Source organism: Xiphophorus hellerii, chromosome 6 (genome assembly GCF_003331165.1).
Source record: "Xiphophorus hellerii strain 12219 chromosome 6, Xiphophorus_hellerii-4.1, whole genome shotgun sequence".
NCBI classification, from domain to species: Eukaryota; Metazoa; Chordata; class Actinopteri; order Cyprinodontiformes; family Poeciliidae; genus Xiphophorus; species Xiphophorus hellerii.
The window spans coordinates 20,087,137-20,231,315 of NC_045677.1; the positions used below are offsets into that span (position 1 = coordinate 20,087,137).

The following is a 144,179-nucleotide window of genomic DNA, read 5'->3' on the forward strand; positions in this document are numbered from 1 at the left end:
TCATGAATGAGTCAAAGCAACATTCCAGGTATGTGTCTGATGATGGAATAATATCATAACATTAAACAAAACTCAAAAAAGTCAGTTATGCATAATACCTGCCAACGTTTGACCTCGTCTTATAACTGGATCAAACAGTGTGTACTTGGAGTTGAATGTGTCTACTTGACTGAATTGTTTTGATTGCTTTCATTGTTGATTTGTATACAACGCTCTAAAAAAGTTGGACCTGTTTATATTCCTCAGATGATATTTGTTGTGAACTGGAAAAATAGAAAGAAAATTTAATGAATTGCTGAAGAAAAGCATTTTCACACTATGATGCTGCTAAGTGTATAAGTGGGCGCACATTTCTGAATGCGCCCACAACTGAGGTGAATGTGCCTATAGTGTGAGAGGTCCATATAAGTAGAAACCTGCTATGTAAATTCAGTACATTTACCATTCAACAATGGCCTCCCTATTGCCACTTATATGAAAACCAGAACTGTAGAGAATATTATTAATAGATGTCCTGTCAAGGGTAATTTAAAAGTTTTCACTGCTTTTGCTGTCCTCCAGCTGTACAGAGATCAGTAGCTCTGAAAGTGTGTGGATTCACCACTTTTCACTCATTTTCCTCTTATTACTCTCATTTCCAGCATTCATCTGCTCTTAGATCAACAACGTCAGAATCAATAAAATTACCTCTCAACTTATTATGGTTATTTTTGGCAACATCAATACCAAGCCAAGCTTTCTGCAGCAATTTTCCTCGCTTTTTTTTTTTGACATGGGAAAACACAAGTTGGTTATTTTTGCTACGCTTAGTTATTGCAACAAAGCCAACGATGATAATTTTCTTAAAGTAATAAGCATTGTTCAGTTTAGATGTCGGGACAATTTTACAAAACAATCAAAAGTATTTGATAAATCTGTATGGCTTTGTGATTTATAAAATCTTATTAGAGAAATGTATTTATCCTGGAAGCAGGAAAGGATCAATGGAGAAAATAATGCATTTAAACAGTTAATGGCTGCTGAAATACACTTAAAATGAATGTCTTGTTATAAAAATAATGTAAAATCAATTATGGAATGCAGTTAGAAATTTCCATCCACTCATGGTCATGAAAGTCATTCCAATTTGGAGAGTTTAATGATACTGTTAAACCTTCTTTTTCTAGTGTGGGCTGATTTTATAACCTACAGCTTCAATAATTTGCTAACTGAAGAAACGGGGAGTACAAATTTAAACTAGGTGTTAGCTTCCTACCATCTAAACAAGGTTAAGGTCAGACAAAAAAGATTGCCGCCAGTACTGAGCCAGGTTCTGGTTCAGCCAGAAGTTTCTTCCTCTCCACTGTTGCTACGTCGGCATGAGGGATCGATGTAAAGTCAACAACACAACGCAGGCGATCGTCTACTGTCACCACATGCTGTTCCAGGAGGAGTGAATTCTGCAAGTTAATGACTCAATGCAGTCTGTTAAACTAATTTGAATTATGAACTGAACGTAATTCTCTATTTGATAACTAGGATTGAAATTGCTTGTTAGTAAAATGTTTCGAGACCATTTTTTTTGTGGATTGGTGCTTTATATAAATGAGCTGAACTGAATTGAATTGATTTTGACCCTAAATCAATTAGAGAAAATGCATTATAAAGGTTGAAATTAAATTACATTTCTTGATATACCTCATGTGTTGACTGTATCTGAATAACCAGGATCTTACTTCCTTGTTTTTAGCCAAATTGAATAGACAGTACCCAAAGTTTAATGCTTAAAGAGAAAAAAGCGCTGTAAAAAAAGCATCGCTACCCTTGACCTCTTTTCTGCAGGCAACAAAAAAGCCATTTGCCATCCTCCCTTTGAAATAAAAAAAAAAAAAGCATTGCTTCGAGTGCCAGAAGAGGCAGACCTGATTGTATCTGTGAATAAACAGACCTTTGGCACTGCAATATTAAGATTAAAGGTAAACATTGCAACTGTTTCACTGAGTCCCTCGCACAACAGAGGAGGTGATTCACTCGCTCTCAGTTCAAGGTTCAAGTTGGACCTCTGAGATAGTTTTTTTCAGTTTTTTTTTTTATCAAATATTTGTACTGACAAACAGGGGCCGCCTCACAAAGTCAAGCGAGGACGGTCTTGACAATGTGGGAACACAATGACGAAAAGCCTTTGTCACTCAAGCAAACACCTGGCTGTGATGGGTCTCTAAGCAACTACTGTTAGTGCATGAAAGAAAGGGAAGGGAAACAGCACCTGCTTAATGACGCGCTGGTCGAAACCTGTCTCATATCTCCTGCAGGAAGGAGTAGAGGAGCTTTCTCGAGTGGGGAAGCATGTGATTTAAGTCAAGAGGAGCTTTCTTCATTTAGATCCTCGGTGTCTTTTCATGTTGAACCTTCAGAGCTGTGACGTTGTTGTGAGGGTGGTGTCACGGTGGAGAGAAAAATGGAACTGATAAAACAGGGACAATGATGCACATGAAAGAGGTTGTGTGCAACAAGACCACACAGCTAAGAATCTTTGGTGAAACTGGGAGTCGACTTTGTTCAGAGCAAAAATAACGCTGATAAAAAAAAAATGAGTCAGAAGGTGCTAAGGAGGTAATTAAGTCTTTTTTTTATTTTCGTTGAAGCCGTTCCAAATTCCTCCTTGTTTTTGTGTATTATCTTGTTCGTAATACTTTATGAAATCCTTACCCTGCTGATGAAAACTGCAATAACACCTTTTAAATTAGGTGCTTGTTTTACACTGAGGTCATGCAATGTCTTGCCAAAGTATTCACACCCCATACTTTTTACACATTTACTCATATTGCAATCAAAAACAGTGGGAATTTGCTTGATAGAGCAACACAAAGTGATGCATGGAAAATGAGTTGTGCATCTGTATTTAGTCCTCTAAATTGATGCTTTTTTTAACCTTTCTGTGTAATTACAGCAGCAAGTGATTTGGAGAATGTCTGTGTTTCTCTTTTGTTCTGCACAAGCTCAGTTAGACTGGGTTTGTCAAATTTGTGAGCACCTGTTTTCAAGTATTGCTGCTGATTATAAATTGCATTTTGTCTTGTTTTTGATCAGACCATAAATGTGCTCTGATCCAATCCCTTCAGTTGTAGCTTTGGCTGTATTTTTAGGGTCATTTTCTAAGTAGATTACAGATCCAAGACAAACATCTTTTGCAGCTTCTAACAAGTTTTCTCCTAAAACTGCCTTTTATTGAGTAAAATTCATCTACAGAACTTCCTCTTCTCTGGTAGATCAAAACATATCCACTGCATGATGCCAACACTACCATGGTTCACCAAGGAAATAATGCATTCAGGGTGATGTGCAGAGTTAATTTCTTGCTACAAGCCAAAAAAATAGCATTTTGCTCTTATCTGACTGGTCCCTGCTGAAAAAAAAGCAGGGAGGCAGCTGAGGGGCAGCATTCCCACGTCATGATACTACTGTTCATGCCATTAATACTTTGACTTTTAACATTTCTATGGTAAAAAGGGTATGAAATTTTAGAAAATATGTTCTGCTGGACATTTTGGCAACTTTAATTTGCACAGTGCAAAAAATAAAAGTTTGAAGATTTTTGAGGATTCGGACAGCACAGTTCGCAAAGGTCACAATCTATATGCTATCGCCTGTGTGCGGATTCATTAGTAATGCAAAAATCATTCAAATCTAAGTAAAGTCTGACAGAAGTTGACTACATATGGTCTGAACCTATCTATCTGCTGGTTGTCATATGTGTTGGCTCAGGCTCTGATGTCACTGAATGAGCAGTGCGGGCTTCCAGTGCGCACCTTCGGGCGCGCAGCGGTGGCACAGCCTGTGAATTGTCCTCTTCCTGCACACTCTGCACAGAAACCTGCTGTTTCTGCTCATATTTTTCTACAACCGATTTTCTGGTCGAGAGTCCTCAAAGAATCCTAATCAGCCTTGGTTTCTTTGGAAGGAGCTTTTTTTTTTGAGGGGAAGGAAAGGACTAAAAAGAGGTAAGGTGGTTTTACTCCTGTGTGAAGATGTCCTTGAGCGCGGGGCTTTTGCGCGTAGTTTTTCCTCACAACAAACTGAGACTTGTTTAAATTGAAAATGCTACCTTCTTCCGCCCTAATTAGGCGATTCACTTGTTTTCGGGTGGTGAGTTTGCGCCCAGCAGCAGCAGAAGAAGAAGGAGAGCCAGTGTTCAGCACCATGGAGAGTGGCGTGGTGCACATTTTCAAAGAGGACCGCTGTCCCTTGGGCCAGCCGGGGCAGTGCGTCCCGAACTTCACCTGGCAGCCCGGCTTGTCGGACATCTTCAACTACACCCCGAACGGCACCTGGGACGCGGAACCTGAGCCGATGTCACCCATCATCCCCATCATAGTCGCCGTTTACTCGGTGGTGTTTGTGGTGGGCTTGGTGGGCAACTGTTTGGTGATGTATGTCATCATTAGGTGAGTTTGGATGCTTGGTATGCGTGTGTAGGGGTGTGTGTGTGTGTGTGTGTGTGTGCGGTTTCTGTGACATGTCAGTAAGTGTCAGGCGCCCCACGTAGCCAACATGCGCGCACAGAGGCGGCGCGTTATTGTGAGACTGATGAGTATCTTTTCAGCGGCAGTCATGAATGCCTTCTTTTTAAGTAATTTCAACCAGTACATCACGTAGCAAAAATAATTACTTTTTTTCGTTATTTACATATATATTGGATTTTTCTCTGTTTGTCTCTGTGAAGTCTCCTTAGTGGGATTGTGGATTTCGACCCTATTGAAACAGTAGCATGTGTTTTCCTTTTTATTCTGTTAATCTTTGAACTACCTTCCAAGCTGTAAGGTTTGTAGAAGCTGCACAGCTTATTTTTCATTAGTAAATGTCATCTGTTCAATTACACGGGAAGTCCTGAGAAACCCAATGCAAAGCTTTGAATACTGATTCAGATATCAGAAAAAGAGGGATGAAAGGACCGATCTTTCTTATATTTTTCATTAAGTGTCCACAAGTTTTACTTTGCGTCAGAATTTCTGCAGGAGAGCTGAACAATTTAATCTAAAATGATGATCCCATCCCATTATTACACTGATTGTTTTTTACATTAAAAGAAATCCAAGGTGTGTCTTACTTACCACAATATTTTCTCAAGAATCAGAATATCGCATCAAAAAAGCACCAAACACAGGCTGTACCTGAGAAATTAATTATGTTTAATAGGAATGTGTACAAACGAGTTGTACAAAGGCAAGAACAGAGTGAAAAAGTTATGCAATGTTGAAATGCCTGCTGGAACTTTCCCAAATAATTAAATAAATCAATAAAATAAATTTTTATAATAAAAATATTTTGCTGTTTTTTTCTCTGGAATTCTTATGAGTCAAAGTCATACCTAAAGACTGAATAAATATTTTGCACAACTATTCCACCCTGAAAAAAGAACAACTCAAATGAACAATTTGAAGGCCTAAAATAATACACCATCCATCATCATAACAGGGAAAACACCAAATTGTATTAAACTCTTTAATTATTTTAGCTTTTTACAGAGTGCAGTGTAAGTCAGCTACACCATAACTGCCTTTGTACCCCGTGTTTGCATCTTCACCCCCTGCAGATACACCAAGATGAAAACAGCCACCAACATCTACATCTTCAACCTGGCGGTGGCCGACGCCCTGGTTACCACCACCATGCCCTTCCAGAGCACTGACTACCTGCTCAGTTCCTGGCCGTTTGGCGAGGTGGCATGCAAAGTCTTCATCTCCATCGACTACTATAACATGTTCACCAGTATCTTCACCCTGACGATGATGAGCGTGGATCGCTACATTGCTGTGTGTCACCCGGTCAAGGCTCTGGATTTCCGTACGCCAGTGAAGGCAAAGATCATCAATGTGATCATCTGGGTTCTGTCCTCAGCTGCTGGGATTCCTGCCATGGTCCTTGGCAACACCAACACCAACAACGGTACATCAGCTTCAGCTCTATTCTCTATAGTCTTCCTTTGTATTCCAAAAGCCAATCTAAAATATAACTTCTCTCAAGAATATTTGACCCTAATTAGTCTAGCTGACTGCTTCAATTTCTTGAAAAAGATGTTCTTTAATTTTATAAAAGTCTACAAAGGCTTCCAGACTTGACAGGAAAATTATGACATTTATTTTACAGAAAGCTATTAGATCACTGACTCATAATTTCAATCTGACCTCAAAACCTTGCAGTGCTAAGTGATAAATGATTTTACATCTGCACTTTAAGAGTTTTTCTAAAGAATGCACACCCCTTGAATCTGTTCACATTCTGCCACATTATGACCATAAAGACTCAGGAGATTTTTAAGATGCACCCACTTTTCCATGTTTCATTTGTGAAAGTAAATCACAAAAATTAGGCATAAATATCTTCCCACTTTACAATATGTTCTACTGCATACTTTAAATAATAATAAAATACACAAAAGGTTGTGGTTGTATCATGACAAAATGTGAAAGGATTCAAACTTTTTCAAGGCATGGTATGCCACTGAGGTACCATGTACTTTCGGTCTGTGGTTCCAGACAAGATGTTAGCAGGATGTAAGCTAAACTATACATTAATATAGGGCAGTGGTGCCCAACAGTCTGTCCTCCAGGGCCATCCAATGACGGCTCATTAGAAGGCCTAAGAAGAACATTGACATGCTGAAAAGATTATTACTACCACCAAGGAGAGAACTAAAATGTGCAGGATGCTGACCTCTCGAGGACCGACTTTGGGCACCCCTGATGTAGGGAATCTACAAGCACAAGGCCCATGTATCAAAAGATAAGAAGTTCAAAATTATAAAACTTTTAGAACATATTTAAAATTGTTGACTACTGATTTTTATTTTTTTTTGTAGAAGACCAAGATTTGAAATCTCTTAAAGTAGAATACTCTGTCCTCATTTTGTGTATTTGTAACTGACTCCCTACATGTTCTCTTCTAATTGTTCTGCAACTTTTCCATAACTAACAGGAACCACAGAATGTGCTTTACAGTTCCCTGATCCCTACACCTATTGGGACACCCTGATGAAGATATGTGTTTTCATCTTCGCCTTTGTGGCGCCCCTCATCATCATCACTGTCTGCTACACCCTGATGGTGCTGCGGCTGAAGAGCGTGCGCCTCCTGTCTGGCTCGCGCGAGAAAGACCGCAACCTTCGACGGATCACCCGTCTGGTTCTGGTGGTGGTTGCGGTATTTGTGGTGTGCTGGACCCCCATCCACATCTTCATCCTGGTCAAAGCATTGTCAGCCAACGTGCCCGAGACCACATGCTGTCATGGCTGCCTACTTCTTCTGCGTGGCGCTGGGCTACACCAACAGCAGCCTCAACCCCATCCTTTATGCGTTCCTGGACGAGAACTTTAAGAGGTGCTTCAGAGACTTCTGCTGCCCTGGAGGGCGGGGTCATGGTGACTGTCACGGGGTGAGCAGAGTGAGGAGCACGCTTCGGGATCACACCTGCGCCACCGAAGGGAGGGGTGACGGGAGACAAGCCAGGCCCGTATGACTAGCCATGAACATGTCCTCCAGGCCGTACCAGAGCTGGGAGGACTCCATTGATCTGTGTTTGACTCAAATCACTACCACAATCTGAGAAGTAGTATCAGTATTGATTAATAAATCCCATGAAAAGACCAAAACCAAGAGTGATTTGACCCCACTTCATCTCATTTATATGAAAACATTTTGTCTAAAATATTGCAGTTCTTTCCTGAGTTGGTTTTAGGAAAGAGACTGAATGAAAGCAACATCTCTGCATGTTTTTTTTGTTTTGTTTTGTTTCCAACAGGCTAGGTATGCATTCGATTTATATCAAAATTCAATATTATGATCCTCCCATGAAGTCAGAATTTGAACTTTTGGAAGCAACCTCAACCTGCAAATCCAACATGTCTGAAAATCACAGTCTATTAATTTGCGTTAAAAAATCCAATCAAACTAATATTAAAAAATGAGGATCATTAAATGCTAGCTTTGGACAAAACCTTTGGATCCTTCCTCTTTTCCTTTTGCCCGGGATCGAGCGGCGTTCTCCATGAGCGACCCGCAACCGCGTGCTGTTAAAACGAAACAACAACAAAACGTGTTGACGTCACAGATCACGGAGTTTAATCTCATACAAAGCAATCGACAACAAAGCTGCAGAGGTACAGAGATATACATTTTATACAGACAAGAGAACAGACAACACGAAACACAAAAGACAGACAAAGGCGCCCAAAATGTGGAGGAAAAGATGGAAAAAAAACCTCTCTCTCTGGCTTGCTGACCTGTACTTTTTAATGAAAGAGGTGTTTCCCTATTTAATATATGCAGTCAAGGCGTTCCGTTCTTTGACCAATTAGAAACTTAGAAACTCCCGGAAACTCCCCTTCTTTACAGCTCCGATGTCTGGTTTTTATCTAACCACTTCGTGCCCATCTCCGTCCGACCTGGCCGAGAGGCGCCAAGAAGTCTGTTCTGCTCTCTCGGAATTGTAAATTTTATTGCTGTGTCTGTCAAAAGGGGGAGGAAAAAAGGCCCTGCTTTGTCTGCTGAATTCCCAACTGCTCAACAGAAACTATTCCAAATTAAAGTGTTGGCTATACCTTTACACATGTCGTGGATTAGCTATATTAAGCACCAAACAATAATTATTTTCTTTACACTAGCAACAACTAGCAACAAGGGACCGTAGTATTTGAACTCTGGTAGAGAAATTATTACTACGTTGCTTTAATACACAATTACTGCAGTTTCAGACAGAGAATAAAAATATATTCCCTGATTATTTTAGGAAAGGCACTAATTGTAAGCATTTTTTCAGCTTATTATCAATAGTTCTTAATTGGTGTTTTTGTGATTTGGAGTACAATATATTTGCCAACTCCTTTTTGACGATACACCTTCGTGAAATATTCAGTATCTCCTTAATGCTGAGAGAACTTCAAGGCTAAAACCAATATGAAAATAGCATATATGTAAAATAAAATACATCCGCACGTGTCTAATGAGCACAAAATTATCTTGCTGGGTGTAAATTTCTGCTTAGCACTTCATCTTTACAGCTTGGTATTTGTGCACTTGTGAATGTGTGATGAATCCTATTATGTGATACTGGAGGGATAATTTAAATATCAATATGCAGACTTCGCTTTAACCACACACATGGGCAGTGTTCTAGAAGGAAACTTTAATAACCACCAACCTCTGAATTTACACAAGCACAGTACTTTTTAGATTGTGTACATAAAATATATTTAATATCACAAAGCTTGGCTTATATTAGCTGAAATATGCATCCTGCTTTTTTATTGCAAAAGAATCCTTCCTGAGACTTTACTGCCTTGCTTTTTTCTTGAATACAGTAAAACAGTGGTCAGTCTGACTGAATTGAATTGTGTATGTTCTAAAGATTAGCTTCAAAGTTATATTACTGAAGTAGTGGTATTAGGAAGTTGTTATTGTGCCTTGTTTTTGTGCCTTCATTCTTCTATTAATTTTATTTTTACTCATATTTATGATAGTATCTTGTCAAACTATCAGTCTTACAGTTGATATCCCAACTATTTTAGTCAGTGTTGTCTCTCATATTATGTTTCCTTGACATTTTAAAACTTTATTCATGAACAAAAATCTTTTAATTTGAGCTCAGCTTTGGGAGTCAAGCATGCAAAAAGTGCACCTCGTGTCGCATTTGATATTTCAATGTATATTAGCTTTGGGTGTCAAATGACGCTTTGTAAATGCAGTATTAAGTCAAAATAAATAAGTAAAAAAGTTGGAAATTAGTTTTTTTCCTTTCTTTTTGGCAGTGTGGCTGTTAAAAAAACAAAAATGCAGTTGTTATTCATATCCATGTGGGTTCCAAACAGACACAAATCACCCATGAAATTATTTCTCACCTTACCATGACTGCTTTTTTTTTTTTTTCTTTTTTGCATTACTCAATTCAGCTCACATACAATGGCAGCGTTTCCATGGTGAGAATGCTGACTGAGAGACGGTGGCGGTCCAAGGCTTGTTTCATTAATTGTAAGGGACTTTGTGCTGTGGCCTTGCAGAGGAATTTGAAAAGAGAATAAAAACTGTCCCAATCTGACAAATCAAGGTTACGTTAAATCAAAGACGCGAGAAGAAGTTATTCTGAAGGCGTGACAGCTGTGCTACACATAAAAATGTCCAGAGAAATTAGTTTAAGACTGTTTTTTTTTTCACGATTGAGTCATTATTGCCAAAAAGCCACCCACATTTTTTCAGTTTCTTTTAAGCCACTGAAATTTCAATCCATCTTTCGAAAGCAATCACAACAGCAAGATCTGAGTGAGTCGCAACAAGTCATGTCACAATTAAAGGGCAAGAAGAAATTATAATTTAAATTAGTTCAAACATGTCATAATTCAAATAAATTATTTCTAATTGGAATTGCTTTTAATGATTGCAAGGTTTTAAAGTGATCAAAGACATTATGTCTTTGTTCTGTTTTCTTTCAATTCTGTCTATATGACACAGATTTATGTAGATAGTTGTGAATGAAGAGCAAAGCATAAGTTGAGCATGACAGTGTGTGGTGTGTAGATTTTGCTGGATCCCCCAAATGCAGGGAGCAGGTAAGCAGTCTTAATTGTTGCAAAAAGAAATTACAATTTAACTTAAAATTGAAAAAAATAATGACAGCAAATGGGAAGCAACATGAAAAATCAACAAGTGGAAACATGGAACCTGACATGTTGCTGTCAGGCAACAGGAAAATTCTTTAAGGAGTGACTGGTGCCAGAGGCCTATAAATAAATCTGTCCTGAAGTCGCAAAGAGGCGGCTCTGTTGCTCATTATAGAAAACTCTAAAATCAAGGCGCACAGTCGGGGGTTTGTGAGTATCTCCACTCCTGCCTGACACCTCAGGCAGTAACTGGACAACTCCTGGGAAGGAGAGAGTCCAGTACCTCTCCAGGAGCTTGGATCAAGAGCCCAAGATGTACGTAGAGGTGAGACCAACTTACCTGAAAGAATAGTGACACTGCACATTCCTAAAACCAGATTACGTCAAGAGGAAGTAGCTTGTCAAAGGCCTGGCCCTCACCTGTTACCCAGCTTGCATGGAATTGGGATCCTGATGTTCCTCTCTTATGGTAGTGGGCACAAATAGAGGGTGCTTCCTCTAGCTCCAGAGGCAAAAGCTTGATCATTAGGATCACCTGACCTCTCATTCAAAGGCCAATTTGCCCTGGAGAAACCCTACCAGGAGCTGAAGCTCCAGAAAAAATTACCCTCTGTATCATATTTATGCGCTTACCCTGGTGTGATGATTCAACAGAAAGTTATACAATCTAAAAAAAAAAAACAACATAAAATAATACCACTACCAAAGTAAATCTACAAACCTATTCTTTTGTTTTCCTGTTTAGTTATCCCTTTCTGTGGCAAATCTTAAATCTTAAATCAGTACAGTGAACCCTTATTTTTTTTACAATTATTATACAATCAAATATTCCATAATACATTGAAACCAAAGAACAAAACCTTTTTACAGGCCCAAACATTTGTTTAACAAATAAAAAGTAATGTATAAACTTTTTTTTTTTTTTTTTACAAATAAGTACTGTACTGTAAAATAATAATTTTAATATGAACTGAAAGCGGATTCCCGTGCCCGAATTGCGGAGATCAGCGCCGCCCCACCGCGACCTGAGTTATTGGATTAGAAAGGGAGAAAATAAAAAATGATTATGAAAAAAAACAAAACAAAGTATAGTAGGACAAATAGTGACTCACGTGTATTTCACTGCTCTTCTGACTGAGCCGCTGCATCCTGACTCCGCTCTGTAGCGGGTTTTTTTTTTTTCTTCTAAAGCCCGCGGTGCAGGTGTGTTTTTTCGAGAGAACATAGTTATCGGTAGTTGTTGTCTCTCTTTTTTCTTCTGGGCAAAAAGATTCTTATAAACCGACATGCCACCATCGATTATGTTAAATTTGGCAAGCTGTTTTACGTATGTGTACATATTAAACCGCAACGTTGTTGACACACAGGTAGAGAAGAAGCGGAGAGACTGTTTAGCCAATCAGAATGCAGAACACAATGCACGATGCAAATCCGCGAAGCAGCGAGACCGCGAAAGGTGAACCACGAAATAGGGAGGGTTCACTGTACTCCGATGTTGTTTTGTTACTCATTCTGCTGCAAGTTTTCTCAATTTTGACGCGCAAGACGTAACCGGTAAAATCCGGTTTAGGATTTTCAAAATAAAAGATCCGGAAGTAGTTCATTATTTCTTGCGCGGCCCGGTACCAATTGGCCCGGTGGTTGGGGACCACTGCTTTAGGGCAACTGACGTTCCTTGCATTACATTGATAAAGTGTCATTTCACAGAAATATACCTGATATGAAGAGTCCTGTGTATACTGTCATCACCTTGTTTCTTGTGTTTCCATCTGCGAGGGTAACTGTGAAGCTTTTAAACTGATTGAGACAGTTGACATTTCCTTTTCCATCATGGTTGTGATACAAAAACATGAGTGACGCAGCTAAATGAGCCAGGACTCCAGGCTTGTCAAAAACTTTTTCCATGATAGAGAGTTCATTCCATTGATTGGGTCATTCTTTGAGGGTTTTGTTCACAAAGAAATATTTTTTTTTAAATAGCTAGTTGACTAAGTGGCTGTACTCAAAAGGGAGCAGATCATTACATAATGTAGATCTGAAACAACTGAATAAGCGCTAAAACTCTTTATGCTTTTTAAATAGCACTTGTCAAATATTTTCTCAAGAGAAGAAGAAATTCACTCTGAAATGAACATTTCGGAAACCTTTGAGATCTTTGGGATTACTGCAGCTGAGTGGTAGACACCACCACTCGGAAGCAAAGCTGGGGGCTAAGAGCTGGACCCCTGCAGAGTTTTTCTTTCACCTCAACAATTTCTCAAGTCCATGTTTCTTGGAGCAGCTTACAGCCCTATTGGTGCAATCATTATACAGAGTCAGAAACGGGAGAAATGAAATCAATCTGTCCTTGGGTGAATTGATGAAACTGTCAGATCCAATCACAAAAGATTGCAGCATTTTTTTTTTCTTTTCTCAGTGTATGTCTGTCAAGTTGCATGTGAATTAGCTCTTATATGTAGCGGGTTGTGTAATAGATTCTTGTTCGTGTTAAGAATCCGACAAGCCTCACTTTTCAAAGAGAAAATTGTTCCACATGAGGTGCATGCTGGGTCACTGATTAAAACATAAATTGTGAATGTTTTGCTTAGAAGAATGTTTTGTGCTCCAAAAGAGCAATAAATAAGATTTATGGGTGATTGGCGTTATTTTTTGTTTCGAAATGCCTCACAAATGTCTTTTTATATCAAGAGAGCAGTTTGCATGTTACGAACTTGATCTTATAACATTAACATTTGCTTTTGCCATGTCAGTCAAAAGCAAATATATTTCTGAATGCAGTTTGGTCATTAACTATAAAACCAATATTCTTTATTTCATTGCTTGATTTATATATTGCAAACATGTTGAACTAGTGCTGTATTTTGTCCATTATGATATGACTGGAAAAGCTCATGGACTTGGTTGCAAGTGTTTGCAAGGCAACATTTGATTTTATGTCACATTTGAATTATTTTGGTACGGTTAACGCCTTTTGCAAACAAAATGTGTCTCCACGAGTGCTGCTGTTTAGGCCTGTGTGGTAGTCTTGGAAATGTGAAGCTTGAGTTGACACCTGCATGAAAGCAATAAAAAAATTGAAAAAAAAAAATGGCAACTGCATCAGAATTCTTATTTTGTGACAATTGTCATAAAACAAGACTAAGCCATTTGACTATCTTGTTCATAAATACGTTGTTGGGACTTAGATTTTGATAACATTTTCATTCATTTGGTTCTTGATAAATAAACTTTCCATTTTGACTCACTTCTGCAAAGTGGACAACATGATTGTGAGTATCAACCATGTTTTTGCAGTTTGTACTAGTTGTTTTGAAAAACGCACTAGCTGTTGTGCAAATGTCTAAAAGTGATGTGAGAAACGTATCAAAGCGACAAAAAAATCTGTAATAGTTACTATTTATACAAATATTTACAAATAATAATTCACAATGATATTAAAGAATGTGATTGATAGATGGATAGATCGATCTTGATTAAAGTCTCCATTCTATGCCTGCCTCCTCTGCAGAGGAGAACTAACAAAGACTGATGATGGATGATGTCTGTTGGGACAAAAGGGTTTCTTTGAAATCTGCAGTACCTCAGCTCACCGCTGCGGAGGCAACATGTAGTCCAGTCTCTTATTGGTCACGATCTCCGCACTAGCCAATCATGTCGATTTTGCGTGCGAACCGTTATTTCCGGTCGGCTCCAATGCAGGAATCGTTTCCGTTTGATGCATATTATTTATTTTAAAGGAAACTAAAAACCTGAAGGTAATTAAAGACTTTGAATAATGAACAGAATATTCGGACGCGGGAAGCCCAAAGCGCCTCCTCCGAACCTGTCGGACTGCATCAGCACTGTGAGTATTGTCAACATCAGAGGTATTGTTGTTTATGACTGCTTTATGTGACCAACGACGGTGTTACTTAGCTAACACGGCCACAGAAATGCTGTCAATACTGTGCTAATTACCTCACAGCTTACTGTTAATTATTCCCGCTGACATATAACACAAACAAAGCATCTGCTCTTTTACACCCGAACCTGCTGTGTTAGATATGGAACAATGAATGTGTTTGCTAGCCTCAATTATTTGAAAAGCCTTTACCTCACTGTTACCTCTAATGCAAACACATTCACAAATGCAGGTCATTTTAAACACAGGATGCTGGAAATCATTACCTTCAATTGATCCCATCCTCTTTTAGGTGGATGCCAGGTCAGAGTCCATTGAAAAGAAAGTAGGCAGGCTCGATGCCGAGCTGCTGAAGTACAAAGATCAGCTGAAAAAGATGAGAGATGGGCCCTCAAAGGTATGGAAATGATTTGCTGAAATTGTTCTTCTGAATAAAGGAAAACATGTCGAGTGTTGATGTTTGTATTTAATCCTGAATGCAGAATATGGTGAAGCAGAAGGCCATGAGAGTCCTAAAGCAGAAGAGAATGTGAGTATACTCAGACTGACATTGGATCTACTTCTCTGATGCAAATGAATATTTACAACAACTTCATTGACTACATTTAAGGTTCTCAAAATGTGGTACATGGGCATCATAGTATGGTCATAATAAAATCTTGTAATAATTATTTGCGAGATGAAAACAAATGACAGATGAAAGTGAGTTAGGAACAAGAGCTAGCGGCTGCTTAAACGTGGGTTTTGACAACAGGAGGCATTTGTTTTCCACTCTCTATTTCCAGGTTAAACTATCTGTTACTAGTCTGTTACTGCTACAAGTTACTAAGCCAGTTTACTTCAGAAAAGGGTCCTGGAAGGTAGTAGCCCTCAGGAACTCTTGGACGGAGTTTTGTGGCATCAGAGGGCATTTAGGATTGGCTAGCTTTTCATCATTGTAACCTTCAGAATTCAGTCATTTCAGCTTAAATTAGTTTATAATTTGTGTTTTTTGTAATCCTTGAACAATGAGCAATTTTAAATCAGACTGCTTCACCGGTAATCCCCCCAAACCACCAAATAAACTGTTCACACTCCTGCTGTCAGATCTCCATATTCTTGTACATATTACATATTTGTATCAAAGAAAAACACAATTTCTACAGATGCATATATTCACTTGTATTTACAGGGTCTACATTTACTTTTTATTCAAGTGCTAATACACTGCAATTTTGCCCATCGGAGGGCAATTAAAGGATTGTTTTATTTTATTATATTCCAAACAAATGTTTTTAAACTCCAAATAGGTATATAATACTATTATAATATTGTTCCTTAAGACATGTTGCTCTGGCTTTAAAAATTAAACAAATTTCACCTTTACTTATGCAGGTTAGCCTCACTGAGATTCCCAACCTCATTTTGAAGAGGGACTTTTTAATAAATCTACACGCCAACGTATATAACACCAGTGAGAAGATGAGTAGCAAAAGCAACAACAGACGTCCATTGAAACTCGTCTTTAAATTTCTGTTTAAAATTTAACATTTTCAAAGTGTCACTGTAGGGAGTTTCAGGATGAGGGGACAACTTTTGAGAAGCCGGTTTATCTCTAAATGTGACAGATGAAATGGTTAAAAAGTCCTTAAGAGTACAAATCGCGACTGTTTGCGGGATGTAGAACTTGACAAGTAGGATGGTGACAGTACAAGTTTATTTAAATGTCAAAACATGCTCAATGGATGGATGAGATGTCTGAAACTTTTGTACCTGTTTTTTTCTCTCAGGTATGAAGGTCAAAGGGAGCAGCTGGCCCAGCAGTCATTCAACATGGAGCAAGCTAACTACACAATCCAGACTTTGAAGGATACAAAAACTACAGTAAGAGACTAAAATCGTGAATAAGAAATCTATCAGGATTAGGGAGGTCCAGATCTGATATTACATTATAGGTCAAATAAAAATAAAAATTAAGGCCTTGTTTTTGTTACCAAACTGTTACCAATGACATAAAAGATCCTATCTCTGGTTTAATTGACAAACAGATAGTCGAACAAATCTTTAAATAGAAAAAGGAAAACAAATATTTTTGTCCTGCACCATAAACTTTGTGCTCTTGTTTTGGACGTTGTAAAATTTTCATCTGCTTTCTGCTCAGCTCTCACTTTGAGCACAACATGTAAAGCAAGCTACATGACACAGACAGGGAGTTGCAGCAGCCAGTATGGCCTTTGTTTCAATGTGAAAATTATTGTAAAGACTGAAAAACACCAGACTATTCTGGAGATTGTACAATGATGAAATCAACAAATGAACCCAAGAATAGAAGCAAAACAAGAAGTGGTTGTTGAAAATTATCTGCATGTCATTTGCCTTGTCAGATATTTCAGTCATATCATCTATTTGGTGTTATGCTGAATACAAGCATAATTATTCATGAAATGTGAGTGCTAAAGCAAAGTGGCCAATCACACACGTTTCTCTGGAAAACTCATTTAATACATGGAATTTACATGCTACAGGCTAGACTAGACAGAGGCTTAAATGAAGACAGGAGCTCAAACAAACAGTATGCCTATTGTGTCAATGGGAAAATTAAAATATTAGAGTGTAATAATATAATCATTTTGTTTTTTAATGCATGTAAATTACTTTTAGGTTATTAAGTTTAATACATTCAGCCCAACTGACAATAAAACGCAACAGCATTGGTAACCAGCAGTGCTTGTGTAATTGCTATTTTGGTTATCATCCACCCTGCAGGATCTAAACATATGGGCTTAATTTTCTTTTGATTTTACAAATGTTAGTTTTTAATCGTTTTTTTAGCAGCAATCCTTTGGAAATAGCTCACCAAATTACTTTAAATCCCCATTGTATTTAAAACAATTTAGGCTAGATTAACAATTATAGAAACATTTGGAGGTGAGTTCAGTGAATGATAAAATATTAAAGAAATGGCTCACGTTAAAAACATATGAAGACATCAGAAATGAAAGGGTCTTGACAGAGAGCCATCTTTGTGACATTAAAACACCAGAGTAGAACCTGCAGCTAAACCTCAAGTCATCTAATCCTGTTTTGTTCTACAGTCCAAAGATCACAGGACACAGATTTGTCTTGACCCGTCTTCTTCTCAACAAGTCCTGATTATCGTGGCGGCGACTAAATATACATTCTTCTGCCTGTTTTCTCTCCCCAGGTGGAGGCGATGAAGATCGGTGCAAAGGAAATGAAAAAAGCTTACAAGGACGTCAAGCTTGATCAGATCGATGTATGTTTGGGACACACTCTTTTTCTCCTGTCCTGTGATTGATTCTGTTACAAAAGGCTGCCAACTAGCACAAGGAACATTATTATCTTTGATACACCAGCAAATATTTTAGGATTTTTAGGAAACAGTAATAAGAAAACTAGCAGGCTGGCATGGTTAAACAGCATTTAATGAACAAGAGGAATGTCATTTTTACTTTCCCTCACTAAATTGTGGGTCAAAAAATTGTAAAGGAATGAAGATTTCATTGCTGTAGCTTAACCTCTGATTCAAAATGTTTGAAAAATTTACTGTTTAATTTGATCACGTTATGGGAAAACAGTGTTTTTATGACAAATGAAAATACTTTGTACACCCTTGTTTTGCCAGTATATGATTTTACCATTCTGCTCATAAGCATAACACGAGCCTGTGTTCACATCTTCACCATAAGTCTGTGTCTTTCTGTCCTGATTTTTTCTCCAAAGGGCTGTATACTTTTTAAGAAAACAACAGAGGGCTAGCAAACAGAAAACCCAGCTGGCAGAAGAGATCCTGCTTGAAACAGGTTATCAGAAAACAGATGGGAAAACACACAGCTGGAGAGCTCAGCACTTTAAAAAGATGGGACCAGCGGTCAAAGTGGAAATTATTTTTACCATTTTATGACTGTCATTTTTTCTTAAAATGGTTTGAAATTATTCGCAGTACTTACTTGAGATGGGTCAGACTTTTCTTGCAGTGGTTTTTACTTAAAAACACAAAGGTATGTTAAGTGTAATTAAGAATTTCAGCAGCACGCAGGGATGCACAGAAAGCTAAGTAAAACTTGAAGAGCAGGTGAAATTTTAATGTTGCATTAAAAACAGGGATAGAGCTAATTGGAAATAGCTTCTGTTTCTCATATAACTTTAACTTATTGTTTGTTTCATGTGAAATTTGTTTCTTCGGACTCGCAGGATTTACAAGACCAGCTGGAAGACATGATGGAGGAAGCCGGTGAGGTGCAGGAGTCCCTGAGCCGCAGCTACTGCACTCCAGACATCGACGAGGAGGATCTTGAAGCAGGTATTTTGGGCGAATGGGTATTTCACAATGACTGATCACAGTTAATGAGAGCGAAGCATCAACAGCAGACTTCTAATTACATGGTACAAGTCGATGAGAGAAAATAATATCCTGCAAATCAGTCATGACTGCCGGCTTCGCTGACAGCAAAAGAAATGAGCCACGTTAAGCAGGACGGACTGTGCTGAAAATGAACTGATGAAATGAATTGTAAATTTGACTGGAAATGATCATTACGGCTTTCTTAGTTTTCCAAAATAAGCGTGGATTTGAAACTGTTTCAGAGCTGGATGCCCTGGGGGATGAGCTGCTGCTGGATGATGACACCTCCTATTTGGACGAAGCGTCGGCCGCTCCGTCTATCCCAGAAGGAATTCCCAGCGACAGCAAGACAAACAAGGTAGCGGTCCAGACATCACCGCTATCAACTGATCCAGTGTGACATTTAAGCCTCGCAGTACAGTATCCTCTCCACTGCTTTGTAGAAGTATTACTGCTTTTTATCACATTACAGCCACAAATTTCAATGTTACTTTAATGGATTTTATGTGTTAAACTAACACAAAGTATATGTTAAAATGGAAGGAAAAGGATGTTTGCTTTTTATTTTTTTTTTTTTTCTAGTAGAAATATGAAGTAGGTGTTCCCCTAAATCCACACAGTGGTCTGTTTACGTTATTTTATTCAGAAATTATATTTGAGAAAAAGGGATCTCAAGGACATAAATGTAATAGTCGAGGTCTATGCCCTTTTTTTTTTAAATAAATCTCAGTTTAGTAAGATGTGTCTTTTAGGCAGTTTCTGTAAAATAAATGAATTATACAATAATAGAAAACTCTCTCTGTTTCTCTTTCAGGACGGGGTTTTGGTGGATGAGTTTGGCCTTCCACAGATTCCTGCCTCGTAAACAAAGATGACATGAAGACGACTGCACTTCAACTGAAAACACTTTTCTATGTAGAGTAACATTTATACATGCAAACCTGTTGGATATGAACACACTACTCTTTTGAAGCTGCCCTGGTGTTGGATTGTTACTACTATGGTTACTACTACCATGTTAGCATGTGGCCTTTAAAAAAAGTATTCACCATCGTTTTCGACCTGTTGTCCTCACCAATATTTTGGTTTTGTTCATGACTTATTATTAATTTATTTGTCTATTTATGAGCTTTGTGTCTCGGTTAAGTCCTTACAGTTTGTTTTGAGTTCTCCAAGGTGGAGCTGATTCCCTCGCTCTGCTTGTTTAAAATATCTGCAGGGGTACTTGAAACGTGCAAAATAAATGATGTCTTTTATCTTAAGCATTGTGTTTGTAATTTATTGATAATAATTGTATTGTTTTTGTCTCTGTAGAGGTTTGTCTCTTCTTTATTAGGGACAGTCTTCCTGCTGAACTACCCTTCAACTTATTTACCAAGTATTACAATATAGAAATACGATGAAAAATTAAAAACAAGTGTTGAAACCAATGTTTAGATAGCATTCATAAATATGCTTTTGCACTGATATGATCAGCATATGATTACTAATCATATCCTGCAAAACCTGTCTTCTTCTTTTGAATTATTTTGTGACCTACAGCTATATCCCATAAATGTATTCTGTTTGTGCAAGCTATTGCAAAACCTTTGGAAAGAAAAATTGGACTTCTCAAGGGAAAAAAAAACATACACTTTTGTAGAAATACTGTTTACATCCTGGAACATTTTATTCTGGTGTTGGAGATTACAAAATCAATGGAAAGCTACTGACAAAGCAAACTTTTGGAGGAAAATATTTAAGCATTCACTATGTTCTGCAAAGGTTTCTTCTTTTGCAGAAGCTAGCAAAATGTTTTAATTTGTTTAATATTTTGCAGAGATCCAGAGTTACTTTGACAAAATCCGCAAAAAATAAAAAAAATTACTCAAACTATATAAATATGTAATAAAAACATGTTTTTCCTTATATGTCTTTTGCAAGGCTCAGTATTTTTAGCTCATTGCAAGGTTAAAAAACAAAAATGTTGAGAGCAGTCTGCTAATAAAAATCACAGGGAAAAAGAATAAAGGCTGGTAAAACAAACATTTTGTGACTGCTCAGTTTTGACAATTTATCAATATCTGAATTTGACATTTAATGATTTTTCTCAGTCTTTAACCCTCTGATGCGTGAGTGACTAACTATACAGTCTTCCATGACTGGGTCTTTTTTTGACTTTTTTGGTTACAATCAGTGTGTTTTTATGCTACTTTTGTCATTTTGATTCAAAATAATGTTTCGTATAATACGTTCTACTGAGTTTTATTTCACACAAGAATTATTTCATTTTTGAAATATTTTCATTTTCATTTAAAATGTTTTTAGAACAATTTGTAGAACATTTGTGACAATTTGTAGAACATTTTTAAAACAAAATGACAACAACAGCAAGTTTTACAATGATGAAACGTCAATAATGGACAATGTCAACATCCGTTATGTGTGAGTGGGTGTGTGTGTGGGCATGGGGAGGGGGTGCGAAAGAGTACGTTCATTGAAACTAGCTAGCTAATCAAGCTAGCTAACATTACTGTCTGTATTCTACTGTGTATCACGCATGTGAGTGTATGTATGTGTGTGCATTATTTATCCATCCATCCATCCATCCATCCATCCATCCATCTTCTTTCGCTTATCCGGGGCTAGGTCGTGGGGTCAGCAGCCTAAGTAAGGAGGCCCAGACTTCGCTCTCCTCAGCCACTTGTTCCAACTCCTGAGGGGGAATCTCAAGGCATTTCCAGGCCACCTGGGAAACATAGTCCCCTCCAGCGTGCCCTGGGTCTTCCCCGTTTCTCAAAAAAAAAAAATTCCTGACAAAGATTCCCATTCAATTCCATAGGACATGAATGCAGGTCATTTTTGACCCACTCACGGAAGAAAGGGGTAGTAATATAAACATGCTATTTCTTAAAAGCAAATTAAAAAGGTAAATTAAAAATTTGAATTGCATGATATCAGTCACATATTTTTTGAAGAATACCTGGAATATGAAGTGATGAAAACTTTTCATTGCAAAAATATTGCAAAAAAGATGACCTCACTGGGTCAAAAAGCACCCACTTACACATCAGAGGGTTAATGAAGTAGTGGTCAGTATTTAATGGTAAAGTTCTTACCACCAAATTTTGTTTACTTCCCTGAAAAGTGCGACTCTGGTGGGACTCGAACCCACAACCTTTGAATCTCTTCTCTAGAGTCTTGCTAGAAGTCCAATGCGCTATCCATTGCGCCACAGAGCCAGTTGGAGAAATTGTGTCAGATCTCCCGGGTGATCGCACATGTACTTTTTGGCACTATGTTTATAAATATATCTAACAATAATAAAATCTTATGATTAGTATTTTAAAGAGTTAGTTTTCCTATGTATGTACTTTTATACAGAAATATTTTTATAAAGACATATAATTAAAAAAATAAGTGCTTCCGGTGTTCACCGGAAATGTTCGCAGTTAGCAACAGTTAGCTGTATTAGCGTTGTATGTGAGGACGGAAGCTAGAACGCAACAATGTCAGCGCAAACAATTACTGTGACTGTCGCATACGGTAAAACTCTTCTACATTATAACGTTAAGTTTGTCATTAAATGATTTTTTTAGTTGTTTTTTAGTGTAGTTGGGTGCCAGGTGATGCTAAGCTGATGTATCTCATTACAATTCATATTTGAATGGGGTTATCACATGTTAAACATTCAAAATCAAAGAAAACAGATCCAGTAAATTGGTTAGTTTCAACTAAATTAATTACAGCTAGGGGTTGATTGAAATCGGTGTTTTATATTTATTTTTGTTCTAAACTGCATTGTTATTTTAACAGTTGTGTATGCTTTAAATAAGTCACTATTAATGTGACATGTTTTGAATACATTTTGTCACGTTATGATGTACAAAACCATCTTAATCGAGCAATATAGACGTGATTTTTTTTCGCTGATGTTTATGCTAGCAGCGCTATTTAAAAAGTAAAAGGATAACACCATGCAGCTTCGAAGGATTTGAGTCTTTTACCTCATGTTTTGCTATACCTTATCCATCTTTCTCAGGCCAGCATTTAAAACAAGCACACAATCACGGAATGTATTTTAAATACTAGTGTAGCTTACCCTCATTGCTAAACAAAGCCTAAAATAAAAATAACACGTAAAAATATTTTTAAATAATAACTTTTTGTACTATTGTTATTAATTTGTAGTTACTTAAAATCTCTCATGGATCAAAAATAATCAAAAGCAAAACAAAGCCATTTATTGTTATTGACAACAATAATTTCCAATTCAAAATCTCAACTTACTGATGAAACAATGATCACACTTTTAGGTAGTGGTGCTAATATTTTCTTAAATTCAGTTTAATTTTCCTTTTCAGGATCAACTAAACACAGCATCACACTAACAAGTCAAGAGGACGGAACGGAGCCCACTGTTAAAGACTTGTCAGATGCTCTTAATGAAGCTACTGGTGTCCCACCGGCCTCACAGAAACTTATTTTTAAAGGTAAGCTATTACTGAACTCAGAAGTGAACTTGAATTTTCTGTTTAATCTCTAACACCAAATTTTGCAGGAAAGTCTCTGAAGGACATGGAAGCGAGTCTCTCCAGCTGTGGCGTAAAAGAGGGCTGCAAACTCATGATGATTGGAAAGCGGGTGAGGACTTTACGTGCACCATGTCTGGTGTCTGATGGTGTGTAAATAAGGAGATACTCACTGTAATCTGCAAACAAACAGAACAGCCCAGAGGAAGAGGCTGAACTAAAGAAGCTGAAAGAAATTGAAAAGTCTGTGGAGCAGACAGCTAAAAAACTGGAGGCGGTAGATGGGGAATTAACTGGATTAAAGAATGTAAGCAGTCAGTTACGGCATGGTAACTTTTGTTTACTGGTCATTGTTGTCAATAACATGTCTTTCAGTCTATTGTCAACATCAATATTTCTTTGCTCTTTCTTCCTTTAGGGCTTCCTCGCAAAAGACCTCCAGGCAGAAGCGCTGAGTAAACTAGATCACAGAGTAAAAATAGCAGCTGAGCAGTTCATGAAAATCCTGGAGCAGATAGATGCCATGGTAATCTGTTCTGCTATTTTGTATTCATGTGGTGTTTTTCTATTATTATTATTGTGACTTGTATGACCTAATATTACCATCTTCTCTTTTAAGGCCATCCCAGAAAATTTTGCCGACTGCAGAACAAAGAAGAAGGGTCTTGTGAAAGCAGTGCAGGTTAGCCTATATGCGATTTTGCTTTTTTTTTCTAAAAGGCACATTCATGTTTTATTGAAAACTGTCTTGATAAAAAAAAATAACTACAATCATTGTATATTTCTAGGATTTTCTGGCTCAGTGCGACAGGATCGAGGCTTGTATATCAGACCACCTATCAAAGATCCAGTCTAAAAACCTGGCTCTGGCAGAGTAATCAACTCTCCTATGTTGTGTGCTTTAAGTTGCTCTGTGAGCAATGCAAAGGTCTCAGAGTGCTTCAAGTAAGAAGCAGATCCTACTTTATTTATTGTGAAGAGGGTGCTGTATGGGACAAACAATCAATCATTTGAAAACATGGGCTGTTGGTTATCAACATTGGTGTCTGAATACAGACTGGACCTCTGCAGTGTGTGTGGCTTTCTACCATAACACTCCAGTCTTGTTCAAGATTGAGGTCGATTCTACAGGGGCTTGCACCCATTCTGTAACAGCAAAGGCATTTGTGGTTTATATCCATTTTTCAGGCGTTAGATGTGTACTTGAGGTCAAGGCCACATTTATGTTGCGTTCTTTCATCCTCTGTCCCTACCGTTACTTGAAATCAAGAGGTCAAAAAGTAATCTTGGACTCAAATATTTTTCAGAATCAACTTTCCAAAATTCTCAGTCTTGTTTTGTCAAATTTTAAGAATTCTTCATACAAGTTTTAGCAGTTGAATATAGAATATTTTCCATTTTGTCTTTTTACGCCATTGATCCAGACTTGAAAGATACCAAAATTAATGTGTCTACTTTTTCAGATTGCGTAGGAATGTAATCATCACAGTAGGAAATGTTAAGAACACTGAACCTGGATGCAGCTGTCATTAATGTAGTTATATTGAATATTGTTGAAGTTGGGTGCTTACATGTTTAATACTCCATTCATCACGTAAATGAGCTGTGTCGTCACTGGACACAAGTACACACAAACGAAGGCAAATGATCCCAGGTCTTATCATGGCTGGTACTTTTAAAGTTTGGGAAATTTTCTCAGAAGCCTTCCTAAATCTGTAGGTTAGTCAGGTTCATTCACTCGAATGTAGGTGCATATATAAAGTAATCCCTGGATACATGAATGCGTTTTTTGTTTTGTTAGTACAAAAAGGAGAATATTTAAATTTGGAATTTTTAAAGCAATTGTTACTAAACTTTCAGAACTTTTCTTAAGTACACAAAAAACTTATTTGGGGTTTTGACTGTAGATTTTAAACACGTAAGCCTGCTGCTTAATGCATCAAAAAGGAAATCATTGAAACTACACCCACTGCCAACAACACTGCCCACTATGGACAGAATTAGTTCTTCATTTGTATGTGCATTGTTATTCCACATAAAGAAATCCTGAGTCACCTGCAGTTTTCGTCAAATTTATTGTCTTCTTTTGTAGAATGGAAAGACAAGTCATAAGCATCTGCCTTTGTTTTGAAATAAAATGTTTTGAAAAATGATCAGAGATTCCGTCACTGGTCTCAGAACACAATTTAATGTCAAAACATTCCTACAAAAACACAAGTTATTTAGTCTTAAGTAAACACCTCGTGTCAGTTTATTTCCAGCTTTCTCCACGAGGGTCCTTTCCTACATAATTGGACCCTGAAATGTTGTCAAAGATGTGCAAAATGAGCTCTGAAATAAAGATTAGAAAGGGACCCAGAGGTCCAGGAAGCAGCTTAAACAAATGACCTTCAACAGACTATACCACAGAGAAGCTTTTTCATGAGCCAAACTAAGGATATAGCTGATCTAAATAAAATATTAACCCGTTTCAAGGTGCAAATGGAGTACAGAATGAACCTCAACAGGCACATCCCCCGTCACTAATCGTCCTTGTCCTTGGCGCCATGTTTTAAAATACGTGTGAAAGCTACATAGTTGAAGTTGCCCTTCTTGTCAATCGGCGCCTCGCGGAAGAGCTCGTCCACTTCTTCGTCGGTGAACCTGTCGCCCATGGTGGTGAGCAGCTCCCGCAGGTACTCCTCCTGGATCACACCTGAGAGGAGAAAACAGGTTGAAATGTTATTGATTTCCTCACCTTGTAGTCAGGGAAGTGAAAATGCGGTTCGGTGAAAGTTCAACATACCTGTGCCCTCTTCATCGAAGCAGGCAAACGCATTGCGAATCACGTCCTCTGGATCAGTGCCGTTCAGCTTTTCTCCAAACATGGTCAGAAACATGGTGAAGTTAATTGGGCCGGGGGCTTCATTCATCATGGTCTCCAGGTACTCATCAGTAGGATTTTTACCTGGCAAATGTTAAACAAAACAAAAGGTTAATGTTGCTCTGCTTTAGTCCCATATTTAAATTTTAATGGCTTTACAAAATGAAATAGTACATCGTGTTTTTAAATATTTTTTATTCTTATGTTGGAAAATGCCTTTATCAAGAGTTTTATTTTTGATCAGCTGAACAGGAATATCTGTGATTACAAATATCACCTAATGAGGCGAGCATGTCATGGAGATCTTCTTTGTCAATAAATCCGTCTCTGTTTTGGTCGATCATGTTAAAAGCCTCTTTGAACTCCTGGATCTGAGACTGATCGAACATGGCAAACACATTGGAGGTGGCCCGCTGGGGACGCTTCTTGGTGTTCTTCCCCTTGGCCCTTTTACTCGACATGTTGCCGTCTGGTGGCTCCCTCTCTACCTGTAATGGAGACAACGGTGTAGCCGTCAGCCTGGGCTGGGCAGCAATATGAAATCATTTAGCTCAATTATCTACCTCTAGAGGCAGATAGATGACAAAATTACTATCTATGGAAGTAGTAAGTCACAAAAAGTTTTATTTTGTAAAAATACTTTTTACAGAGCTGACAAGCTGGACTTTATAATAGTTGCAAGAATCCACACATTTTCCAGAATTCTTAGTTTTGTCTTTTTCAAAGTATAATGCAAAGGTTCAAGATGGATGGAAAAACATACAAAAACAAATTGACAAGATGGGTAAACAGAGAAAAACGGACAGATGAATGGGCAAACCAAAGAAGTAAACTGATGGATGGAAGATGGACAGCTGAATGGAGGCTGAGAAGGATGGTCAGATCTGGAAAACTACAGACAGTTGGATAAAAAAAAATGTTTGAAAACTTTTCATATTCTGTTTACTTTATCCAGATCTCGCTGTAAGCATATAAGGTATTGTTTACTTGACTATTACAGTTTTCCATCAAAAGTATGAGATCCTACAGCCTGTTTTATTTAATTTCAGAGTGAAACTCCCACTGAAAACTGGAAGTGAAGGCAACTGTTAGACCGCATTCAAAGGACGTAGGAAATTTAGCAATCAATATAAAATACATGAATTCCTATCTTGCAGAACCTCTTCATAATCACATATTGACATATAAATATTTTTGTAAAAACGTTTTTTTATTTTTTCAGATGTAATATAATCATATTTATGCAAGTTATTTGTGTTGTTATTAAAGATCATCAGAACATATTATGCTAGCGCTACTGTGCCAAACGTAAAATACATTAAATAAACCAAGTCTTTAATTCTGGGATTATATATACTGACACTTCTCCTCTGCAATAATCCATGTACAACCCAGCATGCTTTCCGTATATAACATAATTTAATCAAAACATATTAGCCATCTCCTCTGACCTACATAACAGTTAGCTTCAGAATAGTAGCTACAACGAAGTCAAAGAGAAAATATATTGCTTGTTCTTAAATCCAATATGTTTCGTGAGCGTTCTTTGGACGGAAAATGATTGACCCACCTTAGAAAAAATGTAAAATGTGTAGAAAAATAGCTGTACACAAAGCTATCAGCACATCCCACAGTCAGAGGGGAGCAGAGCTGGAAAGAACCAACTATCTGGAATGTTCCATTCATTCCGAATCGTCCCTATTACTTTAGGTTAACATTAGGAAAAAAAATGTAACAAATGAATGATTATCTATAGTGATAGAAGGGAATGCATTTTCTGAAGTTAACAAAGTAGAGCCATGATAAAGTGTTTTATCATTTTCCCTAAAAAATAATGTTTAGCATTACTATTTTCCACCACTAGGTGGCAGCAATGCTATGTGTTTTAGTAAACTTGTTTTAAGCAGTCATAGCTTTTAGACTTCTTCACACATCCAAGTGAAAGAAGAAATATACATTTTTGTGATCCAAATGTATGATGCAACATAGCTTAATGTTAAATGCTAACAGTAAGGGTGATAAACATGACCGGAAAGGTAGACATAAATTAGCTTAGTGAACAAATGGTCTTTTGTCTATCATTGGAATGTGATTGTGAAGTTTCACATGATTGTGCTTCAGGCACAGCACTAGAGGTGTTTTAAACATGTCTCTGAAGTACAGTGGAACAGCTGAGGGGCAGGCACTGAGGTTCCTGTGGCCCTTCTCATGGTCTAAATTTAAAGCTGCCCTCACCTTAAAAGGTCCTGACGGTGTCTTGCTCTTTCTGCCGAGTGGCAGCCTTATTTTTGCTCAGTGGACTGCTGTCCTGTCCACTGACCCTCGCCCTACTGCTTTTGCTGGATCTGAGCTTGTTTGTTTGGAATAAAACACATTTTCTTCTTGTTGTGGACTGGTAAATTTTTGTTGGTGGTAAGTAAAGGCTTGTATCTTCTTTTTAAGTTCCATCAACTTCATTAAATTATGGTTTGTCTTGTTTGTGTCTGTAAATTTCCAACACTTGCAATGGGCCTTGTTTTTGTGTCATGAGTTTTCAATAACTGGTTAATTGATCTTTAAGAACATGTTAATTGATTTTTTAAATTATGCCCCTCTCTAACAAAGTCTTGTTTGTTTTAGAATCATATTCTGAATTGCATGTCTTTGATTTACAATAACATAATTATAACATGGTCTAGGCTGCTGATTCTGCTTATAGTTCAGTTTAAACAGGTATCACTGTGAACAAACTTTACATGCATTTTTTTCAATCCGTCAAGCTATTCATTAGTTACTTATTAGTTACTAACCAGTTATTGTGACCATCAAGGGATTATGAAACAAAGGATCCTGGGATCATTTGTCTCCAATTTGTTCTAGTTTATCCTGAAACTCTGCACTAAGAAACATCATACAAAATAGTTTCCTGACAATGTTGTTACTTGTGTCTCTAGTGGTATTTTGCAGGGTTTTATTTGACATTGTTGTGGCTCACTTTATGTTTGTGTGTCTCATACTGTGTGTAATGTTATGCTGTCATATTTATGACAACTTGTCCTAAGAGACTTGAATCATTCTTCACACTTTTTATGGCATTATGCCTAAGTTCAGCATTTTTCTCAGAATGTCTGCATATTATCTTTCTTACTTTATTTTTTTTAGCTTATCTTTTTTGATAGTTTACTCAGTAGGAACGACCACTAGCTAGACCGGTGGGTACCCCTCCCCACTAAATGACATATGGGCCTGAACTCTGCAAAACTATTCTGTAATGTGTCCATGATTTCATTATGTACTTCTTTTCTGTATTAATAAGCTAATAAAAAGACCTCTTCATAAAAATACATACATTATATACATATATACATTACATTAAACACGATAATTGAATAGCTTATAACCATAGTAGAGATAAATATCACAGTATTTTTGTGATTTATCTTCCTCTTTTGGAGATTTTCTGAATTAAACTACCACAAAATAAAAATAGTGAATGTTGAAAACTTCTGCTGCAGTTCATTTACAACTCGCTGCTTCATTTAACACAGTAGAGGTAGATCCTGGGCAGAGCTAACCCTTCAACTGTTAAAACATAACCATTCATAACCTCGACTTGGAAAAAGAAAACAACGTGTTTTTATCAGTCACTAATTCCCTAAACCATCCTTCCTAATTCCTAATGATCATGCTCTGCTTTCCCCTAACCTCCAGCTCAGAAATCAGTTTATCGTAATAACAGTGAGATTGATTTACAGAGCGGGTAAACTAGAGGGCAGCCATTGTAAGTTGGCGGAGCGGCCCTTCAGGATGTCAGGATCAGTGCAAGTGACTCAGAAGCAGCAGCAGAAGCTGCAGCTGCATCAACAGCTGGAGGAGAAGCAGCACTATGAGAGCAGCTATTACCTGAGCACCAGGTCGTCTGTTAGCAAGCAGGCCTTCTCAACTCACAAGACCAGCAGCCATCGGTAAGAGGCTCAAAGTAATATAGTCTCTAAATAACAGCAAGAAATAAGCTAAAGCAAACTTCTTTGAATATGGGTTGCTATCCACCTTTAATCAAGGTGCCTAAAATGTAGCTTCCTAGACATATTTGCATTTTTACTTGGAGTCTGGTGGTATGATTAAGCAAGCAGTTTGAGGTGCACCTTAGTGCAGAAAGAACAAGTTTTTTTTCTAACTCAGAGTTCTTCCTTATTTATTTTTTTAAAACAGTGTTTTTCTCCTTAAAACCAGGTCAGAATATTCTTTTAGGTTTAAGCAAATACTCTCTCTTTTTTTTTTAGCAAGATTCACTATTTGAACATTTACAATCCAAATTTATGAAGATATATTGTTGAGTTGTTTTTCCCTTTCAAATCTAAAAACTGGTTATTCATTCTTTTAGTTGTGCTTATTGTAATTCTGTTACTGTCATAATTCTGAAACTCTTGTCTTAACAACTCAAAAAAGGTATGTTCATGTTTACTGAACTTGATGGCCTAAATTAGATTAGTTTACTGTTTTGTAATTAAGTTTCTAATCAGATTAAAATGTATTTTTTCGATGATTTTTAAAACGTGTCTTTGTCTTTTGAAGACAATTGTCTCCACGCTGAATCTTGCAGTTTCTATAATAACAGTTGTGACATTAATTTGTTACCTATTATCCCTAGTTTTAGACATCTCTATATGTAATGTATTAAAATCTATATTTCAGACTAATTTACCTGGTTTGTTACTGTATTTTAGAATGACTGTGAGTGGAGTAGAGCAATATGAAAAGGTGTTTGCTGACTCTATGCAGTTATACTAATGAATAAAATGAAACAACTCTTCTCTTCTTCAAAGAAAAGGCTTAAATAAAAGTACTTTACATTTACATTGCATTTACATTTACAACTTTACATTATGGAATAAAGGGTTTAAGATGTCAGCTTGGAAATGCTCAACACACCAAACAGATAATTACTGTTATCAGTATTGCTGTTCTCAGATATGGTGGAAACATTGCCTTAATCTTTCAGACAACATATAATTGTTTTAATTCTAGGCATTTTAAGACATCAAGGCTTCATTATGCAAAGTCAATGGATTTACAATTTCCAAATCACATTACTAGAGATTGGTACATCCATCCAACCATCCATCCATTTTCTTACACCCTTATCCGTAGTGGGGTCAGGAGGGGTGCTGGTGCCTATCTCTCAGGCAAGAGGCAGGGTCACCCTGGTCAGGTTGCCAGTCCATCGCAGGAGATTGGTACATTGGTACATATAATGACACTATTGTGCCACCAGCACTCACCTTGTAGCCAAGGGGAAGATGTTTTTTTGTTGTCTGTTTTAAGCTTAGTGGGGCTCATGTACATGTCGGACATGTTGCTTTCTAAATGAGGTCAGGGAAAGAATTTCAGCTGCAACTGAGAGCTGCCAGCTGTATTCATAGACAGCTGAGCTATTTCTGAACTCTTTGACATGAAGCATTGCCTTCAGGCCAACTGTAAATACACTCTCTGAAAGACTGGAAATTTTCCCAAACCCCCATTAAAGGTTAACTCTGTTGTAAATAATACCACTGCAGCTGTACGATACTGGCTGTATGTGCTCTTATGCTTCTAGAACTACATTCTGTTTCTAATTTTCTTTAGGGTGAAAATATTTCTCCCTATAGAATTCATGTGACTGAGTGGAACATAATTTCTTCTTCGACTTTAAGCTAAAAACTTTTTATGCCCCTGAGTGCCCATTCAGTGCACCTTGTGAGTCAGCAGCGGAAATAACTTCTTAACGCACTCACTTCAGATATTTTCCTGTGACTTGCACCCAGCATACTGCGTGACCATGATCCTGTAAGTCTGAAACAGATATCCAACCCTGCGTTAAGCCATCTAGAGAGAGGAAGGCATATTTTAAGTGAAAGCAAGGCTTTAAAGTGGACCTTTACACCACGCTTCATATCCGCTAGTTTTTGTTCCATTTATAAACCCTGCAAACAAAAAGAAAGTCTGAGAGGTAAATGAGTCAGAGAGTAGTGTCGAGTCAGGGTCTGGAGGGTGGAAGTAAATGCAACATCTTTTCTGAGTAGAACTGGAGAATTGGTTTTAGATGGCTTTATGTAACAAGCATGTTTATTTAAGGAGGTATACATAAGGCCAATGAGCAAGTGGAGTTATTTCAGAAATGCACTGCAGCTTTTCTTTCTTTTTTTTAACTTTTTTGGATGATTGTGTTTATTTTTACAAACAAATGTGTCAGCTGGCAGTTTAAAAAGTGGAACTTACATCACAGCCAGTGGCGGTTCTTCCACAAATGTTGCCCTGAGCAGGTCGCTCCTTTAGCCTCCCCCAAAACACAACCAAACACATAATTTATTACCTGACAATTCATTCTTGTCAAGGAAAAAGCACTTATTAGATGTCAGAAATATTAAGAATGAACAAATATTCCTTGTATTATTTTATATAGACAGATAAATATATGAGCTAGACAGATTTAAACAATAAATTTTGGAAAACTAAATGTCTTCTGTTTTAGAATTTGGGGGATTTTAAAAGCATCTAGAAAGCATAATTCAGTCCAAATATGTGCAGATTCGTTATATCATACTTTTCAAACTTGTTCTATGCTAAGGTCCTTTTTGTCTTATGGTGTCCCCACTCATGGTGTGCAGCCCTGAACAGAACGCTACGTTCCTCATATCAAAATAGATCAGAGCTTTTACAAAAATTCTAGCAGTACTTCATAAGCTGATTTAATGTTTCAGTTCTTAAGACAATAATTTTTTGATAAACTTTCAACTTTCCCTTCAAGTCTTTTGTAAAGAGATAAGAATGTATTTTAGAATTTGTAGTGAAATGTAATATTTCTCATTTTGATTCTTTTTTGTTTTTAAATCTGTCTGCGACTGTTGCCTGCCTTACTTCTGCCTAATGGTGAATAATTTATATTTTCCAAACAGCTTGGCTTGGGGATTTAGCTAAATGAATGTGCTTGATTTTATTAGGAGAATTTCTGCAAAGATATTTTTTACAAACCTTTCCTTCTTGTGTGTTTGCAACCAGTGTGGGACAAACACAAAATTCACAACTTTAGATCTTGTTTTTGGACATTGAATTATGTAAATTCAGTCATAAAAAACACAACAGCAAGCTTTGAATTCAAAGAAAATGTCTTGTCCTTTATTTGAAGTCTGACATCTCCACCTTTATACAGCAGTTTATTGACAAACTGTTTTTAATTTGGATGTCATCTCCTACCTCTAAGCCTGAAGACCTCTGTGAAGATAGACAAGGGGCAGCAGGTGGTTAAACTGAGCCCGCTACCCAAAAGAGCCAAACGTACCTACCTGGCCATGGACAAGGACAAAGAAGTAATAGGCTACGTCATTCCTATGTTTAGAGCAAAGTGAGTACAAGAAATCCGGTGTTGTTTTTATTAAACACTAAATGCATTTTGAAGTAATTTTTCTGCTTTCACATCCTGGTGGTTTTGGTTTCCTTAGCCATGACGTCGTACGGGGACTGATGGAAGCTCAAGAGGATGATGTTACAGAGGAGGGTATTAACTATGTGGCAATGAGGAACCTGTTTGTCAGGGAGGCCAGGGAGGCCATGGAGGTAAAGGTTGAAAAGAAAACAAGATCAAAGCATGTCAGGGAATCAGCAGAGCGCATGGAATTTGACAGAGCGGTAAGTCCCGTTTATTCTGTTTTCACTTAATTGGGACTCACAAAGCCAATCCTTATTTACTCTTTCTATCCCAACATGGGATCCCCATCGTGGTGAAGTTGGAGGAGTGGTCAGAGTTTCGTAAGAAAATGCACCCAGATAGGCTGACGCACCCTCCGGAGTTTATTGTCAAGCCCCGTGGACAGACTGTGTGGGAGGGCAAAACAGTCAGGCTGCACTGCACCGTGGCCGGATGGCCAAAACCAAGGATTGCTTGGTAAGTTACTGTTTAAGTTTAGTAGCATTATTATTACAATAGGCTGATCACAACAATCAGCTACCATGTGGAAATTCAAAGGAAACAATGGAAACAATTTTTCCAAGAACCACAGCATAAAAATTGTACACATTAATTTCATGTCAGAAAGATAAACTACAAAAGTTAATGAAAATCTTAAAACTGCTTTGAAGGTATAAGAACAATGTGCTGATTGATGCCAAGGCCCATCCTGAGAAGTACACAGCCGAAAGCACTTACAACATGCACTCCTTGGAGATCAAGAAGTAGGTAATCATTCACCTCACACTCTGCATTGCTTCAGCTCCAATCAATCACCCATTATGCAAATAATCCACATGTTCAACCTTCTGCTTTGTCAAATGTAAACAGACTGCTCATTTCTTGCATTTTATTTTTAGTTGCGATTTCTTGGACACTGCTCAGTATTATGTCTCCGCTCTCAATGTGAAAGGGGAAGCATCCTCTGCAGCTACTGTTGTTGTCAAAAGTAGGTGTTTTCTTTTACATGTAGTTCTACCTTTCTTAGCTGCAGCTAATGACTCCTGGAATTACAGATAAAAGATGAGATCTATAATTGCGTCATTTGCTACATTTCCAAGCATCATCATCAGATGGGGGCTATGAGTGCCACAATAGCCCTTTTCTCCATTTTTGTGGCAGATGGATGTACCTTTTGCTTTTATTTTAACAAAAGCAATAGATTTAGAGAATGAAGCAGCACCAAAGAACATTTTAGTCTCTCATAAATAAAGATCCTAATAAAACGGAAAATAGTAGTTTTGTCACAAACGGCAAAATAAACAATAACACACCCTGTTTTTATACAGGCTAGCATTAGCACTTTAGCAGCTAGTGAACTTAGCACTGTTTCTGTTATTTACTGTGTCAAAAGGTTATGCAAACCCATACTTTTTGTCATATTTAATGAATCTATATGACAACCTATTTTTTAGTTACCTACCTATAATGTAGGTAGATAATAGTCAGATATTATCTACCTATGTTGTCATTAACAACATTTGTGTCGCTAATGATGACATAAAAATATGTACTTCCACCACGAAGATCTCTGAGTAACAACATATGCTGCTGGTTTGGCTATTCCAGCACAACTGAGCTAATATATAAGCTGAAAAGTTCTTGTACCTAAGCATACTTGTATGTGGAAGTGCTAGACGCTATTTGCTGCATGGACAGCTGCTTATAAGAGCATTTTTCTCAGGATTCAAATATTGTTAAATGGCCAGTTGTCAAGAAAAAATTAGAGAGTGGAAATTAATTTTTGTGAGTTTAGTTTGTTATACTGCAAGAATTTTTGTCACACAAAATTATAGATCTAAATTTCTCCACAGGGTTCCAAGATACAGAAGAAGGTCCATTTGATCCCAAACCACGTAAGACAAATTTATATGTAATATTTGCACGTTTGCTTTAAAAAAAAGATTTTAAATGACTATTTATTATCATTTTTACTGTAAAATGCTTACAATGATAACAAGCTTCTACATTTATGTGTCTTCAGTTCTATAGAGCATAATTTGTATTTTACAATCATTGACCACAAATAGTGGAAGAAAACATAGGACATAATTTAAAAAAAATAATATTTGATGGTATCTATTCTCTGTTTTCAGATGGTTTTTGCCCTGAGCATGGGGTTACTTTTCATACAAGCATTATTGACAAATTTGAAGTGGCCTTTGGTCGTGAGGGGGAAACACTGAGTCTGGGCTGCACTGTCATCATTTTTCCCACTGTGAAAAAGTACCAGCCTGAAGTTGTGTGGTACAGAAACTGTAAGTTAGAAAATTAAATGCAAATAACTTTTTGTCTTTGTTTTAAAGCAAAGTGTAATAGTCATTTATTTTTGCTTTTCTTGTCAGCTGTACCTTTGAAGCCCTCCAAGTGGGTGCACACACACTGGTCTGGAGAACGCGCCACTCTCACTCTAACCCACCTTAACAAGGAAGATGAGGGCATGTACACCTTGCGCGTCAACACAAAATCCGGCTTTGACTCCTACTCAGCCTATGTATTTGTCAAAGGTAAAGTACCTAAATTCATTGCCTGGAAATGTTATGGCAAAATAAAAGTTCAGCCTTTGAACAGAGATAATTTTGTGAGGGTTGCTAACATAACAAACAACTGTCTCACGTCTGCACTGAAAAATACTCAGACTCAAGCAATAGAAATATGGCAGATCTGTTTGGTTTTTTTCTGGTCATTCTTGTCACTAAGTTGGTTTAATTTACAGAAAAAGTGGATACAATGAGTGATTCCCTGATAATTGTTAAAACTTCTCACATAGTTTAGTTTTTTTGAATACTTTCTTAGACCATAATGTGATGCATCTCAGTTAGTTACAGTGAGGCCATATTAACTGTAAGTGAGGCAATGAAACCTGAGAGCATACTGAAGATCCACCTAATTTAGAAACACCACAAGTATGAGTGGATCCGTTGACATAGTTGTGCTTTTCTTGCTTTACCAGATGCTGATGTGGAGCTTGAGGGGGTTCCCGTGGCCCCCCTGGATGTGCGTTGTCACGATGCCAACAAGGACTATGTGGTGGTAACCTGGAAGCAGCCAGCAGTGGAGGGCAGCAGCCCCATCCTCGGATACTACATCGACAGGTTGCTTAGCTTTAATGTATTTTACTGGAAATATATGTGAAGAAAGACTCAGTAATTAAAATTCATTCTGCATTTAGAGCACACAAGAAACTTGTATTTATATTGAAATACATACAAAAAGTATTTATTGTATTGACATTTGTCCAAACTTCTTTGATTCATAACTGTTTACTTCTTCCAGTTGTTCAGTTGTCACAGTGCTGTAAAAATATCTGACCCCATGGAATTCCCTGATTTTTCATCACATTTAAATGTTTCAAATTGTGACTGAAATTTAAATATCATACACCTGAAATGGAAAAGTGGGGAACCTTCTTAGGAGTAACATGCCAACCAAAGCTACTCTAAAGGGGCATCAATGGCTCATCTGGAGGTCACAAAAACTCCAAACTACAACTAAAAGAATGCAATTCTCTTTTGCCTTATTTAATTTTAGTGTTATTAATTAAATTATAATGAAGAGTACTGGATAAAAATAGTATCTATTAGGGAGCTGCTAGACAAAAAAACTCACTGCTGACAGTGGTCAGTCCATCCATCCATCCATCCATCCATCCATCCATCCATCCATCCATCCATCCATCTATCCATCTATCCATCCTTTCATCCATCCATCCATCCATCCATCCATCCATCCATCCATCCATCCATCCATCCATCCATCCATCCATCCATCCATCCATCCATCCATCCATCTGTTCCCTATTCACTTGGAGCAGCTCCTACGGGAGAATACCAAGCCGCTGCCTTAAAGGGAAATTTGCTTTTTGTATTTGTTCCAGTTATCTTTGTCTGATGTTGAAATGTGTTCAAGATTTTAAATATTTAAGTGTTACAAAAAAAGGAAATCCAAAGAAATCTGTAAGGGGGTAAATATTTTTTCAGAGCACTGTAAGCCAGCAGGTTACTTTTTAGAAAAAGCTATTTCAACAACTGACATGCATATATGTTGGTGTTTTGTGTTGGAAGGTGTGAAGTGGGCACCCATCACTGGGCTCAGTGTAATGATGCCCCAGTCAAGTACGCCCGGTTCCCTGTTACAGGGCTGGTGGAGGGGCGTTCTTATGTCTTTAGGGTGCGTGCCTTTAACAACGTGGGAGTCAGTCGTCCATCCCGCATCTCTGATCCTGTGGTTGCCATGGATCCTTCAGACCGAGCTCGACTCAGAGGTTTGAGACATAAAATAAACCTGTTAACACCCTTCTCTATGTAAATTGCTGATGATTGTCCTCTCCATAACAGCTGGACCACTGGCACCTTGGACTGGGGTGATCAAGTTCACAGAAGAGGAACCCACTGGTATAACAATTCATGTGATATTTTTCCTGATAAAGTTGAGTAAAGCTGGGAATCACCACTACTGATTTCTAATTTAGTCAAAATAAATTTGAAATTAACCCACAGAACTTTTTTGCACATTCTGTTGCATCTCCTTTAATGTCTTACATTTTAGCAAATAAATTTCAGAAAGCCTTTCAGGGCTGTAATTTAGACCACCTGTCATGTTAATGTGACCTAACATTGACTTTTTAAATGGTAAATAGTAATGTAAAGTGTAAGATAATGTGACTCAGATTATGACCCAGCATATATTTCTTCAATATACAGTACTACTGCTAAATATTTTGTCCTCTAATTACATTCTTTACTGCAAGCTCCCTTCTAAAAGATCATAATTTTCAGTTCTGCAAACACCAACTCAACACAATGTGTCTGCCCAAACCAGCTTTAAACATCCCTCAAATGCTTTGGTTGGATCAAATTCTAGGTAAACAGAGGTGGACTATTTAAAATATTGATTCTCTCTTTCAGATTTTAAGTATACATATTAATGTGTTGGCTCATTTCTATCTATAAAACTAAAAAGTCTAATAAAAAAACTAAATTCTACATTGCTGCTAGTGTTGATAAAACATCAACTAGGACGCTTGCTATTTTCATTTTAACTGAGTCATCTGTTGTGCCAACCAGTTACCATACATACTGTAAGTCTAGATTACCATTTTGGAGTAAACCATGAGTGTGTTTTTTTTTTCCACACAGTGGGTGTGATTCCTGGAGAACCTACTGATGTTGTGGTCACTGAGGCCACCAAGAGTTATGTGGTGCTTGCCTGGAAGCCCCCAGAGCAAAGGGGTCATGAGGGAGTCATGTATTACATTGAGAAAGTAAGAACATTTTTCATATAGTTGCTTGTCCTTTATGCTAGCCTTATTTGTCACTTCATTTGGATTTCTAATAATCTTTCCTGCAATGTTTTTTTTTTATTATCTTTCCACAATATGCATATTCCCAGGTTTCCAATTGATTATTTCAGACATTCTTGCTGCTTTCATTCATTTGTCCTCTATATGGGAATGACATCACACCCGAGTTGAGTTTTAGTTTCAAGTCGATTAACCCGAGGGATTTGGTGTGTTTCAGTACCAGACAAATTACTACTTGCAATACAAGCCAATAATAAAATAATTGCATTTAATCAAATACAAAGGTATATCACAAATAAACACTGTGTTGTTCAGGTTTGATAACATACAAACTATTAGGAGAGTACATGAATATTTGATTCCTTCATATATAACTGTATGGACCATTGTGACATTAGATATTGAGCTTGTTGTTGCTTAGGAACAAATCTATTCACACTTCAGCAGGTGTTGTATATTGATTATCTATCTATCTATCTATCTATCTATCTATCTATCTATCTATCTATCTATCTATCTATCTATCTATCTATCTATCTATCTATCTATCTATCTATCTATCTATCTATCTATCTATCTATCTATCTATCTATCTATCTATCTATTTTTTGTCAGTACTGTCATATTGTTGACAAAGAAAACCAATTTGAACACACATCTAAGTTCATTTAGCATAGGAAGCAAACCCCTCAAGAGATGAGACATTGTTTTCCCCTTAGTCAGCCAGCAAATATTATGTGTGAAAGGTTTTTATTCTGGGATTAATTGGCAAATATCTCAAGGACTTAAGGGCTTAGAGGCACATTATACACTGGATAGGCCACCGGTCTTTCACAGTGAAATATCCTGCAACAGAATATGGCTGAATATAACATAATTAGCTTTTTATAAGCATCTGCACTCTCTTCAAACTTCAACTTTAAAAGTTTTCCTGCTCTCTGTTCTCAGTGTATTCAAGGGACAGACACCTGGCAGAGGGTGAACACTGGGATGCCAGTGAAGTCCCCTCGCTTTGCGATCTTTGACCTGGCAGAGGGTAAATCATACAACTTCCGTGTGCGATGCTGCAACTCCGCTGGCGTGGGCGAGCCCTCCGTACCCACCGGAGACACCATAGTTGGTGACAAACTTGGTGAGCTGACAAAGCTTGCAGCTGCATCACTACAGACTTTGCATACAGAGAACCCTGCTGCATTATTTAAGAGGATAATATCTGTAGTTTATGCCAGTCCTGTTTCTGATCCAAGTGCTTCATCTTTATAGAACTTCGATAAATGACATCCTTTAGAATACGCATTTTGTGTCTTATTTTCCTGCAGATCTTCCCTCTGCCCCAGGCAATCCAGTGGCCACCAGGAACACAGATACCTCAGTGGTTGTCACCTGGGGGGCATCTAAGGATGTAAAGCACTTGGTTGGCTATTACATTGAATCTAGTGTGACGGGAACTGATGTGTGGATGCCTTGTAACAATAAACCTGTCAAGCAGACCAGGTGGGAAATGTTTGCTTTTCCTCAAAGCCACAGAAATTAGAATTAGTCTTGGGATATGTCCTACAGTTGCTTTCATAGTTTTGGGCAATCCATTTTAAGTGTGTATCCACTGCAAAAGAACTACCCAGAATTTGCACACGACCTTACAGCTGAATCCTAATAGATATTCTTCCCCCAGAGGAGAAGTACCCCTTGGCGGCCAGCAGAATATATCAATAAAATATACCTGGTTGAAATGTATTCCTTTCAGGTTTGTGTGCCACGGCCTCACCACAGGGTCCAACTACGTGTTCAGAGTAAAGGCGGTGAACGCTGCTGGATATAGCCAGAACTCCTCCAATTCTGATGCCGTGCTTGTACAGGCTGCTATCTGTGAGTGCAACTTTTTACAAATGATTTCTCCATTGTTCACATACCCTGTCATATTCGGCCCACGCGTTGACCCTGCTCTCCTGCTTGCTGGGATGGGTTTAAATAATTACTGACTCATTTAAATATTTAAAAGAGAAATCCTGCTGAAGAACTCCCTTAAGGGATGTATTTTTACTTTTACCATCACTTCACAATTTAACTCCCCTGAGCTGCAAACAGAAAAGCATTTACTGAATACTAATACAGCATGTGTCTGCATGAGGAAAAAGTCATTTCTAACTCTACATGCAACCATTTCCGCCCATTTTCTTTGCCTTCTTTAGGCAAAGACATTAGCTAATGTTTTAAGATGCTTTACTACATGTCAGTATTGATTTCTTTTTAACTGGATTTTGCTGGAGTTTTGTTCTACTGTTTGATAAGTCTTCAGGGAGCCTGTTGGTGCATGACCAAGCTGAAGGCTAAAGCAGTGTGTTTTGAAACAGCATGTTCCTGTGGAGAGTCTCGCCTGTCTCCAGTAATTTTCTTAGAATGACACTTGCCGACTTTCTGCCCTTGAGAGTAAGTATTTTACCCAGTTAAGCAACTCTCAAAACAGTGTGTTGCATTTGTGTGTGAAGTTCATAACCAATAGCTTTTGTACTTTTTGTGTGTCCAGAAAGTATTTGCCTCTTCACTGGTGACTTATGATTTAAGATGACCTAAAAATTGCAACAATAAATATCACAAAGATTAAAACACTTAGGCAATTAAAAAGTTTGTTGATTTATTGTTTTTTGTTGTTGTTGTTGTTGTCTTTTAAATAAAAAGGTATCTCTAATCACTTTTGTCTCACCACTATTGCTGACGGCAGCTGTACCTGCAAGCCCCACCAATGTGAACCTACTGGAAGCCGTGAAGGACTACATGGTTCTGGGTTGGACTGCACCCACTGACAACGGAGGAGCCGACATTAGAGGATACTTTGTGGATTACAGAACAGTGAAGGGGAACATTTATGGAAAATGGCACGAAATGAACCAAAAGGCTCTAACCACAACTTCCTATAAGGTAAATTCATACTGAAAATGTCAAGCGGTTTATTCTTCTTGTTGTTCACAAGTGCAAACATCTTCATCACTGACTTGATTAGTTTAAAAGAGTGGCTTTGCGTAATCTGCATCTTGATCTGTTCTGTTCCTTTAGGCCGAGAACCTGAAGGAAAACGTCTTCTATCAGTTCCAAGTCCGTGCAATGAACATGGCAGGTGTGAGTAAACCCTCTCTGCCCACTGCAAGTTTGGAGTGCAAGGAATGGACCATTACTATCCCAGGTACAAGATTGTAGTTTGATAAGGCAAAAAAAAGATGATTGATTGCCTAACCTTTAATCTGATTCAGTGAAAATTTATCAGCCATTTTGAGGAGTAATCTAACATCTAATCTGATTTAAGATGATTGGATTTAGTTCTTTCTCTTGCCTCATGCTAAATACCTAATATTCCTCAGTCTTTTAAGAAATTTCTACGTAAAATAGGTATGCATTGTAAGAATAAGTATAAGTAAAATATTCATCCTGTTGAAGAAAAATTCTTCAAGCGATACAACTTTGGTTTTTGATCTTCCAAGGACCCCCTGTTGGTCTCTATGTGATGGAGGTTCGTGACACCTCTGTTGTGGTCTTGTGGGAACCTCCTGTGTTTGATGGACGCAGCCCCGTCAACGGCTACTACCTGGACATCAAGGACGCGTCTGCAGGCGAGGAAGGCTGGAAGGCTGTGCATGAGAAGACCAACAAGGGAAAGTTCATGAAAGTAAATAAGATAAGCATAGTTAGATGAGGGAATGAAACATACTGTTTTTAAGTGCCTCCTTTCCGACTCTTTTTGTGCTAAATTAGGTGACTGGGCTGACAGCAGGAACATCCTACGTCTTCCGTGTGCGTTCTCAGAATCTTGTTGGAGTTGGGAAACCCTCCCAAGATTTGGGTCCAATTCTGGCCCAGACTCGCCCTGGTGAGTGCGATTGATATTTAAGTCACACATTTAGTCTCACTTGATTCTTGCACATGTCAAGTTAGAAATATAGAGAAAAAACATATTGCTTGGTACAAATGCAAGCTTTGACAATTTATGTTTGCAGTTACATACATTTTGATGATCTGTTGCTGAACTGACTATTTTATTTGGTCTTGTTTCTTTTAGGTACCAAGGAGATTTATGTGGATGTTGATGACAACGGTGTCATTTCTATGATTTTTGAATGCTCTGAGATGAAAGAAGGCTCACAGTTTGTCTGGTTCAAGAACTACCAGGAAATCACAGACACATCTCGTCTCACTATTGCCACCCAGGGCGGCAAGTATGTGTCCTCATTGTGATTGAGTCCTACACACGATTCCAGCAAGAAGCTTATATACGCTTAACTTTGGCATGAATATCAGAATAATTTTAAGCTTTTCTACATGCATTTCAAATTTTCTTGGTTTTGACTTTAAAATAAGGATTGATTGAACAAGCTGTCTCCAGTCCTCATAGTTTTCTCCTCAACTTCCCCCTGTACACATGCTTGTTGTATGGGTTGAATAGGTTTCTTGTATAATTTTGGCTAGGTATTTGACTTCTTGAGAGAATTAGTAGAGCCCACTAATTTGTTTGTTGCTTGTTGATGGCTCATGAAAGTTTGAAGTCAAGAAGAATGCAACTTGCAAAGAGACAATAAATCAAAAAGTAATTGATATATGTACATATTTTGTTTTTAAAACCACTGGAGCTGTATTTGTTATTCTTAATCCATCCCTAAGAGAAACTTATGGCATGCATAAATCTTATGTACATTATGAATGTATGTGAACTTTTCACTGTGTTTCTCCAACATATCCGACTCATCAGCCTAAATAAGTAAAGCTCCTTTGTTTATCTCACTTCCCATGGTTGTTGCCTTGTGTTTAGATCCAGAGCTATCTTTAACAGTCTCTCTATGGAGGATCTGGGCACCTTCTCCTGTATGGTCACCAACACCGAAGGCATCTCCTCTAGCTACATTCTCACTGAGGAGGGTGAGTCAGCCCACAGTCTTGGCAGTGCATACTTGTCTGTCCTAGCCTGCTTGAACAGCTGCTTGATATTATTTTCATACACCAGGATGTGTGTGGCTGACTGAATGGATATTATTCAACTTTTTTTTCCTGTCTTACTGTTCTCCTGTTTGACAGCCCTCCTGCGTCTCCTGGACCTTAGCCATGAACACAAGTTCCCTGGTGAATATTAAATCTTAGCTCAAATATCACACATGCAATTATTTATCATTTATGCAGATATAAATTGGAAAAACAACTTATAGAGACAGTCTAAGATATTACTTACACCGCACAAAACTAGTCAAGTCATTCCTTTTGTGCTTGGTTGCTCAATTACCTGTTCAATGTTTTAGTTATTCCCTTCAAGAATGAAATGGCCATGGAGCTGCTTGAGAAAGGCTGTGTGCGGTTCTGGGCTCAGATGGAGAAATTCACTTCTGCCTGCCAAGTGGAGTATGTTTTCAATGATGTCATCATTGAGCAAGGAAAGGTGGGCATAAATGGAACAATAAATGCACATATTTTGTTCTAGTGAGCATTTGTACTGAAATATGTGCATTTGTGTGCTTCCCTGTCTGCAGAAATACACAATGAAGTTCGACAAGTCCAGCGGGCTTATAGAACTATTTATGGACTCTCTGGAAGTCACTGATGAAGGAACGTTTACCTTTAACCTGGTGGATGGCAAGGCTAAGGGCACTACAAGTCTAGTGCTAATTGGAGATGGTAAGATCTCAAATACACAATAGACATCTGCAAATACGGATGGTTTATAACGACAGACGAATAAGGTACTCTGCAGGTAAAGCATGTGTCCACTGAGGGGCAGCAGATCATTCTTTATATTTTTGTGTTGGTGATAAGTTTATCTAAGATTTTTAAAAATGGTCTCGGATTGAATATCTGCACTTTTTTTATCCAGAATTTAGGGAGCTACAAAGGAAATCTGAGTTTGAGAGAGCAGAATGGGTCAGGAAACAAGGTAAGGAGTAATGCTTTATCTGTAACATGTTAAGATTTTTGCTTATTGGTATTTTTCTTTAACTATTTTCTGTTTCCAATAAACAGGTCCTCACTTTGTTGAGTACCTTGGCTTTACTGTCACTCAAGAATGTGATGTGCTGCTAAAATGCAAGGTGAAACAAAAAACTTTAACAATATAAAAATATTACCATTTTTAATTCATGTACCCTTGTTGATCACCTCCTTTTTCTACAGCTTGGAAATATCAAACCAGGGACTGAGATCATATGGTCTAAGGACAGCATTGAGATTGCAGAGGATGATGAGGATGCTGCGAAAATCGAGAAAAAGGACTGCGACCTGACCTTTAATATTGGAAAGGTCAGTCTGACGGTGTACATTGTGAGGAGTTGAGTGTTTATGAGTTAAGAGCTAAAATTGTAGTGATTCAGCTCTGCTTTCATTTTAGAGCTTTACAAAATGTGCTGCTAGTCATACACCTCTGACACAGAATAAAAGATCATTTTATATGTTTTTATAGACATATTTATACCTGTATATTCTTGTAAGCACTGCTAGACTCAGAACAGCAAATATTTCTAGTCAGAAGTCTGAAGAAACATTAAATTGTTCTATTTTTTCTGACAAATTGTATCTTTTTCAGCCCAGTTCCAGTCAGAGTTTTATTTACTAATTCATTTCAAACAGAAGTCATATTAAATTTGGATTTTACTGAAGCATTTGAACAGTACAGTATTTATCTGGGGTGGAGAGATTACACAATGTTCACATCTAAAAAAGAAAAAACTGGAAAAATTGGTTTGAATCTTTTGCAGTTTTCTTTGATCCACAAACTGTGAAAATTATATATATAGGCTTAAATGTGAACATACAGCTCTATTCTTGGTTGAATATTTAAATTTTGAAGTTCTTCTCTGCCTGTTTGGTGCCAGCAAGCTTCTGGCACAATTTTGTATACATATTTGACATTTCTCCAGAAGGTATTTAGATTCTCCATACATACAGATACAATTTTCAGTGATGGCTGAATGTGTTAATTTGGGAAGAGGTAGTGGGTTTTCTATTCATTAGCACTAAAACAAACCTATGGCGATTTAAACTGGTCACTTTTGACAGCTTCCTACTTCATGACAGGTTTTAGTTAAGCAGACTACAGGTTTCTTTTGAATATCCTAACCAATTTCTGTTCATCTGGGGGTCATAAGCAGGAGGTAGGCAGAATAATGGTGAAGAGATTTCATTTTGCGGTAAAACACAGGCTGAGACCAACTGGAAGCCAAATTGAGAAAAAATTGGCTTACAATAGAAGAATCCAACAAAAAGTGGTTGAAAACAAAGAGATTAAATTCTAGAACAATGACTACTGTTGCGAGGAACAGATGAGTAAAATAAAATGAACTGTGCCACAGTTACTGAGGGAGAATGGTAACAATTACTGGGCAGGGAACACATGGGAAAATAACTGATCAGGAATGAATCTTTTATTAAACACAATAAAACACGGAATAAACTCAGAGCTCAGAACAACTTCCAAGGTCTAAAGATTATGACAGAGAAAGACAGTTTCTTTGTGTTCAACAATGATGTTGAGCTCAACCTTAAAGTGAAATGTATAAAGCAGGCTGATGTTAAGCTTCTATAACATTTTCCTTAAAGCTCCCTGTTCAATCATGTTAAAACTTGTGGACTATGCTTTTCTTACTTGCTACAAGAAACCATACAATTAACTTAAATGAACTCTATAAATAATAAAAATAAAAGTGGTCAATTATTCAGCCAATTTTATGCCAAATTCTTGGTAATGAACTTAGAAACTGTAAACTAAATGTCACTGGAGGTTTATCTATATATTTTAGACTGCAAGTATAATTTTGTTCCTCTATGAATTACAGAAAATCTATTAATTTGTGGATCTTTGACAAAAAATAAATAAATAAATAATGTATATATTGCCTTATTAAACCACTGTGAAAAAAGAACAGGTCAAACGCATCACTAAAATCCAAAAATAAAATAAATAAATAAATATTTTCTGATAATGAGTTTATCCAATTCTCTGACTGGAACTATATATTGAGCCTACAGCATGTGGTCTATCTGTGTGTTTCATCCATTCATTCATTTCATCTCTAACTCTCAATTCAATGTAACTCCTCCGGTCACTTTAATTAAAGAATAGTAACTGCTTTTGTCAGACTCATGATTCTTTGACTGAAGTGCCTGAAAGTGCCAGAGAAGTTATATTGATCTGTCATCATAGTTGTTCATACGTCACTCAACACCAAAGGGTTGGTGTTTTTGCATAAGCTCCGGTCAGTCACATTTGCATTGCCTGTCTCATCTGTCTAATTCACAGTGGGTTATTAAGCAAGAGCAAAAGAAAGGAAGGAAAAAACCATCTGCAAAGGACGTTCTCCTGCCACCAAGGCCTAAAGTCTGGACATAATCTATCTGTCATAAGTTTCACTTAATGTCTCAATGTGTCCTCGTCGTCTTACCTTTTTCATGTTTTCCTCCATCATTTCATGTTTTATCGCCTGCAGCATCATGGGCGCCAGAAAAGCCTGGCTTTTCGGTTTACCTGGTCACTGTGTTCCTTTTATACTGTTGACTGTCTCGAGAATTATATTGTGTTCCACTTAATTTAATTTGGAAGGGGAATCATTATTGCCCTAAGGATACTTATGTGACTTTTTTTTAAATATTAGATCTCCAAGCAAGACGCAGGTATCTACGAGGTCTTCCTGAGAGACGAGAGAGGAAAAGATAAGAGTGCCTTCAATCTTACAGAAGCAGGTGAAGTACTCTTTGTGGATTTCATTAGCAGGGAATTAGGAGAAAAAGTGAAGATTTGTTAAAGTTACATAAAAGGTTTTATTTTTTTAAAAGTCACATGAATTATTGCTGTTATTTTCCCCAGGATACCAAGCTGTAATGAATGAGCTCTTCAGAGTTATTGGTAAGTAGTTTTTCACGCTAAAGAACAACTCCTAAGGGAAACATACAAAATGAAAAGTGCATCAGTGTGTGCAATTTTCTTAAAATGCTCTATCTAATTGTATAACAATTTTCTCATAGTTTCCACAAGGTGTTAAAGAAGAGACTGTTTTTGTTATTTTCCTTGCAGCCAATTCTTCCAGTGACATTCAAATTCAGAGTTCTGAAAATGGCATCATCCTCTACTCCAATGTGACATATTATGATGAGAACCTGCGTGTCGGCTGGCTTCACAAGTATGTAAAATTAACATCATAGATATATTTCACAGCATTAAGCAGGAACTCTGGCCTACTGTATCAGTATCAAGGGATTGATCAACATACATCAAACTTTAATAGTTGAACATAATTTTGTGCTGCAATTTATTCTTATATTTATTAGGGTCCGCTCTCAACATTATGCTATAAATACATACACTTTAGAAAGATTATCAAAATACTTTCAGATTTATGTTGAGAAAAGAAAAAGATCAGAACAAACCCTGTTTAGTTCAAAACATGTTATTTATTATAACATAGAATTGGAAAAAAAAAACTATTGTAGCAGAGGGACTGAAGCTGACCCCTAAAACTACCACATTTCAGTGTTCTGGATTTGAAGTCTCGCTAAAAAGGCCGTCTGAAGCTATTTGATCTTTTTGCTCTGGATTTCTTGATCAGAGATGCCAAGATTGCAGCTTCAGAGAGAGTTAAGTCCGGCGTCACAGGGGAGCAGCTTTGGCTTAAGATCAATGAACCCACAGAGAAGGACAAGGGCAAATACACCATGGATATCTTTGATGGCAAGGATGGAGTAAAGAGAGTCTTGGATCTGACTGGCAAGGGTAAGTCAAAGTTTTCAATCAATAGGAGACAATTACTCATTACAATTAGAAAAAAATTACATCCTATTTGAGTTGTGCTTTATTAGTCTTGTTCTAATTATATTATAAATGTTATTTTTTTGCTTTGCAGCATGGCAGGATGCATTTGAAGAATTCCAAAGGCTCAAGTAAGTAAATAAACTCATCCAACTCCATTGTTCATTTGTGTGATTCTGGGTTTTGTATTCAAGGATATTTATGTGCAAAAATAGTAAAAGTTGTCTCAAACCTACAGTGTACTTTGTGAACCTTTGAGACAAACACAACACATTTCCTATTATTATGTAACTTAATTAATACCCCAATACTATTTTTAGACACTTCTGACAATCTTTTGTCTCTTCTTTTCTTTAGAGCGGCAGCAATTGCAGAAAGAAGTAAGTTATTATTCTTCCTAATCTTACTGGAATTTGTCTTTCATAAAGTAATGTAACATTTCTCAGTTTAATTGGAACTCTTATGTTCTGGATTTATACTCACAGAGTGATGTATTTCAAACATGTATTCCTATTAATCTTGATGACTATGGTCTACAGCTACCAAAAACCTAAAATTCAATTTCTCTGACAAGTAGAGTACTAGATAAGACTAATAAAAATTGTTTTAATCTATGCATGTTGTTTTATAGTCATGTTGTGGCCTATGCAATCATGGAGATATCCGCTGAGTTAACAGGTGTCCAGCTAGACAGTTTTTGACACTCTCCACAAGAGGAGTAAGCCAGTAAAGGTTATTGTTACAGATGTCTGTGCTCTACAGAGTTTTGCATCCACACATATTAACAAAAGTTAAGTGCAAGGTAAAATGTATTAGAAAACATAAGGATATGTATTGCCTCGAGAAAATTGTGAAGTAAATTTTCAAATTAGGGAAAGATTCACAAAGTGTGGACTGCAGCTGGAGTCACTGTTGTATCACTTATGTTATAAAACAAAGACAATGTCTGAATCATCTTGACTCTGTGAAGGAGAAAAAATGATTTTTTCTTCCAAAAGACCTCTTTTCAGATCAAAGTACACTTTATTTTTCAGTTGGAAATCAAGGTCCCAGAATCCCTGGGCTGACTGGAGAAGTTATTCTGCTCTATTCAAATCAGCACAGGCTGGGCTTTCTCCCGTGGTTTTTAATGTCCATTGTGTGACTGTGCTTGATTGTTCAGCAAAATCTTTTGACCTAAAGCCTCATTGTGTGTTGTCAAGAGAAATATGGAAAAACATTCCCAACCATGCAGATGAGCTATATATCAGTACTTATACCTAACTGATGCAGTGATTCATACATTCTTACCCAGGAAAAAGTATTGGGAAATATACAATGCAATACATATACATATTTTACACTGGTTTAATATTTGTGCATTAAAAATTCTCTTTTATTTCACAATTAAAAAATAAAAAATTCTTTTAAAATACTTACTAGAGTAAAGTGCAAAGCAGGAAAACAAAATGTGGTAAACATTCTTAGCTTTTGATCCTGTTTTTCTTGCTTAGACCGCGCTCGTGTTGTTGGAGGCCTGCCAGATGTGGTTGCAATCCAGGAGGGCAAGGTAAGGAAATTAAATAGTGTTAACTGCAAACATACTATTGACCTCTGTACATCAACGTATCATCCCTTTGAGTGCCTCCTTTCTTTGAAATCTGATCGACGCTCCTGCCAAATGCCTGTTTGTAAAACTTGCAAAACAAATTCTCCTCTCTCTCTCAGTCCCTGAACTTGACTGGCAACGTGTGGGGCGAGCCGGCGCCTGAGGTGTGCTGGGTGAAGAACGACAAGGAGCTGGTGTCGGACGACCACTACATGCTGAAGTTTGAGCATGGCAAGTTCGCCAGCATCACAATCGCAGCTGTCACCACGGCCGACTCCGGCAAATACGCCCTCGTGGTGAAGAACAAGTACGGCAAGGAGGCCGGCGAGTTCACTGTCAGCGTGTACAACCCTGATGAGGAGAGCAGAGAGGACAAGAAAGACTAAATGTCAGGAAGAAAATGGAGATAATTTGCTGAGCTGTCTCTAAATAATGTTACCAAGGCACATGCTGGTGCAATAAAGCTGTTAAATGAATACATTCATTTTCATGCCTCTTTTAGTTGTTGCAGTTGATTTGTGTATTTATAGATAGATCATTATTAGAGTTCTTAGTTTTGACTTTACACAATGAATTAGAAAAAAACAAGTTTTCAAATATTTGCATTTTCAGGAGAAAATTGGCCAATTCCGATCTCTGGTCAAGTCATTGGTGCATCTTTATGTGGAAAATAGGATGCAAAAGAACACCAGAATCAGGTATAAAAAACAGATCCACACATCCCTAAAAAGCAATATCTCACACAAACGACACAAGCATGGCTCCATATTGAGACAAGAGATTGAAATATACTGCAAGTAATACAAACAAATAAACTTGGTAGAGTAAACAATTACTTAATAGTAAAATAAAAAAATATAACATGCCCACATAATATGACAAGTTAAAAGAAACCAAATCAAACTACAATGTATATAGTTTTAAATTGTTTTGTGCTTGATAACATAAGAACAAAGTTCAATATAATTCTATAAACCTTGTGTTAAAATTCGCCGCTCTTGAAATGTATTTTTGACTACTGGAATAATTAGTCAGCTGTGAGTTGTCGACCATCCCACCAACTGCGCCGACTCAGTGTCTATTCACCTCAACACACACACACACACTTACACACAAACCAGTCGGTCACGGTGGTCCAAACAGGGACACGTCAAGAGGCTTCAGAGGAGTTTCACGAAGAAAATTATGGGGATTCACTGAAGACATTACAACTTTCCTGAGTAGGCAGCAGTCAGGCTCAAGGAACCGAGAAGTAAGAACGTATTAGGTGAATGATTTGGACTAATGTTGTTGAGATGCATGTTAACGTATATTTCTTTATTCTACCATGGCTAATGGTAGCTAGCATGTTAAGCTGGCTAACCTGCCCTTTAGCTATATGGAAGCAGTTTGACTGCGAGCCAAAATTACTGGGTTTGTCATTTATTTATCAAACTAATGAATGTACCTACCGAGTGTTCATCGAAACCATCTGCCGACTGAGTTGCTGTCATTACCTAACGCCTGTCCGTTTGACATTAACGGTAACGTAAGCTCCAACCAGGCGATAACTATGGAGCTAGCTGAGCTTAGCAGAGCCTCGACTCCATTCATTTCAATCTCTCCAGCTTTCCACTGTTTTTCATTCACGTTTTCATGAAGTTAATGTGTAAAACCGAGAAGCAATGTGGGTCAAAGCGGATGCTATTTTTTGTTTTCGTTTTCTCTTTGTATTTCCGCCTGTTTTATTCCAGCGTGTGTAATGTATCGCGTTGTTCTTTTTCTTTTTTTTTTTTGTCGAAGCTGTGATTTCTAATATTATGAGTTCTATTATAATTTTCAGATGTATGTTTATAAGTGCGAAGATGGCAAAGTACACGGTGTTAAGATCAGCTGACCTGTGTTAATTTGCGATTTAAAATAGGTTAGGTTACAGGAGTTGTAGCTTGCTGACACCGCCGAACAAAACACCTATCTGGGGGACACTGAAAACACAAGCACCTTGTAACTCAAACTGTTATGCAGCAACTTCAATACTAAAACACTTCAAATTTAATAACACCAGTATATATCAGGTCCTGACATATAGTGCCATTTAAGCATTGAAGCCAAAGTCACTTATTTTTGAGCCAGACATGTTTAGTTGTGTATTTAAGCAAATTAACTACCCATTTGCTCAGCTTTTTTTTTTTTATCTACAGGCAAAATATAACGCAATGATAATAAGCATAGTTCATTAAAGTAAGTGTGATGAGTCATTTATAGGAATTCAAATTAATTTGATCCAAACCAGTAGCCATTAATTGTTCCCACAGACCTTGTTTTGTTTGTTTTATGGTATATGGAGAAAACCCAGCACTGCCCTTCCTTCACATGTTGCTGTGCTCTGTTCATCAGCTGGCTGAAAGAACTGTAAGACAGAAGTGTTTTCTCACTTTATCTCCTTGTGGTTAATCAGAGATGAATTGTCAAAATGAAGAAAGCACCAGATCTCATGAGTGCTCTATTTCCTAAAAAGTGGCATTTCTTCTTTATTTTCTTTCTGCTCATAATCTGAACCCTCAACTTCTTTACCTGCTTTCTGGTGGAATCTAACCTTTGAATGGACAGTAGACAACATTTTTGGCACACAGGCAAGTGGACAGTGTTGATAAATCAGGCCTGATATTAGTTTGTTACACTCCCAGTTTTATTCTAGAAAGACCAAAATGGCTGAAGGCATGTTTCAGGCATAATATGAAATAGAACACTACTACGATAACCTCCAAGTTGTCTATTTGGCTTTGTACTGGTGTATGAATTTGTGAGCATTTTGTGTGTGAATGGGTTAATGAAACTCTAGTATAACAGTTTTGAAGTCACTATCACTTAAAAGTGCATAACTGGTTCAGATAATTTATTTAAGAAAATAATTTCTAGAATTATAATGATGCAGGCTTTATGACTCTAATCAATATGGTGTATTGTTTAAAGTAGAAATAAATCTTTCACTCGTTCCAATAAAAGCAATTAGATTGTGCATCTCATTTTTATCATTCAGTAAGAATCTCATACTGGTTCATGGTTAATATCTTTTAAATAAGGAAAAAAACAACAGATTTTTCAACAAAAGGTGATTAGTGAATTTAACGTATGCCTGTTGTTTTTGTATATAATCACATATCCCCGATGAGCCCGGAAATTTGGAAATTGTTGTTCCTTCTAGATTGATCAAAACTTTGTCACTTTAACAAACCTTTCAGGCTGGCACACCAGTAGTAAATGAATGATTCGTTTTAGTTGGCAAGCCTTTCAACCTGAGTAGCATAAATTTATGCTTTCTAAAGCTAATAACAGGGCAGCTTGTCCTGATGTTGTTGACTGTGTCACTCTTTAAACTTCCTGAAAAGGGTGTGGGCTGCAGGAGCCAAGTTAAATTTGAAGTTATATACAAATACTGCGTATGTCATTTCCTGAGGAAACCCTGGTTTTTAAATTGAACTAAATCCTACTAATTGGCGTCCGTTTTTAGTGATCAACACATTTTACTCTCTTTACTATTTAAAGAGCAAGGACTGGTATCCTTAAAAAAAAACGTTACTTTCTGATATAAAAGAGGTAGGATTTGAAAATGTCAGACTTAACATTTACGCTCTTTGTTTTGTAAATGACTTATTCCCAGCAGCTAGGAATTTTTGGAGCACTGTGGAAAATAAGCAAGGAAATGATACTTTAGAGGAATATTAGGGATTATTAGCACTGCGGAATGTGGAAAAATTGAAGACGGCTCTGCCTGTTTTAGGTCGTCTTGGTTTAATTATACCCACATAATGAGTTGGAAGAGGTAATTCAGTTTTGTGTTTATGCTTGATGTAGTGTAACATGAACCTAGTCAGTGAATTATTTGGCTTAGTCACATTGGGATTATGTTACAAGTCATATTATAGATGACTCTGGATATACTTAGAATTCTATAAGATTTTATTTTGATAATCATTTTAAATATTTTTATCAAGTTAAAGGTTTCTATGTTCATTGCTACTAACTTATGTAGCTTGGTTATTTGCTACCTTTCATGTGCTTATATTATAGTGTTTTTTTATCATTAGAAGTGAAATACATTCAGCTTACAGGACTTTGACTTTCTATGCTGTTTTGTTCTGGATATAAGATCAGACTTCAACATGTTTTTAAAATGTTTCACAAATCAAAGGTAATTTTTAGCTAAAATCTACCCTGTGTTCGATAGGCCTGTCACAATAAAAAATTTGCTGGTCGATAAATGGTCCCAGAAGTTATTGAGATAAACAATGTTTTTTTTTTGACCATTTTCAAGTAATATAATGCTGATGACATAATACAGAAAAAACACATTGTCAAAGAGCAATAAACTTAAAATCTTAATGAACATTTAACAATGGTACTAGAAGACATTTTGAATATCCAAAGGAAACAAACAAAAAACACCCAAAACAACAAATAAAATAAATTATAAAATATTTGTAAACAAAATTGTCCTTTACAAAATGGCTAGATGAGAACTAATAAACCAGGCTGAAGACTTTTGTCATCCAGTTTAGAAATAGAGAGAGAAAAACTATAAATAATGCTAATGGATATTATTAAGCTTGTTTTAATATATCATGTGATTAATTGATTTACTGCTTATTGTAACAGGCCTAGTGTTGAATACTACAAAGAAAACATGTTGATGTCACCCATACAAAAGATTGACTCCAAAATGTACTTACTGAATTTTAATAAATCTCATATCAGTATGGAATTATTCAGGCTTGATCAAATTATTTTACACTAAAAAAGACTTTGAGCTCAATATTTAATTTTAAGCAGTGCAAGTTATTTTGATAACAGCAAAACGGCCAACTGCTGAAGCTGGGAATCTGATGTTTACATTATCTAAATGTCTACAGGAGAAAAAAAAGTTGATGGATTATTATTTTGTTGTAGGTAGAGCAGTCGTTTTGTAGATCACAAACTATTTTAACACAACTCATAGAGTTTTCAGTTTTGGTTCGATCAGTGTAAATGCTTTAGATAACGGTGTGCAGCTGATCTAGTTCAAATTCCTTCAAAAACAAAGGAAAACCTTTTCACTTACACTTTTTACTCAGTGTCTTCAAATGTTCTGTTCAGTGCTTACATACTGTTCTTCTTGTTTTTGACTCACCATTTATTTATTATCTACTGTATACCCATGAGGGTTCTTAAATGCTAATTTAGCCATGACGAAGTAACGTTGACAACAAATGAAACATGCTGTGTGAGACACTTCCTCTGGATGAGAAAATTATCCCATTTTAATATTGTGAGATCCTGGTATGTCCCTAGGCATTGTGTGTATCATTACACATATTTGAAAAAAATATGATCATTTATTAATTTATACTTCATTGCTGTTTTTACTTTCAAAATGAGTTTTAGCACAACAAGGAAATAAGTCCTCAGCTCTATAAGCCCAAGTGCTTCTTTTTGGTTTGTTTACAAAAGGCTGAGCAGATGAGACGGCGGGGTTGAGGCCCTTTCTGGAGCAGCCTCTTGCATTATTTTCATCCTGGGTAGTCAGTGGGGACCCAGACTAGCCAGAGTGATTCGCGAGGCCAGATCAGGGAGAGCTCCTTGATGAGAAAAACATGTTTTTGTCATTATTAGTTGGACTGCATTTCATCTGTTAGTCCCACAAATCTGTCATTAGACTGTTGAATATAAACATTCAATCATTTCTAATGTTCTCATGCTTTCGGTGTTTGCAGTTTGTTTTGCAATCGCCTGTTCATTTGGTGAAACATCTTATTGATAACGAGCAGCAGAAAACATGTTGAAGTCCAGCACACTGGCTCAACTATAGGCTGACCTTAGCAACTTGGTGTCGTTCACCTTCATCTCGCTTTTGATAAGTTATGCACAATAACAAGAACACACAGTGAAGATTGTAATGTACATGTGACAGAAAAATGGTGCAGACGACAGCGGCTTGGTATTTTTTCCCCCCTGAGCTTTTACTCTTATCAGAAGAAAACATTGCGTATTCGTTCAGAGGAAATAGCTTCACCTTATCAGCCGTACACTGCCACTGTGAAGATCCCATCCCATTGGCTTACATCGCTGTACCCTGACAGCTGACTGGATGAGTACAAGTACACGTTCTCAAGAGAAAATCCCAGAAGAAGGATGGCAGTGTTTACGACTGTCTTGCACAATTGCCACAAGTTCCAGATAACGTATCTGTATTTACCTCGGGGGCAGTCATTCAAAGGTGAGTAGGTGGGTCCTATTGAATATTGGATTCAGCATGGCAGCATTAAACTATCGCCGGAATCCAAAGGCAAAAGGTATTGGTCCCAGGAGAGTATCCTAAGGTCTGTCATGTACGGCCTCCTGCTCCACTTATTGAGATGAAGAGGCAGAGATCCCTGGCAAGCTGGGAACTCCTGGGGAGCAACACAGAGGACAACACAGACTATAGTGAAGCTGATGAGTCGTCCTCTCTGAGGTCATCTTGGTCCCTGGTGAGTCTGAAAGGGTTTTGTAATTGGTCACAGCTTATGGTAAAAGACTGGAGACCCTAATGTTTTTCAAGAACTCAGTTTTGTGAAAATGGGACTGGGATTTTAAAATTTGTGACTCTGCTAGTCAACTATGTTTTTGCTTAGTTCATAGAACAGGGCAATGGTTTGAAACAGTTCAAACATGTTTGACGTGAGACCTTCTCCTCATGTCTGCTTATGTTGAAGACTGATTCTTTTCATCTCATTCTCTATATTAATATGGTGCAGTTTTGTTAATGCATTCTTTAGATTTTTTCTTGTTGTCCTTCAGAAGAGCCGACCTTTGAATTTATAATTTTACAGCTTTCTTGTGACCGTTGTCTTTCACTTTTAGTTTAACTATAGTTTCTAAATGAGTTTTTTTACTCTCCTTGCCAGCGAGACGATTTTTTTACTGTCTCCCAGACAAGCTCTTCTCTTTTTGGTTTGACCTTGTTTTAATGCGCATCTTACCCAATCTGAAAATGGTTTGAACTGTAGTTACACTGACAAAAAATGTTTAGCAATTTATTGAACTTTTGATGGAAAAGAATGCATCAATTTGTTTGTACTTGTTTAGTTTCTATTTGCCTGTAAGTGGAATAAAACTATATAACACATTTACTGTTGTTTGATAAATATAATTTTGAATTCAGTAAAAATCTGATAAAGTTAAATATGTATTTTGATACATGAATGGACATATAAAATTTTCTATTCAAAGGTACTGCTTCTAGCAGAAACCTGTTCTTTTTATTTTACTGTCAGTATTTTTTTGCTTTAAAGTTTTGATTTTAAAACAAGCCTTAGACAAATTAATGTGTAATTTTATATAACTTTAAAGTTCCAGTTTTAGCAGTTAGAAAAATGGAAATCAGTAGTGGTCAGTAAAAGCCTGTAACTATCAGTACATCTCTTATTCAATTGTGTTCACATGATGAGTGATTGGAAAGCAACTTTCGTGGTCAGCAGAAAACATGTTGCTAGCATTGACCTCTTCTCACTTGTATTTAATAATGTAGAAGATTAGTTTGTATGTTGGCTCAAGTTGTTTTAAGCTCTTAACATGCCAACTTTATTGGAAAATATCAGCAAGTTCAACACCAAGGAAATTATTTGTCTATATGTTTTTATCTTTTTCAATATCAAAATTTATAGGTTGTAAAAGAAACTTGTTTGGAAAGAGAGCCAAGAACATGAAATTAACATTGGTCTATGTGTACACATTTGTTTTTTTATTTAGTCTCATGGAAAATTGCCTCCATTACTGAAACATGTTGGTGTTGAATGGTTTTCTTTTCTTTATTTTGGTGACATTTAGGTGCATACATTAGCAGCTTGCTCTAATGAGGTTAATATCTCACCAAATGTTCATATTTATTTATTCTGCCCTTGAAAAATTGCCCCATTTGCTCCCACTTAAATCCTCTGTTAGTCCTCTCATGGTGAGATTGCGAACAAAGGTTACTGTGGTATTGGGAAAAATCAGGTTATATAAACATGATGAAGTCAACATGGAAATTTATTTACTGGCTTCACCAAATTAGACCCTGACCCAGAAAACTGAAATCATGTTTATTTGTGAAGTTAATGGTTACACATACAGCCTCTGTTGCTGTGCATCAATAACTTTATCAAATTCAATCTTGGCCTGTATGCCATTTTCTTTGCTTTAGTAATTTCAGCAAACTGCAAAAATAACTTTCTGCTTAAACAAATATATCTGTAAGGATTTATGTTTTGAAAATCATTTTAATACTAATTCTCAACCATATTTACAAATTTAATAAGGCAGTAAAACATGAGTAATGCAGTTCGCTGGGAGTTGTGGCTGTAAGCAGAATGTCAGCTGCTTCCATTTTTGCAGAGCAGTGGGGACCTCTGTTTGGGGTTATCTCATTGTTTTGGTCCATCCATTTGCTGCTCGCTCTGTTGTTGCTCATGTTGGACAGTAGCCAGAGATAGGAAAACAATGCTCTTTGTCAGTCTTTAGGTTCAGACAAACAACTGTAGCGAAGGCAAGCAGAGAGAAAACTAAAATCTGAAAGGAAAAGTTTAAAAAAAAGGACAAAGTTACTTCATAAACAGTTGAACTGTATTGTTTTGTGTATTTATAAGGTCTTTTAAATGTAAGTAAAAATTGTTTTTTTCTTTTTCCCTTGAAGACGGACACCATGAACTACGTGGGACAATTGGCTGGTCAAGTTCTTGTAACAGTCAAAGAACTGTATAAAGGCATCAATCAGGCCACTCTGTCGGGCTGTATTGATGTTGTTGTTGTCCGCCAGAGAGATGGGACCTACCAGTGTTCCCCGTTCCACGTGCGCTTCGGCAAACTGGGTGTCCTGCGCTCTAAAGAAAAAGTAGTAAGTTTAACTTTTCAGTCCTCAAGTTTTCTCCTTTATACTTTTATGTAGATTGATGGTTTTAAAGTTCTTGTGGAAAAAGCATTTCAAGATGTATTAAATAATTGCCTTTATTTTATTTACAACTGAATTCCATCTTGGTGCCAAGGTGGAAGTCTTGGCACCAAGATTTTTTTTTTATAAACTTTTTCTCTTTTTAAACTGTCATGCCTAGCACATGGACATTTTTGATTAACTTTCAACATAGATGTATCAAAATCAAATTCTATAACTAACTGTTACACAGTTAAAAACAGCAATGTATAAAAGAAACCAAAAGCATATTTCTGGATCCGCCCCCATGGTACAACTGCTGTTATCTGGTTCCTTCTACAAGCAAGCAGCTTTTGGTCTACCAAAAAGTTAAAACTTTTTGCTAGCAGTGTGCACGAAGGAATTCATTTGAGCCATCACTGAAAGATGAAACGATTCACTTATCTGTCCTTGATAGTTTTTTTTCATCCTACCTGCGTCAGTCATGAGTCAATTGGCAATGGATAAGTAATCTGCAGGCATAACAGTTTAAAAAAGTCAGTTGTTGGTTTTCAGTAGTTTGGTTTTCCTCAATATTATGTTTTTCTTCTTTGGATCTATGTGTGAAAATAGTACGTGTGTCATTAAGGATATTCAGGTGGTATGTGTGAGCTTATCAACATTACTTTGAATTACATAACATTGTACTTTGCTCCCTTGATGTGCTAAAATCTTTTTTCCAGTCGTAAAAAGAGCTATGAAAACATACTTTATTGTGATGCAAAGAATTTGATTAGAATAACACTAATGCAACTAAGTTATACAACTGATTGCATACAACTAGTGCTGCACTTGTTGTGTCCAACTCCAGCCCTGAAAGACCACCGTCTAATAGTTTGTCCTTCAAATGTTTTTGTATGTAACCACACCTTACTTGAATGGATGAGTTATTGTTAGGCCTCTGTGGCACATGACACCAGGGAATTAAAACGACCATTGGAAACGTGTGTGTCGAAGCATGGCCACAACAGAATCTGAGGAAGGTGATCCTCTAGGAATTGTTTTGTGGACCACTTCGCTGCCTGTGAACAGCTATATTTAATAATTCTGATGTGAAAGTATTTTTTTATGAACTCATTATGTAAAACATGTCATACAGATAATTAAAAAAAAGATGTATATCATTATTTTGTCCATAAATCTGCGTTCCTTATCAACTGTTATGATGCAACTCATTTATTAAAACAAAAATAGATTACTGGGTGCAGCCTTAAAGATGCATACTTGTTTTTTAATTTTTTTTGTCAGGAATATATGCTGCAGTTTTTATCATCCACAAGAATAGGCTCTGGCTTTCCATTAAACAAACAAACAAAGTTTTATACATAGAGATCACAACATGCGACTCCGCCAGTGGAATCTTTTGCGCTTGCAGAACAAAGATGCTTCTTTTTTCCCAAAAATAGTTGAGACCATTTCTTTTTTTTCCGAGATAGCTCAGTTAATATTGGCTTTGGAACAGTTAGGTTATTTTGAGTGCTTGCTTCTCACTAGGGTAAAAACTATTTTTGTAGCACATTTTTCATTAGCCTAATTGCTGAGAAGGGGCAGAAGGATACGTCCAGTTTGGTAGTGATGCTTCAGTATCAGGAGAGAGATTTACATCAGTCTGTTGTAGCATGCCCATCTTTTTTATGTTCGGCACATTAAAATCAGGACTGGCATTTAAAGTTAAAATACAATTTAAAAAATGAATTGTGAGTTTTCTTTTTCCATATTTTTTTAAACACTGTCCTATACATGCAGAGACAAAGGGATAACCATTCAGGATCTCCAAAACTCCCTTATGTCTTGTGATGTGCAGATATCTAAAACAAGTTGCTAAAGATGGATTAAAATGTCAGCTCTTCAATCTTTTTGACAATGAGAAAATGATCTCTAAGAGAATGCTAATTACAAAGGCTCAAAATATGTCAGTATTGCTGTTAACAAGAAGAGGTCTTGTCCTGCAATAGGAGAGTTGTGCGTTCGATTTCAGTTTCCTCTACTGGTATGTTTAATTGCAAGTTGTATGAATGTGTGAGCTGTTGTTTGTATAACTTGGAAAGCGTAGCATAACTTCAGTTTCACTTGCCATTAGTACATTGTCTTTTTAATCTGAGCAGAGAAATTAACCAAATTTTAGAAAAAGCATACAGATAAAAACTAATTTGTCATGACCATGAAATTGCACTTCTCATTTTTTTTTGTTTAGAAAGTGGATGTATCAATGTGGTTAGAGTAAAAATTTACATTGGTTTACTCAAATGAATGAATGAAATATTTTTATATCCGTGCCTATACTTATAATATATCATTTGAGTGGAGCGCTTGTTTAAGGAGTTTCTGAAAAATCCTTTTAACTTGGTATACAAGAAAAATTTGTTTGAACCTGAGTCTGTCTACCGACTTAGCTAGAATGCTGATGGGCTTGGAGAGGAATGAATGAGTTGTTTCTATGGCAACTGCTCTACAACTTGAATGCATGGGGGAGGGAAGAAAAGGTCCTCAGTGGCTCACAGAAGGGCTGTTGTGTAACGAACATTTATACCTGTTACTAAGCGCAGTTTTCAAATAAGTGAGGACTGCTGCTTTGTGTATTTATAGCCTTTTGGGAAGTTATTTCATGAAATATATTTGTCTCTTATATGCAGACATTTTTCAACATTAGTTAATTAGTCACTCTGGATGGACAACCACAAAGTATTCCTTCCATTTGAAAGTAATATTTATTGAACACAATTTTACCATGGCAGCTAATATCTTCCATCTAATTTGTGCTTTGCAATATGAAAGTAAATTAATTTAGTGAAACTAATGCAAGTTCATGTAATAAATTAATCAATAACATCAGAAGGTACTGAAAAGTAGCTCGAGGATGATATTGGCAATGAGCTGTTGGACTGAATTTAACCACTTGAAGTGAATCTAACCTCTCCCTGACTGTAAGTGGATAAGGAGAAGCCTCATTTATTCTGTCTCATTATTAATTAGAGCCTGAAATTCAAAGCCACACTCAGATTAGTTGCTATAGTTTCCTTCACCAGGTGAAATTTCATCTCAAACCTGTAGAGAATCCAGCATCTGCTGGAAAGTTTAGTACAACACATGGAAAAATCCAAGCAGCAATCTATTAAAGGGTGGACAAAGAACGTTCTTGTGGCTGTGGTTTTCAACCCAATATTGATGATATGGTGTCATGTTGCAGAGCACTTGTGTGCCATAGCCAGCCTATTCTGTAGTATTTTACAGATGTTACTACTTTTTTTTCATTGTGGTGTTAAATTACAGAATTGGCTTCATTCCACTGGGTTTCCCCAGCAAACTCAAAAAGCCTTGTTTTATTGGCTGCTCCACAGAATAAAAGCCCTGGGTACTTGAATGCTTATTAGGATTTATAATCCCTCAGGTGAAACATGAGCTTACCTAAATAGTTATGTATTTTTTTACTTTAAGTGCCATCTTTCTGATTTTTAGATTGTCATAGCTGATTAAACCATTGCTTTCTTGGCAGAAAAAAATGTAGACTGTGCTTGGCCCAGCCTAACTAAACATGAATCTGTCCCCATGTGAGAAGTTGAGAAAGAATACCTTTGGAAAAATACAGCAGAGAAAAAAAAAAACAGTTTTACAACTTGTTCTGTTGGCAGCTAACTGCTTTTTTTTAATCGTCTCCCATTTTACATCCCTTCTTTTTGTTGCCTTCAGGCATAAACACATCTATGAAGCACTGTAATGTCTCTGATTGCATACATATTGAACTGCTCCTCATGTAAAATAGCACTCCAAACTATTTACATTCATATTCAAACATGAACAAAAAGTATATTCTTTAAATGTATCTTATCTATCTAGATATCTATCTAGATATCTATCTATCTAGATATCTACATATCTAGATATCTACATATCTAGATACCTACATATATCTATAGATATATATCTATATAGCTATATAGCTAGCTAGCTTTTGGACCAGTCTGACCTTCAGGTAGAAAGCTTGAAAGAACAAAATGGAGCAACTTACCTGCACAATGTTAAAACTTCCTGTTAACGTCTGTCACTCAATCTCTTGCCCCCTGACTGAACCACAGACAAGTCTTGGCATGCAGTAGAGAAAACATCTTGCCTTTAAATATATTTTTGCACTCAGCCTGGTGTGTTCACTGAGCTCAACTTTTGAGTTTTAGACTAAAAGGGAAATTCTTTCAAATGGCCTCAAACTGGGCCATCTTAAACCGCTGTTTGCCAAAATCTTCTTATAAAACCCTCTGCCAATATAACTGATTACTTTCTTAGTTTTCATGTTGTTTCATGTTGTTACAAATATCAGCCTGAATTTTCTTTAATGTTTTCAGATTGATATTGAAGTAAATGGTGATCCTGTAGACCTGCATATGAAACTCGGTGACAACGGAGAGGCTTTTTTTGTCCAGGAAGCCGAAGAGGAAAATGTAAGCATAATAAATACACACATCATTAATTTGGAAATAAAGTTAAACTGTTTATGACTGAAAGAAAAATGTTAGATCAAGTTCCAAATACTGCATTTGAGAAGAAGTTAAACAGTTTATAATCCCCTTTTCAACAAACCACTTTCTGATGTGTTTGTAAAAAAAACAGCAAGGTCTGTATTGAGAAATCCACCCACTTTGTTCAGTTGACACATTTGACAGTTGCAAATGTTTCTCCTATTGTGACAGCTACTTGCATTGCATTGGTACTTACATCTCTACATCTATTGTTTTGTTGTTGCTTAAGCTTTCAGGCGTATATTGACATATTTCCTCTTCAGCAGATTATTCCTGCCCACTTGGCCACATCCCCAATACCCACTGAGAGTCGCCTGTTCTGGATCTCGGAGGTAGAGAACCGGGCACCTAAAGATCTAAATGATGATGATCCTCTCGACCCAGAAGACCCACCTGAGCCCCCTGCTCCCAGTGCCACTGCCACAAAAAAGAAAAAAAGACGAAGAAAGAAGCACAAAGGAGACCCTCGCAGAGAAGAGCTGACCCCACCGGTGTCTTCTGGTAATTCTGTCGCTGCTACAACCACTTCTGTGTCGGGCACTGGACAAAACGAAGAGATTTTTGAGATGGATCTCAGCTCTGATGAAGAATCTGCACCACATGTATCAAGGTAGTTTTTGGATTCAAGGACTGCTGGGAAAGGCTTTTAACAACATATATATTTATATATATTTTGCATTCTGGATGTAGGTCACCTTCAACTTCAACAATCCGTGACATTGACCCCAAACTGCCTACAGTCAGACATAATCTGGAAGGTTACCCCCTGTCTGACAGTGAATGGCCATCAGGTGATAGGTATGTGTAAAGCTAAGCTTTGCATCTCGAGTATGTGTTTAGCATAGATGCATAAAAAGTTCATGTTTTGCTCATTGTTTGTGTTTCACTTCCTGTCTTTCAGTCACAGCTTGTCTCAGGCCTTTTCCCCAAAGAGTGACTCTGAACTGGTGATGAAGTCTTCAGAGAGTTTGCTGAGGGCTGAGTCCCATATGCAGTGGACCTGGGGGGAGTTTCCAGAAACAACTAGGGTAAGCACTTCTTTCCTGTAAAAGTCACAGCAGATGCCAAGTTGCCATGTTTTCTGAAGTGACATCTGTCGTTTTAATGTTTAGGTCACAAGGAAAGAAAAACCTGAACCACTAAAGACAGTGACCATCACCCCATCAGAAAGCACCCACTTCCGCGTCATCCTCAGCTCAGAGGCTATGGCGAATGAAACAGAGACTGAAAAGGAAGATGGAGGCCCCTCAGTGTGTACCATAGTCAAGCCTGAGCCACGTACCCCTGTCACCACTGTAACACCTGATAGTCTATCAAGCATCAGCACCGTAATGTCTGTGAGTCCTTTAACTCCAACAGAACCTCCTGATGTCCTTCCATCCAACGTGACCACCTCCACCCCTTCAAACAGCCAGCATACCGATTCACCCTCCAAGAAGAAAGGTACACTGGGTGTTACACATTCTGGTTTGCAGTGAATAAAAAAAATATATAAGCAGAGTCTCACAAAGCCCTTGAACTTTGACATGTTGTCACATTACAACTACAAACTTCTGTGTATTTTAATATAACTGGTTATAATCGACCCAAACGAAAGCAGTGCATAACTATGCAGTAGAAGAAAAATGATTCCTGCTGATAAATAAAATTTAAAAAATGACTCCTAATTAGTAAACAGTCCCTGTCTTCTCAACCTCATTATAAATTCGCTGTTCTGTAGACTTCACATTGTTCATCTTTGCCACTGGCTCACTTGTGTTGCCAACCCATAGAGATCCAGAGGGCAGAAATCAAATAAAATTCAAAACATGCAGCTGCAATTGTAACAGATTCAGCAAAGCATTGCCTAAGGGTAGCTGAATAGAAAGGCACAGCTATCCACTACTTTTGTTGGTTTAATTACACAAAATCTCAAAAAATACATTGTTTATGGTTGTAATTTGGCAAATTGTAAGAAGGTATAAGGGCTGTTAATACTTTCCTAAGTCATTGTAAAGTAGCAAGTGATTTTATGTTTTATGTGCAGGAGTCCCAAAGAGGAGTCAGCATCAGGGTCCAGAGGACATCTACCTAGATGACCTAAATGTTCTTGAACCTGATGTGGCTGCAAGATATTTTCCCAAGAGGTTTGTTCACGCAAAAACACTTAATACATTCACTTCTTATTTATTAAACACGTGCTCTATTTTAAAACTGGAAATAATATCAATTTCAACCTACAGCTTTGAACATCCTTACTTTTTGTCTGCCTTTCTGATCTCTTCATTCTTTCTTCCATCAGTGAATCTGAGGCAACAGCAAAGCACTGGATCGACTCAGAGATGCATTCTGGTTCCCAGTCTCCACAGTCCGTGGGTAGTGCAGCTGCTGACAGCGGGACAGAATGTCTTTCTGACTCGGCCAGTGACCTCCCTGATGTCACTCTTTCTCTATGTGGAGGTCTCACAGAAAATGCTGAAATATCCAAAGGTCAGCAATAAAGTTTGCCTGCTGTTTTCAGATAATAAGACATTCATATTATGTTGTCATAGGATCTTTTATACACAAACAGATTTTTTTATTACCAGTTTAGATACATGTTTGTAATTAATTTTGAATCCTATCTGTTTGCAGAAAAATTTGTGGAACATATCATCACATATCATGAATTTGCTGAAAATCCAGCCATCATAGACAACCCTAACTTGGTTGTAAAGATAGGAAATAGGTTTGTAAGCTTTTTGTTTTATTCTATCTAATTTGAAAGCTTTGTTTTGTAGGAGTTCATGTGTCTAAATTAGTTTTTGTATGTTTTTTAGGTATTATAACTGGACACTAGCTGCACCCTTGATTCTAAGTCTACAGGCATTTCAGAAGAATTTACCAAAGGTAATTTTTTAATTAAATTTATTTTGCATCTTAATTATTTACCAAATTCAAAGAATGATTAACTCGGTAGTAAGTATTTTTTGTTCTTGTTTACAGGCTACAGAGGAGGCTTGGATGAAGGAGAAAATGCCAAAGAAATCGGGTCGCTGGTGGTTCTGGCGAAAAAGAGCAGATAGTTCAGTCAAACAGGTAGGTATATAATCTCATAGGTAATGCAAGAAAACACTTTGCCCACATTTTATTAGCAATATGTTTGACCAAACCTAGATTATAAGCTACATTAATTGCTCCTAATCCCTTCTCTTTTCTTTTTTTTCTTTAGTCTGAAACAAAGCTTGAAACCAAGGAGGAGTCTCAGTTAGAGGAAGGAGAACCCTCTATTTCTCATGAGAAATTGTCTTTACCGTATGTACTATACCTTCATGTTTAAAAATGTGGAAATATTGAACAGCAAACTAAATCTTGACTTGGTATGGAATTGGAATAAAGATGTTTGTCAATTCAGGTGCATCTCATTAAATTAGATTTTTAAAGAGTCATTTCAGTTATTCAATTCAAAAACTGAAACTCATGTTATATCAGATACTTTATGCACACAGTTTTATGCTAGAGCTGCCATTAAAGGAGTCTTTCTTTGGGATAATTTATGGATTTCGTCTTTGAATAAGTGATCTAGTTATCTTTATTTATTTATGAATTTTGGGTTTAGCATTAAGTTAGCACATCAACACATGGAGGTAGCTTATCAGTCAAATGTGGGTCAAAAATGTCATTGATAGAACACCTGTCTAACTTCAGAGTGCGTTTAACAGCTTGGGGGGAGGGGTGGTTCGCTGTAGTTTTTTTCTTTCTGGCTCATCATGATCCCTGCCAACAGATCTCTTCTTCTTCTCCTGCATCATTCTGCTACTGCAGTACATAACAAAACTTAAAGAGTATCCAGACCTCTTTTATGCTTTGTTGCTTTTGGGTGACTTGACACACTAATGTACAGGTGCACATACATATTGAACGGACTCACTGCACACACAGCACTTCGGAGGAATACTGTTGTAATGTGTGTTAAGAATTTCATGAAAAAAATGAGAAAAAGTCCAATCTAAATATCAACATTGAGAATTAATGTAGTTTGCAACATTGTAAGATGAAATACAGAGGGGATACATTTTTTTCACATTTAATTTTACATTAACATTCTTGAATACGATACTGAACATCAAGCTTCATCATTGACCTTTTTATGCTGGGCAGTCTGCTGGGCGACTCAAATTAGTCGTCTTCCTCAACAGTTTGCATCTATGTTTTTTATTGGTCTTATTAAATATTCTGTTTTTATACAAACAAAATTTAGGATTATCAGCAATAATTCAAAATCAAGATTAATAATCTCATCTTTTAATAATTCACTTTTTGAATTGACTTACTGAAATAAGTTCATCCATCTATGATATTTTGCTTAAAGTGACTTTATTGTAACTTTAAACTAACAATAAAGTCACTTTATAGTTACCTGCAACCTGTAACTATAAAGTGACTTCATTTAATGTCTAATATACGTTTTATCACTTTATTTTTTCACTAGTATTTCATGGGGTAAATAATAAACATAACTGTTTTGTCCTGTAGGCCAAAAGCAGGAGACACATCAAGTGATGAGGAATCCAAGGAGGTCAGTGCTGCGTCCTGCCAAGAGAGGCTGCAGCCAGCAGATGGACATCATCCCACCCCCCACACTTACAGGAAGTCACTACGTCTTTCCTCAGATCAGATAGTAAGTGCTTTGTTGCTTTCTAAAATAGAATAGTTCTATTGTCTCATTATAGTTTTTCTTTTTTTTTTTTTTTTCCACAATTTCATTTTAGGAAACGTTGTAGTGCTTTGATAGTGCACGTAACTGAACTTTCCACTGTCTAAGCCTCTATTCTGTGTTTTAGAGCTCCCCCTGCTGGCTATATATTGTCACGCTTGGTGCCAGTAGGGGGCTCTAAAGACCTGTGCAGATTTTTGCATTATGACTAAACAGTTTGTTCAGCAGACCATTGCCTGCAGGGTTTGCAATGGTCTGCAATGTTTAGTTTTTTTTTTCTTGTGAATGAAATAGATTTTTCCTCCAGATGGCCTCACAGTTTTCATTCTGTTTTTCTTTTTTTTTTTTTTTTTTTTTTTTCCCCCAGGCTAGTTTGAAACTAAAGGAGGGACCAAATGACGTGACATTTAGCATTACCACTCAGTACCAAGGCACATGCCGTTGTGAGGGGACCATCTACCTGTGGAACTGGGATGACAAAGTCATCATCTCTGACATTGATGGTACCATTACCAAGTAGGTGTCTCAAAAGAAAATTTAAAGTCTCAGTAGGAAATAAAAGTCCAAAACTATGTCTGTCTTGTATTTTTAATTTTTTTTCATTTAGTGCAGCACATATGGGGAGTTGGGGGATTAATTTTGGAACACTTTATTGAGTTTCTTTTGTATAAATACATGCAAATGTACTGGCTCACCACACTGCATATTTTTAGAAACTGCGATTCATTCTTTTGCGATGCTGGAGCCTCTTTGACTTTTGCTGCAAAATGGTGATCTATTTTAAAATCAGTGAAGGCTCAGATTGTCAGTCTTGGATCTTGCTCTGTAAACATTCATTATGCAGAAGTGGAAACATTTTTTTTTTTTTTTTTTTTCTTTAGCAAGGCACCATCTGTAGCTCAGCACTCTTTATTGTCACTGATATAACTTCCAGTTATATCAGTGACAATAATGGCTTTCAGCTTAGATGATCAGATTAGACTGCAGGACAGACAATAACGCTATAAATAAATATGTGTAACTCGTGTGGAAGGTTTGCTGCAGTGTTCACATATATTGTCACTTGTTCATCTTGTTGATATTTTACCACAAGGCTGATGGGGAAACATCTCCACATGAGCAGAATCTAATTTTTGTGCTGCGAGTCCCATTTCAATCAACCAATCAAGTTTATTTGTATAGCACATTTCAGCAGCAAGGCGGTTCACGGTGCTTTACATAATAAAAATGCAAAATTGTAAAGAAAATGCCATACAGTCAACAATTGAACAAACATTACATTTTGATGAGTGCCATCACTAAAATTCTACACATCAAATATGTTGGTCAAGACTACAACAGTACTGTACATTATAAATCTCTACTGTCTCTTAAAACTATCCAGAATGTTATTTCTGTTTTAGTAAATTATCTCACCGATAGCTCCTCTTTTGAACCAAAACTGACTGCAGCTTATTTCATGCCTGTTCTCTGACATTTGACATCAAACAAGTCCAGATCGACTGGAGCTTATTATCTCTGCAAACCCCAAGGCCAGCATGTGACGTGGTGCTCTTTCAAGAACAGGTTGAAAAGTACAGGATCTATAATGAGCCCATTTACATCTCGTTCTGTCAGTGCACACAGCCATAAGCTGAGGGTGACTCTGTGTCTTCCCTATGGGCCCAGTAATTCTCATTAGCAAAGGAAATCCCATAAAGTTTTATATTCATGATGAAATGTTAATGTAGTGGGGTGTGGCTTATTTAACCTGCTCTGAACAGTCTGTACTAAGAATCCTATACATTTTTCTCTTTGTATATTTAAGGTGTGACTTTACATTTCTTCCATTTTGCTTTTTGAGTGGTCTGCCTCCCACTTGGAGGCTTTTTCAACATAATGTCAATAATGTTTGTTTGTTTTTTAGATCAGATGTTTTTGGACAGATTCTCCCACAGTTGGGGAAAGACTGGACCCACCAGGGCATTGCCAAGCTGTACCACTCTGTGGCCGAGTAAGTGCACAACAACCGGGATTAATTACAGGGACAGAATGAATGTTTGGTCAGTGGTTAGGAGTGCCCGTCTTTGATTCCCAGTTGGCTTTCTGAGGAGTTGATATTTCCTCTCAGTGTTTGCGTGGGATGCTGTGAAGTGGATGACTCAGTGTGCTCAATTATAATCACGACTTAATTCTTGCTAAAAGACAGTAATTAAATTTGTAGTCTTATATTTGCTGCTTTAGTAAAGATTAGAAAAATTACCGCCACACAGGAGAAACCTTGGTGACTAGGACAGAGTCTATAAATCTGCACTTAAGTAACAATAAAAATCTTGGAACTTTTATATAGAAGTTATGGGTTATGATAATGATGATGGTGGTGGTTTGTGCAGACTTTGAGTCTCATTCTCTCATTTGCAGGAATGGCTACAAATTCTTGTACTGCTCAGCTCGGGCTATCGGCATGGCCGACATGACGAGAGGCTACCTGCAGTGGGTCAATGATGGAGGCATCATCCTGCCACGAGGACCGCTCATGCTGTCTCCTAGCAGCCTCTTCTCTGCATTCCACAGGTACAATAAAGTGTGATTATGACCAACACTTTCATCTAGAAAGTTCTCATGTACATAATACCAAACCTTGCGTTTCTCTCTTTAAACTTGGATTATTTCTTAGGTAAATAGATACATATCTATGTTTATTTAAGACTTGAGCTAATGTACGTTAAGAATCGTAGCTGATATTTTGTAGTCGGGGTATAAATGACAATTTAATTCTATTTGCTAATAGATTCAGACAGAAAAAAATCATATTTTCTGATCAACAAGATGTATCGGGGGTTTAAACAAATCATTTAGCGTTGGATACTTGCAGCATTTTTGCTTTTACCCATGATATCTTGTTGACTGTTGAACCAGTGTGGCCCTTCACCTTCTGTCAGAGTTGCTAGATTTGTGTGGACTTCACTGTCAGTGGTTTGTTGGCTTTGGTACATCATTTTGTCCTCATATATCTTCTGTTTTTAATATACAACAATCTGTACTGGTTTATCATCAGATATGATCTGAAAAAGTAATGCTGCAAAAGTATGTAGTAGATCAGTGTTTATATTTTAATTAAACACTACTTAGGTGTATTTTGAGTCGTGCGTCAGAGCCATGGGAATGTTTTACAACCTTGAAGACTATACATTGTAGTTGTTATGGCAACGTACTATAGCCTGGTATCCGATGGACGTTGGTAATTTTCAAATGTTGCCTTTTCAAATTGAGTGTCTTATTTTATTTGCTTCAAACATTTTTCTGTAAAAACCTTGTTCATCAAAGTATTTTACTTCTTAAGGGGTCTTGGTATCTTTGGGTTGGGTTTTCTTGTCTATTGAAATGATAAATTTAATAGAATGGATTATTAAAAAGTATGTTTGACGTAAAACCTTCTGATTTAATATGGTAGCAAACAGAGGACTCATAAAACTATTTTTTTTTCAGGGAGGTCATCGAGAAAAAACCAGAGATCTTCAAGATCGAATGCCTTACAGACATCAAGAACCTGTTTCAGAATAATAAGCAGCCTTTCTATGCTGCCTTTGGGAATCGAGCTAATGTGAGTAAATGCGTGTTAGAAAAGCTCAGACTGCCAGATATTGAAGTGCTTGTTTTTCTACATGAACTTGTTTTTTTTTTTTTCCTTTTCTTTTTTTTTATATTACAAGCTGTTGCACTCAAGGGTGTATTGCAATGTCAACATGACTCTTTGGCTATCAGTTAGCAGACACAAACAAGTGGAATCAGTAAAGGGCTGAACCAGAGTTGAGGTCACTTGGTAAGTTTGAGTCTGTGTGACCTCATGTGGAAGGGAGGGAAGCATGGGCAGAGTATCATCCTCTTCTGTCTTCAGCTGTATAAACACATACACCCCATGAAGCAACCATAGAAACGTTGTTGCTCAGCACAGGAAAAAACTAAATTAAATAAACAAACACAAAAGCTGATCTATTCTAACAGCTGAAATATTTCCATCGAATGCTCTTAGAGGAACAAAAACAGGAAATATGTGATTAATGTTAGTGACATATCAGTGTGGATGTTTATGTGAGGTTATCGACGTTTCTCTCGTGTGGCTTTTATAGATGTTCTTTATTGAGGTTATAATTTCACCCTATTCTTTAAAAGAGGGTGAAGAGACCCTTATGTGTATTTCCGTCCGCAGAACATGCACACCCAAGACATTTAACACTTCATTTGGATTCGTTTCAATTCTAATTTTCAGCATATGCAGTAAGCCTCTTATCATTGTCTCCATTCAGGATGTTTTTGCCTATAAAGAGGTTGGCGTCCCGCTGTGTCGGATCTTCACAGTTAACCCCAAAGGGGAGCTGATCCAGGAGCAGACCAAGGGCAACAAGTCATCGTGAGTAAATTAAAAAAAAAAGAATGATCTCATTGATACTGCAAATCACGGTGTCACAGGGACTTTTCTTCACTTCCTCACATTCAACATCAAAGCTCTAAACTTGCATCCTTAAGTATCTCATGCTTGTAATTGTCTCAATTATTCTCCAGTCTGTCTAATGATGCTTCTGTGGACACTTATTTTGTCGACATTTAGCTTAGTCTTTGTCTTGAAAAAACTACTGTGAACTCTGGCCAAGCTGAAAACTAAACAGCAATTCTGCTGCTTCTGGTCCTATTTAAAGTAACAAAAGTTCAGTTTTCCATTTGCTCACAGGTTAACCAAACAGAACCACCTGGATTCAAATTAAGTTGGTTTAAGAGCGACCACTACTCTCAATCATCAAATAAAAACATCTCTTACAATAAAATATAACTTTTCAAAACCTTGTTATACCTACATACTAGTAATCAGTCATTACCTAAATGCATGTTGGGGGTCCTTTACTATTGGATAAATGTTGTACATTACTTCTTGTAAGCTGCTTTTCTATAAATATAAAACGTCTGACTAAAATTCGCTAACACGCTTCTTTCCGTCCACAGCTACAGCAGACTTAGTGAGCTGGTGGAGCACGTTTTCCCTCTGCTGAGTAAGGAGCAGAACGAAGCCTTTGTGATGCCTGAATTTAGCTCCTTCTGTTATTGGAGACAGCCGCTACCAGAAATCAACCTCGATGAACCGCTCTAACGCTGCACACTCACCCAACCATTCATCTATGTGGGACTAAACTTAAACACATGTGGAGTGGATCCAATAGCACTTAGGCACACAAAGCTCTACGATTACCAGAGAAACAGGGTTAAGACTAAACTAAAACATAACTTGAAAACTGTATTTATTTTAACGAGTGGAGATTAACATCAGCTGAAACTTCACCACTGGAAAACGGACTAATCGCTTACTAATGCCAGGTCGCTCTACTCGACGACCGGCCTGTAGTTGAGTTGTGCAGGGATAGCAATCTAAAATAAATATATTTTTCAAACAGAATACGTTTAGTAACTCAGAAGGCACTCAGTTTACTTTTGTTCATTTCATTTTACACATTTCTTAATTATACTGTGTGAGAGGAGTTTGGCACTAAGCAGGCGTAGTGTAACCTGACAAAAAAGTGAACAATGATTGTAATAGCTGGTTGGTGTCAGATTTCCCCAACCGTGATGCTCGAACTCATTAGTTTGCAGGAGCCTACTGTAGCAACGCTGCTTGAAGTAAAATTTTTCTGACACTCTTTAATCACATCGCACATTTCTGTTGGCTTCTTCTAAAGGTCATGAACTACATGCCCAGTGAGTTATGTTTGATATTGTTTGTAATCGAGGTAAAAACTCAGAGTATGCCAAGAATGTATGGATCCGCACTTAGTTGTGGCAAAAATGAAGCAGCTTCATGGTATATTGTCCAGCGGTTGTTGTAAAATGTTTGTTCTGTTGTACAAGCTTTACAGACCAGATGTGTTCTGTTAACAGTCATTATTTAAAATTAATATATTAAGTTATTGATTTCTGTTGTAATTCCATTGCTTGTCAGGAAAAAAGTAATTTATCTCCAGTGTAATGAGAAAATGCTTAAAATGGTATTTTGTGTGGTTGGCCACAAATTCTTACGCGCTTAACCAGAGCTGCTCAGCCTTGTCCGATCTCTCTTCAGTCATGTCTCCCACAGCAAGCTGTTTATTTTATTTAATGGTGAAGCTCTCGACATGTAAGGCACATAAAGATTCCTAGCAAACCTCAAAGTCCACAGCTCTAGTATTAATACATGTAAATATAAGCGATGACGCTCAAGTTGCGACAGCGAAGATGGGCTGATCCGAAAGCAGCTTAAAAATTAGGGATTTCCGTTTGAAAGCTTCTTCTATGAAAGATTATAGGATGTTGGTGTGTGTGTGTACATGCATGTATGTGTGCTTACCTAAATCACTGAGTGCTGCTGGTGGGGTGGCAGTATTCTGCACTCCTTTATTCTCCCTCAGTGGCTTTTCCGAGACTTGTCCAATGCACTTTGTCTAAGCTGCAGACTTAAACACTTGCATGTAGCCAACATGCACTTCATAGGAAGTAACCTAAAGTATGCCATTATTGCAAAATCAAGAGTTCTAGTTTTATCTTTAACATCTATCAGTTTTATCTCAAATATAATGATTTGAAGAAGTGTTTAACAGTGGAGGGTTTTCTTGTTTTGCCAGTCAAAACTGAGAATGAAATCTTAAAACTAACATAAGGCTATCATTCCGATCCCCCCTGTAGCTTCATTATGCGTGTGTAGTTCTGCATGTTTATTTGTATGACAGATGATATGAGAACCGATGGAGTTTCTTCGATGAGCAGAGGAAGAGACATTAGTTCTAGTTTGGATATAAACAGGATATACTTGACTCTGTCCGGGAAGCTTTTTGAAGCTCTTCCTTGGCTTTATGTGTGATTTCGAAGAACATGATTTAATGACCAGGATCATATCTTTCTCCCGAGTACGACATAGGATCTGCTTTAGAGAACTGACGGAGTTGGAACAAATGGAACCAGATTACGTGGATGAAAAAAAAGAAAAAAAGCACAACGTAAAAGCTATAGCTACATCTAGTTTCTCTTAGTTCGAGTAATGTTGCTCTGATGTTTTGTGATATATGATGTGTGTTTTTTGATTCCTTAGCTTCTTCTCTACAAAGTTTGAAGTTAGATACGTTTATCTTAGAATTAACAAAAGGAATTTCATTCTTTCTATGAAAGTAAAGCATCTTGTGTGAAAGAATCACACTTCATCCTCTATGATTCCAGGATATATAATATAAAATGTTCATATTCACTGCTGTGAAAAAGGATCCGGTGTATATGCTGATCATCACATTTTTCTGTCTCGATGCCTTTTTTGTTCATGTCATTTCTTACAAATGTATATCATAATTTGTTTTGTTTGGATGTAACGCTTGCTCTTTGATTGTTTCTGACAAATATAAACACCTTATACGTATGCTGTGTTTGATTTGTATAGAGATGTGGTTTAAAGTATGTTTGAAGAAACAAATCTCTGGTGAGAAGAAGAAAAATACAGGCCTGATGAAATTAGCAATATGTGGCTTGTGGTCTTATTTGTATTAAATATCTAACTAAATCCATTTGTCTCTGAATTGCTTTTCATTTCAAGTCAATAAAACTTAAAACCAAAGGCTGCTGGAGTTGCTTCGACTTTTAGCCTGATACTTGATGCCATTTATAAAATGCATTAAAAATATATTTTAGCTCAACTCCCTTAGGTTGTTAAATATTTCACAAATTTTACTGAACATCAAATAGAAACAGTAAGCAGAGCAGTTTTTAATTAAAACCAGAGTCTGACTTTTAGGGCTTAACAGAAACTGAATTGATGTCTAGAAAGTTCTTGCCTTTGGAACATTTTCCAAATCTCAGGAGTGACGGGGGGAGACTTTCATGCACACCCACTTTACGCAATATTCGCAGGGAGTATTTTTGCCTTCTAACCTCGTCTTTCTTAGAACATCTTCTGAAGGCGGCCAAGTTTGACATTTTAAAAGAATATGTTGCAATCTCTCTATCTTAATGTTATTTACAATACATTTGTTAATCATCTGCAGTTTCTTTCTTGGTATTTTGTACACAGTAGGGAAAAAAGGAAGCTCTTATTTTTGTGTTGGAATACAAACCAAAAGTATTCACTCCTAAACTTTTCTCATTGTGACACTTTATGTTCAGGATCTCTCTAGGAACAACACAAGTAGAGAATAATTGTAGAGTGGATTTTTTGTTGAAAATCAAAAACCCATTTATAGAACCTCTTTTTGTTGCAACACAGTGAACCCCCTAGATCCATCTTCCCATCAGCTCAGACCAACATCTATGTCCCTGCTCAAGAAAAGCAGTCCCACAAGATGTTATCACCACCATGTTTAACAATGAAAATGATGTCCTGAATGACTTTGCCACACATGGAGCAAAACTGTAGTTTTGGTTTTATCTGAACAGAGCACACGTTTGCTGCTGTTATTTAAACAGGATTTCTTCTGCCTTTTCTTTCACCCATCTTGTGTGGAGTGCACTGCTAATGGTTGCCATGTCAACACATCCTCCCTCCTCAGCTGTGGATTGGTGCAGCTCCTCCATTGTTTTCACAGGCCTCTTTGCTGCTTCTTGGATTGTTTCCTTTGCCTGACCCTTGAAATTAAACAGCTGACAACCGATTCCACTAATTTTATGTTGGAAGAAAATGTTAGAAAATTATGCGTACCGATTTTCAGATTTGTAATTCCCTAAAAATTTAAATCTATGTACGATTGATTTTTCTTCCACTTAACAAATACGCACAACTTTGTTTCAATCTGTCATTTTAAATTGACAGATTTAAAATGACAGATTAAATCTAATTTAATCTGTACATTGTATAATGTTACACAATTAAGTTCCCAGAAACAAAAAAGTGGAAAAAAAAAGAAAATTGGTGTAAACACTTTTGCAAGGCACAGGTGTTTATAGTTGTGCCTTGTATATTTTCAAGTCATCGTTGATCAATGAGAGCTCTTGCATGGTTGAACTCCTTCTTCAGTTTCCATCCCAGCCAGTTAAAATTCTTTGCAGATTCTGGGGTGGGATGAAATCGCAACAGAACAAGTTATATTTCTGCTCTTCTTTTTCATGCTCCCCTGGACAGCTTCCCATATCAAAGAGCCTCAAATATTGTCAGCTGACAATATTTTTGAGACATTTTTGTTGTTGCAGAAAAGTCAAGTTTTTATGCATTTTATTGGTAAACAACAATTCACAATAGATACAAAATTTCATTGTAACAATATATTAGATACAAACCCTGCCTCTTGAGCTCAGGTGTCTTTCTATTAGTGGCTTGCAATGTAACAGCTTCTTAAATGAACATATTACTGGGAGTGTTCACACAACAACACAGCATATTAATCTGCAGCATCCCAGCAAGTCAGTGTAAAATAAGGTTTCATCATTCCGTCCAGTCCGGGCGTCTGATAATGAGCGTCTCAACTGCGTTCTGGCTATCTTTTGGCCGCTGGCGAGTACAAGTAAATGGCACTGTAGGTGGAAAGAACCTCCCCGGAGTTAGTCGAGGCCAGCTGGCCTTCGGTCCTCAACAGACTGACACGGTCTCCTTTCCTCAGTGGTAGAATCAGACTGAAGGACACGGTTCCTCCGCAGGCGCAGTTAGCACCGTCCGAGGCCCTGGTTGAGCTCCTGAGTCTGTGTACACTGCGATTTGAAACGGAGAGCACTGCATCTATCCAGTCGCCCTGCTTTGCAGTCAGCAAGCCTGAAATCGAGTATCGGCCCCTGTGCGGAACAGTAAAAACTCCTGTAGACAGAAAAAAAGATGTAATATTAGAGTGATCCTCCAGTACTTCCAGTGTTAAACTCACTGAATAATCATCAACATGCTGTTATGTGTTGTGGATGAACCCTGTATAAAGACCAGCACATCTCAACACTTTAAACATTCGCTGTAAATAAAGACAAGCTAACCTTCTGTCTTACTGTTTGACACTAAAACAGGATAAATTGTTCCTGTTTTGGGTTAGCTGGGATTGGAATAGAATACATAAATGGTTATTGTCTCTCATTGTGGAATCATGAGGTCTGCAAATTTTTACATGTTGTTCTGGGGTTTCTTTTGACCCCTTGGATGAGTCATTGATTTGTTCTTGGACTAACTTGGGTAGGGCGGACATTTCTGAGAAGGTTCACCTCAGTTTGGGGATAATGGCTCTTGCTGTGGTTGTCTGGAGTTCCAAAATGTTAGCAAAAGCTTGCAACCCTGTCGTAACCAGTAGACACTATTGAATTAGGTCCTCTGTTTCTGAATTTCTTTTGGCCTGAGCATTATCTTTTGCTTTTTAAGATGTCTTTGTGCCGATACTGTTAAATTAATGATCTTTGAAGTTGTTGTAACATGACAAAGTTAGAAAATGTTCAAGAGGCATCAAGACTTTTCCGAGACATTGAAGATGTGACAGTTTTTCTTTCTGATATTTTTACAAGAATTTAATGTTTGATTTATGAACAACCAAAAATCCTGAGGTGAAAGTGGACATGGGTTTGTACCTGTTTGGGGGTTGTAGTGTCCTCCATCGTTGACTAGCACCTTGTTAAAGAGAACGATGGCAACATCATCACTGAAGGTTGGGCTCTGTGTGAGGCCGGCGGAGAAGGAGAACTGGTCTGCAGAGATACTGCTGTTCACTGAATCTCGATCAGGAAGAGTGACACAGGCTTACATATTGCTACATAAACCTCATCATAAACTTATAACAAGTACAATATCAGGGATCAATATTAAACTCTGAAAACAAATGCAATATATATATATATATATATATATATATATATATATATATATATATATATATATATATATATATATATATATACAGTACAGACCAAAAGTTTGGACACACCTTTTAATTCAATGAGTTTCCTTTATTTTCATGACTATTGACATTGTAGATTCACACTGAAGGCATCAAAACTATGAATAACACATGTGGAAATATGCACTAAACAAAAAAGTGTAAAACAACTGAAAATACCCCTTATGTTCTAGTTTCTTCAAAGTAGCAACCTTTTGCTGTGATTACTGCTTTGCACACACTCTGCATTTTCTTGATGAGCTTCAAGAGGTAGTCACCTGAAATGGTTTTCACTTCATAGGTGTGCCCTGTCAGGTTAATAAGTGGGATTTCTTGCCTTATAAATAGTCATGAAAATAAAGAAAACCCACTGTATAAGAAGGTGTGTCCAAACTTTTGGTCTGTACTATATATATATATATATATATATATATATATACAGTATATATTAAATAGAAAGGTAGTTTGAGGAAAGATTACCTGGCGATTCTGATATATGTGGATTCACCGGGCTCAAATGCGCTTTTGGTGTTACTGTAGCTACAAAGTAAGACATTGTGGTCAAAATGTTATCTTAAGTGCAGAAAACTTGAAAACGGGCATTTTTATTTTCATTAATGCTTTATTTATATTTCTTCTCTCTTCAGCATCAATGTAAAGTTCAATTGCACAGCAAGCTGAGAATGATCTGCAATAATAATTTAAATAAAATCAGTTATCAGAGCCAGTTTAAAACTTTGTACCGGGTGCCTGCATACAACTTAAAATCTTTCACAATCTGCCCACACCTTCTTGAGAAAAACACATCCAGTTCCCACTCCCTCGCACTTCCAGGCTACAAATTATTCACAGCTTTGTTCCAGCTATTTTTTTATTTATTTTTTGCTTTGGTGTAAAAGAAAAGCTGCAGATGCATGCACTGTGACAGCTACCGTACCTCCTTGACTGGCTGGCTTAGGCTCGGAAGGCATAGACTGCAGAGGAGGATAGCCTGGAAGAGACAGATGACAAACACATTATGTTTTATCATCAACTGAAGACAGAGATGAGTTAGGGTGCTTCTGCCAGAAGTAGTTTGGTTTTATGTCTAAATATCATGCCAGAGATGGTAGAAAAAGTAAAACAACATTCACAAGACTTGCAAAATATCCATACCTGGTACATATTTTGTCACTTTACAATTATGGACCTTAATGCTATTTCATCTGGGTTTTACATCACAAACCAATTCAAAGTAATTCAAATAAAGTTAAAAATTGAGTCTCTGTGTAATGCAGAAAACTGTGTGACGACAAACTACCACTGCACATGATCCTGAATACAGTACCTTCACTATGGAGTAGGGTAGTGGCTACATTATGCTTGCTTCCATCGGCAGGAAAATGGAAAATTGCAAGAGTTCATATAAAGATGGAACTATGCTGAAGATTAACTACTAGACACAGGGCAATCCAGAAAAAAAAAGAAACCATTTTAGAAGCTGCAAAGGACTTGAGACAGAGGTCAACTGGAAGCTGAACCACTGAACCAGAGCTACAGTGAAATGTTAGATAAAAGTCTATTCAAGAGTTAGATTGATCAACAATCTTAAAACTTTATGTTCACTGACGATGTACATCCAATCTGACTGAGCTTGAGCTATTTGCAAAGATAAATGGCTAAAACAGCATACCGCAAACAATTTGCAGCTGTAATTACGGCAGAATTCCAGCAGCTCTTTGACGTCCGGGTATACAAATGCATGCTACACATTTCAGTTTTATTTGTAGAAAATGTTGCAACTCAATCCTTTCTTCCTTTCAATCATGTCAGTTCCCAATAAAAAGCAGTAAAGTGTATGACTGTATTGTAACAAAATGTGAAAATGTTAAAGAGGTGTGGAAACATGTCAAATATTCTAATTTCTACCTTTGGATTCTCTGTTTCAGACTTTTGATAATCAATTTTTAGCAGTTTTCCATGTTTTCTAACCTGTGGGGTGAAGTTAGGAAAGAATGTTAATTAAAATTAAAACATATGTAATGTCTAAAAATAAAATTCTTAAGTTTGCTGAGTTTCTAATCCTGGTGAGTTTTATCTAAAAAATGAATAAAGATGTTTTATTATTTTAACTATGTTGAATATTAACTCTGTAGAATCTAGAAGAACAATCCTCGCCCCCAAATAAACATAAAACTACAAGTAAAACACAAGAAATGTTATTTCTGAAAATAAGTTTTGTCTCTTGGGTTAAGATTTTGAAGCTCACTGGCAGCACATGACTCGATCTCCCACACGATAAGGTACGATTATAACTGATGTAGGCTGTTCTCCACGCTTTACTGCCAAACAAGATAAAGGTGAGAACAAAGCCTTTGTCTTATTTTTGTTTCCTTTGTTATTTAAACTTTGTCCATGCAACGCATTTACAATGCATTAATTAACTCCAGAGCAAAGTCTGTTTCCTTTTGTTGTCTGCTATTTTATTGGATTTGGCCTGCACTGACATGCCCTGGACAAGCTGTAAGAACAATTAATGGGGATGACAGAACGTCCAATGCAAATTTATAACGTTATGTAATTTATAGCCTTGTTATGTGTTATGCATGTCAGGCTCAGAAGAAATAAACAAACCCCATGTAACTGAACTTGAGAGTAAAGCCTGTGGATGGAGTAGAAGATCAAATTCACATTTAAAACAGAGGCTTTTACTTATTATTTGGTAGGTTTTTAATCATGTACACTTATGCTAGATTTAGATTTTTTTTTCCTATGCACCTTATTCCTACCTAAAGCTTAAAAAACTATAATCTAAAATGAACTTGCCTGTTCTTTTACATACCTTCTTTACCCTACATGTAATACAAGCATTCATTTTACCAGATGTACTAATAAAGAGGATCAAACAGAACATTTAAGATTAGTTACTACTCTTTATGAAGTCAAACAAAAAGTAACAATAGTTGACAAATAGTGAAATGGTGTGATGATGCTTTATTTAGAAAAATGTAATATGTTTATGCCAATATTTAGATTTCTACCGACATGTGAAAATACAGCTTATTGTATTTTCACACAGTAAGCTGTATTTACTGTGTGAAATATAGTAAATAAAACGGTAAATAAAACAATCCAGAAAGTAAAACAGATTGTTCAACTCACCTTTTCACATGCAATGACATGAGCCAAGCAGAAACCACTAATCAGTGACTCCAGAAGTGGCCATTTAGCATCTTATTTTATTATGTGAGTGAGTTTGGTGGTTGGTAAGGCGTAGGAGGTTGGTTGCAACTTTGTGAATTACGACTTGATGCGTTGAGGCAGCATGCAACTGCATTAAGTTGCATGCTGCCTCATGCAACGTAATGCAGACCTTCTGTCTACACAAACAAAGATTCATTCACCTCAGTGTACTGACTGCTTAATGTGACTCAAAATATCTGGGTTGTGCAAAATATATTCCTAACAATTCACCTGATATTTATTTGACCAAATTGTGGCACTGATAGATTGTGTTCAAACCATCTAAGCTTCAGCCCGAAATGGTCAGGTGATCATTAAAAAAAATAAACAACACAGTAATAGTCACAATAAGCCGAACTTTAACCCCAGCAGAGCTCACCTGGTGCTCCAGCAAACCCTTGGACAGGTTTGCTCAATGAGTCCTCAGCTCCTCTGCGCACATTGAGTCGTCGGATGTATCCCGGAGGTCCGGCCTCTCCTGTTTCCACCACAGGCCTTACAGGAACCAGAGGCAGCGTCGGCAAACGGGGATGCTGGGGATTCAATGGCTGGTTTGGTTTACTGATCCTGATTGCATGTTTGTTGCCCTGTGTAGGCTGGTTGGAGCCCGAGGACGGTGGAGGAATGATGACGGGGAAGTGGATTTGTTTGATTTGGGCTCTTCTCTGAGATGTATCAGGCAAAGAAGAGGGGCGATCTGGTCTCAGTGTCATCCCTTGGAGAACAAAAGAGCAGAAAATGTAAAGTTCACTTGTACTTTCACTTGAACAGAAAGCATTTCCCTACAAACCAGTACAAAGGCAGATGTACAAAATAGGAATCCTTCAGTATCTCCCTGGACATGTCTCCTGTCCTATGAATCTTCAAATAAAAAGTTTGTATTTAGTTGACATACTGAGTTTTACCTATCACTGCACCTCTCAGTCACATTACCCTTCATGAAAGCAGGCACTGAAAAGGGTTCTAAGCAAGGAGGTTCATGTGAAGAAGGAGACAACATCACTGCCTCCTGGATCTCCTGAAGGAATAGGACATCACAAAAGTGTCGTCTGAAGTGAAAGCAAGCAGTGAGTGTCCTGAGGACAAATATTCTGAATATCTCTTTACTGATCCAGCTGTTTCTAATAGCTAGAGGTCAGAGAGACTTTTCTCTCAATGCAGTTACAATAAATTGTTCTGTTTGATGCTTTTTGCAGAAAACTAGGGAGTGATGTTGATTATATTGAGAATAGATAAAGTAATGGCATTCAGTGAACTAGAAATATTAAAATATCACACATCAGCCAAGCTTTACTGTTTCTTACATGGAATATAACAATGGCTTCAGCATGGAGGAAATATTATTGCATAGCTGGAGTCACAAAGGCCACTTTCTACATCGCATCACATGCTTCTGGTAATCAGCAGTCTGCTGACACAGAAACCATCTGATAGTCAGCTTACGCAAGTAATTCATTTGTGTTGATAACAGGACAAAGAAAAACTAACAAATCTTATGGCTAAAAGAGCATCGTACTTCAGTACCAAATACTTCTGTCAAATGTCTGCTTAAACTTTTCGACCATCAAATATTTTTTTATCATCAGACAGAGATAACCTAACAAAATACAAAAAACAAACAGCAAACACTTTAAAGGATTAATTAATTTACTTGGAAAGAAGCTTTCCAACTAATGTAGCCTGAAATGAAAATGTATTTTGCCTATTATAACTACTTGTGTCAGTTATAATAGGCAGTATTATAACTGCCAGTAGCAGCTGCCATGAGGAAGTTGCCATTAGTGGGAATGAGCCTTTTACATCTCTGCAGATAAATGTCGGCCCACTCTTCTTTGAAGAATACTTTTAAAACATTTTGACATGCCCCACAGAAGTTGATTAAACTTAAGGTTAGATCCACAAAAAGTATAATGTGACGTCTTTAAAGCAGCCAATAACAGATAGAAATCCCTAAAGCATTTAGGTGTTCTTCTTTTTACCCTCCCGTCAAATTACTCATGCAAATTGTCTCAATCTGTGGTTTCCAGCAGGTCAGCGTGCCCCACCGCTCTGGATCAAGCAACATGTTAAGGAGCTCAAGATGTTGACATTCACAGCTAACACCAACTCCTAAAACCTACTGCATCCAAAGCATCTGCTGGCACACTTATTCACACCCATGATAAACACATATAAACTTCATTAAAATAAGCTAATCTTTCATTGCAGTAGCATACTGTCACCTTGCAATGATTTTAGACAGATGCAAACACTTAGTCCATGTAATGAGTGGGAAAAAAATGAAAAGAATTATAAGATGATAATATGTTATAAAATGACTTCTATTACAATCCTTGGCACTGTTAACAATTCCTACAAAATAAATGTAACCAAAGTGTTATGGTAAACTTTTTGTTAATCAAAATGTTGAGAAATGTTTAACTACCAGTTGTTAATTAGTAATATTACCTAGTGCTGTTTTTTTTTTTTGTTTTACATACATTAAATCAACGATTTGAAAAAATATTTATGTAGGATTTGTTAAATTAATATATAATCACAAAAGTTATGGACAATGCATCATGACTGTAGAAAGCTGTTAGTGTAACAACAGTCAACACCGGCTGCCTTTAGCGTTCTTAATGAATGCCTTATACCGGAAATAAAAGCGTGTTTTTGCATAATCATCGTTAAAGATGAAAGCTTTTCCATCACTTGGTGTGGGCAAGAATTTTAAATTTAGAAACAGTCTCCACCATCCACGCTCTAAATCAATGAAACCTTGCAATGATACACTGTATTTGCCGAACATAGAGGGCCTTCTCCAAATAGTTCCCAGGTGGTTCTGTGTAACCAACCATCTGGCTTGAGATTAGTTTTAAATCAGTTTTGAATTTCACAGAGTGTGTCTTTGCTTTGTCTGGAACGTGTTCTGTACAAACAGACCCAAATGTGCTTTTTGGGGCTTTAGAAACTTCTCCTGCTCAGTTTTACTGTAGTTGATCATTCACTGCAGTCAAGCTCAAATAAATTTAGTAAAAAAGCAGACAAAACAGCCAATTATTTTAAATAACAGATTAAGTTCCAGTGCCTTGCAAAAGTACCGCTGTCACTGTTTCACAATTTGTCATATTGCAACCACAAGATTCTGTGTTTAATAGGATTTTTTTTTTAGATAGACCAACACAAACAGTGTATGATTGTGAAAGGGAAATAAATTTATATGTGGTCTTCAAATTTAAATTGTTTTTTAGAATTATAATTTTAAAAAGTGTGCTCTGCATTCATGTTTAGCCCACTTTTCTTCGATACCCCAAAAGTCATTTTAAGTCAAATACAAAGTAGGCTCCAACTAGGTGTACTTTTGTTCTCATTATATATTCAGCTATTCTGTGAAAGCTTAACATGTTAGAATATTAATGAGGAAAGAACATCATGAGAACCAGGGAAAGAAATTACCAACATTCAAAAATTATAAAGACAAAACCATCCAGCTAAACTGACTCCTTGGCCCTGAGAGCATTAATCAAAGATGCAACTAGCTCCTCCAAACCAGCTTTGGAGGAGCTGTTTAGAGTCACCGCTCTTGAGGCCTGTCAGTTATGCACTTAAATTCAACTTTGACCTATATGTAAGTGTGGCATAAATTACACCTTTGGCAAAAACAAAAAAAAAAAAAAAAATCCTACAAGTTCCATTTAAAGTTAGCCAAAAGTTATGTAGGAAATATAGCAAACAGGGAATATACTCTAGTTAGCGAAGACAAAACATGTACATTTTGGAGTGTGAAAAATTCCATTTTTGTGTATTTTTGAAAGCTATCATTATACATAACAGGGAATGTGGTATTTCCATTGTAACACAACATGATTATAGAATAATACAGTCAGACTGGAGTAAGTGTGAGGTTTGTTTGAGGTCATGGGAGGATGGATAGGGCTAAATACAGGCTAATTCTGAAAGAAAATCTGTTAGATGCCAAATAGTTGAGACTTGGGCACAGGTTCACCTTTCAACAGGACAAAAAAAAAAACATGTCATGGTTCAGAATAAAACATGTGTATGTGCTAGAAAGGCCCCTGGTAAGGCCCAGACCTAGATACAATTGAAAATTGATGTTAGCAGACGCTCTCAATCATATGTGCAAAGCCGGTAGAAACAAGACTTGTAGCTGTAACTGCAATAAAACGTGATACTAAATGCTGAGTCAAGGGGGCTGGATTCACATGTACATAAGACTTTTCACTTAAGTTGTTATAGATTTAAATTGAGGCTATAGATAAAGAAATCTTTTTCATAGCATTTTAGATATTTGTCATTTTGGGCCCTTATGTGTAAAGGATCATCTCACTAAATAAATATTTGTGTCAAATTCTGTAGATTTTTCCCTTCCTCTTTCAGATATGTTAAAATAAATCAAACGGTAACAGGTAATTTCATTGTAAATTGAGCCAGAGATCAGTCGTAGAGTATCTAAGACTATGTTATATTGCAGCCTGCCAGGTTCTCTTTTACTACCAAATAAAAAATCATCAACTGCCAATAAATTCTCCCCTCTTCCCTCAAATGTTACCACAAACTACTCAGAAGCCACATGTATAATCAGAAATAAATTAAGCTCAGCAATCATGTTGCTCTGAGATAATCAGAAATCTCTTCCTCATTTCCTCCCCGTGCCTCCTTCAGAATACCGACTGCCAGAGTGCATATTTCCCATGAGCTCTCAGTCTGTTTTTTTCTCGCTGAGGGGGCAACCGCAGAGTTAGAAAAAAAAAGAGAAAAAAAAAACTCACACAGAGAGAGAGGCACAACAGTTTCAAATACATAGAAAAGCATCCACAGAACCAGATGTTAACATTCAGGGGCGAGACAGGGCAGGGGGGAGATGGATGGTTTCGTCACTTGCGCCTCCTCAGAATTAGGTGGCAGCTTGTGAGTGTGGAGCAGTGCGTAAAAGCAACAAGAACTATTGCATTAGATAGACTGATCGCGCAATGGAAAACGGTCTCGAGGGTCTGGCCATAGAGCAGGGCGTGGTGCTTACAGAAATACAATGCGGCATCACTCACAGTCCGGAATGCGTGTTTCTATTTCTTATTCTAATTTCTCGCTGTGCACATGGACGTAATTTCATCCTCCACCCCTTGTTTTCCAGCAATGTCACTAATGACGGCAAGCTTTAATTGTGTACTGTCTCCTATGGTGTGTGTGTTTCTCCTCTGAAGACTTCCAGATGGGCTCCTGGGTCAGAAATGGAAACACCTCACCTCTCAGCTTTAGATACCTCACCAGGGAAACACTTGCTGTCAAAGAGCTCCTCAAAATTCTGGTAGTGCCTAAATATATACAGGGCAGGCGTGTGTGTATGTGTGTGTGTCATAGGGGGGTTGTCAAATACAATTTTCCATTCTTTCCCAACAGACACCCTTTGACTTCAAAGAGGCTTTTATGTCTTGTGCTTCTTGTACTTCCTCATCACAGCAGACACATAATCTTTTTGCCTGTCTGTCCAATAAAAAGCAAGAGTGATCAATTGCTAAGCATTGATCCATGAAATCAAAGCCTTTATTTTATCCCTGCTTTTCTTTTTGGGTTACTGATGGCCTCCTCTGTCAATATACTCTTACAGCACAAAGTGGAGGGAGAGGAGAAAGAGAAGTCCTCTAGTGCTGCTGGAAGGACAAATTGAAAAGAAAGAGTTCAGACAGAGACTGGTGAGACAGTAAAGAGAGACCCAAAGAAAGAGATAAGTGCTTTTAAAAAAAAAGCTGATTGAGGATCAAACAAGTACAAAAAGGTTGATTCTTCACTTTGTAAAACTAGAGAAACTGACTAAAATGCATAAAACATACTTGAATAGTATGTTTTATACTATTCAAGTATAAAACATACTATTGTTTTATACTATTGTTTCCGAAATAATGTTTCGGATTATTTCAGATACCTTCAATGTTTAAATATTTACTGTGCCTTGCAAAATTATGTTTACTTTAACATAGTTTTATGTTAAGAGTAAACATAAAATTTAAATTTTGTTAGAGTAAAATTTACTCTAACAAATCTAAACAAAATGCAGTTGATATGTGCTTTGATATAATATTCACAAATGCTCCCTATTTAATGTAAATGAGATTTTGTTATTTTACGAAGAATGACCTAAAGAAATTGTAGCTGTACAATAATGATAAAAACAACATTAAATATAATTGGAACAAAAAGAGGACAAATTATTGAGTGAAACAGATAATTACACTCTATGATTTTTGTCTGATTTCTTAAAAATAAATAATTTATCGTTTTTTCTTTCAGTTCACAATTAAGAATTAGGCTCTACTGTGAGTAAGGCTATCGCATAAAATCCCAAGTACCAATCTTCCAATTTCCCAAAATCTCAATCCTTTTGATTTTAGTGGTTGTAAAGTTACAAAATGCTGTACCACTTAATGGATGTGGACACTTTTGCAAAGCACTGTAAATACAGAAAGAGCCCCTTTTGGTAAACCTCAAGGAAGAGGAAAACACTAAAAGACTCAAGTTGTCAGGGCAGAATTAAACATCTGCAGCTGCAGCAGTGCCAACATTTTGCAACTTAAGTCACAGAATTTCATCCAGCAGTCACACTGTGACAGAGCAAGGCTATTCTCGTTAATCTTTTAGTTATGTGTTACAACGCTTCAACTGTTCTAAACCTCCTCGAGGTCGTCATATGACTGCGTGGAGAACATGAGCTCAAATACTGAGAGGAAACCAACACCACACCCTGAGAGCTGGGAAATTTTGTGGATATTTTATCTCTGTTCAAACTTTGTCCTTTCCAAGCTTGAGGAAACCACTGAGTTTTGAACCACACATTGCATTGCACTGTTTTTCGAACAAGAAACAGATAATTACACTCAAAGGACTTGTGTAAGTTTTATTTTCTTAGGTATGTTAAGAAATAGTGCCAGAGGTTAGGTATCAACATAGCTACTATGTTGTGGCCTGATACTCCAGAATTGCCCAAGGCATGGTAAACAAGTTCAGAAGGTGAAATTTTTTTTCACTTTTTCAAAATTCAGGATGCTGCCCAAAGAACAATACTAGTACTAATGCGGCAAAGTATGATTTTAGTGTTTGATTAAAACGCCACTGTAACATACTATTAACACAAAAGTTAAAACAAAAACATTTAAAAGAACAGCCAATTATTCCAACTGTTGACCAAAGTAACATGCTGATTTTAGATGTTTTGAACAGCATTGTCTTATTTACTAAAGAAAAAAAATATTTTGATCACCTGTTAAAGAGGCTGTTAAAGTTTATTTATTGTGCATAATATAATATATTTTGTTCTACTTTTAACAAATGAGCACTGGAAGTAAAACAAGTCGATATTAGTTGGTAAATTAGTTGACTATGTGCTCTGGTAGAAAGCTTAGAGTTATCTGCTTAACAACTTGAAAACTGTGTTTCCAATATGACTTTGGTATGTATTGAATATGCACATGCAGGCATTAATGGTGGACAGATGTCACTTAGTTGTGTTGTGGTTTTTAGGTGGATTTAAGTCATTATTAGGATTAAAGCTGTGTTTCCAATATAACTTTGGTATGTGTTGAATATGCACATACAGGCATTAGTGGTGGACATATGTCACTTAGTTGTTTTGTGGTATTAAGTGAATTTATGTCATGAGGATTAAAGGGTGCAAATTTTTATGCTGGACTATGCCACGTTCAGAGAGATTACTAGGCTCCATTTTTAGGTTTTTAAAACAGCATTTTTGATGCTATGGAAAGGATCACTGGGTGTAACACCATGGAGTGTCTCCTGCCGCCCAGCTACAGGCAGAGTTGGTTGTTTGCTAGAAAATAATAGAGGCTTATTTTTTTTACATTTTCATGACTGTGACTGGTTCTATCCTTTACATAAATCGGGGTGTGAACAAGAGACCAAAAAACAAAACACACCCTCTTCCCTGCATAAACTTTCCACTTGGTGGGAGCCAAGAAATTGCCATAAACTTGAAAGGGTGAAACCCGAAAGGTTGGAAAGATCTGCTACAGATGGAGGTAAAGCAATGAGGATTTACTGGTATTGGGTCAGGTTTACACTCACCACATTCAAATTGGGAATGCATAAAACCAGCTGAAGCAACGGAAGACAGTTGATGCCAAAGTAGAAGGTGCCATCATTTTGTCACCATTAATGAGAACAAATATGGCAGCAAATATTTAAGCACTGTTTAATTTGTAACAAAGTTCTGACACCAACATAACAATCAGTTGCTTTTGATGTCTGTTTGAGATGCAGGACACAGTTTTTTTTTTTTTTTAAAATATCACTTTTAAGAAGCTTTGAAAGTTTAGGCAATATCTGACACCTACTGTTCCTTTTTTGGATATACTCATCTGTTACAATGTTTGTTAAAATATATTTTTTAAAACTCTATAGTTTACTTTTTATTTTAATGACAGTGCTCTGACCTGTAACCAGTCACGCTGCATATATAATACAAAATATTATTTTTCTACTATAAAGCTTTTATGTCATAAATAGAAAAAGAAAATTGTAGTCAGCTTCCTTACACTGAAATAATTCAAATATAGTGCAGGGTTTGTTAACATTGGGTAAAAATATCTTATCCATGTCATTTCAGCATATTACACGCAGTTGTGTGGCCACAACCAGTTACCAGGCAACAAGTTGACATAAAGTTGCTGTTAATTTATCTTAGAGCTCCAGAGGTCAGAGGTTTGCTACATTTAGACAGAGCAGAGCCTCTGTTTGCCAATCATTTAGCTAATTTAAGATGGTCTACTACTGCAGTGTCAGACAGGTTATGTTGTGTCAAATGCAAACATTCAGCTATAAGCATAGTTTTAGCCAATCACACTGAGAACAAGAATGGAAAAAATCTTCAAATTATTTTAATGTGTGATGTGATCCTTGGTCTCTGAGTCAGTCTGTTCAGTAATGTTCTCTAAGAAACTTCTAAAAGCCCTTCACTAATAAGGCAATTGGATTTATTTGAGAGTATTATAGGAAAGGAATCTGAATACAAATGCCCACCACACTTTACTTTTTCCGTTTTAGAAAAAAAGATGTACCATTTTACTTCCATTTTAACATTATGAACTACTAAAATATTTTTTGGAGGGGTATTCCTTAAAGAAAAGCTGAGAAAAAGGTTCAAGCTGTGTGAATACGTTTGCCACTGTTACTTAAGAATATGACCTAGAAGGAGCTGTTCTTGTTTGACCTCTCACAGTTAATCAGATGAATTGTGGAGTTTGGATCAAATATCTCGGAAAGCTGCAGAGGTTATGAAATCAAATCAGTTTCAGAAGCCATCTGTAGCTGGCAAAAACTAGAAAGGAATATAAACCTCATTAATGCTACCTTTACACTACAAACATTCATCCATCTGCCACACTTCTTTTCCTCAGCTCACCATCAAGTTATTGTTGTGACCGATGGTGTAATAAAGGGAGGCACCGATGATAGGGGCCCCAGTTGTGACATCACATCTCAGGGTAATTCAAGCATCTGGTCCTGGGCGTGGAGCCCTGCTTCTCCCCATTCTCTTAAGACTGACTTCAGCAGTGAGTGAGTCAGGGCTCTTAATGAGGACCAGATTCCACGCATCAGACTGAGATCACCCTACGAGAATCTCTGGAGGTTGGTATGTGGGAATGTGTTAGGAGAAAAAGAGCAGGAAGGGAGGTTTAATGTATGTTTGTATGTACTGGAAGAATCAGAACTGAGGTTAAGGTCTAAAGTACTGTGGTATGAGTAAAAAAAAACCTTCATCATGGTGAAAAAAAGAAACCCTGCCATTGAAGAGATAGCGAGGATAGAGCAGTCTGCTTGTGCACTTAGACTGTAGCAGGAAGGGAAAAATCAATAGTAGTGAAAACTACATCCTTCTATTCATCTACCTCTTTTCCTATAATAAAACAAATGAATTCAACCCAACACAAGTCACAGGAAGTCGGGCCTCTCCTTTATGCTGTCAGGACATATTGAATGACACAGTCGAGGCGAACACAGGAGGCCCAATGAACTCACGCCCTCCCACTATGGGAAATACCCTGCAGCCATTCACGAGATCTGATCATTTCCTTCTCCAGTGCTGCATTTAAACCAAGTAAAGCAGAATGCATTACATGGAGGATTATCTTGAGGAAAGATTTGAGCTTACACAGATGTTAATCACACTTAATAAATCTAAATGCTGGATGTAAGAGAGAAAGCTGAAAAAGACTGCTATTCTAGATAAAACTGTTCATTTTATTTGATTCATTTCTGGCTTGGCTGCACTAATGGGAGTGTTTACTGTGCACTTGCTTGTTAATGTTTGTTCAAGAGACAAAAATGGGCCATAATCTCAAGCCAATTACTGTCATCATATCATATCATATTAACTGGCTAATGAGCCAAACATACCATGTGTAATATTTTTACTGCCAGTAGTAGATAAATACATAGGTTTTGATCATTTTAACTATTTTAGTAAGGTCATTTTACACAGATACAAATGTTATTTAGTTCCTAAATGATTATATTGTTAAAGCTGTGGTATGCATTTTGCATAAAATGTCCCTCTTTATATCCAGGAGGCATATTGTTGTCTACGCATAGCTCGTATAGCTCTATGGTGACAATAAGTTAAATCTTCTTTCTCTCTGTTAGTACTATAAAAATGATGTAAATCTGTCTTCATAATTAACAATGTGCTTTTTAAAAAACGGATCTGAAAAAAGCTTTTGTTTATTTAAGAGTTCAATGTGGAATTTCTCAAAACTACAAAGAGTCCAAATTATATAGAGTTAAATATTTACACATATCTCCACTAATACTTGGATAAATGTTGCTTGGGAAGTTACAGAGAAACCACATGGCCTAGTTTTGACTACGTATTTGTCCACTGTTCTTATCAGAACTGGCAGAGCTTATTTAAAGTGGCTGGCATGTTTGCAGGGACAAACATACCAATTTTAAAGCAGAGTTTTTCAACCCTGGGCCTCAAGGCACACTGACCTGTGTGTTTTAGATGTTTCCCTGCTTCAACACACCCCATTCAGATGACAGCAACTCAGCAAAAGCCTGTTAATCAGCCATCAATTGTACTCACGTGTGTTGGAGCAAGGAAATGCCTAAAACATGCATGGCAGTGTGCCTTGAGAACCAAGATTAAAAAACACTGCTTTAAAGCATTGTTCATAAATGTCCAACAGGGTTAAGGTCAGAGCCAATATTAGATAAAGATTAGATAAAAAGTACTATTAGTCTGCTTTATTCATTATAAATCTGGTTTTTATGGTGTGTTTGGAATCAATGTCTTTGAATCCCTCCAACCCAAGTGCTCAGATAAGCAAAGATTTATTGGGATGTTCACGGACAACTACCATGAACTACCAAAGCTCAGTACTGCAGCAATGTTGTTGGCAATACAAGAAAGACTCTCAATTATAAGGCATCAAATTAAGAAGTCCAAGTTGTTTTAAGTCATGTTTGACATACACAGCACTTTTTTACCAACTGAAGGAAACATAGCTGCTTGATTGTGCTATAAAATGGCTCATATTATGATAAGCATGGACCATAGTTACCCACAAATACCAGGAGTCCACTGTATTTAAAGTATTCACTGTCTTAGGTCTATGGTTGGCCCTACCTGTAACACCAAAATCACCCATTCATTGTTCATACTGCTTATCCTTGTAGGATTGTAAAGACCACTATCTGAAGTGACTGAATATAGTGGTCAGAGGCACTATATTGATGGTAACCTTGAGAGGTCCTAACAGTCATCTGTTTTGTATGCTGAACATGCAAACTTCATACAAAAAGACCTCAGGCAACAGTATTGCCAATACAACTGTTCCACTGTGTGACCCAACCCATATATAGAGATACATTTACATTTAACATTTTTTCAAAATATATACCAATCAATCAACCAACTATACATAGCTTATTGACATAATATCAATAAATCATACCACCTTACTAAACTTTCACAAAGATCATTTTGATTGGCATTAAAATTGATATATTGAACTTTTTTGTCAGAATTCCTTTTAAAAAAATCCTAAATAATACCAGTGATGCTATCAAAAAGACTTCTTACCTGGCTCTTTAGCAGCAACATCCTTCAAAACATGCTTAGTTATCATGGACATCTGTGCCTGGAGTTTCCGCAAGGAATTCGACAGTGAGGTGATCTCTGCTCCGTGATTTCCACAAGTTACGTTCATCCTTTGGACACAGTTCTGCAGGCCCCCAACATGTTGCTCCAGTCCATTTTTCAATTCTCTGATGTTAAGAGAAACTCCATCCAACCTTCCACAAATATTTTCGAGGCGGCTCACACGTCCACCTATTGCTGAGATCCCATCAGTATTTTGCCTACAATTGTTCAGTTCAGAAGATACCTGTGTGTTAAGTGTATCAAGTCTGTTTTTCAGCTCTTGTATCTGGCGGCTGGTGCCATCAACAGAAGCTAAGTTGGGCTGTAATGGCATTCCACGGCCAGTTACTTCTGCATTACAGCACGTTGAGCTTATATGTTGGATATCCTGCTTAGATTTACTCATGGAGTCAGTTAACCCAGTAACTGCACCAGCCAAAGCAAGAACATTATCCTGGAGATTTATCAGTCCCTTTTGGAAATCCTCTGTGGTCTTTACTTGTCTCTCATTTCCAACTGGCTGTCTTATAAAAAGATTCTCCAGTTGTTTGAGCTTCTGTGTGTTAGAACTTACATCTGTGCGAAGAACATCCAAATCATTGCTGTAACGATTCAGGTCAGTCACAATGTTTTCTACACGACCGGGCATGAATGCAATCCTACCTTGATCAGTTGTAATTTTAGAGCCTGAACATCCAGCAGAGCACAAGTCTTCAACAGCCTTAACTTTCTGATTCAACCCCTTCAGAAGGAGTTTGTTATTGTTGATCTCTGTCTCTAGGGCAGCCGTCGAGTCGCCAGACACTCTTGGGAAGGAGTTGTTGCTCATTTCCACCAGGATGTTTGTGAACTGGTCCTCAGCTGTGATCAGGCGCTGATCCAGCAATTGCCGGAGTGCTTCCACTTCATCTGCAATTATCCGTGTTAGCTTATCTTCAATGTAGAAACAATGAGTTTCTGCATTTTGTTCAGTAATATTCACACGTGCCTCCAGTTCTTGAATTAGTACACCTAAATCGCCAATTTCCTGAAGGGATGATAAGTGACCTAGTTCATTGTCAAAACGGACATTAAGGATTCGATGAGCCTCTGCTATGCGATCAATTTCGCGCCATATGTCTTTATGGTCGCTGTAGTCCTTCTTTTCAGATGGTTCTGTCTGTCTTGAAGTCTGCACAGGCCCATCTGAAGCAGCCATGTTCAAACGTATTGTTCGGATCTCTTTTCTCAGGTCAGCCTCTTTGCTCTCCAGAAGCTTGCTCAACTTCACACCAACTTGGTCGTGGCTATCTTCACAAGTCTTTTGCACTGCCGAGATCTTGTCATTACAAAGGTTCTGTAACTTGACCATTTGTTCCTCTACATTCTCGTCCAGCTCCTTCTTCAGTTTTTCAATTTTTCCATCAACATAGGTTTGTATGCCTTCAAAATCAGCTATGGCTGGAGTCTGAGACTGAGAGGCATCCATTAAGACACGTATCTGCCCCTCATGACTTAATGTGATTCCCCTTAGATCTTCCAAAGCTTCATCCTTGTTTCGCAGAGCATTGTCAATATCATCTAAGCGAGCTTCAATTTTCTCAAGGGTTTTCTCTCCACCAATCCCTCCCCTGGTTGCCTGATGCCCGTCTATTACCACTGGAGTTTCCTCTGCATTGCTGCTAGTTTCTGGAGGACGCATGTTGTTCAGGAGTGTCTCTAGCATCTTTTTTGTGTCGTCCTGAAGGTCTGTGCGGAGGTTGGTGGCTAATCCTGTTAAAGTGGATTGAAGATCCAAGACCGTCTGGGAGAGACGCTGAACTTCACGTTCGAGAAAACGCACCTTATCCGTGACGCCATGTTGAGTCTCATAATGTGGAGTCTCCCTCCTCTCGGCCCCTATAATCAGCCGACATGTTATAAAAATATAATCAATCAAAAAGTGCATCATTGCCTATGTTCTCTATAAAAAATATCAATAAATTAACATATTTCTTGAGTTTTCTTTTTCAAGGTGGAACAGAAAATAAATTTCTTACTCTGTGTGTGTCTGGGTGAGTATCCAGGATTTGGTTGGAGGGACGATGCTCCCTGCACTGTTTGCCGATCTGTGGGTGGCTTTAAATCCTTACAGTTGGGACCTCTGTACTCAGGACAGCATTTCCACTCTAACTGAGTAACTGTTTTGATAGCAATCTTGTACGTGGGTCTAAACACTGTTTGGTATCTGTAATGCAAAGGGAAATCATAAACATGTTTAGCATTTTGAGATGTCAACATCAAAATGAGACTATCTGCATTTTCTTTAGTAAAAAATTGTTGGGTGCATTTGATTTGTTGGAGCTTGAAACTGGGAATGAAACCAGACCCGAATTCTAAGTGCAAACCAGAAAACCCAGTGGGTTTTACTAACTGTTTTGGTGCTAACTACCAGCTAGTAATGTAGCTTGCATTACCACTGGTAATGCAAGCTACATATTTAGAAACAAAATGTATTTAGAAACAAAAGATACACACATACAGTTAAGCCCAAAATTGTTTGGCCAAATCTTTACATTTCTCAAACATGTTTCTTTTGACTGAAAGTAATATCAGCTGTATGAAGCAGTATAGTCACAGTCCCAATCTGAATTTGAATTTAACTGTCAATCAGTTGATAGCGCTAAATATAAAGTAGATGGCAAAGAGGCATTCAAACCTTAGAGAGTTTAAACTTAGCATAAAAAATAAGTAATCAAAATACAAGTGGAGAAATACAAATAGCCAAAACTCAAAATTTATATTTATTTTTACATGATTCTGTTGTCTTTTGAAACCTGCTTGTCGCATTTTATATTAGAAATAAACATTCTAGTTTATGGAAGTTTTTATAGAATCTGGTGAAACAGGTGAATTATAATCCAACTTTATCTAAGCGGCTAATAAATAGATTATACCTATAACCTTCACTCCATTTTACATGCGTGGCTATACGCAACTGAGTTATACGAGCCCTCGACGTCCAACTTCTCCATTCAGAATCCTGAATTCAAGGGGAGTCCTTGACATTTCCAAATGGAAACTTAGACTTATGAGTACAAATAGAACTCCTTCCCATGTTAAGGATATTTTGCAATTCAAATTATGAAAATTGTTGCTGTTATTAATTTTCCTGGAAACATTTATCCCCTATGTGTCCCCTGCATTTTGTATTTGTTGAAAAAATACCTTTTCCAGGCCAAACAAATGTTCCCAAGTAAAATATTGGATGATATCACTTCTCTGCAGGCTGGGGTCATGTCACGTAAGAACATCTGGAAAAATCATGTTTGAAAAAATTCTTCATCTCCTCCCAACACTTACTTATAAGAATGTTCTAGGTAGCAGAAAAAAATGAAAACCTGTGCGGCAACATCAATTCATAGTTCATCCCTGATCTTCAATGTGAAGTCAAATATCATTTTAGCTGAAGATAAATTGAATCTCTCTTGCTACTTTGCGCAGACACTTGCGGCCCAGTGACTTAACAGCGATCAGCTTCCAGGAAACATTTCCACATCACAGGGCTTCGCTGCATCTCTTTATGTAAGTGGACCACAAACCTAAACCACAGACTGCACGTGCTTTGAACTGAAAATGATTCACAGAACATCCTATCCTTATGTTGTGACACAATATCTTCCAGAAAATCATCTCAACTATTGCTTGCGTTTACTGGTAGAGATTATTTTATCTCCAACACCATGAACAGTGGTATTTATTGAGTTGTACATAAAAGTCTTGTATCACAGTATTGTCGATTTAAATTAATTATTGTTCTGAAATTATGATGTATTTACTGGGAATTAGGATTTGCATTTCAAACCACAGGAATAAACTGTGTGCCCTTTTACAAATGAAAATGAAAGCGATCCCTCTATAGTACACAAAAAAGATTATTAAAGACATTGAGTCTAACTTGTGATTTTGTCACTAATCTGTATCTACGAAAGCTAGCTACATCCCCCACATGTCTTCTTGCATTCTTAGTTGGGCTTTGTTGGGGGGGAGGGATGTCATGCATGCTTGGTTTTATCAACTTACTTTGTTGTTTGTTGTTTGGTTTTTACTCAGCAAATGTTAATATTTCTACCTCTAGCTGATTTTCAACTAAGCATTTTGCTTCCAATGTTCCTTATATATCTAAAAAACAACATTCACTCTCAACCCCCATTTCCCTGCTCCCTGGATGCTCACGTCACTTGTTGCTGGCAATCGGGCTGGTAGGCCGGGCAGGGGGCCACCACAGGCTCCTGGAAGCTCGCCCCATTCCCCTGCACCACGCAACTCACGTTCCTCTGCACCACATAGGCGCACCAGTTCCTGTGAATGGAGGTATACAGAAGTTAGAGATACTGCATAAAGAAAGCAACTTAATTAGTACCACATGTGTAAGGTATTTCTACTAAAAGGTCCCTCCCCTTAAGCTATTTATCATGAATGTGTTATTTATTCTACTTAATATATCACTAAACGTTTACTCTCTTGCTGATGAGATACAGGAGTAATCTGCGACATTCCAGCGTTTATCTAGCTCTTATCGCCTATTTTGAAACAGTGGAGCCACATTTAGGAGCAGCCTGATAAAACTGCAGTGAAAGACAACAGTTTAAAACGTAAGAGGCAGAAAAAATTCACAGACCTGGTGTCAGTCAGAAATTTGAAACTTATCGCATTTTTATTGGCTTGGAGCTACGCAGAAAATTAACACATTTTTTCTTTAAACCCCCATTATATGATATGTTTCAAATAGACTAGGTAGCTTAACACATTCGTCTTAAAAGCATAGAAAAACACGCCACTCACCTATTTCTGTGTCTGTGGACCGCTCCAGTGTGCGCAGACCCGTGGAATAAGTCATAATAAGACGGGGACCCAAAGGTGAAGTGAAAGTTTAGGATCAGGGTAAAAACAGTCCACCGCCAGTCCATTTCTTGGTGCCTATTTTTCTTATTTAACAAACGTGCTAACATATGCATTTTTGCTTAAAAATAAACTAGGCGATACCCTGTCATCATTGTGCTCTACGCGGCCAAAACCTAAAGTTGCATTGCAGCTGAACTCCAAAAAGTGAACTTTGGGGAAGTCCGCAGTCACTGCAACTCTGTGGGAGTGACGTTCACGGACTACACCCTCCTCCAAAGAAACGCACCCAGATTTCTCTGACACTTTTAATACTTTGCTTGGCTTTAATTACGTTACTCTTTTAAGTCGTGGGCTGATTGTTTTAGGGGACACCATTCGCTGCCACCTCGGAGACAGTTATCAGCCAATAACTCACACCTCACTGATGAATAACATGGTAATGTGCTTAGGAGTTGAAAGAGGTGCGTGTTCTGCTGGTGCTAATGATATTCATAGCCAGGGATAACAGTAGTAATTTACATTCTGTTTGCCCCCTTCCTAGTACGTTTTGTAATATGTGTGTTGCAGCTCATTGGTGCCAATTAAATTTTTAAAACAAATTTTAGGCAATTTGCAGATTTTTTAACGTGCACTGAGTGGGAAAGTGGATATACAAGGGCTGCGGCTCACAGCACTCAGGGCACCGATACACTGCCAGTGTTTTATCACTGTTCCAAAGTGTGAGCTTCCGCAGGCACTGTGATGCTGTGAAACTGTGTTCGTGAAAAGGGTACAGTGCTTAAAATGAATTTAAAATATATTTCATTGCCATTTTACACAAAGGGCCTACAGGGTAATGCATAATTATGATTGAAATTGTATTTATCCATCTTTGATTCATCCGATAGCCAATCTTTTTCACATAACTTTTAAATATAATCAACCAGCTGTTGCGTAAATACTTCAGAATTTGTTAGAGAACACTCCAGACAGCCCTAAGATAAAGTTAAGATGTTTATAGCTATATTAGAAAACAAGACCCCAAGCTTTGACGAGACAGGAGTGCAAACCTACCAAGACATGAATGTTCACCTAAAATGGCCCGTAGGCTAAGGGATGTTTAGTCAGAGAAGCAGCCAAGTCACCCATTGCAATTCTGGAGGGGCTCTAGTGTTTCACTGCTCAGCTGAAGGCAATCTATCAAAAGGACAACTATTAGTTGAGTAATCTAGAAGAAGAATGCCAATGCTGAAAGAAAGCCAAAAGAAGTCCTGCTTGAAGCCAACCATAAGCCATGGAGGGATGAGTACAAATGTGCACTGCAGTTATCATTTTCCTTCCTTTCACAGGTAAACATTACTTTGTGCCACCCTATCACATAAAATCCCAATAAAATACAAGGACATTTGAAGAAACATGAAAAAATGTGACGAAATGTTCAAAGGGTATGAATAGTTTGGCAAGCACTGTACAGGCAGGTGGGAATGAAAGAGAATAACTGACAGTATTTAGGGGAGGTGAGGTGCGGCTGCAACCAGGAAATATTGAGAAGGACTGTAAATAAAGTCGGAGTGTTTGCTGGGATTCAGAAAGGATGCTGGGCAGCAGAAGAAATAGATGCAGCTCATTCCCACCCCAGACAACCTTTTACCACCGAACATGTTTTTTTGACTGAACTGTTGTCAGAACAGAGACAGCTATTCCCAGAATAACACCGCACTGTTTCGTCAAACAACCAGCACCAGGTCTGCCAAGTAATGGATGCTGGAATACACTATGAAGATGAACAGTGTTTGCTCAGAGTTCAGCTTTGGCAACAGAATGAGCAACAGAGGAATTAGTCTTTAATATTTCCAATTTAATCGCACACAGAATTTTATTAAGGCTACTCAAAGGCTTATTTCATTTGTAAAAGCGTATTCATGCTTATTTCATGAGTCAATTGGTGAATTTAGTGACCAGAAGAGGGCAGCATAACAGCAATAAAGAAGCCACTTTTACTCTGAGCTTTTTCTTACCAAAAGTGCTTTGCTGAGTACAGAACATTTCATTACTGCTATATGACGGCTATATTTCCAGTTTCAATACCTTATTATGCTAATGCCAGTTATCTCCAGTATGAGCTCTGGATTCATATATCTGCATCCCCCATGAAGATCACATTGGGATCACAGTAAAAAAGACAGAGCCATGTTCTGATTTTTCTGTTATGCATTAGCATTCATAACCTGTTGTTACAAGAGATAACTTTGTTTTCACTGACTAAATTGTTGATAGATTTACCAAATCTCCTGTCTTGACATTATCAGGCTGTATAACACCTGTCTTCTATTCAAGTTAAAAATAGTCATTAACTTCACGTTTGCCCTGACATTCATAGGGAGCATGAAGCCAGATGAGTCACAACTGAAGGAAAATACCAAGCTATATCTTTCATTAAGAGGATAAAAGATCTCAGCATGGTTTCACCCATAAATCCTAGGGATATTTCTACTTTCCGCCCCTCTTGGATCGATGTCTTATTTTTCGACTTTGCAGAAGTCAGGAGGACTGATTGGAATTGGAGAGGTCTGAATTGAAGCTGTGGAGAATCCCTTGCAGCATCTAAGGCATTTGTCACAGAGAGATGCATTTTACACACGCCCCATCTCATTTTGATTCCTTTAAATTCATCATAGCTGTGACCTTGATCTTTTACCTTAAACGGGCTGGCTTGCCTGGAGGATATGGGGGGTTGCGGATGTTGAGACAACACAAAGCAGACTTTCCTTTTAAAAGGAGCACATTTGTGCTCTGTGTCAGATCCTTGACACCAAACTTGCACACGCAAACATTCCTTTTATCCATGCTAAATTTCAAGCAGATGTAACTGGAACATATACTGTAGATACCCTGTAGACTTTGTGGGAACTGAGGCCTCTCAACACTAAATATCCATTTATTTCTCGATGCTTACCTGACACCTATGGTGAGAGTGAACACCGTTGAAGGGATCTCTTTGATTTGGCAGGCAGTCACCACAGGTTATCGTGTGCATCATGCCCTGTTTGTACTTCACTTTCACCGGGTGACTCAGTGGGAGGGCATAGGTCTGTGCACGCAGCCCACATGGGGACTTTTCAACCTGGGGTCAAGGGGCTGCCTAAGGATACTGAAGTCATATACTCAGTTTTCTCTCCTTTAACTCTCAGTATTGCGACTGAGATGTTTTGGTCATGCATTCTACTTTATATGCTCACTGTAAAGCTCTTTGGATCTGACTAGAATTTTAATTATTTGTTATGAAACCTCATAGAAGCAGATGTTTGAATCTATACCATACTTCCTACAGACACACAAAAACATTTCATAGGACAATGAAGTAGCTGAGAAATCATCTGCCACTGCTGGCTGATTCATCCACTCTTAGAAGATTTCTTAAGATGTGCTTAGTGCAAAGGAGTCTGAATTTGTTTCACCTAAAGAAATCATTTCTACCACACTGCCTTCTAGTGCTATTGCAGATTTATCCTCCATGTCTTGTTGTACCACTCATATTATCTGCTTTTTAGCTTAACGAAGAAAAGATTAGAAGCACTTTTTATCTTCTTCCTGCTTTTGGAAGTTAAGTATTTAGCTACAAAAATAAAATTTGCGTTTTTTGTAGCTATAAAAAACAGAATTGTGTAATTACAGCATTGTGTAATTGATTCACAATGGTGTAAGTATAGGGCTACAACATGATTGCTAACAAGTACAAAATGGAAGTAGCAAAGAATGGACTGGTTAAGAGTAGTTTTGAAATGGGGATATGACTTGTAAAAGGGATAAATTGATCCAGAATCACTAATTGTTATAGTTGTGATTGTTGTTGGCTCCACTGGTTGTAATATTTTGCTTATAACTGTTGTAATCTGTCCACTTTAAGCATCTACAATAATAGGCCTGTGATGCCATAAAGTCATTTACTCCGCATGAAGAAAACTCACAACGTCCCTTCTGTCAAGCAAATTTCACCTGACACTGCCAGTCAAAAAGATCCATCATGATGTTTGCATATTATTTGGGAAGGACCCAAACAATCACTGGTACTGTCACTTTTTATTGCTCACTTTTGCAAATGAAAATAAAAAACATAATCATTCAGCAATTATCTGTGACCCTTATCACGATTAGTTCCTTTATATTATTTATTGAAAGACTGGTGAATAACTTTACCAGATCTATTTTAAAGGTTTGATTTTTCAAGTTTATCTGATAAAGAAAAATAATCAACATGTCTTCCTCCAATGGCACAATCAAAACACAAGATTAAGGGAAAGTTCAAACAAATGTCATGGTCAGATGCAGACACGGAGATGAGCTTGGAGACAAAGGGCGAGATATTGTTGGCTGTTGTGGATGTACACAAATAATGCACACCCACCCACGCCAACTCACACTCACACACAAAGCCTCCCACATCCATGCAGATACAAGTCTGAGCACAGAGATACACACAGCAGATTAGAGGAGGTGATTTATTGGCTGTAAAATGTTAATATAGCTATAAGCCGGCCTCATGAATTGTTAATTATGGCCTTGACATCCTCGTCACCTAAAATGTTAATGAGGTGAGATTGCGTCAGGGGCTGAGAAGTCTCTGGGAGCCACTGAGCAAATACAACAGATGATCTGAATCCACATGACCCTCCACGCGCTAAATTAGGAAAAGCTGAGGGCACCTCAGGTGGGTCGGCCCATTCGGCCGGTGAGTAATTAAATTAATGAATGGTGATCCTTGAATTAAGCACTGCCCTGGCGAGGGAAAATTATAAATATTGTTCCTTTTTAACCCATTTCACAGAGTATATTGGTAAAGACATGTCTAAAGAGAATCCAGCTTGGTGAAGACTAACATCAGGGATCTCTTGTGGTGTTAAGTGGTTTATTTTTAATATCGCAATATTGTTTTCAAAGAGGCTGAGTGGTACTTCTCATCCTAACATAATTAAGTGTCACCCCAATTATCCATTTTAGCAGTGATTTAAGTATAATTACTATATACAGTATATATATATATATATATATATATATATATATATATATACAGTATATACTGTATATATACCAACAAAACTCTTGGTATTGATGATACATTTTTAGACAAACTGATGGGAGGCATGGACTTATGGTTGATTGAGACAAAATGAATAAAGCTAAAAATTAAGTATTTTAATGATTTAGTTAGTACTTGTGGCATTGCCTTTTTTATACATGTGAAAAATCAGAAAACACTTCAAGGGACTTGACAATAGTTTGGCTAAATTAAAATCTAGTACCATTCTTTCATTCATAATTATGATCCTTAGAGTCCTTTGATCCAATTAAAATTATGTTCTCCAAAAATTGGATTCAGAATAATTGTAGAAAACTCTATGGAAACCATCAAAGCAAACCTTGATCAAGCACAGGGCGACTGTGACAAAGAAAAATGCTATTTTAACAAGACTTAATTAATCAAATATCATGAAGTGTTTAAATTCCTAAATTAAAAAGTGTTCTTCTTTCAGGAACCACTGTTAGGTTCCTGGGGCTTTGTCATGTTTTCCTATTGCTCTCTGATGTATTTCTTAAGTGATCAGATTTTTCATGAGTACAAATTTGGGATGAAACATTATAGTGCATGTATGAAATCGCGAAAAATCCTGAATTCATAGCTGGTTTTCATTTGTGTCTTGTTAAATTTCAACTCCCTGCACTGAAGCAGAAGCATCAAGTTGTAGGTTTTCAGTTGCCCTTTGTCCGATTCATGGATGTTACAGTCCTGCAAATTATTAGCTTTACTTTCAACTAGAGTTTTCTTTCTCCCACAACAGCACATTGTTTTTCTTCTTACAATGTAAAAATAGTCCTGCTTTCTATTCAATAGCCTCATTATTAACTTACAATTATGTCCATGATACTTATGGTGCTGCAAAATGAAGGTCATTTAAAAATAAACAATAAAACATGCACACATTTGAAGTTACAATGCACTTGCTTTCAAACATTAACATAAAACGACATCTTGATTCATACTTACTTTTGTATGCATGAATCAGTAACAGTAACAGAAAATGCTATAAACTGCTACTGCCAATAGATTTGCCATTACAAATTTAACAGCTAGAGTGAAATGGTGAGAGCATAAAAGATGTAAGTTACTTTAAAAATTTAGAAATGATTAAAAAGAGATCAAGAGTCAAGATGGACCAAAAACCTATTTAAAGCGTATACACCTTCAAATGATGTATAACGTTGAAATACTGCCTTGCTTTTTAATGCCAAGGTACATTTTCACACTTTTATACCTTATAAATCCAAAAATGTGGTGTTTGGAGTTTAGGAGTCATTATATTGCATTTATCATCAGCCTGACAAATTGAAGTCAGGTAATTCCCTGAATCATGAAATGTTAATGCCTAAGTCGATCTTGAATCCACCAGTGAGGCAAAGATCTATTCTCCCTGAACTACATTCATCTGAACAAACTTTGTTCAACTGTACTTCTCTTACATTTACACATATCTGGAGTGGATTATTCTTACAGATTGATTTTTTTTAGTACTAGCTGGTGTTCATCTTGTATTAAAAAGCAAAATCCAAAAAGAGAAATACCTGTGCTATGTTTGTTTTTAATAAAAATGTATGATTGTCTTTTCTATAAAATAACACTATCTTCATCGCAATCAAGATAAGTTAAAAACATTTCTTTTCATCCATACTTCCCTTGACACTTATCCAGCTAACACAGGATTATCTCCTCTAAAAGAAATAGGATTATATGGGTATTTGCTGCTTGGTGTCACATTATATCTTAGCTCTTGAGCTCTTTTTTTTTTTTACTGAGCTTCATTAACAATCATCTGCTTATCAGCAAGCGATTGTGTGCATGCAGGTGTGTGATAGGTACATAATATTTGTTGCAGTCGAGGTTACATTTTTTTGACTCAGGTAATCAGGTTGTTTTGTTTGAGGATGGCAAGGCACATAATTGCTGGTGGCACCAGGAAATGAAAATGCAGGCTGAAAAATAAAACCATTGCTAATTGGAAACTTTGCTTTTATAGCAAAGTGGTCTCAAGAAAACAGGAAAAGCAGAATACATAAGGAAACACATGCATCTTCAATGACTTCAAGGAATTAGTTATTATTTTTATTCCACTTAATGACACCAAGCATTTAATATCACTTTGTAATATTGCCTGAACTTGCTCAAAGGTTACTTAGAAAAAAAACAACAACTAAAGATTAGCTTTTCACAACTTAGAGCACAGAACATTCCCAGAACTTACCAGGTCTACTATATATTTCACTGAACTGAACCATGTACTTATCAGAAACATTTTCTCAGAATTTAAATTTTTTTTTCTAATGAAAATTTTATAGTAACTGTTCTTTCTGACAGCTTCCCTGGATCATTTTTTTTATTTAACTTAGCAGGTGTTTTCATCAAACTTTTGTGGAATTTATCATGTTCATACTGAGAGCACTCCCTGGAATTTACATTATATATTAATGAAAATTTAATTGAACCTACTGGGTATCTACGCTTTCGGGAGTCTCCTGGAACACTGCTTGGAAACGTAATGTAATTCTTTGAAACTTTCAAGGAATTTACCTGGTGCTTTTCTGGAACTTATATATTGTTCCATGGCATTATCTTGTCAGTTTCCTTTGTTCGTCTGACAAGAAAGTACCTGGTCAACTTTGAATTACAATAGTTACTTTTGGAAAATCCCCCGAACCCCCCTTGCTGAAGCCATTGTGATAGTGGTAGAGTGGGCTTGTGTGGGAGGCATAAGTCAGACTTCACCTGGAAAATGCCGGGGATATTGACTTTCTGCATTGAGTACAGTTAAGTCACTTTCTTGTTTTGCTGACAGCATTGGATTTGGAAATGCTCTTTTTCAACCCACTGAAAGTGCTGTGTCCAAGACAAAAACCTGTTTATGCTTTTAATATTATTACTTTGTTACTTTCAGGCAGAGTGATCGAATGTGACTTATTTAGGTTTTACGTTTTCTCTTGATATACTTACTCAACTAGAAGACATGCAGGCTCACCGTGGAAGGTTCCTCTGTGTATTCTATTCCTGTGTTGCTTGCTCTCACTTAAAATCATTGACTGACTGCAAGGTGTTGTGAGCAGAGCTCTGAGGGGACTGTGCAATCAATCTCAACACTTGATTTTCTTCTTGATTCCTAAAGTGGTTCTTCATAATTTTTGCAGAGCAACAAGAGTTGATGTTGTGTGCCGCTGAATACATTTTTGACCAAATATGAAAAGCTGTGTGCTTCATGAGGGGTTCATTCATGGCAAGAAACTACTGAAGTCAACATGGGACAAAAAATGTTTTTATTATTTTGAAAATGTTGCTACATGAATAATAATAGCCATTACGATTACAACCAACCAACTTCCAGTACTGTAATGGTTATTGCCATCTTTACTGCATCTGGTGTAGAGTTAAAGCTTTTTGAAGATATTTTAACCATGGATGTCAACAGTATACCTCAGTGGTATAACCTTAGCTTGCTCAGTATAATACAGTATTACAATGTTAAGCCATATTGTTTGCTATTATTCCTGTTTGGTGTGTCGGGTTATGATAAACACACTGTGGAATGATAACACCCAGTGACATACTTTTTGTTTTCATCCTATACCATTTATTTACAATAAGCTAAATAAAAAGGAAAGAGAACCAAATTTTGTTGGAACGGCAAAGAAAATATGATGCTGCTTTAATTGACTAGAGAGAAAGTTTTAATATGGTGGAAAATTTTGAAAATGGGAAAGACATCCACAAAACAATGTCCATGGAAATGTGACTGAAATCTTGTTGGTGTAATTGAACTAATCAAGAGTTTCAGAGTATTCATTTTGGGTGAATTTGAAAAGCTTGTATAGACTTAATTAGTTTTGATTTACAATAGATTTTCTTCTGAGCAAAGAAATCACAGTCACTGGAAGACTATATTTGGCAATGAAAAAAGATTTTCCCAGATATTCAATGTTTTTTTGTTTTTTTTAAGTATTAAGGTCATGTTTTACTTGGTATTCTCAAGACCCCTTTCTTTGTGTTTCATGTCCTGTTTGTCTTGACTAGTTTTTCAGCTTTGTAAACGATCATTGTTCTTCTTGTGTTTGTTTCCTGCTTAACTGTCCAGTTAATGCCACTGGTTGTTTAAATCTTCTTTCACTTTTCCTGCAGACTTGTTTCTGTTTTCCAGTTTTTGAACACCTGCATTTCCCGTTTATCAGATAAATTTGTTCAATTGTTTGTCAAATAGCCAATCACATGGCACCAACCATATCAAGGCATCCAGATATGGAGAAGACAACTTGCAGGCTGGAGTTTAAGCTAACCACTTGGACAAAGGAGACAGGCTGGTTTTTAGTTCCAGATGATTATATCTAAGGATTTCAGAAACTGCTGCTCTACCGCTATTTTCATACACATTCATCTCTTAAATTTACAAGAAGGATGTGAGACGTCAAAGAGAAATAGGCAGACTCATTCAACATGATTGAAAGATAATATCAGCTAAAGTAACCAGTTATGATAAAGGCACAGCATGTTGAACCTTGAAGCAGCCACTCTTGTTGGCTAACAACAGAAAACTGAGCTACGAGTTGTTCTTCATTTTTGTCACCAATATTGGACAGTGTTTCCTGGTCTCATTACTCTCAGTTTCAGTTCAGTTTAAATGGCAAAGTAAGAATTTGCTGTAAACTTCATGAAGGACATTGATCCATTCCACCTTGAATGAACGGTAGGAGTATATTGACCTGGCCTACTTTAGCATCGTTTAAGCAGACAACTTGTGTATTGTTGATGACGAAAATGTCAAGCTATTTCAAACTGATTTCTTCAACATAAATATGTGTTTACTGTACTCCAGTGGCCACTGTAGTCCAATAGAGCACCTCTGGGAAATGGTGGAATAGGATCTACATGTCATGGCTGTCCAATCAACAAATATGCAAATCCAAATGAGTAAAATGGCTTCTATTGAGTCTATCGTATCTGTTGTAGTTTGATTATTTTCTTTCTGTGCTCTGTGAGGATTATTTCCTTTTCTTCTTACAACATCTTCAACATCTTGTCTTGGTTGAATGAATATTTAATAGTCACCTTTCAACTGTTCGTCTGCCTACAAGAGTGTATTTGTATCTTACCACTACTTGAAAACCCAAACATGCAGAAAAGACCAAAAATTGTAAGTTTTATGACAGGCTTAAGACTTAGAAAATATTGTCCCTTTTCTACAAGGAATTATAGCAGTAAAAAAAATGCCTGGCTTTAATAGGGGATTGAGTTCTCCTGCAATTTCCCACATAAAGTCTGCAGTCAGCCTTCAATTTTTAAAGTAGTTCTCATCGTTCATACTCTTTGATTTTCTCCTGTATTTCAATCTCTTTTAATTTCTGTAATATCACCTTTTATTGAGGCAGTGACATTCTTTCCAACCATGAGTAATTTAGTCAAGGACCCTTATGAATCAGACATGGGTTGCGTAAGCCTCTTTTAGGTTTTGTGCCTTTTGTTGTTGAGAAGCAGCAAACACTTCTCCATCTGCGCTTTGTGTAAAAGTGTGAAAAAAGAAGTAACCCTGAGGTCTGGCTTGAATGCTGCACTTCTTGAAAAAGAGGTGCAATCTTTTCAACATGTGAAAGTTTGGTTTAAAGTCAACTTTAGAGTGACGATCTTCTTAGGGCAACACAAAGTTTGTGGAGGAATTATAGTTTCAAGGTGATAAACATGTTAACGAGATTGAGGTGCCTGTCATTTCAGTTCATAAGAAAAGATTTTTATATTGATCCACTTTATCAAGCTGCAGCATGACTAAGAGTTATGTTAATGTTTGTGTTGAGTGTGTGGCCAGTGAGGGTGTTTGTGATGTCAGCCTGACATCAGACACTTTATTATGCTCTGACTTATACAACCTCTTTGTGTATTGCCACCTTTTCTTGCACATTCCCTCAGGGCCACTCCTCTTCCTCCCACAAGAAGCCCACCCCCTGTTGGAGATGTGTCACGCAATGAGCCAATGCACCCGCCGGAGACTCACACAAACGTACTCAGCCCTTACAGACAAAAAACTTTGGATGTTTTGTTCTTCAGTAAGACACATGGCGAAAAAGAGAAAATGCAGAACCCCAACGGTCTCTGATCCATAGTGGTTTGGATGTAATTGATTCCCTGCTGTGAGAAATCTGTCTCTCAGACGGTGAACAAACACTAACAGAACAGTTAAAGGGCAGTGAAAATCTGAGCTCTATCTCTAAGCTCTGTCAGCTAATCTCTGTCAAAGGCATGGAGAGAGTCAGACCTTTGTATGGATGTCGTTGCTTCATTACAGATTGATACCTGTCAGATGACTGTATGCAAATTATGTTTGATTAAGGACAGCTGTGTCATCATAGCCAAAAACACGGAAAATGCATGAATATTAAGAGGAAGGATAGGCACATAAATAAATTAAAAAATCAAGTTTTTATGCATTGAATTTCCTCATGATTTGAGTTTTTTCTTGAAATTTGTAATGCTGTTTTAAAATTTCAATTTAATTAAACAAAGCTTTGTCCAAATTGTACTCAAATTTGTTTGACGGAAGCTGTAACCCATTCAACTAAAATCCAATCATATAATGGGATAATAATAATACCATCAAATGTATCTGATCCTTTAACGGCAATTAGTAAAATTTCACTTTTGTAAAGAAGCCAGCTGATTGTATCAACTCACTGACTGAGCAGCAATCCCTCATCCTGAGCAAGCATATGGCAAAAGTGGGAGGAAATCACTCTCTTTAAACACGAAGAACCAGGATTGGTATGAGTGCTGCAAACACTTGGGGGTTAAGCGTTATAGAGCATACAGACAAAAACAAAGGAGTACTAAGCCAGCAGTACTTTCTGTGGGTAAGAAAACAAAAAGTAAATAAACAATTGTTCCTTCCAATAAAGAGACAAACCTAAAAACGCAATCGCTGCAAAAGGGATTCCTTCAGTATGAAAAGAAAACAGAGGAAATCTTAGTATTGGCAGTAAAAATTAAACTCATGGGCTCCAACTTCCTACATAAAATTACTTCACCAAATATTATCATAAACACTTTTTAAAACTGAAATGGATTTTAATCAGCCATTCTCAGTTCATGGCACACAAGACTGTTTGATTATACAGAATATTTTGATCCACTGCAACAATCCGAACCTTTCACCTTTCAGACTCCTCTCTCTCACGCAAACATATGATCAGCACTGCCACACAGTGTGCACTTCACAGCTGCTACTGTCTAAAATCTAAATTAAAACAAAGCATGTGTCAGATTTTCCTTTTCTTAGCCAAGAGTGAAAGATGTTTAGAGCAAAAATCAGACAGTCTCAGTGGAATACTTGATCATTTGAATCATAGAGTGAATCTTAAAGGAGAATTTCTATTTGTCCATCTTAATTCACAGGATTTTTGACAGTTTTCTATAATATATTATAAATATTTATATTCTCTTTATTTGTGGCTTAACTTGAGCTTTAACCTAAGTTACTTCTCTTTGGAGGTGGCACGTCTCTTATTTGAATGACATATCTTATATACTTCATTTCTACAGACTATCATGGGTTGTGCAGATCATGGGAGCAATAACCAGCCCTGAATTCTTATATGCAAACAAAAACTCCCTTGCAAGCAAATCCAAATTCTGTGGTAACACCAACATTAAATTATTTATGACATAATTATACCTTCATTTTTCAAACATTAGGAGGATAGGTCTGAATCAATGTCCTGCGGTTAATTATAGTTGCGGATTTAACTACGATTTCAGCTCTATTTTAACAAGTAGAGGAGCTATGAACAATCTAGAAAGCACTGATGTGTATCAGCACATACACAGTAGCAGCAAACATAATCTTATCTACCTCATGAAAAGTTGGAGCCATGGTTTTGCCTCAGCATCACACACGACTGGGTTTGGTTTCTAGTGTCATCCTCAAGAGGAGTGCAGTCAGTGGGATGCTCTTGCACTATCATGAAAGGTAAAATATGTCTTACATGGATAGTAATGTGGCTTTTAGTGTCTTGGGACCCAATTAACTTTGTGTTTGACTTTTTTAAGTATCACTTTTTCAGTTGCAGGTTGGGAATGTGGTGAGAAACATGAATGGAAACAGGAAATAGAAAGCAAGGACACAGGAATATAGCTGTGAGTATAGAGCTGGACAGTGACCAAAAAGAATGACATCCCAGATAAAAGCAGATAAAAAGAATGTCCTACATATAGGGCTGATTCTATTTTGCACCAAAAGGAGTTTGTTGAATTAGTTTGATTTTACATCCATTTGGGAAGAGACTCTGGGACTGATCCCAAACCTGTTGGGAATGGCTATATGTGCCTTCTTTCCTCAGAACATCTTAGAATCCCCTGAATAACCTTGAGAGGATTACTACAGAAAGATAAGTCTAAATTTTCCTCTTGGAGCCATTACCCTTTATTACCTGATCTTAAGCAGAAGACAATGAATAGATGGACATAAAGTTTTACATCACTTCACATTTATTCAATTAAAACTAACTGTATATTTTTCAAAGTTGCTAAAGCTACATTACTTAACGATATAGTTTGCTACATATGGTTAGTAGTCAACACAAACTGCTTAACTATACTTTTCACTGGTACCAGAGGTTGTGCTCTCAGTCACTCCTACAACAGAAGAAATTTATTCCATCTGCCAGGGCTGCAAGAATAAAATTATATATTTTAAATATACTGTATTTTCAAACTTTGGGTTAGGTAGTTCTCACAACTTCTGTGTGATTGGACAGAAATTTAACGTGGGCCAAAGGCCACTGACAAAGGCTGCAGTGGTAGGGAAGAGTTAGCACTTGAATTCATGTAGAATATGTAATAAACTGGTCAGAAACAAATTCTTGTGTTTTTGTTCCTCAAATAAAAGTGCAAAAATCTGGTTTTGTGAAAGACTTTAGATAAATATATTTGATTAAAAACCACATTTAGTTTTCTTAATTTGGAGAGCAGATGTAACTCCTGATGTTTTGAATACATTTGAAAATAACAAATCTGTAAAAGAGCCATAATTCTAACTAACTACTGGCTAAAAATGATCAAGTAATTCAGAAGATTTCACAGGTTTTAAATTTGATCACTTATAATTAGGTCTTATCTTCTCAATTTAACCTGCAGCTTTTCCTTTGTGTGTGTTTATGCATGCATGTCTACTTCTTTGTTTTATCTTGTTAGGACATTTCTGGTGTAATCAGTTACCATTTTTGATAGGCGTTATGGAGACCAAAGCCTGCTTTTAATGTATCAGACCTCCATTTGTATGTTTAGGGTTAGCATTAGGTTTAGGCACAAATGGAGTTGCTATAATGAATGGAAATCAATATGAAATATTAAAAACCTCAGAAATACAAATTTGTATCTGTGTGTGGATTTGCTAGTCAGCCAATTTGAAGAGAAAGGAAAAAATGTCATTTAAGGCACCATTATTACAGGCCGGCTTATGTAATCTTCATAATAATGAAGTGTGGTTTTCTTAAAAAAGTTTCATTTTGCTGCATCAGGAAAAAGCAACAAGCAGAAAACAGAGCTGTGCTCACACTCAGACAGCCAGAGAGAAACTCTCAGATGAGTTTGCTGATCTTTTAGCAGAAATGTAGAGCTTTTTAAAATTCTAAATAGCATCAGTTGTAAAATGTTTTTTTTTTTTTTTCTGTTGAATTGTGGGTTTCAAAGATCTGAGTGAGAATAGTATTTCTGTATTCTGAGAGAAGCGCCGTTCAGACTCTTTGAACTGAGAAAATAAAAGACGCATGAAGGGATTTGCCTATGATAGTGCGCACTCTTCAGTTGTTTCCTTACAAAACAATCCCACGGTTAAATCTGAAGGAGTATCGCTATATCTGCCCCAGTTCATAATGTTTTTTTGTTAAAGTGTGTGATGAACACATCATAAAGATAGTCAATTTAAACTCCTCTGAAATAGAGCTTTATTACAAGCTTACCTGTTGTTTTTAGTTTTTCTTTGTCTTTCAGAGTTACACCTTTGGTCACTATAAACTCCTCTGAGTCCAGGTGCTGCTCATAGTAAAGCTTCATCCGCAACACTGGAGACAGTGATTAGAGGGAGGGAATCAATAATACATGGTGAGGGACTGCTAATGTACCAAAGGGACAGAGAGACAGACGACGCCGCCACAGATACCCTGCTGCTGTCTCATATCTGCTGGTTTTTGCCACAGAAAGAAGAAGCACACTAGGTATAAAATGCAACAGGGGAAATAAACGACAGGAAACAGAAAGGTTAGTCAAACTGAGATAAAAGAGCGTGAAACTCGAGGAAAAGATCATACAGCACAAGTACCGTGCTGAAGGGATGGAAAAAATTAACTGAATGGCAAAGGCTGAACATGAAAAATCAAATCATAATGGGATATGTTATCCAGGAATTATATTTTAAAGGAGAAGAAAACTCAACTAGGAGCAAAGCACAACAAGCCCATTATGTGCACCAGTGTTCAGAGAAGGGCCCTCAATCTACGTTCTGACCTGATGTTTTAAAATCGATACGAGGCTGTGAAACAGGCTAAAATGAAATAAGCGTTCAAGCCATCCAGGAAATAAGATTGGCAGGCAGATGGAGACATGCCACAGTGCTCTAGGGATTAAAGCTTGACAAGTGATCTCGCATCAAAAGGGATCAGGGGTTAATGTCTCCCCAGCATTAGCACACCATTCCCAAATCAGCCGGTGGACCTCGGCTCCCCCCTGCACACAAACAAAAGAGGAGTCAGAGAATGGAGATGTAATTAATCAGATATTAGTATGAGCGCGTGTCCACATCCCTCCACTTTTCATCACGCCCCCGTCTCCTTGTCTCATTTTCAGTAGTGCTAATCATTAGACTGTATAGGCAAATACACAACGTTTTTGTGGTGAAACAGATATTTCTCCATACACATGAGGCTGATGTAGGGGCTGCCTCTGTCTGAATGAAACCTCATTACCGGATTGACACTCCAGACTCGTGAGCCAGCGACACTACAGGTGGCTCGTTACCGCTTGCCTTTCTCCTCACAGCTTGAACTTCTACATCAGTGGACATCGGCTTCAGCGTCGTCGTCTGTGACCTCCTGCTCATCAAAACAGACAATGCAAAACTGTGAGAACCAATATACAAACTAGCCTCGTTGTCCCCCCGCAGCATTTCGTCTGTGAAATATTTCGGCTGTATAAGCTGAGTACACAGAGATGGCACTGAGTGGGATGGGAGGCAGCGTGCACCTTGAAGTTGAAGTAATGGCAGAAGTGTTTCCACGGCGACAAAGGTAAAGTTTCTGAACTGTTTTGGCTCCCAACCTCGACTAAGATTCCACTAATGTGGAGCTGAATAGACACAAACTTGATATTTGTGCTGAAGGGGCTATTGAAAAAGCCTGAGTCAAGCTCACCATGTTTGCGTCCTTCAGTGAATTCATTCCATTCAAAACTCAATGCCACTGAGAGCGGAGAAAAAGTCAATTCAGATAACGTTATAAAAAGTGAATCACATTACACAAAAAGCCTCATGCTTTGAAGATGTTAAGAGATTAAGAGTGAAATAGCTTCTATCCATCCATCCATTTTCTGACATCTTTGTCCCTAGTGGGGTCGGGAGGGGTGCTGGTGCCTATCTCCAGCTAACGTTCCGGGCGAGAGGCGGGGTACACCCTGGACAGGGTGCCAGTCTGTTGCAGGGCAACACAGAGACACACAGGACAAACAACCATGGACACACACACACACGCACTCACATCTAGAGAGAATTTAGAGAAACCAATTAACCTAACAGTCATGTTTTTGGACTGTGGGAGGAAGCCAGAGAACCCGGAGAGAACCCACGCATGCACAGGGAGACCATGCAAACTCCGTGCAGAAAGACCCTGGGCCGAGAATCATCTTGCAGGCAAGAAGGGCCCAGGACCTTCTTGCTGCAAGGTAACAGTGCTACCAACTGCGCCACTGTGCAGCCCTGTGAAATAGTTTTTTATTGTCAATTATTTGGCTAATCAAACATATTTAACCTGCAAGGGAAAGATAACAATTATCTTTGTCACACTAATGGGCCTTGAATTACTATTGTGTTCTTGCTCAGCATCTCTTTGGTGCTGTGCGTTTGTTTTAAAGTTGACTTTGACATTACCATTCTCATTTATGTACAGTGCTAATTATCTGCTTTGCAATCCGATGGTATGCAAGGACACACACTTTTAAGTAAATTACAGGAGCCTTTTACTTAAAAGTAAGAAAGCTGAAGTATAATTTCTGCATTTGGTAAGGCAAGGCAACTTTATTTACATAGCACCTTTCATCCAAGGGCAGCTCAAAGTGGTTATACATAGAAGTTAGAAACAACAACATACATTAAGACAAAACACTTACCCTCAAGAGGCATAGGCCACCGACCGGTAACCCATCCTCCACAATCAGTTTACATGTTATTCTGGTTTTTTTTTTTCCTTTTCAACAGATTCTTCAAATAGCTTGGGAAGTTGATTGTTGGAAAAAGTCTCAGTGAATCAATCTACATTCTTACATGCAACACTTTTATAGAGAACTTGCATAAACAGAAAAAATGTATGAATCAAATGGGTGGTATAGATTTATCCCATTGGCACCATTAATGCAAAAAGAAAAACAAAAGAAAAAAATGTCTACTTTATTCATAATTGTGCTGGTTTGTGAGTTTTCCTGAATTTTAACAAAAAATAAATAAAATAAAATAACCGTTTGACTAAAACCGATCATGGCATGTGAGTAACACCATAGCAGCTATATTAGGTGATAACGAAAAAGGCTGACTGGCACCTCGTCAGTCGCTCATTCACCCTCTCCTCACCATCTGCCCTCTTTGTCGAACTCCATGATTCATCTCCCAGGAGAAGGTGTTCAAACTGTAAAAAGACTGTTTGCCCGTCGGAGAGCGCCCCTGCCGCACAGCCTCTGCTCAGCCTGTGATGACATTTCCATTTGACCCATAGCCAGCAGTCCTGTAATGAGAATTCATCAAAATGCAATCTCTTTTAAAAAAAGAGGATTTTGATTCTTGGATGCCTATATTGATATGCAAATTGTGTCAAAAAAGGTCTTCCAGTTGGATGATTTCCATTCACTGAATTCAGTGGAAGTCTCGTGATGATGCATGGGAATGGTTTGTTAAATATATCCCAGAGCAGATTTATGCTAATGGTTATAGACTGAAAAAGGAAATACTAAAAGAAAAAAAAAAAACAAAGAATAAAAGTAATCTTATATTCTGTATTCTTGAAGACAATTGAAATAGATTTATTCTCTTGGGTGCTTCAAAACCTAATATAGCATGTATCTAATATAATTGTACCAAATTATGTAAAAGTGCTTATCACCCACTCATATTGACAAAAGCAGTGCTTGTAGACATAGTAGGCATTCATTGTCCCACATGTATGGGAAGACTGAAATGACAAATCACACAGTGAGATTAAAAATTAAATATTGGTTAGAGTTTAAACTTTTAATGTGGATTTTTTTTAGCTTAAACATATAATTTTTGTCAAACCAACATGTTTCAGATCCTCCAACAGTTTTACAAAAAAGAAAAGAGAAACATGGTGGTGCGGTTGGTTGCTCTTAAATTGCCCTAAGGTTTGCGTGTGTCTGTGTGTGCATTGGTTGTTTTCAATCCTGGCTTTGACTAGACCACTCCAAAAACTTTACTTTGCTTCTTTCTTCATAGGTGGGTGTACTGTTGGGGTTGGATAACTGCCCTGTTGCATAACTTAAAAATGCTCATACATATTGTGTCTTGTGTATATAATTTAAGTAATTTTGAATCTGCATTATAAATGTCACAAAAATGCTATGTTATGGTAATTTACATTAAAAAAAAGTATTTGCAGTTTTTCTTTACCATTTTACATGGAATGCTTCTTGAATTTGAAAATATTTCAGAGAAATAAACATCTTTATTAAGTGATTATATTGAGGTTTGTAGGCAGTGATAATTGGAGCGAACTCAACAATATTCTCATGTCCTGAACCAAAAAGTGCTTTCATTTATTTTTAGCTCAACATGTGATCATGTAACTATAAAGAAATTAGCTCAGTTAAGACTGCCATTCATATTAAATTTTGTAAAGGAAACAATTTGTCGCAGAGCAAATGAAAGAAAAGGAGGGAAAGCATCATGCGGTAATTTTCATTTAATTTTCCTCCACGGGTGGAAGCAGATGAAAACATAACATGCTCTACTGTCATTGGAAGGTTTCATTTTCTCCTGAGCCTCGGATGAAATCTAACTTATTGCTGCCTCCTTCCTCCCCCACACACTGCGTAATGAGAGAATATTTCCCCGGAGTGAGAAAGCACATCCAAGCTGTACTTTTAGAAATTTATTAAGCCAACCTAACCAATTATTTTTGGTGTTTGCCTACCTTCTGATGAGTGACGACCCATTCAATAAGGCTAGTAAATGTTAATATGAAACAAATTTTCTGTTGAGCTCTATTAGAGATCAGTGAAGTCTTTCTACAGTCGACTGCTGACAATGATTTTACGTCTTCCGAGCTGGCTTGTTTCAGCGGCATAGGATGAGGGGATTTGAGCAACAAGTCAGGCATTGGAGCAACACATCAATACCTCTAACTAAGAGGAATTGTGTTTTCATACAAAAGCCTGACAAAACTCCAGCTGGGGCAGAGTCCTTTATTGAATTGCCCAGTTAGCCTGTGATCAAACATGTGGGATGGTGATTGCATTCCTCAGCTGACATTTATCTATTTATCGTCACAGCAACAAAAAAAAGAAAGGAGAAAAGAGAAGTAAAACAGTCAGAGAGGCTTTAAAAAATGAGACAGGAATGGCGGCAAACTGATAAATGACTTGTCACATGTTGTTACTGGGAACTGCAGCAGTCGGCCTTGAGAGACGCTCCAAGTTCTCTAGCAAGATAAAGAAGTGGAGAAGCAGGTGACAGGAAGATCACACTCACAAAATTACAAGCTCCTGCAGATTTACATGCAGGGAAAACTCTTGATCACACACTTTATTACATTCAGGCCTTTCATGGCACTCAAACAAACTTAATGTGACTTTTGTTTCTCAGATTAATTGTCACAGCTATTAAGCCATTTAATCTCTTTCTTGTTTATATGGGGAATTACAGGGTGGTGTATTGTCAGGTGTGAGAGCAAATTACACAGTATATCAGTTTGAATGAGTCCCTTCTTCCTTCTGTGTTACTCTGAACAACCTATAAGGGAGTTTAATGTCTCCAAAGTTAAAGCAACACTATGGCCCAGAGCCAATTTAAATCAGCAAGACAACTCAAAGTCTAAGCCATTGCACTGCATGGAAAAGTGTTTTGTGTTTTTTTCCCAGGAGACCTGATTTAAGCTTCTGCAATGAACACAAAATAGTAAAGGAGATAGCTCCTATGTTGCAATGTCAGTGTGATAAAAGGAACTTGCTTTACTTTTTGAAAAAGTGTGCTTTTAAATTAAATGGGCTTTGCTTCCCAGTGATTAATAAACCATAGGAGAGAACAAAGAAAAACATTTGAAAAAAACAAAACAAGGTTCATTAAAAATGTCCTTTCAGATCAAAGCAAAGATAAAGGCTAAACTCACATTTATTAGTGCCGTTAATGAGTTAATATGTTAGGATGAGGCAGCCCCTAATCTCAGTATAATACCAATCTTCTGGTTTGCTGAAGAACCTAAACAAAAGACTTTGTGATAACTGTGAAAATTGGATAATAGTAAAGATGAGATGTAAGTTTTAATGTATTCCAGGCTATTTTTCCTCACGAAAAAATCAAGCATTCTTTGGAATTTCAATCAGGAAGATACATAATTGGTTCTCCATCCATCCGTCCGTTTGTCCACCCATCAGTAACATATCCACATTACCAAAATAATTTATAATTTCCCCTCTGCTTCACAACCATGTGCTACTTTATACTGGGTTTTTTTAATCAAAAATTTTAATTTCAATAAAATAAGGTTTATGGCAATAATGTGAGGGAATGTGAAAAAGTTAAATGGATATAAGTACTGCACTTTTGCATAGATAATAAGGTTTAAAATAGTTCTTGGATGTTTTTTTGTGTGTGTGTCTGGAAAACAGAAGCCCACTTTGTTTTATCTTTTGAGTTTGTTCCAGCATTATCTCTCATTTCATGCAATTCAACACTGCACTTCAGCTGTGGAAGAGAAACCTCTGAGCTGCAGAAGAAAATCCATCAATCTGTCACAGTAAGACAGTTGAGTTCTACTGTGATCTCCCACTAAAACAACATTCAAAAACTGAGATCTGTGTCATCTTCAGTTACAGAAAGTGCATTTTCTGTAAACTGAGTCTGAAAGACTGAAATATTTTTTATCTGCTTTGATGTTGACTCCTATGGAAAATAAAGTAATCTTTCTCACATTATTAAACCTGCATGTGGACATTCCTACAGAGATACAAAAATCATAAGAGTTAGGCAAAAATTATTTTCATTGAGACAATGATCACCTAAAGGATGCTCAGTGTTAACTTTTATCTCATAAAGTTTGATCATGATGCTTTAGTTTATGTGAACAGCTCACAACTTGGTTTCATAACATGACATTCAACATCAGTTGGAGATAATTGTTGATTTCAGCAGGGTAAACTTCAAACTATCATTCCCAGCCTTCTGTTGGCGGCTTTGTCATTTAGAGATTTAAATACTGCAAATTCTTAACATTTTCCAAGAACCCTGTTACCATCAGCAGTGCCTCCACCTTCTCTGTAAACTGAATCTGATCACTGGGACTTATTAGTTTTATCACCTCATTGTTTCTTCTTGAGTGGCATTTAGGATAAATTTTATTCTCCAGCTTATAAATTTTTATCTCTAAAGTTTTTATTATTTATTCATCATAATGATGGTTAGTAAACTTTATTGTCTATGCACTTTTAATTGCCTGGATGTTTAGTGTTAAACAACATTTCATTTTTATGTTGCTCATAAAAATTACAAGAGCACAGATTGTAGCTATTTTTCCTGTGACACAGAAAGAGACAGCTGAGCTGATTATGACTCCTGATTTGGAAGCTGCTTTCCTTTTAAGTTTCTTCCGGGAATGTCTGAGTGGGAGGAAACCTAAAGGGCGAATCCAGAAATCCCTTAAAGAATTAAATGTCTTGCAAAAGTATTTATTCCTGTTGGACCTTTACACATCTTGACACATTAGTACCACACATTTCAAACTATTTTACAGATGTCGCCAACATAAAGTGACATATAATTGCTAAGGAGGAGCTGGAATATGTTGAAGAGTCTGAATTCCCCTCCTAGGTCTGTTGTCTCTATGGCAGAAAATCGTAAAAGAGGATAAAATTTGAGTTGAACACACCTCATGTAAAATAAAAAAAGGGGACAAATATGTCTAAAAACAGAGACTCACATTTCTGGCTCCAAAGGAATGTGTCCTGCATATTTTAGATGGACTATATAATGGGAAAACATAGTAAACAGCAGTTATTTGAGAGTGTTTCCCTATAGAATTGAAGCTGGGTTTTTTTTATGACTTGCTATGACCCTGAGGGAGATTATGATTTAGGCTAGGAGGAAAGCTTGATCCTGATGAGATTCAGATGTAATACAGAAACAAAGAATCAAAAACCAAACCCCTGCTGTTTTATGACACTGTGAATGTGTTTATGTGAGACAAGCTCAGAGAAATAATTACGACTTAGCCATCTCATAATGATAACAACACAAACTGTCTCATCTTCTCCCCTCCAAAGCTGCTTCTTCTGCAGTATTTTTGAAATTATGAAATTATTTCCCAAGACCTGCAAGATTTCAATATTTGTAAAACCACTTCTGAAGGAGGCAATTCCTCAGTGATGTTAACAAAATCCATTTCTTTCTGTCAAGCCAAATTTATCTCTCCCATACTGCCAGGGAACCAGTTGAAGTTATCTCATAATTATGAGAAAACTATCTCATAATCATGACATAGCTAAGTCATAATAATAAATCAGCTAGGCCATAATTATGGGACAGTATCTCATTATTATAAGATACAAGTTTGGCAGAAATAGGCTTCCGTAGTACCAGCTGGATGCCTACTTGTGCTAAAAGTGTGTCAAAAGCGATGTTGAGCTGTGCTTAGTAGGTACTAGTTCACTTTTTGCAGGTTAATAAATATGTCATAACAAGTTTGCTCACGCATGTCTGGTTGTTTAATTCTCATTTTGTCACCATAATTTCTGCCTCAACAAATCGGATTTGAAAATCTGAAATATCTTCTTTGTGTTTCATCAATACTGTGATGAGATAGTATTGAATGAAGGCAATTTTACTGCTGAACACTATTTGATTGATTTTAATAAATTAATAAAGTGTAGAAGATCTGATTGTAAAATAAATAAATAATACTGCATTGATAAAATAGTGCATGTTCCTGATGGGGTGAACATGTGAAGGCTCCAGAGATGTTACAGAATCAGACTATATGTATTCTTAATTAACAGATCTGGCATAACATCGTTAATAGACTCAATTTTCTCTTTCTTTGAACTCCAGAACACACAACATGCTGTTACCATGGTAGCCATGGCAGACTTCAGTGTTGCACAACATACGACTAAACCAAACTCTGTACAAGTCCTTGAAGTCGGGCAGTTGGCTGACTCTGAAGTTTGGGCCTTTTAGAGGAGAGCTGTAGAGAAAGTGAAATGAATTTTGAAAAATTCCAGTTCTGTCGAAAAATTTAACTGCTGAACATTAACGATGCATTTTTGAAGGAAAATTCGAAACTAAAATGTAGGGGGAAAAACTATTCTTTTCATTCTTTAGGTCCTTGATGCAGTTGACCACTTATTTCTATTAATATTATGGGATCATTTTGTTAAAGGGGCAGTATTATGCATTTTCTTGGCACATAGTGCAATTTTATAGGACAACCATGTAACTAGGTTACCTTCAGTTATTATGAAGCTTTACATTAAAAAAAAAACATTTAAAAATTGTGACTTTGCAATTTGACTTCCTGAAATTAGCCTGTCTCTTTAAGAATCTCCCACTCTTTTTGATACTCCATCTTCAGCATCACATTGTCAGAAGAATCACTTTGGCCCCCTGAGTCACTTGCGATTCAAGGACTTCTCAAACATGAATCAAAGCGATACTTCAGGCATGTTTTTGATGAGAGAATAAAGTTATAACATTATATAAAGCTCAAAAAAGTTCCTTTTGCATGATACCACCACTTTAAATGACCTGTGAACATCAACAGATGATTTGTACTGAAAAAAGGGACAAAGTAAAGAAAAAAACACCATAAAAACAGCATTTCTTAGTCAGAACTCTTTATGGTTACAGTCGCCTTGGTGGTCTGATCTAATATCCTGTTTGAGGTACAAACAGCAAGACCACCAAGGTGACTGCACATGTTAACTGTATTTTCTGCTTTTCCCCCGGCTGTAAGTGGTTCCTTATGATTTTAACAGGTTCTGGAACAAAAAGTGTTTCCAACAGAGAGACTACTTATGTTGGGTGAGGAGAAATCTGGTCTCTTTAACCTGTTAACTCCCACAATGCTCATCAGCATTTCCTGCATAGATGATCTTTGTATCACTAAATCCATATTTGGTGTCTATGAGGTATAAGCAACCAATTAATGATTCGACACAGACCCATTAAAAATGTTTAGTGTCTGTTTACAGCAGCAGAAAGTGACAGTGTTGAAGATGGTATGCCTAGATAATGTTATATAATTGTCCTTATATGATAGGTACACATGTGGTTTTGAGTGCCTGACTCCGAAAGTTCTTTGTATGATTTATTTGCTTTGGAAAAGTCGATAGTGACTTATTTATAAACTTAGTGATGATGTTTGAAAGTGGTGATGCTGTCTATTGACTGAAGAAACATTCGCCTTTAAAAATATTGTCGTGAGTTACAGTATTTATTCATTTTAATACTAAGCATTACTCATTTTAAATGAATGAATCATAAAGGCCAGTGGCCCACAAAGCGGTTTGTGAAATCTTCACCAGATGTCAGAGACCGCTCACTAACTCAGTCCAAACATGCCATGCAGCGTTGATAGGTGACGGGCACTGAGATGAGGGATTATGATGAGCTTCTCATGGCATAGCAGCACTGTGAATATTTCCACCAATGTGGGGTTGAAGGGTCATCCATCTTTCTGTGTAGACAGAAAGACAAATAGGCTGACACTCTCCTGTGACTGGCTGTCATATATCTATCTCATCATTATTGAGCTGCTGGAGACCAGCACCCCATCAACCCATGTCACGCTATCAGCATTTTCACTCAGCCAATGTGCGCAGGATCAGACACAACGGCATTAGAGAGAGGCTCCCCTCTATGTGTGAGGAATCCTAACAAGAAAGCTACAAATTTGCCTCACACACTTGGTCAAATAATTTCTTTTTATGGGCTTAAGATAAGTTTGGCAAAGTGACAAATTTAACTGTAAACTTTTAAAAAGCATAATGAAATATTGGACTCAAATCAAATCATTTTCTTGGATTTCTTTAACGAAAAAACATTCAAGATTAATTTTCTGCAGTGCGAAGACATTGAGCTGGAAATAATTGTTTAATTGCTGGTTAAATGCAAAATAAAAACTAACAGCTGAACAACTGGATTTATTTGACACATTTGGAATCACTCAATTATTCTCTGTTAAACTAAATACATTTGCTGCTCCTCAAACACTGGAATAACACATTGTGATAGATAAATATAACAACAAAGCATCAATGAAAATCATGAAATGAGTGCAGTAATAATCAGAAAACCTAGAAATGTAAGAAGATAAAGACAATCAAAACATTAAAGCTAAAGAACCAAAATGATTTGTCAACGCATGTCCTTAGTATGTAATTAATGTGGAAATAATTGAGATCTTAGGACATTTGGTTCCACATTTGCCAGCTTTGTGTTAGCAGAGAACACTTAATACAACAAATTAAGCAATCATAGAAAGACTAAAATAAAGCAAAAGAAATGTAAATTTAAATTATAAACAACTTACAAAATAAGAATGAATAAAGACAAAATTATGATGCTAAACTACAACAATTAGAACGGCTTAAAAAATGTATTAATTGTCATGAGCAAATACATTTTGCATAGGTCAAAGTGAATAAAAATTCTAGCTCTGAATTCAAATCCTAAATGTTTTTCCAAGAGAGGAAAGTGGAGGGGAAATGAAATCTCAAGTTACTACAGCAGGAGGAACACAGTGCCTTACTTGAGGTCAGTTGACACTTGATGAAGGTGGCGTCTCTGCACAACAGCTGTTCAGCAAACTCAGTGGTCACTCCAAGTCAGTCAAGCTGTGCTTCTTCTTTTTACAAAAGAGGAGTACACAATGTCAAAATGTTTTAAATTCTGAACACAGAACTTATTCAAATAAACTTAATCAAAAAAATTACATCTGGAAACCATTGTTGACTTGTCATGTTTTGAACTTGAACAAAGGGTTTGCTTTAATTCAATCTCTCAGAATGACCTGCAAAGTTGGATTAAATTTATAACTCAAAATGTATGTACCTCATTAGATATGTGAAGTTCTTTGCATGCTTTCTTTGTAATGAGCAAATTATGCTGTGTCATTGAAATAAGCCTATATGGACTTACGTGATGCTTCTTAAATCTATGGCATCTGAGGAAACAACAGGCAGGATCCAGGCCACGAAAAGACAGAGGCTTTGAGGCTCGATCTGAGCAGTCACCCCATCAGTGGGCACATCCTCCCGTTCCTGTTCTGTTTTTGTTTCTGGCTGGCTGCTCGTTGTAATCACCAGGTGCGAAAAAATCTCATTATCCCAGGTCCTGATCTCGGAATAGCAAGCTGAATAGCAACTATGGCCAGCACCTCTGTTAAAACACTGACCCCTGCATTAATTGGGCACAACCTCTTGGGTGCCTGCCTCAGAAGCTGATTTGGGATTTTCGCTGTGAGGATTCGTCATCCCTTCAGCAGCTGGTTTGCAGAGGAGACGGGGTACCAAGAGGCTGAGAGGTCAAAATTTGTGTTTGCCATGCGTTGGTCACTGGAGTTTGAAATAACTTTCACTCTTCTGCTGCAAAATGCGGGCAACTAAAGCCTCCTGGTGGAGCTCCAGCACAGGTATATTGCTATAAATTAAATGGCTTTCTATCGTTCAGTAAGTCTATCCTCCCTCTGAAAGACCAATAAAATTTATTAAGACAAAGAAGGCAATAACAATGCTTAGCTATTAAGAAGGGGCCTCATGGAGGGTAGAAAGAAATCCTAAAATTACTGTCCTGTGATTATCACATGCCTGAGTGTGTATATATTTTTTTCTGTTTACAAGGTTTTATGGATTTTGTGTATGTGTTTGTGTGTGCCCGTCTATAGCAAAGCCAAAGGAGCAGACACGGTCAACCCGTGGGATTAGAGTGCAATAAAGGAGGATGAACGTGTCCGGAAAACACCAGAATGCGTCCAGACACCACCTTACTGGAAATCAATCCTCTCGGTCAGGCCCCCTGCGTACTGGGTTTAAGTGGGAGTGATGGCAGGAGAGAGTAAAGGAACAGACAGAGACAGCGAGGGGAGGGGATCACAGAAAAGTGAACGTGGTAGTGGGGGGCTGATCAGCAGCAAACCAGAGTGAGACGGGTTGGTAGAAAGCATTATGGTTAGCAAGATTAGAGAAGCTACCTTTGAGCGCTTAGGTGTGAGTAGAGGTCAGCATGATCCAAAGGGGAGCACAAGGCACGGAGGCTGCAGCATGGTGTTGTTTTTCTTATTATACTCACTGTCTGAGACTGAGACTCATTGAACGTTCCAGGTACAAAACACCAAAATATCTGCTCGTTTAATGGCGCGCTCACACAGAGGTGAGTCAACTCTCTTAGTTGGACCTGAACAAAAAGTAAAAGATTTTATTTGATCTTCCCATGAAACTTTTTTTCACTGTCTGAGTGCTTGCTGTGATGGGGTTGAGAGCCAAAGGTCAACACTCATATCTGTAGTGCTGAGACGTAATCTGGCTAACAGAAGGCTTAGCTGAAGAGCATGTGCGATGTCTCATATCAGGACAATAATTCTCAATTGTTCTTTGTTTCCAAATGTGTCAGAAGTGTCAAATTTGCCTCTTTAGCAAACTGTGCACTGACTTTGTCTACATTGTCAATGTGACAAAGTACCCACTACAAACACAAAGTGACAAAACACAAAGAGGTGTGGGTGCTTATGCAAAAGGAGAAATCTGCTGTGGAGGTGTCGATCACACACAAGCACACATTGGAGCGCACACAGTGTTATTTCTTTAAATGTTGATGCTGCATTAATCACCAGGAGAGAGAAAGAAGGAAAAAAAAAGGTTTGCCTTGGTGACATTGGAATGCAGACATATTGGCAACTTGCAGAGTTTGACGCTGCATACTGATAGACCAAAAAGCAACAAGGGCAAAAGCAAAGAATCCATGATCTAACAGCAGCCATGCTGTTCTGCTCACGAACAAAGTGACTTCACCTTCATATTTCAAAAACATGACTCAAAACTCAAGGAAAGGACAGAGCATGTGTTTTACTTTCATTTTACCAAACATTCATCAACTAATTTGTAAATTCTAATAGAGTATATGGACTTAAGGCCTGCTAATTTTACCTTAATATACTGGTGTTCACAACAAGTCAGTTAATATGGCCTTACATTTTCTGGCCATTATTGTTATTTGAATCCCAGTTTTTCACAATTTAGCCAATTTTCCTCAATATTGTTAAATTACAGATTCTACAACATGTAGAATCTAGAATTTTGCCTCAATTTCATTATAAATTTGTATTCTACATACGCAGTTCTTTTCCATTTCTATTTATAAGCAATGGCTGGCCCAATAGGGAAAGAGTCTGAAGGAAAAGTGCTGCTTTTTTTTTTTTTCAATCTGAGCTTCAGATAAAAAAAAGATCAATTTTTTTTTCAAGCACTATGGAATTAAATAAACTATGCCAAGTTCATTGGACAACTGTAACATTATGTAGTTTGATCTCCTGCTGATCCAGGCTGTAATAGATTTCTCTGAAATTTAGAAAAAAAATCTTGGAATCAGAAACAGTAGTTTGTTTAGCAATGCAGTTGCCAATGTATGGAAATGCTACTAAATGTCCATATATGAACATTTCAGATTATGATATGATACGCAGATGTTCTGTTCTTGTGTCATTGGAATTTTAGAAAGTAGCTTCTCTTTAATTGTTTGTATAAACTGAAAAATGTGTATTCACTTCACCTTTAGCAGCTGCAATTAGATTTATGTGAAGGTCATTGTATTTTCACCCTGCTGGACCAGAGGACGGGTTCAGAGATGTAGCAAGGTAAAGATAAGGATGGATCTCTCCTCTAGGTTTAAGATTGTGTTAAGCCCAAAAGGTTTAACCCAAGTCAAAAAAATAACGTATGTATCCTTTGGTCAATGGAAAAATCTGGTTCCAACTGTGCATAAGAACAGTTTTCTGTGAGTTGATTCAGTGTGTAGTGCAAATATTGGAAGCTTCTATTAAATATTGGATTGCTGTTGTTTTCTTTTAATTAAATTATAGGAGGCTGCTTCCCAACCATTTTATGGTCTCTAAAGGATGATGAAATGTCAGCTGTGGCATTATGACAAATCATAGTAATCAGATCAGCTACCCTACAAAAGGCATTACCTCCAGCAATGACAGGATGGCTTTTGTGATATTTAGAAGTGTTTGGCCATTACAGTCCTCCAGAGCATACACCTGTATTAAGTAAACAGTGGCAGTCTAATATTTTGTATGTCAAGCGTTTCATTGTGTTGTGATTGTACATGGGGCTCAACTGTTGATTTAAAAAAAAAAAGAAGATATATTTGCTTCAAAAAAATTGGGAAAATGTTAGATATAGAATAAACCAAGTGAAGGTGTTTGTTGTGAGTCACAAATGAAGCGATCGAAGTTTTCCACATGCACCATACTGGGGTTTATTTATAAGCCAAGCTGTTGCTTGTCATTTGGCCAGGGCCACTAAGAGCTCCTGGGAAAGAAATGATCCATGGTTCCATCTGAATAGACGACCACATGTTGTCAAGTCAATACTTTGCTATTGAAATAATAGACAAAGACTCTCCTGCGAGGCAAGAAAGCCTGACCTTCAACAAACCAGATTTTTTTTTTTTTTTCGCAATGCCATTAACAGCTTTTTGCTCTCACTTTGGTCTTTTTTGAGATCTGTAAAATAACAGGGAAATATCCTGTATGTGTAAGCAGGGATTTAGCTTTTACTTTAATGGCCTAAACATATGTTTTGTTAATCTAGTCTTTTCTAAAACAGTTGGCACCACTGAACACAATGCATCATCATAGGGTAACCTGCCGAAATATTCAACCCTTCAACTTTTCCATATTTTGGAACATTAGTCAAATTCTTTAAAGTAAGGAAGAAGGAACATGATTCATAATTTAGGAAAGCAAATTTCATGGAAAAAACAGAGCAAAATATCTGCATTTGTATGCATCTGTCCACATTCACTACTAAGACTATGTCTCTAACTACTTTAAAAGATCTAGAGCAGGGGTCTTCAAATCCAGTCCTCGAAGGCCGGTCTCAATTTCACTTTTAGATGTGTGTCTGCTTCAACACATTTGAGTCAAATAATGAGGTCATTAGCAAAACTTGACTGGATACTGAGGAGGTAATTCAGTCATTTTATTCAGGAGTGTTTGACCAGGGACACATCTAAAAGTTACAGGACAGTGGCCCTCGAGGCCTGGAGTTGAAGACCGCTGCTCTTCTTTACAATACAGTCAGACTGCATACAGATTTATTTTAAATTTTTAAGCTGTGCCACATATTATTAACTGGATTTGGTTCTATACATTGACTTGGCCATTGGCTGAATTTAAATTCAAATCCAAGCTTTACCATTTTTTTTTTCATATAAATCTCAGGTTCCTTTTGTATTATGAAGATGCAGCATGTTGTGTTAATCTATTACACACATTACCAATAAATAACAGATGTTTGTAGTTGTAACCTTACTATTTTAGTTTTGAATAAGTTGAAAGCACATGAATATTTTTCCACAGGCCTGAGAATTTGCATTTTATACTTAAAAAAAGAAAGAAAAGTCTTTTAATGTATAAATGTTAGTCAAACATATCTTATGCTACTAAAAATGAGGTATCAAACTACTGTAAATTTTAATGTGTTTTGTCAGGATTTTTTTCTACTTTGATGGCCAAGGACCAATCCAATGCACTGATCTGTCCCATGCCTTATTTTCTCATCCTACAAGTTTAAGGTTTATTTAAAGCAGCAGCCAAATACAACAGACTATTGGCTTGGATTGCATCCGGTAGTTCCTATTTTCAGCTCCCCTTGACTTTAGTGTTGGCACCTCAGGCAATGAGATGAGTTGCTTGAGGCTAGGGCTTGAGGAAAAGCCTTGGGCATAGTTGACACATCACACACAGTCACATAGAGAGAAGCATAAGAGGACAGTATCATTCATATCTAGGTACCTCTCGACCTCATAACCACAGATAATCTTTCCAACGAGATTCCAGCATTTTTTCTACAAACAACTGTCCTGCAAATTTCTGAAAAACTATTTCAAAAATAAAAACAAGCACAACACTAAACTGTAAACCTTAAGACAAACAGTGCCACGACTGTGGATAAGGCTAAAGCTGGCAAAGACAACCCACTACATCCTGATGACCTGCCATGGCCTCTTGACAGTCCACCCCCATGAACACAGGTAGCCACAAATGAGCTAATTTAAAACAAGACTGTTGCCAGGGACGAGGCTAAGAGTCAGACAGCCAGCTCTGGCAGGTGTCAAGGTGCCCAAGAGCATCCCCTGGACTGCGTTCATTTCACACCTTCACTTTTCCCCTGCTACACCGCAAACTATGTTTTCAGCACAGGAAATGGGGGATTTAAGATCTATATTAAGTCCAAAAGTAAAAAAAGAAGGAAGGAAACAGATGGCTGTCTCTTCATTATTATTTCATGGGTTTTCACGAGGATGTGGGGTTGCCAGCCAGTGGGCGTAGACACTAATGAGACAAGGCTGTCCTGTTTTGCTTTGAGCAAGAACACATATCAAAAAAGTGTTTATTACAGTTAGAGTTATACACAAAAATGCTGTTTTTACTTCCTGACACTGTAGTTGTCACTAGAAATGTCATATATTTGACACAATCATTGAGCTGCTGAAGAGCACCCATTATGGGAAAAAGAACAAAACCAGCTAGGTGGCAGGCAACCTCATGTGGTTAAGGCATTACCCCTTAAATTGTTGCTTCTCACATTATCAAATGTTAGATTTTTAGATAAAGTAATAATATTGATTGCATTGTTGATGTGAATACAAAGAGATTCAGGAGGCTTGGATTTCCCATTGCAGGTTTATATAATGCATTTTCTTCTCAAAACAGTGTTTGGTTTATGCGATTTGAAAAATTTGCAGACACTTTGTGAGAACAAGACATCCCAAATTGTTGCCAAGGTAACTTCAAGGATTTTTCAAAAACATTCATGAAAGAATCAAAGCAACATGTCACATATGTTTTTGATGAGGGAATAATATTATCACGATATAAACCTCAAAAAATGTATTTTATCTTGATATGCTTCCTTTTACACTTGTTGAGTTGAAATGGGAGTAATGCCTGGTCAGTCAACAAGGTCATTTCCTACCTGCAAATATTTGCCTTATCAACACCTGTATGTAATCTCATGTCGGGGAAGCTTACAACCTGCCGATTATGTGTCAAAATTGGCATTTAGCAATTAGCTCATTTACCCAAATGATCTGCAGTTCCTCCTTGATGACAGCTCATGGCAGCCCAGTCCCAGACCCTGGATATGAGTGAAAATCAAACTTTATAGGAACACCAACAGTTGTGTGAGCACAATGTAAAGTACAGGTTATGCTACATAGACAGATGAGGAGTCACAGCAGCCCATATCCCCTCTTCAGTGTAATAACAATTACAAATGTGGAGAAACACTTAGATTATTGGGGAAAATGGTTTAGATAAACAAAACTAAGTGCACACCACTCCTGTAATTCACTGTGGCAAATTATGCGTCTGAAAAGAAGCTTTTAAAAAAAAAAAAAAAAATAGCAGTTAGCAGTTCAACAAAAATAGTTATCTGGAGTTAAACTGCAATTAAGGACTGAAACTGATTGCCTTGATCAGAAAATCCCTAGAAATGTTTATGTGATTCTAGTGACAAATCTTTTGACAGGTCTAAACATCAAAAGTGTTGTGCTGCAGGAAATCTACCAGACATTTTCATGCCTCTCTGCTTCCTTGAAAACAAAAACAGCAAAGAATCAACTTATGACTCTAATTAGAGCCACAAAGTACCAACGATGGAGCTATGAGATATTAAGAGATGTCTTGGCAGCCAGCCAGGTAATTTACTACTTTGTTTATTTAGGTCTGTTATTTATCAGTCCTCTCTAAGGACATATTGCACAAAGTTTAGATGTGGTTTGGAACAAGCAGAAAGAAAAATATGTCATTTTTTTAACTACCAATGAGTAAGGCCAAATAGTGACAAGGTGCATCCAATTACAGGTTTGAAAATCATCCTTGCACAGTTAATTAGAAATTAAAATGATTATAATTTAAGCAAAATCTTTTATTTGACTTTTTTTTTTTTTTACAAACTACTCTGGATCTTATTGTGATTTTATGTTGCATACCAACACAAAGTAACACAAATTGTGATGTACAAAAAATAATTAATGGTATTAAATGATTTATCACATATCTAAATGTTTGACAAATGTGGGATTTACATTCATATTCAATGAATTACAATAATTGCTCCAATGGGGCAGGAAAAAGCACATTCCGGCTCTAAAGCTATTTTTTCAAATCTTACATGGAAAAAAAAAACTATAACTCAATTATAACTGTGATAATTGATCACAGTTATGGTTCAAAACCTTTAGGTCTGAGATTGGGAGGAGGAACATTTGTTGAAAAAGATGAGAACTTTTTATAATTGTTTGTGTTTGACTCTTCCTCAAGCCTGGAGCCCACATTGTGGCTGTGTGTTTTTGTCTTCATATGTGTGTATTCTTTAGCTCCCCTGCTGACAGTGTGTGGGTGATGGATGGCAGTACGCCTCTTATGTCACCCAGACACACATTCTCACACATATTGGGCCTGCAGCCTCAGAAGCTGGTTATATTCCATTAACATGACCAAGATGACAATGTTTCTAAGGCAGTAACACTGTGTCATATTCGGCCACCGTGGAGCCATCTGAACAGTTTGTATTAAACATAAACACATCATCTGTTGCTGTCTCCCTTTGTTCCTTTGTTAACGGCTGAAATTATGTTCTTTGTGCTGTTATGCAAACATCAGGTGTTCTACAAAACTTGAAAAACAGCTGATGGTGCTAATCATCTCAGTAGGGAACCTTTTATCCCTAAAGATGAGGAAAATGCAAAAACATGAGTTGATTTATAGACCATTGGTTAACACTGGTGAATTGAAATAAAATAATTGAACAAATAAGCAGAACAGAAAACAGTCGGGTTTACTAGGTGTCATCTTGAGAGCAAATATGTAAGATGTTATGTTTGCACGAGCACTTTAAATGAATTGGCACATTAAACTGAAACTTTGGGGACATAAAAATTACACACATATATAGTATAAAGGTGTAGAATCATTTTCTAATTCTTGCATTTAATATAATACAGTCATCATTACAATGACTTTTGAAAATAACCCAATGTTTTTTTTTTATTTCAATTTATCAAGATTTAGAAATTAACCTGCACATTTTACTCAGCAGCTGGTTGTAAATGCGGGAGACCCCACGGGAACAGTGACGCTGTTTGTACATTGTTCTAGTCATTAGGTTCCACAAGCTGTTTTTGTAGTTTTTTGCAATCTAACAAAATTATTGCTAGTCTGTCTTGAAAGAACAATTGTTGCATCTCCAGATTGTAGGTATTGCAGGAGATCATTATCCGCTTGACTTGGCCTTATATAAGAGAAAAGAAACATGAAAGACAGATAAAAGAAGAGCTCAGAGACAGACTGAGTTAAGCTTTTGCAGCTAGCAATGCTGTGTTTTTTATCAAAGATGTGCTGGTTTCACGTTATCACGAAAATATTGCAAGACACAAGATTCTGGAAAAGTAAAAATATTTATGAATATATATATAGAGTCGACTAGTCTGTTATTGGCCTTTAAAATTGAAGAAGGTATGCATGAAGAACCTAAAAGTCACTGGTAGTTCATGTCAATTACAGCTAGTATGACACCATATTATTTATTATGTTACGAGAATCTATTTAAACTACTCTCCCAAAAGTACTTGCTCAGTTTTTCATATCATTGTATTCAACTTTTTCAGTCACTTTTATAAGCTCTTGTATCTAGATATACACACCGCTTCTACATACATTTGAAAAAGAATAAACAGTAAATATAACTTTGGTACTGGGACAGGCTGACGTTATTGTATTTAGTTGAGAATTTACATTTTCTTGCAAATAGCAAATAAGAACAATAGCAGCACACCGGCACAGACTGAGGTGCAGTAGTGCGAAGAAGTCACAGACTGTCTGCTGAGTTAATAGCTACAAACCTCAGAACTTAATATAAACTTCAAATTAGCTCAAGAACAGTTCAGAGAGCGCTTCATGGAACTGGATTCCATACTTGAACAGCTGAATCCAAAACTTTCGACACCATGTGCAATCTAAAGTGTAGCACAGAGCTAATGGACGTCTCTGTGGTGAAACATCATGATTTCTGCTCTGGTAAACCAATAGATGAATTGGAGTTTGACAGTTGGCATGACACAAATACTTTTCTGAGCTCATTTTGCCAGGTGTAAAGTTTGGTGGAAGAAGAATTATGTTTTTTGTTCTTTTGTTATTTGCAGGAGTCTATTTAAAGACATTTTTGGATAATCTTTGGGGGCATGACCGTGCACTAGTGTAGAAAATGAGTTGCCAATGTTTCAAATTCAAACATGATTAAATTGTACATTAAAATCATACAAAACAAACATATGAAACCAAAAGAAACTAAAATGCTTAATATAAATGCAAAGTAATCACGTGATTTGTTTAAAATGAAATAAAGAGAAGGAGAAGTTCATGTTCATGTATTGAGTTCATGTATTGAGAATTAGATGCAGTGTGTGTGTAACTTGGTTATCCAAGTTATCCACTACTTTTGGCAATATATTGTAAAAGGAGAACAAAGGTTTTATGAATAATTTATTTTCAGTGAATAATGATACAGCTCGAATGTCTGCAGTCTAAATATTTTAGATTTTGTACAGGAGAGTTCAAAGATTAAAGATCCCCTAAAAATCATTGAAATAACCATTTAATTTAAGCAGAATATTATTCTAATTAGAACCTAGTATCAGTTGCTGTCAGCAGTGTATGGTCATGATTTTATGCATGCAACAAGGCCACCTTGAGTCATCAGCCATGTCATCAATATTATAAATCATCTCTGTTAATCCAAAAACAATTAATTTATTAGAATCTGATCAGTTCCGTTTACATAAAGTCACAATTATTTCAGATCAGTTCTCAATTTAATACAAGCAACTTTGGTAACTGTGAAATAAATATCAGTAAAAAGGTTTAAGATGAATCACCCTAATAGGAGAATTCCTTATCAATGCAGATCCCTTCGGTGATGAAGAAAATAATTATTTTAATGTCATGTTAATTGCATTTTGCGTCTATACTGTTCTTTATCGAGAGTGCTTATCATTCAACCCTTCTGCCTGTGTCGTGTTATAAATAGGGCCGGGTTATTTTTTGATGGAGTGACTGGAAATAGAAACTGACCTTAAAAGTGTGATGGATGAGCAGGTTGGACGCAGAATACTAAAGGCAGCCACATCAGAGTTTAAGGTCAACACGCAATGACAGAAGTGGAAACAGGAGGACGATTCATTTCTCCACCGCCTGAACCTCCGATCCCTCATCACAACTCTGTCTCGGCCATCTTGTGTTTTCAAGCAGGCAGACATGTCAGAGCGAATTAGCAAACTCACTCGCTGGTAATTGGTTTCTGGAGAGAGGTTTTTAGGCTGACATTAGGAAAAGGGTGACTTCCTTCTCTTGTTAATTAAGTCTGTGGTAAGAGTCAAAGAACATGACAGTGTTGTACCTCCAATGAACAATGCTATTAGGCAGATGTGCACTTTAAAAGTTTTTGCTTCACTTTGTCAGGATCATTGAGAAGCTGTCTGGACAGCTTCCATGTTGTGCAAAGATTTCTATGCATCATTACAAGAAGGTTTAACGAATAATGGGTCGGATAAATGCTCCTGGAGCCTCTGACATGACTGCACCGATTAGCTCCAAATAGTGCACAACCCCTGGTTGGTGGTGGATTGGTCTTTTGGAGTGTGCAACAGCTCACTGCTGATTAAACTTTCATCCAGCAATTGCATTTTTAATTCAGCGAGTCCGTCAACAGTTGCAAAATTAAAGGCAAGTTAATGCTTTGGGTAAGATGTTTACATGCTTATGTTCATTATAAATCCATTATGGGAAGAAAGTTCACTGATACTAATTCTCTAAATTAGGTTGTAATTCACAAAAGGATTTACCTGAGCAGGTCTCATATGACTTGAAGCATGTAAAAATGTAAATCAGTAAAATTCAAATCAAGAACTCATTGTCCCAGTATGCATACTTTATGGACACATTAGCTACACTGTGTAACATCTGCAGAGAAACATGTACATGCACAGTACTACCTTGATAAACATAAACATCTGTTCATTCTGTGAAATTGCTGATTTATTGGGGATAACAAAATTAAATTGTGAATTTATCTGCTGTTAAAGTGTAAGGTTGTTGATACTCACAATTCATTCCTCCAGTAACAGGTTATTGGAAACAATATACAATAATATTAATAATAAATGACACCACACATTTCTCATGTAATACATTACAATTCTCTGAGTTTTACAGTACTAGGTGCCTTTCCTTCAGGGTTTGTGAAAGACCAGCAAATATGCTCACAACTCCTTATTGTGTGCAATTTTATCCTTTCATGCATTAAAAGGGGGCCAACAAAATAACACCATAAGCTCAGCACATCTGTTTACTCCGTCAACTCAAATTGTCCTCCAGAGCAAAGCTGGGAGGATAAATGATTCAAAGGCAGCCTTTTAGTTATTTTTTTCAATAGCATAATATAAAAATTCAGAAGATTTAGTGTATCACTGCTATTTAGAGTTTATAGCTAAAGCATTGCAGGAAACTGAACTTGATAAAACAATATTTAGCAATCTCCCTAAGGCACTAGAGTGTAATGCTGCTGTCTATCAGGAAGTGTGAAACCCTGTCCTTAAGCTGGACATGGTAGTCGTATAATATTGTCTTATAATAATAACTTAATATATTTTTTATCATGTTCTACTTCCTTTCATTTTAGTTTTGACCCCATCCTGTGTGGGATTTCACTCTCTAATTTAGAGATGTGTTCTTTGTGTTTTCTTTTCAGTCATTCTTGTATGACAAGGCATCATGTGAAACAAGCCCTGTCTTTTGTATTTTGTGTATTGTTTGTTATATAAATCCTTTCGCTGGTTGTCTTGTGTTACTTTAATATGTCATATACAGCTCTGGAAAATAATAAGAGACTTAAAATAATCAGTTTCTCTCATTTTACTTTTTATAGGTTTATGTTTGAGTAAAATGAACATTGTTCTTTTATTCTTCAAACTACTGACAACATGTCTCCGAAATTCCAAGCAAAAATGTTGCACTTATTTGCAGAAAATGAGAAATGGTTAAAATCACAGAAATAGAGTGCTTTCAGACCTCAAACAATGCAAAGAAACAAGTTTATATTACTTTAGAATCAATAATACTATTGTTTTAACTCAGGAAGAGTTCAGAAATCAGTATTTGGTGGAATAACCTAGGAGGTTTTTAATGAGGTTCAGTGCAGTGGGGTCTTATTTTCTCCTGAGGAATGTGGCTCATTGGGTGAAACTCCTAATATGAATAAATTTCAGGAGATGTAAAAATTTATACAAGAGAGATTATGAAACTACCTGAGAAAACTTTGTGATTTGTGATACTAGATTTTAAAATGAACAATTACTTCACTGTCCTGCTTTTGACCTTAATCATATATCAGTCTGCTGCTTTGCTTTGGTCTAGTTTTTAGAAGCTAGTATGAATATTTTCCTATTTAATCAGTTCCTGTAAGGAATTTTTGAAACACTACATTTATCTTTTGAGCTTTCTTTACTTTCCGACTGTTACATTTAAATTTTTATATGAATAAAGCTACAATGGAGTTTTGAAAGTTTAATGTGAACAACTCCAACTTTTTTGCTATGATAGTTAAAAGTTTGGCTGATATAAAAATTGCATTTATCCATATTTGTCCATATAGCAACCAGTCGTAGATAATAACGTCTCAAGTCTGCTTAATTCTGTCTGCATAATTCAGAGTGGAGAGCGATTGGTAGTTTGTCAAAGCTGTCAACAGGACATACAGTATGCATGTCCCATGAGGTATCATTAGGCTTAGAAAATAGCTTCTATCTTTGTCTGTGTAGGATCTCCGTCATCCATTATCAGGATTTGTACCTTTTAAAATACACACAGTGAAGAGTAACTCATCTAAAATGCACACTATATTGTAAAACGTATTAGGTCACTTGATTTTACACCCACATAAAAGTTTATCATCTTATTTTTAACACAAATGATTTGATATGATAATACTCTTCTGAGAATAACGTGTCTTCAAGGTGTAGGAGAGTTCCCAAGGAAAACTTTTAACCATTCTTCCACTAACCCAATGGTGAGATCAGGCACTGATGTGGGACCAGAAGGACTGGTGCACAGTCTTTTTTGTTTTAAAGGTTTTATTGGTTTTATTGGCTCTAGAGGCCTTTATTTGATAGTGAATTTGACAGGAAAGTGGGTATTGAGAGAAGCGGGACGACATGCGGCAAAGGTCGCCAGGCCAGGAATCGAACCTGAGACAGCCACGTTGAGGACTAAGGCCTCCATATGTGAGTTGTGTTTAACCCTCGCGCCACCACAGCTCCCCCTGATGCACAGTCTCTATCTCTATTTGAATTCAAAAAATAATGTCTATCAGAAAAGGCTATGTGCAATGTCCGACTACTGTAGAAATTATTCAAATACAAAAACTAAGGGTTATGCTTACACTTCTTTTAACTCTGTTTTTTATTTAAATAATGATATAAGGTAAATAAAAAAGAAAAGAAAAAAATCTTGAAGGTAATTCACCAATTCCGAATAAATTCTATCAAATCTATCAATGGTTAGGTCACAATTATTAGTTCCCTTGATGAAATCACTCAAAACTCTTAATTTTTTCATGACAATAACCATAAGGAAAACTATTCATACATGCTACTGCTTCCAAAAGAAAATAAAAAGACAAACTCTCCAAAAAGTGTTTGAGTATATTTTATTTATGTGCTGAACTTCAAATGTACAGTAAATACATTGTTGTTCTGACAGACATTACATACAAATATATATTTTCCCCACACAAAAGAAAGTTGTTTAGAATATATCAGTGTTAATATGATAATATTGGGTTTCTGGTAACAATGTAATGTCATTATTATTACTAACATGATACTCTTCCCGTAAGATGAATTACAAAAACGATTTTCAGAAATCGCCTTACTCAACATTCTGGGAAGCAAAAGACAGTCATGCTTGAGTTCATCAGTGTAAAATGGCCACTGACTACATCCATCATACCTCGAGTTCATTTGGTGTCAGTGAAGTGGTCAGGAGTGGCAGGATCAAACACTGCTTTGTAGAGGGAGAACTTTCAACGGGTCTTAGACGCTGCTTTAATGCTTTTTGATAACCAGATAGACGAGAAGAGAAAGAGACAGGCGAAGGAATGATGGGTGGATAAGTCCTCAGAATCAAAGCCTGGCTGTTAAGACATAGAGCTGCTCAGGATTTAAAGGGTATCACTTCACTCTGGGCGGCAATGTGTGCTGTGAATGGTAATCCAGGCCACAATATCACATGAGTGCAATATTATCACCTGGGTGAAAACTGAACTTCCAGTGCATGATGAAATAAATATATTCTATAGAAAATGAAATCACTTTGCAACAGGGGATCATTTTAGCAGTCTCATGGTGCTGCAATTTTCCAGGAAAGACTTTATACATTATGGATGAACCATATTGTTATAAGTGTAGAACAGCTGGATGTCTTCTTTCCTTCTGAACATCCTTTTACTGTGTGTCCATGGTTCACATTGACAGTTTTCCTTGATATTTGTGTGTAGGTAAAATGTTACCTCATTCCTTCCTGAGGCAGATGACTGTAAATTCCCCAGACAGTATGGAACATCTCTCTTCTTATTAGCATTACTAAGAAGAGATCTGTTCATTTTGGAAGCTCTATTGCTGTTTTTTTTACTGGGAATTTATTTTGGATGTTGGTGAAGAATCCTGATCTTCATAGTGATGATATAAACATTTAAACTTTTACGCTGATTTGTATTGGTTCAGAAGGCTAAGAACAACACAGTTACTCACTAATACTGAGTGATTCAAAATGCAGGAGTTGAATCTGTTTTTTCTGTACATTAAACATCATCTAACAATACAAATTACTGTATATTAACTGTGGCCATGGAAACAAACTGATTAACTTTAGCCAGCTAATTTGACCTCCTGGAATGCACCTTTGCCCTTTCTATTTATGTAGTTAAATGCAGTGATAGCTTCTCTGGGTTGGTCATTTGTTTTGACTCATTCATGGCTGCAGTGTTTATTGCCTTAAACCTGAAGAAATTACTGCAGCCATCATCCTAATATATATCAAATACTTCTGGGAAACATTTATTACAAACTCCTGGACTCAAAGGAGTTGGAGTAAAGATCCTAGCATCAGGAGACTGTTTAAAAGAACTTCAGTTTCCAGATCGTCTGGATATTTTTAGATGGAGGAAATGGGCATACTGTCAAAGAGGACATACAGTAGTGACTGCAATTCAGGAACCTGTCTGTGATTGCAGATGACACAATTGTCATTGGTCTGATCCAGAATGGTGATGAGTTGCTGGTTGCAAAGAGTGTATTTTCTAGAGGTGCTGGTCATCTTCTCTGCAGTCATTATTAATTTTTGCCTGTGTTCCTTTACCACTGTGTGCATTGGTTCAGCCACAGAACAGCAAAGGCCGTATTGCAACAAACATTCAGGTCTGAAGAGTAAATTTACTTTGTTCCATCCAGAACTTGCATGGAGTCAGGAAACTGGCTACAGGCCCCAAATATTATGGACACAAACTGCTTAGACCTTTGGATCAGCTCTACAGCTTCTTCCCCGGGGCTCTTTCAGATGAACACAATGGACATGTTACAGTCAGGTCAGCTACTCTAATGTCACATAAAAATATGCATTTTTGTACATTTATACCTGTTTTCTCTTTTTTTAAAAAATATTGGCTGTACATACAGTACAGACCAAAAGTTTGGACACACCTTCTCATTGAATTCAATGAGAAGGTGTGTCCAAACTTTTGGTCTGAACTGAGTACAGACCAAAAGTTTGGACACACAGTTGTGTCCAAACGTTTGGTCTGTACTGTACATTAACATATACAAGTATGTACATATTGTTCTCTTTGCTTCTTTTTAAAAATATTTGACATCTATATGAGGCGAATGTGTGAAACCAAAGTCGAGTTTGTGGTCATTTGCATGACCTTGTGCAATAAAGATAATTCTGCTTCATACGCATTATAATCTTGTAGCTGATGATTTTTTACACATTTATTCCACTGATGGGCTCAGATTTTCCCATCTTTATGGTGTAAAAAAAGAAAAAAACATTTTATCTTATGACATAATTACTATAATTTAACTCTAACAAGGCTTTTGTTGAGTGGTGAATAGCATATTCTTGGTCTTAGGCTTTGCAGGGCTTTACGTGTAACAGCCACACTAACGTCAGTTTAGAATCATTTAAGGCTGTGTGTACTTCTGCAAGTGGCTAAAATTGTGAAATAGTGGAATGAAATACACAGATTTTAATTGTTTTGGACATAAAAACTGTATATGAATTGGATCTGTTGACTTGTTAAGTGCCTTATGTTGAAATCTGTTTTAATTTGGTGGTTTTTAAATAAAACAAAATTGAACTGAAAAGACTTTCCCAGGATATTTCAGTCCACCACCAAGCAAATTGCCCTTCAAGTTCTATTTTTTGTACAGTCAACTATACAAATGTAAATTGGTGATGGCGCAATAATACTATTGCTGTGTATTGCAATAGTGGTATTGATTAACACACATTTTTTGGACTCTTCTGTATTTTCTTTCCTCACAATGCTCTCAAACCTCTTTCTGAACCTTTGCATCTTAGCCACCAAAAATGCACATCATGTGTTTACATCAAGGGTGAAACTATTTCCAAAAGGCAAAAGACTAAGACTGTACCTGAAGAATTTGCATGTATGGTCTTGGAGTATATTCTCTTACCAAATATTGCTCCCAAGTAGTCCTGTAAATTGTATTCGCCACATTAAATTGCAATATTTTGCAGCTCTAAAATAAATTAATGGAAAGAAATGGCTAATGAACTTGTATTTTCTTTGCTTGGAAATATTGTATCTGAGCTTTTCATGCAGTGGTAAGTTAATGGAAATGTTATTTTGGTTTTTTTTTTGTGAGTCACTAAAGTGACACATCTTCATATACTGAATTGCCCTTTTGGTATTATCAGCTGTTTTAGATTCTGTTCTGTTCAACGTTTTACATGTTTTATCTGAATTCCCAAGTTCTGTGATACCAGACAAAAGCAGAAAATATTCATCTTTAATGTGCAAATTAAATTTCTCCAAACCATAGTTTGTACATAGGAAAATGTTGACTGAGGCGACTTGTGCACACCTGGCTGTGTTTTTATGATCTCTTTGTCTGTGATATCAGCACCCAGGAAAGAAGATTAGATCCTTAATAGGTTTTTAATAAGCAATGAAGTCATTGTGAGGCAATTACTCTCATTCCTCTTCCCTCTGCTGAGCAGAGTGATACCTGTGAGTGAGAGCCCATGGTATAGAGGATTTGTGGACTGACAGGTATTTCCTGCAGCTGATGCATGCACGCGTGTGTGGGCGTGTGCGGGCATGTGTGCGTGTGTGCCAGTATCAGAATGTTTGGTGTGTGGGTGGGTCCTCTGGCAGTTGAGGAAAGTGCGGGCACGTGCTTCTCTGTGAGCACACATTAATGTGCTTGGCCGCCTTATACTAAGTGGGATCTGTTTCAGTGTTGACGGTAAAGCGGGGTTTCATGTAGCAGGGCTAAATTGCTGCCAGCCCATCCATGAAACTGGTAGCAAACAACAGACGTGGTGTGATGATAAACATGAATAATAAACATGAGTTTTGCAGAGGCAATGTTGTGCGAGACACACAGGGAGCAAAAAAGCCGGTTGTCCTCGGTGATTTGTATGGAGGCAAAGATTATCCTCTAAAGGTGAATGAGCTGTGTGTCTGATAGCTACGCTTTTTAATCAAGGTGAGCACAACATTGTATTGGA

General features: G+C 37.1%; 7 protein-coding genes, 1 long non-coding RNA gene and 1 other non-coding gene across 17 annotated transcripts; 5 read left to right on the plus strand and 4 right to left on the minus strand.

Moving 5' to 3' along the window:
* Window positions 1-3,770: 3,770 nt before the first annotated feature.
* Window positions 3,771-7,887, plus strand: oprk1 (opioid receptor, kappa 1). Its single transcript, XM_032564625.1, is given in 5 exon segments — window positions 3,771-3,980; window positions 4,104-4,424; window positions 5,573-5,925; window positions 6,955-7,253; window positions 7,255-7,887. Coding segments are annotated over 4 exon segments (1,137 nt in total). The 5' UTR covers window positions 3,771-3,980; window positions 4,104-4,179; the 3' UTR covers window positions 7,495-7,887.
* A 6,515-nt stretch (window positions 7,888-14,402) lies between these two features.
* Window positions 14,403-20,135, plus strand: chmp5a (charged multivesicular body protein 5a). Its single transcript, XM_032565818.1, has 8 exons — window positions 14,403-14,471; window positions 14,821-14,925; window positions 15,011-15,057; window positions 16,298-16,391; window positions 17,713-17,784; window positions 18,723-18,831; window positions 19,116-19,231; window positions 19,688-20,135. Exons 1-8 carry the CDS (start codon window positions 14,403-14,405, stop codon window positions 19,736-19,738), a joined length of 663 nt encoding a protein of 220 aa, XP_032421709.1. The 3' UTR covers window positions 19,739-20,135.
* Window positions 20,136-22,002: 1,867 nt separating this feature from the next.
* On the minus strand, window positions 22,003-22,094 carry trnar-ucu (transfer RNA arginine (anticodon UCU)). The gene is given in 2 exon segments: window positions 22,003-22,038; window positions 22,058-22,094. It is a non-coding gene; the product is annotated as a tRNA-Arg (tRNA).
* A 194-nt stretch (window positions 22,095-22,288) lies between these two features.
* Window positions 22,289-25,537, plus strand: bag1 (BCL2 associated athanogene 1). The gene is made up of 7 exons (XM_032565819.1): window positions 22,289-22,398; window positions 23,217-23,345; window positions 23,414-23,496; window positions 23,578-23,691; window positions 23,803-23,910; window positions 24,004-24,066; window positions 24,173-25,537. The coding sequence occupies exons 1-7, from the start codon at window positions 22,362-22,364 to the stop codon at window positions 24,260-24,262; spliced, it is 624 nt and encodes a 207-aa protein (XP_032421710.1). The 5' UTR covers window positions 22,289-22,361; the 3' UTR covers window positions 24,263-25,537.
* A 12-nt stretch (window positions 25,538-25,549) lies between these two features.
* On the minus strand, window positions 25,550-27,965 carry myl12.2 (myosin, light chain 12, genome duplicate 2). The gene is made up of 4 exons (XM_032565820.1): window positions 27,818-27,965; window positions 26,525-26,735; window positions 26,170-26,331; window positions 25,550-26,079 (listed from the first exon to the last, which is right to left on the minus strand). Exons 2-4 carry the CDS (start codon window positions 26,706-26,708, stop codon window positions 25,907-25,909), a joined length of 519 nt encoding a protein of 172 aa, XP_032421711.1. The 5' UTR covers window positions 26,709-26,735; window positions 27,818-27,965; the 3' UTR covers window positions 25,550-25,906.
* Window positions 27,966-28,523: 558 nt separating this feature from the next.
* Window positions 28,524-50,849, plus strand: myom1a (myomesin 1a (skelemin)). Of its 3 annotated transcripts, XM_032566224.1 has the most exons (38): window positions 28,524-28,659; window positions 29,982-30,191; window positions 33,467-33,607; window positions 33,705-33,891; window positions 33,990-34,147; window positions 34,342-34,434; window positions 34,570-34,658; window positions 35,524-35,565; window positions 35,806-35,967; window positions 36,055-36,216; window positions 36,663-36,804; window positions 37,774-37,973; window positions 38,047-38,103; window positions 38,848-38,972; window positions 39,960-40,143; window positions 40,331-40,505; window positions 40,756-40,877; window positions 41,731-41,927; window positions 42,063-42,189; window positions 42,485-42,669; window positions 42,756-42,870; window positions 43,060-43,216; window positions 43,807-43,913; window positions 44,070-44,114; window positions 44,288-44,424; window positions 44,516-44,660; window positions 44,857-44,916; window positions 45,003-45,070; window positions 45,153-45,278; window positions 47,275-47,352; window positions 47,627-47,714; window positions 47,839-47,877; window positions 48,046-48,151; window positions 48,578-48,741; window positions 48,872-48,908; window positions 49,135-49,157; window positions 50,271-50,326; window positions 50,485-50,849. In XM_032566224.1, exons 2-38 carry the CDS (start codon window positions 30,034-30,036, stop codon window positions 50,749-50,751), a joined length of 4,524 nt encoding a protein of 1,507 aa, XP_032422115.1. In that variant the 5' UTR covers window positions 28,524-28,659; window positions 29,982-30,033; the 3' UTR covers window positions 50,752-50,849. The 3 variants fall into 3 exon arrangements, with proteins under 3 accessions (XP_032422115.1, XP_032422116.1, XP_032422117.1); XM_032566225.1 differs by lacking the exon at window positions 47,275-47,352 and having other exon boundaries at window positions 28,525-28,659; XM_032566226.1 differs by lacking the exon at window positions 29,982-30,191 and having other exon boundaries at window positions 28,525-28,659.
* Window positions 50,850-51,461: 612 nt separating this feature from the next.
* lpin2 (lipin 2) lies at window positions 51,462-76,092 on the plus strand. 4 transcript variants are annotated; one of them, XM_032565759.1, is made up of 20 exons: window positions 51,462-51,632; window positions 59,034-59,234; window positions 63,644-63,739; window positions 64,081-64,427; window positions 64,508-64,615; window positions 64,719-64,845; window positions 64,930-65,260; window positions 65,844-65,943; window positions 66,099-66,286; window positions 66,431-66,524; window positions 66,616-66,685; window positions 66,782-66,874; window positions 67,008-67,090; window positions 68,312-68,456; window positions 68,860-69,008; window positions 70,399-70,485; window positions 70,893-71,045; window positions 71,961-72,075; window positions 72,779-72,882; window positions 73,470-76,092. In XM_032565759.1, exons 2-20 carry the CDS (start codon window positions 59,043-59,045, stop codon window positions 73,612-73,614), a joined length of 2,727 nt encoding a protein of 908 aa, XP_032421650.1. In that variant the 5' UTR covers window positions 51,462-51,632; window positions 59,034-59,042; the 3' UTR covers window positions 73,615-76,092. The 4 variants fall into 4 exon arrangements, with proteins under 4 accessions (XP_032421650.1, XP_032421649.1, XP_032421647.1 ...); XM_032565758.1 differs by having other exon boundaries at window positions 51,462-51,617; XM_032565756.1 differs by lacking the exon at window positions 51,462-51,632 and adding an exon at window positions 56,419-56,850.
* LOC116721793 (uncharacterized) lies at window positions 54,700-56,481 on the minus strand. The gene is made up of 2 exons (XR_004339683.1): window positions 56,394-56,481; window positions 54,700-55,959 (listed from the first exon to the last, which is right to left on the minus strand). It is a non-coding gene; the product is annotated as an uncharacterized LOC116721793 (long non-coding RNA).
* A 1,570-nt stretch (window positions 76,093-77,662) lies between the features above and the next one.
* On the minus strand, window positions 77,663-99,763 carry emilin2a (elastin microfibril interfacer 2a). 4 transcript variants are annotated; one of them, XM_032565526.1, is made up of 9 exons: window positions 99,486-99,763; window positions 98,877-99,002; window positions 96,701-96,888; window positions 94,623-96,560; window positions 82,908-83,243; window positions 80,244-80,297; window positions 79,787-79,846; window positions 79,002-79,118; window positions 77,663-78,255 (listed from the first exon to the last, which is right to left on the minus strand). In XM_032565526.1, the coding sequence occupies exons 1-9, from the start codon at window positions 99,656-99,658 to the stop codon at window positions 77,942-77,944; spliced, it is 3,306 nt and encodes a 1,101-aa protein (XP_032421417.1). In that variant the 5' UTR covers window positions 99,659-99,763; the 3' UTR covers window positions 77,663-77,941. The 4 variants fall into 4 exon arrangements, with proteins under 4 accessions (XP_032421417.1, XP_032421416.1, XP_032421418.1 ...); XM_032565525.1 differs by having other exon boundaries at window positions 79,002-79,145; XM_032565527.1 differs by lacking the exon at window positions 79,787-79,846 and having other exon boundaries at window positions 79,002-79,145.
* Between the last annotated feature and the right edge of the window lie 44,416 nt (window positions 99,764-144,179).

Coding starts and splice junctions, on each gene's coding strand:
- chmp5a (XM_032565818.1), top strand. CDS start 14,403: ATGAACAGAATATTCGGACGCGGGAAGCCCAAAGCGCCTCCTCCGAAC. Junction 14,926..15,010: donor TGAGAGATGGGCCCTCAAAG/GTATGGAAATGA, acceptor TCCTGAATGCAG/AATATGGTGAAGCAGAAGGC. Junction 17,785..18,722: donor TCAAGCTTGATCAGATCGAT/GTATGTTTGGGA, acceptor TCGGACTCGCAG/GATTTACAAGACCAGCTGGA.
- bag1 (XM_032565819.1), top strand. CDS start 22,362: ATGTCAGCGCAAACAATTACTGTGACTGTCGCATACG. Junction 23,497..23,577: donor TCATGATGATTGGAAAGCGG/GTGAGGACTTTA, acceptor GCAAACAAACAG/AACAGCCCAGAGGAAGAGGC. Junction 23,911..24,003: donor TGGAGCAGATAGATGCCATG/GTAATCTGTTCT, acceptor TTCTCTTTTAAG/GCCATCCCAGAAAATTTTGC.
- myl12.2 (XM_032565820.1), bottom strand. CDS start 26,708: ATGTCGAGTAAAAGGGCCAAGGGGAAGAACACCAAGAAGCGTCCCCAG. Junction 26,332..26,524: donor TGACATGCTCGCCTCATTAG/GTGATATTTGTA, acceptor AACATTTGCCAG/GTAAAAATCCTACTGATGAG. Junction 26,080..26,169: donor CTTCGATGAAGAGGGCACAG/GTATGTTGAACT, acceptor TTCTCCTCTCAG/GTGTGATCCAGGAGGAGTAC.
- myom1a (XM_032566224.1), top strand. CDS start 30,034: ATGTCAGGATCAGTGCAAGTGACTCAGAAGCAGCAGCAGAAGCTGCAG. Junction 36,805..37,773: donor CTCGGATACTACATCGACAG/GTTGCTTAGCTT, acceptor TTGTGTTGGAAG/GTGTGAAGTGGGCACCCATC. Junction 44,425..44,515: donor TCATCATTGAGCAAGGAAAG/GTGGGCATAAAT, acceptor CCCTGTCTGCAG/AAATACACAATGAAGTTCGA.
- lpin2 (XM_032565756.1), top strand. CDS start 56,737: ATGAAGAGGCAGAGATCCCTGGCAAGCTGGGAACTCCTGGGGAGCAAC. Junction 59,235..63,643: donor TGCGCTCTAAAGAAAAAGTA/GTAAGTTTAACT, acceptor TAATGTTTTCAG/ATTGATATTGAAGTAAATGG. Junction 66,525..66,615: donor GTTGTAAAGATAGGAAATAG/GTTTGTAAGCTT, acceptor TATGTTTTTTAG/GTATTATAACTGGACACTAG.
- emilin2a (XM_032565525.1), bottom strand. CDS start 99,658: ATGCATATGTTAGCACGTTTGTTAAATAAGAAAAATAGGCACCAAGAA. Junction 96,889..98,876: donor GATTGCCAGCAACAAGTGAC/GTGAGCATCCAG, acceptor TTTGCATTACAG/ATACCAAACAGTGTTTAGAC. Junction 80,298..82,907: donor AGGGTTTGCTGGAGCACCAG/GTGAGCTCTGCT, acceptor TGTCTCTTCCAG/GCTATCCTCCTCTGCAGTCT.